Source organism: Plecotus auritus, assembly GCF_963455305.1.
Source record: "Plecotus auritus genome assembly, chromosome: 3".
In the NCBI taxonomy this organism is placed as follows: Eukaryota; Metazoa; Chordata; class Mammalia; order Chiroptera; family Vespertilionidae; genus Plecotus; species Plecotus auritus.
This window is the reverse complement of record NC_137772.1, coordinates 9006158-9148770: the sequence shown is the minus strand read 5'-3', so window position 1 is coordinate 9148770 and position 142613 is coordinate 9006158. Positions and strand designations below refer to the sequence as shown.

The 142613-nt window shown below is 50.0% G+C and overlaps 1 protein-coding gene across 7 annotated transcripts; it reads left to right on the top strand.

Moving 5' to 3' along the window:
- The first annotated feature begins 22734 nt into the window (after positions 1 to 22734).
- On the top strand, positions 22735 to 102387 carry IRF2 (interferon regulatory factor 2). 7 transcript variants are annotated; one of them, XM_080659482.1, is made up of 10 exons: positions 44311 to 44405; positions 44672 to 44703; positions 62494 to 62589; positions 69661 to 69760; positions 71030 to 71206; positions 71547 to 71593; positions 80519 to 80636; positions 92612 to 92776; positions 99872 to 99918; positions 101051 to 102387. In XM_080659482.1, exons 3-10 carry the CDS (start codon positions 62503 to 62505, stop codon positions 101351 to 101353), a joined length of 1044 nt encoding a protein of 347 aa, XP_080515608.1. In that variant the 5' UTR covers positions 44311 to 44405; positions 44672 to 44703; positions 62494 to 62502; the 3' UTR covers positions 101354 to 102387. The 7 variants fall into 7 exon arrangements, with proteins under 7 accessions (XP_080515607.1, XP_080515612.1, XP_080515610.1 ...); XM_080659481.1 differs by lacking the exons at positions 44311 to 44405; positions 44672 to 44703 and adding an exon at positions 22735 to 22965; XM_080659486.1 differs by lacking the exons at positions 44311 to 44405; positions 44672 to 44703 and adding an exon at positions 23064 to 23234.
- Positions 102388 to 142613: the final 40226 nt, after the last annotated feature.

Below are 142613 nucleotides of genomic sequence, written 5' to 3'. Positions count from 1 at the left end.
ACTGTTTTCTGTTTTCCAAGTCGCCATGCTGTCAGTGTGGCTAATCTTCCCACCTCCACAGAGAAGTGTCTCCTTCCTTCAGAGTCCAGTGACATTTTCCTTCTGTTTACATAGGCCTCCACAGGCCGACGTCAAGGCCAGTCCCAGAGCCTTCGCACACGTTTCAGGCTTTTATTACAGCAGCAGCGAAAGGTGGATCAGAGAAGCAAAACCTTCAAGAGAAACAAGGCCTTTCTGTTCGGGGTTAGAGCGTATTGATTATGGGTGCTGGTTGAGCGGCCTGTGCAACCTGTGGTCCCCGTGTCAAGACTTGAGTCTTGGTCACAGGACGGGCTGGCTTCATGAGGGGACCATGGGCGTGAGGAGGTATGAAGAGAGCAAACAGCAACTGGAGACCCATGTGGATGAGGTGGGACCCATGTGGATGAGGTGGGACCCATGTGGATGAGGTGGGACCCATGTGGATGAGGTGGGACCCATGTGGATGCGGTGGGACCCATGTGGATGAGGTGGGACCCATGTGGATGAGGTGGGACCCATGTGGATGCGGTGGGACCCATGTGGATGAGGTGGGACCCATGTGGATGCGGTGGGACCCATGTGGATGCGGTGGGACCCATGTGGATGAGGTGGGACCCATGTGGATGCACTGGAACCCACGTGTCCCCTGTCAGTCTCTCGTGCCTCCAGTCCCCCACCTTCGATGGTGAAGGCGACCTGCAGGAGAGCGGGGCACTTTGCCATGGCGTTTCACACCTACCACGATTCAGAGAAGCTGAAGAAGCCATGGACGAACTATGGGCCGAGCCGCTGCCCCAGATCAGTAAGAGAACATGCCGATGCACATGGGCCAGCCTCTGACTCCACGCATGGCTGCCGTCCCGCCTCTGCCTCCCAGATGCTGCTCAGGTTCTCCGGGCCGCACAGTTCTGGCCTAGCTACACTGACCCCGTTCAAGGCCACCACAGGGCCAAAGCCCTGGCCCGGCATTAGGGGTACAGCGGGGGGTGCACAGTGTTCTGTCTGTGACGGCAGAGGCGGGCCGTTTAAGGATTTGTGTGAGTGCAAAGGTAGGGAAAGTGAGTGCTTGTAAATCCGTGACACTAAATCACTAACAAATAAAAATGGACACATGTGCAGAGTGAATTTTACAAAATAGTGTCGCGATGACCATTAACGCTACTCCAGCCTGTCCCAAAGCGCGGGTTAGGATATGAACAGGTTGTCTGCGTCAGTCTGCCACGACGAAGCACCACAGTCTGGGGGCTTAGTCCGCGGACCTTTATTTCCTCGCAGTTCTGGAGGCTGGAAGTGTTGTCAGGGTTGGGTTCCTCGGAGGCCTCTCCTTGGCTGGCGAGTGGCCGCTTTCCAGCTGTGTGTTCAAATGGTCACCTCTCTGTGCGGGCACGTGCTTGGGGTTTCTGTCTGTGGCCCAAGTCCTCTTCTCATTAAGGCATTAGTCAGTGGGTTGTTGCCCATTCTGAGGACCCCACTTTAATTTAATTTGCTGTTGAAAGGTCTTCAAACACAATCACATTCTGAGGACCCCGGGGTTAGGACTTCAGCACATGGATTCAGCCCATAACGTTTTCTCTAGTACAATGTTTTTCTTCTTGGAAGTTCACGAAGTACAACTGTATATGATTGATTACCAAAGTCTTAAAAAATATTCAGTATTCATCTCTCACATACCCACCGTTTTATAGATTATTGTTTTTTAAAATATATTTTTATTGATCTCAGAGAGGAAGGGAGAGGGAGAGAGAGATAGAAACATCAACGATGAGAGAGAATCATTGATCGGCTGCCTCCTGAACGCCCCCCATTGGGGATCAAGCCCACAACCCAGGCGTGTGCCCTTGACCTGAATCGAATCTGGGACCCTTCAGTGAGCAGGCCAACGCTCTATCCACTGAGCCAAACCAGCAAGGACTAGACATTACTGATAACCCTAAACTGTCATCTTTCAGACACTGGCTGATAATAATGCACCATCATGTGGAAATCCTCTGCCGGCCAGTGCTGGCGGCCCGGACGGGCGGATGGATGTGCGATGGGAGAGACAAGCACAGCCTGGAATGGGGTGTCTCCCGTCAGAGCCCGTGTCGGTCTCACCACCTCTAAGCCTTGAACTTTGAAGATTCTTGGCGCGTTGCTTTAGAGATCTGTGCTGAGACAGTTGGGTCTGAAGGTGGGCTCGAGGGGTGGCCAAGGGAACATCCCATATTGCTAGGGGCCTGGGTCTCCTTGCTCACCTGTAGCTGCTGGCCCTGGTGAGTAGCCTCTCACCTCACCCAGGCTCTGTTCCCCTTTTCGTTCTCTTGTTCTTTGTGGGGGGAGTGGTGGGGGGAGAGCAGAGCGGTGGATGCCACTGAGGTATGCTAGGCGGCCAACAAGCATCCGTCCAGGAAGGTGTGGGCAGGTGTGAGTGGGTCACTGGCCTTCCACAGGCAGCTCGTTCTGCAGCGGCAGCTGAAGAAAGAGCCCCTGTCACACCCTCGTTCCAGATATCCCCCACCAGCCACCAGCCATTCACGCACCCCACCTGCTCAGCCTCCCCTGGCCCAGGGCCTGCTTTCTTGCTTCCTGCTCTTACCTTTCCAACCCGACACTCAGGTCCGCTGTTCTGGCTCAGAGTTTGGCTTTCCTTCTCGACTAAGATTAGGTTCGTTCCTTAGGCTCTGGGATCCATTCTGAAGAATTCCTGTGGCTCTGGCCTTGCAAGAATTTTCTGAGTCACACCCTCCATTCCCACCCACTCTTCAGCCGAGAGAAGTCTCACCGCTGCCTCGGCACCTGCGGAAGCAGGTGGTTCTGTCTGTTCTGGTAAAGCGCCCATCACCGATCATGTCCAGGTACCCAGGTAGGGTTTGTCACTCAAATATCTGTAGTGGCATCTGGTATGGGGCCAGCCCAGTGAAGACTGCCTTACTGTAACAGCACATCTGCCGGAACTGGCCCGGCGCGTTAGAACAGTAAGAACAGCTCCCCTGAGCAGGGCATAGCGCACATTGCTGTACTCCGCTATCTCTGCTCCTCACAACAACCCTGAGACAGCGCATACATTCCCGATTTTATGGAGGAGAAAACTGGTTCCCAGAGAGCAACTTCACACAGTAGAACGTGTCAGAGCAATGACTTGGGCCCACATCTCCCAACTTCAGGGCCACACAGGCCTAAGCAGAGGTACCAGTTTATGTGAAAACCAGCCTTAGCCCAGCCTTGTCCTCGTTCTCTACAGATTTACTGCACTTTCCTCAAATCCCAGTTCAAGAGTTCGCTCCGTAGCCTCCGTCAGAATGCTCCCCTTGGTACTCAGCACATGCAGTTCCACTAACACAGCTCCTACGGTGACCCTATTCGCTGAATTGCTTTGAGAAATGTACTAAATTAAAACTGGCACATAAATGGGAGAGGCAGTATTGCTGCCGCTCTCTCCCAGGTGGCCTTGATCTGTGACCTTCCCTTTCTCATCTCTGCCTCAGGCAGATCGACCCCTGCACCTCTCAGAACGTGTTTGCATTTTAAGCCAACATCCCTTAAAATCTTAAACATTTCTTTTCTTTATTTTAAGAGCAAAATAATACATTTAAGAACACGTATTTAACTTGGAGTCTTAAAATATGTGCAAAGTTGTGAGGTTGTCACGGTCGCGTTTATTAAGTGGAATTTGACGTTCTTGTTCCATGGTATTAACAAAGGACGAGCGAAAGACTTTGTATTTCCTTAGGATGCAGTTTGCAAAGAGGTTTTCTTCTTTGATCCTTAAGCATCTCTAAGAAGAGGAGGCAGGTGGTCTTCTACAGAAGAGGCCCCTGGCTCTGAGGGGGCAAAGGACTTGGGTGGTGCTGCAGCTGATAAGGAGACCGGAGGTCCTTAGAGCTCAGATCTGTGCTCTTTGACTGTATCACATGTGAGATTCATTTCCCTTTCATCCAGAGGGCTACTGTCTTCTCCTGCGGTTCATGTACTGCGATGAAAGAAACCTCATTTTCCATGTAGTTCTGTCCCAAGTAGATCCCGGAAAAGGATCTGGGGTGTTATCCAAGGCATCCTTTGAGATAAACTTAACCGTGCAAGTGTTGGGACATTTAAGTAGTTGCTAGCGAAGAGACTGGTCTATGCAAGCAGGACCGAGGGTAGGCTTAGGACTGAAGAGACCAAAAACCTTAATTTCAGTTTCAAGTGTACGCAAAGTAATTTAAGTAACTGCCGGAGGAATTACACCACATAAAAACGTATGCAGTTACCAATCACACAGCATTTTATTAGTCACAAGAGCTCCTGATGCTGCGGGTACAGGCTTAACAGGATCCCGGTGGTGGTGTCCTCTGGGGTTCGGCAGTTGGGCTGATCCGGTCCGGATGCAGGTGGCCGGCGTTCCTCACCCGAGAGCTCCGTCGCATCTTGATCGACCGGGAGGTACTAGCCGTTCTTCTGTCGTCTGGCAGAGAGAGGAGCGGGGAGCGGCACAGTGTGGCGTCGTCTGTCGGACTTGCAGAAGGATGTGCCTTTGTGGCTGTCTTGACAGGCAAGCACTGTCGACTGGTCAGGACCCGTTTTTAAAGCCTGTTCGTACCCGCAACAGTTCAATGAATTACATCAATGCACACATGTTAATCTTAACAGGGTGAGGGGCTACATGTGCTTATCAATCAGGGTGTGCATTCGCAGGTGTGTATCTGGGGAAAGCACGGGTTTACGTCACTCACACATACGGCTATCCTAGCACGTCCCTCTAAGTCAGTAATCGAAGTTCAAATCCTTATCTATGGGATACACACGTTTAGGGTAGTGGGGTATGTGTCCTTAATATCACACTGTAAGTTTCAGGAAAGTTAACTCAAACATTTTGAAACCTTTTGAAACCTTTTTAGACATTTCTGTATATTACTACCAGTTCCCATGTCCTCAGATCACACCAAACTGTTGTGGACACAGGCACACCGCTCTGCTGGCTGTGATGGGACAGAGATGTCCCCGAAATGACCGTGAGGAGAGTCTCTGAGCCTCCTCTGTTCCCTCGAGGCTGGAGAGGCAACACGCAGTCTCTTCCTCCAGCGTCCTAGCTGTCTGGTGCAGCAGCTGAGGGGCCTCGTCCCTGCAGACTGCCGGTGTCATCAGGTCAGTGGGGTTCAGAGCAGCCCCAGCCTCGATAAAGCTCCTCCTTCCTCACAGCTGCGATAGGAAAGAACAAATCTTAAACCCACTCTCTCAACACAGGATTGGCGTCTGACCTTCTTAGAGGTTCAGGATCCAGCCTGGTAGTATGTGACCTTCTGCTGTTTTCGCCATGGTAAGCGAGATCATATGAGAACAAACCAGCCATGCAAAGAGGAAGAGGAAACAGGAAGTAGAAAGCCCCGGGGAGAGAACGAGCAGGGTGAGTTTAGGAACAGAAAGGAGACCAGTGTGACTAACGTAGGCGCAGGCGTCAGCACGCTTCTCTTGCAGAGGGCCACTCAGTGAACAATTGAACTTTTATGGGCCATCGGGTCTTGATTGCGGCTACTCAGCTATTGTAGCACAAATGCCAGCCTGGGCAGAGTGTGGCTGTGCTCCAGTGACATTTTATTTAGGACACTGACATTTGAATTGCGTATCATTTTCACATGTCACAAAATATTGCTCTTCTTTTAATTTCTTTCCCCTCTGTTTAAGGATAGAAAAACCATTCTTCGTTCAGTACCAACACTGGCTGTTGGCTGGCTTTGGCTTGGGGGCTGACTAAGTGGGGAAGACTGTCGTCCCAGATGCAGCCAGAGAGCATTCGGTAGGTGGGGCCAGACCACGTGCAGAGGTGTTGTAGGCCACTGAAGGGAGTGTGGATTTTATTCCAATCCCCATGGGGGATGCCTGAAGGGCTCTAGGCAGGAAAGGGACCCGATATAGTTGAGTAACACTCTGAATCCAGAATGGACTGTCAGGAAGCAAAATTAGAAGCAGATGCCAGTAAGGATGCTGCTCCCGCAGACCCGGCAGAGATGACAAAATTCTAAAATGAGAATTCGATTCCCCCCTCGCAGGGATAACCACCGGGGTGATAAGGTGTCTAAGCACCCAGCAGAGTGCCAGGTGCATAGGCCGTACTCAGCAAATGTTGGTTCCTTGTGCTTCCTTCCTGCTTTGGTGGTAAAAGGCTGAGCATATGGGTTTAGTCCAAATATCTCACCGTTCCCAGAAAAATGGGTCATTCTGCTAAACATTGGTCAGGTAATGTCATTAAAAGCAAGCAGACATATCCTTAAGTTTTGTTAATGACCCTGTAGGATGTATGTGTATATTCATATTTTTGTTGAGCCACATAAAATAGCTAATTTTTTTTCCTACTGCTTAAGGTTTATCAAGATCACTGGCCTTATTGTTGCTCTGAAAACACATTTAGTTTTAATCTATTTCGTTTTCCTCATTAAAAGTTTTAATATATAAAAAAAGGGTTGAAAAAATCCTTAGGTAAAGAAAGAGACAACAAAATTACTTGATCATTTTTGTCAGAGTTAACAAACAAAACACTAGTCTTTATGTGCCATTCCATTTTTTCCCCAATCTCTCGATTGCTCCTGGCATTGGATAGGAATAAAAATGCAAGAAACACCAAATCATGAAGTTGCCTGATATTGGAAAATTATCAACTTACATATGAGACCACACAGGACTGTGAGGTTGAGATGAGGCGTGATAAAAATCAAACCAACCCCAACCGGGTGGAGGGGAGCTATGGGGGGAAAAAGGAGAAACAATTGTAATAATTTGAATAAAGATTTATTAAAATAAAAATAAAAATAAAAAATAAAAAATAAAACCAACCCCGAATCCGGGTGTTAAATGAAATATTGTAGTTATAGGGATAAAGATTTTATACCTACTTGATCTTATGTACTTGGGAAGGTAAAGATGGTTAGTCAGTAGTTATTAACATTATATATACACAGCATAAGAATAACTATGACCGTAGTTCTTGGCCTTTGAAGGCTCTAGGGGAGTCCCTCCTTTTTTTTTTTTTTTTTTAATATATTTTATTGATTTTTTACAGAGAGGAAGGGAGAGGGATAGAGAGTCAGAAACATCGATGAGAGAGAAACATCGATCAGCTGCCTCCTGCACACCTCCCACTGGGGATGTGCCCGCAACCAAGGTACATGCCCTTGACTGGAATCGAACCTGGGACCTTTCAGTCCACAGGCCGATGCTCTATCCACTGAGCCAAACCAGCCAGGGCGGGGAGCCCCTCCTTGCCTCTTCTGGTTCTGGTGGCCACAGCATCCTGTGGCTTGCGGCACCATCCCTGCAGTCTCTGCTTTTGTCTTCACACTGCCTTCTCCTCTGTGGGTGCATCTTCTCCTCTCTGTCTCTTATAAGGACACTTGTCTTTGCATTGAGGACCCACCAGGACAATCTGGAATGATATCATTTCCAGACCCTTCACTTAATTATCTCAGCAAAGACCAGTTTCCAATAAGGTCACAGTCTCAGGTTCTGGGTGTTAGGATATAGACCTACCTTTTGGGGGGACATCATTCAAGCCACTACAACAGTGAACTCTGTCCTTGTCAAAAGGTTACTTGAGGGAACTGGCAGCATAATTTGCCTCCATACAACCTGCAAGTTGATACATTGCTCTAAGATGATTTCCTCATTGTTTCCAGTATGCAAATCTTACCTCCTTAACTCGGTTTTGTGTTCTCGGTTTTGTGTTCAGTACAGGCCTTTTAAAATGGAATTCATCAACCTGATTATTAACTAGGCTGATGTTTTTCTTATGGTTAGACTGAATGCCTTAGTTTTTTTATTGCTGCAGTAGCAAATCATGACAAGTTTAGTGGCTGAAATAACACAAATGTATTACTTAAAATTCTGTAGGTAGAAGCCTGACATGAGTCTGACTGGGCCAGAAGCAGGGTGTCAGCAGGGCTGTGTCCCTCTCTGGAAGCACTGGGGAGATTCTTTTTCCTTGCCCTTTCTACTTCTTTGGCTGGTGGTCTCTTCCTCCATCTACACGCCAGCAACTCTCTCTGACCCTTCCATTTCTCCTCTTCCATTGTCCTCTCTTTCTCTCCCTCCTCCCTCCCCATCTCAGAGCCAGTAAAGGCTCTTCTCTTTTAAGGACTCATGTGATTAGGTTGGGTCTACCCAGATAATCCAGAATAATCTTTCCCTCTCAAGATCTGTATCCTTAATATCATCGGCAAAATCCCTTTTCCCCATAAGGTAATATACTCACAGGTTCTCAGGTTGACAAAGTAGACACGTGGGGGACCACTGTTCTGCCTACTGCATCGGAGTGATGGGTTTAGGGGAGGAAGACTACAGGGTAAAGTGTCACTCCCATGGCATCATATTAAGGGTGCACGCCGTCAACACGACTTATCACTGATGATGGTACTTTGATCGCCTGTCTGAGGTTGTCAGGTTTCTCCACTGCAGTTACTGGTATTTTCCCTCCTATTTCCATGCAGTACTCCCTGGAAGGAAGACACTGCAGCCCACACTCAAGGTGGTACAGTTATGTTCCACCTCCTTGAGGGAGGAGTGCCTCCATAAAATTACTTACAATTCTTCTCTATGGGTTATTTGTCTTTCTCTCGCTCTGTTGTCATAGATTTATGTCAGGATGGACTCATAGATATTTATACTTTGAGTTTTCACAATATTTCTTGTTTATTTACTTTTTGTTCAAATTGTTTCAGCACATGGCCTAACTGGTTTGGCTCAGTGGATAGAGTGTTGGCCTGTGGACTGAAGGGTCTCAGGTTCAATTCCAGTCAAGGGAACATGCCTGGATTGTGGGCTCAGTCTCCAGGAGGCAGTCGATCAATGAATCTCTTTCATTATTGATGTTTCTCTCTCTCTCTCTCTCTCTCTCTCTCTCTCTCTCTCTCTCTCTCTCTCTCTCTCCCCCCCCCCCTTCCTCCCTTCCTCTCTGCAATCAGTAAAAATATATGAAAAGAAAAATGGTTTAAGCACAGGCCATTCAATTGGCTCCCATGTTCCTTCGACATACCTCCTTCATTTTGTGTTTTGAGGACTTCCTTACTTTCTGGCACCAGGCTCAGGTTGTGTATTCCCTACCCCAGACCTAGACTCCATCAGTTCTCCAAGGAGCTCTGGTTTCTTTTATTGGAGCGTGGATTTAGAAACCAAGATCTGGGTCTGGGTTCATCCAGTGAACATTCCTTTCAGATGGTGTACTTTTTATCTTAGAAATTCTATTTGGTTCTTTTCAGTATCTTCCATTTACTTCCCCATTAGGTTCATATTTTTCTTTAAATAGGTGTTCACAATATAATAGCTTTTTAATAACATCTCACTTTCCTGATTCCATCATCTGTGGCTTTTATTTGTGTCTTTTCTGATTGATTGCTCTTCCTTCTTCTTTTTTAAATTGAATTTATTGGGGTGACATTGGAATTTATTGACTTTTTCTTGATTATTGGGTCATATTTTCTTATTTGATACTAGAGGCCCGGTGCATGAAAATTCATGCAGTGAAGGCGGGGGTCCCTCAGCCTAGCCTGCCCCCTCTCACTGTCTGGGAGCCCTCAGGGGTGGGAGGTGACCCGGCAATTAGGGGAAGGCGGTGCCCCATCACACCTCTGCTGCTGCCACTGCCAGCAGTGCAAGCCTCTGCCAGTCCTGGTTACCTGAGCCTGGGCAGCCCTGGGTGGCTGGGCAGCTGCCATCTGAGGCTTGCCTGTGCCTTGGGCCGGCCCCGGGTGGCTGGGGGGCTAAGGGGACTGGAGGACTCCGGAGGCAGGTGCGTGGCAAGGTCAGGCCTGCCTGGGGGTAGGTCCGGCCTTGCCAGGCACCTGCCACCCCTGTGGGGCTGAGGGGACTGGGTGCTGCCATCTTGTGGCTGTGGGCGCTGCCATCTTTGAGGGTGGGGCAGTCAATTAGCATATTCCCTCCTTATTGGCTGTGGGCTCCTCTATCTTTGCAATGGTGTGAGGGTCAATTAGCATATCCCCTATTTGTTAGATAGGATATTTGGTAATATTTTTATTGGATTTTAGACACTGTGTATTTTACATTGTTGAATGTCTGGATTTTTGTGTGTTTGTTTTTTGTTTACTTTGATGAATTTGGGGCCTTTTTTAGGCAAGCAGTTTGACTTGCACATCAGCTTTATCCCTTTAAAGACCTGCCTCTAAGCTTTGCTAAAACACATGGGAAGTAGCGTAGCCTTCACTCCAGGGACTGTTCAGCCCTACGGAAAGTTGACTGATTAGTAAGACCTCTTCCCTTTGGCTGTTGGGAACTCAAATCAATTCTGAAATCTGCATGAGCTCTGGGAATATTTAGTTTACCAAGCCCCGGTCCTTCTTTCCCAGCATTTTGGAGTACTGGTTTCCACTTGTCTGATCCAGTACGCAGCTGACGCCATACAGAATTCTGGAACTCTTTTTCTCTACAACTACATCTTTTTGAGAACTTTGCCTTACAACTTGCAGCTGCTCAGCCTCTCCAGTCTCTGAGCTTTGTTTCCTTCCTCCCTTTCTTGGTTTGGTTTGGCCCCCACCCCCCGCCCTCCATTACTGCAAGTGCAGTATGAAAACGGCTTCCACCAGGAAGCATAGGGAGTCATAGGCTCATTACACTTTCATGGCCAAACTGTCCCTTTAGTTCTTAACTGTGGGTGACAGTCTTGATATAGGCCTTCACGTCACATCTTTATTCACATGTGCTAGACATTGGGGTGCTTTTTAAACTTGGAAAATCATGTTCCTTACATTTTTCTGAGGAGTCTTTACTAATTTTCTATCTACTGTTATCTCAATTCTCATTTCATAGAATTCCTACTAGATATTGGATCTTTTGTATTGAGGATCCATTTTTCTTATTTTTTGTATTGTCCATTAAAAAACGTATACTTGCCGAAACCGGTTTGGCTCAGTGGATAGAGCGTCGGCCTGTGGACTGAGGGGTCCTGGGTTGGATTCTGGTCAAGGGCGGGCACATTCTCGGTGGGAGGTGTGCAGGAGGCAGCTGATCGATGTTTCTCTCTCATCGATGTTTCAATATATTTAAAAAAAAAAAAGAAACATATACTTTATGTGAGATTTACTTGTTACCTTCCAATTATTCTATAAAACTAAAAATATCTGTCATTTTTTAATTTCTAGGAACTTTGTTCTCTATTGTTGCTTCTTATAATTTTGTTTTTCTCTTATAAATGCAATCAATATATTTTCTCATATCTTTAATGATATTAAAAGTTTTTTTGGAAGTTTTTTGCATCATCTTTTGTTTCCTCTGAGCTCTTTTGTATTTTTAAATATATTTTAAAATTGATTTTTAGAGAGAGAGGAGGGGAGAGAGATAGAGAGGTAGAAACATCGATGAGAGAGAAACACCATCGATTAACTGCCTCCTGCACGCCCCCCCACTGAGGACTGAGCTGACAACCCAGGCAGGTGCCCCGGCTGGGAATCGTACTGTGACCTCCTGGTTCATAAGTCGACACTCTACCAGGCGTCCTCAAACTACGGCCCGCGGGCCACATGCGGCCCACCGAGGACATTTATCCGGCCCGCCGGGTGCCGCTGCCTGTCCTGCTTAGCAGCCGACTCGTCCCGGGCCCGCAGTGCGCATAGGAATTTGTTCATAGTTTTTTTTAAAACTATAGTCCGGCCCTCCAACAGTCTGAGGGACAGTGAACTGGCCCCCTGTTTAAAAAGTTTGAGGACCCCTCACTCAACCACTGAGCCACGCCAGCCACCCCTGAGTTCTTTATTGTTTGTTTTCACCGTGGTTGTGAGAGTGTCTCTTAACACCTGGGGTATTCCCTCGTGAGAGTGAGGCATCAGAAAGCCGACCTGACCGGAAGCTCTGTGTACATGTTGGGCGTATACACAGGTATCTTCACTGAGGCAGACTGCGGGACCAGCTGGTGTTCGTACGGAGGCCTCCCGGATGTAACTGTTTACAAGTGTTTTCTCCCGGTAGCACCCTCCTAGCTCCTCTCTGGCAGATTTGTTCCGGATGCTGGTGTTCTGGGTCTGAGCAGTGAAAAGGGATGGAGATTTCACTGTTCAGCACACAGACCCCCTCAATCCTCTCACGTTGGAAGAACTCTACCTCTGCCCGCTTTTGTAAGGAAGGAAAGAAGTCAACACACTGCTAGGGTCCTGGATGGAGACGGAGAATGGGAGGGCTCGAGCTGCTCCTTATACAGACTTTTAAGTTAACTCTGCTGACTCCTATCTTCGGGCCTGTTCTGGGGTCCGTATGGAGAATTTGCTTGCTTCTCCCAGATAGCCCTCCACTTCCCTTTGCAGGTGCTAAAGTGTGACCTTCCCTCTCTCTGTTCAGTCTTATTCCTCTTTCAAAATTCTATCTCCTAAAAAAAACAAAACAAAACAAAACAAAACAAAATTCTATCTCCTTATATTGTGGGCACAGATATTTATTAGTTTCCTATGAGGGATATATGCATTTCTTTTACCTGTTCTCCTTAATGTTTCTTTTTTAAAATACATTTTATTGATTTTTTACAGAGAGGAAGGGAGAGGGATAGAGACTTAGTAACATCGATGAGAGAGAAACATTGATCAGCTGCCTCCTGCACGCCCCCTCCTGGGGATGTGCCGGCAACCAAGGTACACGCCCTTGACCGGAATCGAACCTGGGACCCTTGAGTCCGCAGGCCGATGCTCTATCCACTGAGCCAAACCGGTTAGGGCGCCTTAATGTTTCTTGGTGAATTTTGATAGAAGCTGGTTAGGTAGGTATGTCTTTACTTTGCCTTTCTGAAAACAGAGTCTCTCACATTTTTATAGCAGAAAACATGACTCACCGTATTATGAATTCTTATAATCCATTTATTTTGTTTAAAGCCTAAATTTGGAGATAAACGAAATTTTAATCTAATTTGGGCTTCCTACTGGCTAACTGAAGGAAATAAACTGTATAGCAGAAGGCTAAAGGCACACACCACCAGACATCTGGATACAATACAATTTAGCGCACAGGTGTTCTGCCTACATGACCGTAAGTGAAACATCTAGACGTGAGATATTTCCTCCTTTAGTTTCCACCAGATGTTTTACATCGGAATAGACATCGCCATGCAATTGAAGTAACTTGTGAGTGGAATGCTGAGCTACCCAATAACTTGGGCCTACTCTTCTGTGCATCCTGGATGTGACCAAGACTGGTCCACCACCATCGTGACATCAGCTGGTCCGCGGAGGCTGCCCGAAGAGGGCCCGAGGAATCCACACCTGCAGGCACGGCCCTGGGACTCTAACTCCCCTCCCTCCCTCCTCAGGAATCAGTTCCAGTCTCACAAGGAAACAGTGTTCAGTCTAGAGTTTGAGAGGCTGGAGAGCTGCCTCAGGATCTTATTAAGTGCACATATTTCTTCCACATGTTGGATCTTCGAGTCTCCCCCTCACCTCCATCTCCAATTTTTAATTGGAAAAACTATTTTCCTAAGACTACCAATGTATTTAATGGATCATTCCACAAAACCCCTTGGGCCTAAACACAGAACTGGCTTGGACTAAAGGATCGGATGAGTTTGTTAGGTGGGTGTTCTCTGTGGGACGAGAGGACATTTTAAAGTGTGAACGCTAGCCCTAACCAGTTTGGCTCAGTGGATAGAGCGTCTGCAGACTTAAGGGTCCCAGGTTCGATTCCGGTCAAGGGCATGTACCCTGGTTGCGGGCACATACCCAGTAGGGGGTGTGCAGGAGGCATCTGATCGATGTTTCTCTCTCATCGATGTTTCTAACTCTCTATCCTTCTCCCTTCCTCTCTGTAAAAAATCAATAAAATATATTTTAAAAAAAGTGTGAACGCTTCTACAGGGCTTTCTAAAGCTGGCTGTTACACACACACACGTCCATGCACAAGCACGTGCACACACACACACACACACACACACACACGCACGCACACGCACGTGCACTCTCTCTATTGTAACCTGTTGTTAGGGCAGAGTGCCAACCCCACCACCTGGGGGAAGTCTGTGAGCCTCTCCCTTGGTTGATCTTGCTGGGCTCCATTGTTCTGTCTGGAATTGTTTACTTTGGGGCTTGACTGATGGAAGTGTCATGTTTATGTGGACATCTATTTGCTGCCGAACAATTCTTCAGAAGAGGCACAAAGAAAGCTGGACGAAGATTCCCACCTGTCCTGAGGCCACTGAGCTGGTGTCACGGTTAGCAGTCGTGTGGGGCAGACGTGTACACAGCACTTTGTTGACGTGCAGTCTGTGGGCCAGACTCCACCGGCGTCCTTCCTGTGAGTGCGTCCAGCGGGCCGGCAAGGAAGCCGTGTTGGTCCTTTCGGACGATGTCGATTTTATCTGTACGAAGCAGAGAACTCAGTGAGAGCGGGCTCGTGCTGCAGGAGAGCAGCAGGCCTTTCTTCTCCCAGTTTCACACGGTAGGACATTTCCTTACCATTAAGGAGGCAGAGGTGCACAGAGAGGGCTACGTGGGCCTTCCCGCAGGGAGAGTAGGCAGGTCCCACAAGGGACGGAAATGCCTGCCTGCTTAAAACGTCTGCATCGTGGCTCTATCGGTGGCTTTGGGTTAAAGCACTCTGGCCAGAAGGCCCTTGAAGTGACATAAACACAGTGCACAGTCAAGAAAAATCTAGTTATAATGAATTATCCAGGGTGATATTCTCTCTGTCTCTCACATACACAACCTAGCAAAAGAGAAAGCAGATGTCAAGTGGTTTTAATTTTTCTCTTTCATATGCTCCATGTTTCCAAATACTCATTTTGTTTTAAAATTATCATTTTTCCTCAATACAAAGATAAAGAAATTAGTAACCCCTCTGCCCTCAAGGTAACCGATATTAACAGCTTGGTATATACACCTTTTTCCTTTCTGTTGTTGTTGCTAATCCTCACCCGAGGACATTGTTTCCATTGATTTTTAGAGAGTGGAAGGGAGGGAGGCAGGAAGAGGGGGGTAGGGGAAGAGAGAGAATCTCGACCATTTAGATCCCCCAGTATATTCTTTTTTAAAAAAATAAATTTTTATTGTTCAGATTATTATAGATGTTCCTCTTTTTTCCCCCCATAGCTCCCCTCCACCCGGTTCCTCCCCACCCCATGCCCTTCCCCCTCGCCCCCCGACCTCGTACATAGGTGTAAGTTTTTTGTCCAGTCTCTTCCCGCACTCCCCACAACCCCTTCCCCCCAAGGATTGTCAGTCCACTCCCTTTCTAAGCCCCTGATTCTATTATATTCACCAGTTTATTCTTATTCTGTTCATCATATTTTTTACTCACTTGATTTTTAGATTCACTTGTTGATAGATATGTATTTGTTGTTCATAATTTTTATCTTTACCTTTTTCTTCTTCTTCCTCTTCTTAAAGAATACCCTTCAGCATTTCATCTAATACTGGTTTGGTGGTGATGAACTCCTTTAGCTTTTTCTTGTCTGTGAAGCTCTTTATCTGACCTTCAATTCTGAATGATAGCTTTGCTGGGTAGAGTAATCTTGGTTGTAGGTTCTTGCTATTCATCACTTTGAATATTTCTTGCCCCTCCCTTCTGGCCTGCATAGTTTCTGTTGAGAAATCAGTTGACAGTCATATGGATGCTCCCTTGTAGGTAACTAACCGTTTTTCTCTTGCTGCTTTTAAGATGATCTCTTTGTCTTTTGCCCTTGGCATTTTAATTATGATGTGTCTTGGTGTGGTCCTCTTTGGATTCCTCTTGTTTGGGGTTCTGTGCGCTTCCTGGACTTGAAAGTCTATTTCTTTCACCAGGTAGGGGAAGTTTTCGGTCATTATTTCTTCAAATAGGTTTTCAATATCTTGCTCTCTCTCTTCTTCTGGCACCCCCATAATTCGGATGTTGGTACGTTTGAAGTTGTCCCAGAGGCTCCTTACACTATCTTCATATTTTTGGATTCTTTTTTCTTTTTGCTCTTTTGGTTGGGTGTTTTTTGCTTCCTCATATTTAAAATCTTTGACTTGATTCTTGGGATCCTCTAGTCTACTGTTGAATTTCTGTATATTTCTTTATTTCACTCAGTGTATGCATAATTTCTGACTGGTCGTTTTCCATTTTTTTTTTGGTATTCTCACTAAGATCCTTGAAGGTCTCACTAAGTTCCTCAGAGGTTTCTAGAAGATTCTTGAGAAACCTTATAACTGTTGTTTTCAACTCCATATCCAGTCGTTTGCTTTCCTCCATTTCTTTTGTTTGTGACATGTTTCTTTGTCTCCGTATTTTGGTTGCTTCCCTGAGTTGATAGAGTGGCTTTGTGTGGTAGGAGTCCTATAGGGCCCAGTGGCTCAGCCTCCCCAGTCATCTGAGGTGGACACTCTTGGTGCACCCCTTTGTGGACTGTGAGTACAGTCTTGTAGTTAAGCCTTGATTGCTGTTGGTTCACTGGGAGGAATTGACCTCCAGGCCAATTTGCTATGAGGACCAACTGTGTCTACAATGGAAGAACTGCTGTGCTGGAGACACCCTTATGGGGCAGGACTTGCTTCAGTGGGGCTTTGATGCTCACTGAGTCTGCCCCTTGAGTGTGTCGCTTATGGATGTGAAGAGTTGTAATCTGGTATGGTCTCATACTGACCACTGGATACACTGGCTCTTGGATCTCCAAGGAGGTGCAAAGTCAGCCACTGTCTGAGGCCACCCTGCAGGAACTACAGAGAGATTTGCAGATTCCTCCTCTTTGTTTGGGGTTTGGAAGTGCCCAAATGAGGCCCAGCTGTGAAGCAAGGCAGGCTGCTGCTGCCAAGCCTTGGGCCTTCTTTTGGAAGCTTTGGAGCTCTCTGACCCAGCTGCAGTTTGTTAGGTTTTAGGCTGCGAAAGGACAGGCCATTCATATCCCAAAGCCGCTGTGCACAGCTTGGGTGGGGTTGTAAATTGGGTGGGGCAGAGTCTCAGGGAATCACCAGGGCGGAGCAAACAGCAGTGGCTGCCAGTCAGCCCTGCACCAGGGAGGTTCCCGCGTCTCCGTGTCCCGGGCCCCGTGCAGGAACAATGATCGCTGCGAGCACCTCTGAGAGAAAGCCGCCCTCGCATTCCAGCCCGATGCCAGACAGTCCAGTTTCTCCCCGTATGAGTCTGGGTCCCCAGAGTCTCGCCTGGCACTGGAGTTCAGAGCAATCGGGAGCTTGTATCTCCCTCCCGATGGAAAAAAACAACAGCGCACCCAGTTGCCAGCCCGTTTCGCGCGCGCCTCCATACCTCCGTACCTCCATACCTCCGCACCTCCTACCAGTCTCAATGCGCTTTTTTCTTTCCTTCTAGTTGTAGAACTTCCACTCAGCCAGCTTTCCTGTGGTTCTGGATGATATTTGTTTTGTCTTTTAGTTGTAGTTTTGATGTGGTTGTGAGAGGCAGCAAGTACAGGTGTTTACCTATGCCGCCGTCTTGGTTCTCTCCCCCGCAGTATATTCTATCAAAGCTCTCGTTTATTTCCTTCAGAACACAAATACCAACCTGTAACTACCCTGTTGGCTTGCTTGTGTGTCTGCCTGGTGACATTCCCACCACTAGAATGCAGGCTCCAGGAGAGCAGGGGTTTGTCTTGTCCCGACTGTCAGCCTCTGAGCAGCCCTGGAGTGTCCATGGCCTTGCAGCCGCTCTGTGAGTGAGGCGGGGGGCGGGGGGGGGGCATGTCTGAGAGTTGCCAATGTGCGAGACTGTAAGTAAGAAAGCTCCTGGGAAGGCAGAGGGTCAGTGATGTACCCCCAGAGCTGAGGAAAGTTCCCGAGTACTAAATAAATGTCTGTTACTTGAGTGATGATTTTGTGAAACGATTCTCATTTATTAGAAAAATAAATTAACCCATTTGAAGAGGGTTAACCTTGAATGTATTTTTATTTAAAAATATTTTTATTGATTTCAGAGAGGAAGGGAGAGATAGAAACATCAATGATGAGAGAGACTCATTGATCAGCTGCTTCCTGCATGTCCCCTACTGGGGATCAAACACGCAACCCAGGCACGTGCCCCGACCCCTGGAATCAAACCATGACCTCCCGGTTCATAGGTGGACGCTCAGCCTCTGAGCCACACCGGCCGGGCTTGAATGTGTCTTTAAATTTCTTCCTTAGTTGAGATGCATTCATGGAGAGAGCAATTGCTACAGGTCCAAGCAATCACTGTCCTGACTCCATGCCCTTGCAAAGAAATGTGTCCAAATGCATCCAGGTGTATGGTCTTTCAGGATGTTCCATCCCACAGCTGGAACAGAAGCATGCCTCGCTCAAGAGGTCCCTCTAGTTTCATTAAGCTGCGCAAACAGTGTTTTTTGTGTTAGACCCAGGTGTTTGGTGAGATATCCTTGGTATGCCACAGGTTACTTTTTCCAGAGACTTTCAAAATGGTTACATATTGCTATATTGATCCTCCCCCCCCCCCACAGATTTATGACCATATGTATCTCATTAAAGGGCTAAGAAATATTTCTTGATTGTGTATATCAACATCATGTGGATTTGGGGGTTGTATTTACACTTTGGTCAGCTGTGATATGTCCTGGAGGGCATAAGACTGGAGTGAAAGCCATCCTATGCTCTATGAGCTTAGTTGCCTGGAAAATAAGAAACGAGGCCCAGGCCTCAGGGAGCTCAGGGGGGCCAGGAAAGGCTGAAAACTGTGATGCCTCCCAGGGTCTTGGCTGCTTAAGGAAGTGACAGATACAAGGTTGTAAGGAAAGATGTTACGAGTTCAGCTTTAGACGCCTTAGTTTGTTGCATCTGAGGAACACCTAGGAGGTAATGCACCCAGAGCTGAGAAGTTACAGATTTTGGAGATAGCACTACGTGGTGGAATCTGAGACTTTGGGCGTGGCTCAGAGCACTCAGAGGGAAGGAACATAGAATGAGAAAACAGGAGGGTTGAGGACAGAATGTCTGGCAACACTATAATTTAGGGGCTGGCCGAAGAGGAGCCAGCCAAGAAACAGAACAGGACAGAGGGAACAGGACAGAATAGAATAGGAAGGCCCCACGGAGGATGGGCAGCACAATGGGCATTATTAAATGTCACAGAAAAGACTGAGCAGTGAGGAGCGGAAATGGCCCTGCAGAAAAATCACAACCGGTCTATCAATTAAAAATACCAACAGGTCTGCTCCTGACTGGGGAGATTTCAGGTAGCGGATTTTCTCCTTTCAACCAAGGGCAAGTCATGATTAATTCACAAGTATTTGGGTGCCCATGCGCTGGGCACCGTGCTGAGGATAAAACAGTGAACATGAGGATGGCTCTGTTTTTCACAAGAAGGAATGGCAGCTGGTTTGACAAGGGAAGGGTTAGGGCTCCTGGGGCCTGGGAGCAGGAGGGGCAGCAGGAAAAGCAGTTTGGTGCCTGATCATAACAGACTTTTTATGTCTTGTCAAGTAATGTGGGCTTCCTGGAGGGGCGGACCTAGGACTGGAATTGAAAATGAAACCTCAATCTTATTGTTGCAAAAAGTGAGCAAGTGCTCTCAATAAAAACAAAGCCATGTTAAAAGAACTCAGGAGCTAGCCCTAACCGGTTTGGCTCAGTGGATAGAGCATCCGCCTGCGGACTGAAAGGTCCCATGTTCGATTCCGGTCAAGGGCATGTATCTTGGTTGCGGGCACATCCCCAGTAGGAGGTGTGCAGGAGGCAGCTGATCGATGTTTCTCTCTCATCGATGTTTCTATCTCTCTATTCCTCTCCCTTCCTCTCTGTAAAAAATCATTAAAATATATTAAAAAAAAAAAAAAAGAACTCAGGAGCTAACTTCAAAGAGCTACGAGTGGCCAAATCTGGGACATTTTAGCCACAAAATAACAATGCTACAAATGTATTAAATTCCATAAACTAAAGTAAATATCAATGAATTTATACTGGGTGATGGGTAGACAGATCGAGAAGGGACAACTTTTCCATATAGCACAATTTGAATATGTAAATAGAGAAAGAATCTTAGAAATATAATACCATCATACTGCAGGCACAGTGTATAATTGTCCGAGAAGAGTATCATCGATGTATGCTAAAATCAGTTGGGGAAAGTATTATGACAAATAGGATATTTGCAAAGTTGCAAAGTAACTCCTGATAAGACACATACTAATAATTAAAAGTGAAAAACAATAATTTGGGGGGGAAGGCAGAAATTTGGCAGACACCACCTTAACGAAGTTATCAAATTTAATATCATTGCTAATGAGACATATTGTCATCATATGTCTGGTATGTTATAATGTACTGAAAAAGGTGCAACTAATTTCTGTGTTACTCTTTTAAAAAAATATGTATATTTTTTATTGATTTCAGAAAGGAAGGGAGAGGGAAAGATAGAAACATCAATGATGAGAGAATCATTGATCAGCTGCCTCCTGCACACCCACTACTGGGTCTCTAATTGCTCTGAAGTTATTTTCTACTTAACTTGGACAGTAGTGTGGCTGTGAGCCTGGAGGGGTCTGAGTTAGGAGACAGGGAGCAGGGCCATTGCAATAACTGAATGAAGCCAGGCGGTGGGGATGGAAAAAGGTCCCGGTCCAGAGATGTCTGGGAGTAGAATCAACAGGTCAATAGGAAACTAAGGATTGCAAGTACAGCAGGTCCTTGAATAACATCATTTGGTTCAATGTTGTTTCATTGTAACGTTGATGAGATACAGCAGGAACTTAACCCTTGTTTATATCCATTAGCCTAGGATAAAATTGGTTGTATACATTTATTTTTTAAATTTTTATTTATTGATTTGAGAAAGAGAGAGGAAGAGAGAGAAACTGATTTGTTGTTCTACTTATTTATGCTTTTCATTGGCTGCTGCTTGTATGTGCCCTGACCGGAGAAGGGACCGGCGACTTTGGCATATTGGGAGGACGATGCTCCGAGCACCCGGCCAGGGCCTTGTAAGAACTTTCATTTAAACCCTCAGAACCCGATGACGATGATGTTCGTGAGGACTTATTGTATGTTGGGGAAAGAAGACATCAAGAATGACTACTGTTTTTTTTTTTTTTTTAATATATTTTATTTTATTTATTTTTTTAAAATATATTTTATTGATTTTTTACAGAGAGGAAGGGAGAGGGATAGAGAGTTAGAAACATCGATGAGAGAGAAACATCGATCAGCTGCCTCCTGCACACCTCCCACTGGAGATGTGCCCGCAACCAAGGTACATGCCCTTGACCGGAATCGAACCCGGGACCTTTCAGTCCGCAGGCCGACGCTCTATCCACTGAGCCAAACCGGTTTCGGCAACTACTGGGTTTTTAATATGGACCCGTGGGTGGGTAGAATAACAACTATCCTGCAAAGTTTGTACAGAGGGTCTCTAATTGCCCCGAGTGGTCACTGCTTCATGAAATAAATGAATGGCTGTGTCAGGCAGGATTATATGCAAGGGGATAAGACATATGTTTGTGAGATCTATTTCTGAGATGCCCACAAAACAGAATCCTAAACCCTCATCTGCCTCCTCACTGCATCTGCATATTTGGGCACTTTTCTTTTTCTAGTCCATAATAGAATTCAGTACTTCTGTGACAAAGAGGGGTGTTGGAGTTACGATTCTAGAAAGGTTTTTACATCTAAATAGCTGTGGCCTCTCAGGAAAGGTCTCTTCTCTGGGTAGAGAAGTTTGGGAGAAGCTTGATGAAACTTCAAGTGGGGAAGAAACAGGTGCAACTAGATGGGAATCCATGTTTTTGAAACAAGGGACCCAAGCCCAGCAGGTCCCAAGTGAACTGTATTAGTTTGAGCTAACATATCTTACCGTGACAGGTGCTACTTTTATTCTTGCATTCCTCCATTCTCCCCATTGTACAGCACGGAAAACTGAGCCCTCCTTTTAAACATGACCAAGGAGGCCCAGCTGGTAAACTAAGGAGGCCTCCCAGGAAACTAGCTCAAGTATAAAGCCTCTTTCCTGGGCCAGCCTCGACCAAGACATTTTTGAGCAAAATGATGCGCATGCCCTCCTGCAGTGGTAAGTTCTGTCGCACAGGCCATCACTCAGTGTGGGAGCGGCCACTGCTGACCTGCCAGGGGAAGGCCTTCCTTATCGCCCTGGGAGGAAAACAGCGCCAGGTGGTGTCTCAGATGGCAGCAGCCCTCAACTGGCGACACCCTCAGCCACTGATAAGGGCTCAAGTGCAGCCCAGGACGCCAGTCCCTCGGCCCAGTCCTTGCACTAACACCTAAGCAATGCCGTCTTGTCAGTTACTTGTTCCTTTGCGTGGACAGCGTTACAAAGGTGACTTAATATTCATTCCGAGAAGAGCGGGTCTCCACCCCCCTTACACCTGCTCCCCTAGCTGGATGGATGGCGAGAGCCCCTTTGCCTCCCAGGACGCCTTCCTCCTCCCTCCTTCCCAACCTCCAGGTGGCCCTTAGGACGGAGAGTCAGGTACCCGCTCCCCTCTCCTACAGCCCCTGGCTTCTGCCTGACCCCAGGCGCGCGCCGCGGCACCCAGGGCGGGCCCCACCCCACCGCAACTCGGGTGTTCGCGGGGCGAGTGTGAGCGCCCCCGGGGTGTGAACAACAGACTCACGCGCAGCCGCTTGTTGCTCCCGAGACATGGGGAAGTGAAAATGAAATAGACTTTTCGAGAAATGATGAAAGCAGCGCTGCCTGCCAATGAACGGCGGCGGCGAACTTCCGCACCTCCCGGCCGGGCCGCCCGCCCCCGCCCCCGCCCCCGCCCCCGCCCCCGCCCCGGTCCCCGCCCCCGCCTCCCGGTTGCACAAGCCGGAGACAAACACTGGGAGGAAGGGCGGAGGGAGGAGGGCGGGGAGCGGGCGGGCGGGCGGCGCGGCCGGCGCAGGGCGGGGGGCGGGGGGATTTCCAGCCTCAGCTCCTCGCAGTTTCCTCTCCTTGTTTTGCTTTCGATCTGGACTGTTCTCAGGCAAGCCGGGGAGTAACTTTTAGTTTTGCTCCTGCGATTATTCAACTGACGGGCTTTCATTTCCATTTCACACACCCTAGCGACACTCAAACCTTGCGGAATTGCACTGGTAGCGTGAAAAAGCACACTGAGAGGTAACATTTTTCAGATACTAGTTGTGACTGTGCGTGTGTGTTTTCCTTGAGGGCATATTTATGAGGATCGGAGGGGACGTGTGTGTGTGTGTGTGTGTGTGTCCAGATGGTCTGACACTGTGTTTTGCAGACGGAGAATGCTGGGGTTCATAAATATTAATACCGATTTTTGGAGGATCAGTCGGCGCTGTTATGGATCATTTGCTTTTAGGGGAAGCAGGTTCTGCTGCTGTTGCTGTTGCTGAGGCTGGAAGGAGGAGGAGGAGGAGGTAGAGAGGGAGGAGGAGGAGGAGGAGGTCGGTGGAGGTTTAATTTCACTTTTGGATTTGCAGATGCGGAGAGGTGGCTCCATGGACACAGACCTGCTCTGTGTGATTCTGCGCCCCAGGTGTGGTGTGTGGGGGTGCAGGTCCGCTGGAGCCGGGCCTCCCTTTACAACAAAATTATCGTGTGCAAGTGTGTGCCTGTGCACAGACGCCGTCGCCTCCAGAGCCGCAGGCGGGGAGCGGGTCCTCGGTGCCCGGCGGCGGCGCCTCTGCAGGCAGCCTCCAGCGCTCAGAAGCAGGGACCCACGGTCCGCCCGCTGCCTGCGCCCCGCGCCTGCGGGAGAGGCGCCGCCCGCCGGGGCCCAAGGAAACTTGCTGGGGCGCCCGCCCGCTGCGATCGGGGAAGGGTCGCGGGCTCCGAGCGGGTCTGGTCGCGGGGCCTGGCCGGTGAGCCCGGCTTCCGCGGGGCTGGGCCGCCGCTCGGGAGGAATATCGCGTCCTCCTTCCCGTCGGCCAGCGCCCGGCCTGGCCCTGGGGTTTTGTCACTGCACTTGTCCTGGCGCGCTGGGGGCTCTGGCGGCGCGTCCCGGGAGGGCGCAGCGCCGGGGGTCATCGGCCCTGGCCGCGGCCTAGCGCCGGGCGCCTCCCGTCCCCGCAGCGCCCCGGGCGGCCTCGCGCGCTGGGCCTGCCCGGCCTCGGCTACGGAGCGGGCGAGGTGGGGGCGGGGAGCCCCGGAGGACCGAGCGGTGCTCTGCTGGCACGCCTGGGGGCCCGCGTCCTCGGGGGACCTGGGGCCGCAGCAGGGTGGGGACGTGAACGCCCGCCCCGCGCCCTCCGACCCCGTTCTGGGTGCCGAGTGGCACTCGCCCGCCCGCCGAACATGGTTGGTGCAAAGCCACGGCCGCCACTTCCTTTCCGCCTGCTCGGTCGGGCTCATCCCCGAGCGCTGCCCGCCGCGGCCAGTCGTGGCGCCCGCCCGCCCTCAGCCGCTCGCAGTGCCCCGGCCTGGGGGTCGGCTCGGCGCGCCTTTCCAAGTTCGGTGGGTCTCGGTGTTAACTCGTCCTCCTTCCCTGGACGCACCCGCAGTGGCCCCGGTCTCAGTGCAGTGGCCGCCCTCACCCCTCGCCCCTTTAGAGGGGAGCGGGGAAGGAGGCTGGCAGCCCGAGCCCGGCGCAAAGGCAGTATTCCCGGCACCGGTTAGGCGCCCGGGTCGTCGGTGTAGGCACGACCCTTGCTCATGGGCACCAAGTGTGACTCCTGGGACAGACAGTAGAGGTTGCCACACCTGAGGGGCTTGGCTTTCACTCGTTTTACACAGTAGAGTTTGGAACTTGGGGACATTTTACCCGCTGCCTGCCTCGCCAGTCTCCTCCCTCCAGTGTGGGCAGTGCTCCCCGTCCTTGTTGGTTAGGGAGTGAGAAAACGCAGGATCGTTCTGTCTACCAGTGGCCTTCTCCACCGGCCTCCCGGTTGCTCTGAGTCGGTCTGCTTTTGATGAATGGCTGGGGAGGGTGGAGGATAGTTACATTTCCTGTTGTGGATTTTCAGGAATCACCAAGGTTGCTGTCAAGCCTGCAGTCATTTATTAGTTTTCAGACCGATTGCAAACAACGTTGGAACTTAGCAGCCTGCAGATCTTGGTGTTCAAGGGCAGGTGCAGACAGGGGTCTGGATGGTCTTGATGTTAGACAGATGCACACTCCCTTACCAGGGCTGGAGGGCGATCCTTGTTTAACTTCATCAGGCAACAGTTTCAGGGTTCTCTAGTTTTTTCAACCCCCAATCTATCCTTCCTTCCTCCCTCCCTTCCTTTTTTTTTTTTTGAGAGGGCGGGGGTGGAGGAGGGGAGGAAGGAAACCTAAAAAATCCTGGAAAAATCTATTTTTTTAGGTAACTTCAGGAGATGGACTCTGTAGAACGTAAACTGGCATTTCTAAGGGGTAACCTTGAAACATCTATTGATTGATGTGGCAAAGTCCGGAATTTCACTGCAATTAGTGAGTGATTATAATTTATAACAGCCTGTTGTGTAAGAAGTTAGATTTTGGCCTCATAGATCAAAGAGTTCTTCTTGTCTGGTATGATTTGTTACTGCTTCCTAATATTAAACATTTATATATTTCATTCTCAATGAGTTGTCTTTTTCCTGTTGACCTTGAAAAGTCAGAGATAATTCCACATATCTCAGACTGAATTACCTGTAAAAATGTCATCGTAATCAAGAGTAAGGGTTTGTAGTTAAATTGGAAGCAAGTTATGTTCAACAAATGGTTGTCAAAAGTCCTGGCAGCGCTGAACTGTGGCCTCACTTTCTCTTCCTCTGCTTTCTGAAATACTATATTAGGCAAATGCCCGATATACCAAAGCTGGTTAAAGGTGTTGAAACTTAGTGGAAAATTTGAAACTTTGGATGTTTCACATTGGATGTGCAATGATAGTCTCATGTTTGCAAGGCCATTGTATTTTTATTCTTAGTATTATTGAGTGTAAGCGCTGTTGTTTTTAGAGAATTTTCATGCAGTTTCCTTTTGATAAAGACCAGACCACTGAACTGTAAATGGGGTATCTGGGACATGGTTCCATTATATGCTTTATACCAAAAAGGGCTTAAAGCAGACAAAGGCCTGTATTCATTTAATAAATTTCCCTAGAACATTCACTATGCCCCCACACAGTGCTAGACTCTGTGGGTTCAACTGGGAGCAGGAAGACAACATCTGTACCCTCTAGAGCAGTGGTTGGCAAACTGCGGCTCGCGAGCCACCTGCGGCTCTTTGGCCCCTTGAGTGTGGCTCTTCCACAAAATACCACGTGCGGGCACGCACGTACAGTGCGATTGAAACTTCGTGGCCCATGCGCAGAAGTCGGTTTTCGGCTCTCAAAAGGAATTTCAATCGTCGTACTGTTGATATTTGGCTCTGTTGGCTAATGAGTTTGCCGACCACTGCTCTAGAGAGATTGCATTCTAGTTAGTGAGCTGTCAGTACACAAAAAACCAAACATAGTAATTATCATTTGGGGTCAGTGCTATGGAAGGTAATAATACTACTTAACAGTGTATCTGATAGTGTTGCTTTGGGGAACAGATGAGGTACTGTGTATGAAAGGAAGTTGCATAAGTTACAGTAACCTACCAATGTGTAAGGCATTAATTTATAGAATTCTATCAGATTATTATTAATTAAAAAAAAAACAGGAAGCCCTGACTATGGATTAAACACTGACTTTCTCTAATAGAATTTTCAGCAAGAAGGGATTTTGCTTATTCTGAGACTACATAAATAATGGTAAGGGATTAAATACGGAATAACTTTTATGTACAGTATCAAAGTGTTTGACAATGAAATATGGTATGTCAGTGATTTTATTTTATTTTTTTTTGGTCAGAAGAAAAGTTAGATGGTAGTCATGGAGACCAAATGATATGGAAATAACAATGGTTGGACCAATGTATTTTCCCTCTTTATATCAGAGAAAGATTTTCCTAAACTCACTGTGCTTTAGTTTGAATCTTCTTTATCGTTGTCTCAGACTCAGTTCACGAGCTGTTACTACAGGTATGCCTTAACTGATTTTAGTATTTTGTTAGGACATCTTTAAAGGGACTCGGTTAACTTGTATTTATTGAATGCTTATTATGTGCCCAACAGTGTACATGTGAAAGTAATGTGAAACATGTAAAATGTTCTAGGGACATTTATATATGAAAATAAAAGAATAGATATTATATATTTACAATATATAACAAAAATACATAAGGTAGTATATAAAAATAGCATAAATTGCTATGAAATGTTAGTTGTTATTAATAATAAAGTCATTTCTTTCACCTGTATGGTGAACATGATGTTCCTGCCCACACAGGGGTCAGAGGTCAGGGCTTTCTGCCTGCCCCATTTGTGCCCTAGGTTTGGCCCTGGGTGTGTGTGATCAGTATTTGCCCCAGGCATGGTGGTCCTCGTGGTGGGAATGAGAGTGAGAAGGTTTGATTAAATCTTGATTTTTCAGAAAACAACAGTAAATTATCTGTAGGGCCCATATTTAAGTCTGAAGCCAATCCTATATAATAAAAGGCTAATATATAGCCAAAACCGGTTTGGCTCAGTGGATAGAGCGTCAGCCTGCGGACTGAGGGGTCCCGGGTTCGATTCCGGTCAAGGGCATGTAACTTGGTTGCGGGCACATCCCCAGTGGGAGGTGTGCAGGAGGCAGCTGATCGATGTTTCTCTCTCATCGATGTTTCTGACTATCTATCCCTCTTCCTTCCTCTCTGTAAAAAATCAATAAAATATATATTAAAAAAACAAAAAACAAAAGGCTAATATACAAATCAGACCAAATGGCGGAACGACTGGTTGCTATGATGCTCGCTGACCACCAGGGGGCAGATGCTCAGTGCAGGAGCTGCCCCCCTGGTGGTCAGCGTGTTTCCACAGGGGGAGTGCCACTCAGCCAGAACCTGGGCTCAAGGCTGGCAAGCGCAGTGGCGGTGGCGGGAGCCTCTTCCACCTCCATGGCAGCGTTAAGGATGTCCGACTGACGGCCTAGGCCCGCGGGGAGCGGGCCTAATCTGTCAGAAATCCCCTGAGTGCTCCTGGACTGCGAGAGGGAGCAGGCCGGGCTGAGGAACCCCCTCCCCCCGAGTGCACGAATCTCTGCACCGGGCCTCTAGTACTTTATATAAGGCACCTGAGGCAACGCACCTGCAGGCAGTGATGGCCACAGGCTCCCGTTGCTGAGTTTTAACCGTCGCCAGGACTTGGCCTGGCCTCACAGGACGCGTGCAGGAGGCCCTGGTTACTAGCATTTTACCTCCAATGATCCCTTTAAAATGATTTCCCCGCTCACCCGGTCCCTCTTTTGACAAATTGTCTCTGAAACAAATTGTGTTTCGTTGGGAAGACTTCATATGCCCATTTTTATTACTCAGAAACTCAAGGACTCCAGTCAGAAGTCCTGATTGATTCGAGAGAACTGGAACCATCAAATCTAGTTGATCTACTTCCAGGCAAAACGTGATGTGTTGGAACAGCCTGGGAAGCTGTTTTCTGCCTAAGCGCGTTATCCTGGGAGGCTTCCTGAGGTTTTGGTTATTTTGAGACTACGTAAATAATGGGAAGGGCTGAGACACGGAATAACTTCTATGAGCCCAGCTTCCTCCCACTGCCATCTGTGACTGAGTTCTGCTTGGGATGCAGGGACCCCAGGACATGAACTATTACAATAACCCAATGAATGCAAACTTTGTGCCCTTATTTCATTTATTTGTTAAATATTTGTGACAACCTGCCATGTCCGGGGCTCTGTGTAGTTGGGGGGGTGGGGACATGAAGTCCAAGTTCAGAGGCCTGGAGTTGTTTTTCAGCTCGTAGTAACTTGCCAATCACTTCCCCTTTCTGGACCTTAGTTTTCACATCTGTAAATTGGGCCTGCATTGTTCTGTCGTCTTTGGACGGGACTCCCTTATGTGTGTCTCAAAATCACCTAGGAAGAGGGGGCCTTTAGAAATCACACAGGAACCTTCAGATTTGCAACTATCTCCAGCCCCTTCCTCTCCTTCCTCTCCAGCCCTAAGGCACAACCCCCTTCCCTCCAGGAAGCCTCTGATAGTCACGGGTATGTCCTCAATCCCTAGCCCTCTGGTGTGTGGGCCAGAGCAAAGCGGAGAGGCGCTGAATCAAGGATCCCCTCCTAGAGCCAAGTCTTTTTTATTTTTTTCGTTGGCTCAGAGGCTGTGTTACGTAGGAAGGTGAGCAGATGGAACCTGTTATCCACGTTTTAGACAGTGCTTTGAATAGGGAATCGGTGGCCGCTCCCTGTTGGCTCTGCCCATGTTGACCTTGCTTTTCGTATAAAAATGGTAGTATTGTTGTGGTGGTGAAAGTTTGAATTTTCCATTCCGAAGAGGCCAGAGGACTTGGGTCTCTTTGTCAAGAAAGGACATAACGAGTTAGGGCTTTGTTCTGTTTGTTTCTGTTTTGGCTCACATTCCTCTTTCTACTTAGTAGTTAGTGTCAATAAGCAAGAAAGAACTAGAGTTGAGCACAAACATCTCTGTCTCATGCCCTGTGCACATGCCTGTAGCCCCATTTTTATGAGAAACAGAAGGCTGTGCTGTTCTTTCTGATGATGGAGTCTAAGCATCTTTATCTCAAGGGCAAGACCCATTTCGTTCAATAAAATACTTTTTTTTTTTTTTAGGATTTTGCATGATCAAAGCCTGTCCAGTTTTCATTAAACAAACACTTTTGAGAGTTAACTACTTGCTGTGTAATTTTCATAAATAATGTCTTTAAAGCAGACTTAGCAGTCTCTGCGGCTGTCTGTGTAGTAGCATTTGATACTCACCAATGTGATCAAGGGAAAGATGAGTTCCAATTTAATTTGTTCTTGAGATTATGAATGTCAGGTTTTTGTAGGATCCAAAGGAATACTTTATAGATAGAATATACTGTCCTGGCCCCATAAACTGAGAATCCTAATTTCTCTCCCCACCCTCCCGCCCCCGCCCCTTAGTTATATAGATGTCAGAGAGGAGGGGAGAGGGAGAGAGAGATAGAAACATCAACGATGAGAGAGAATCATTGATCAGCTGCCTCCTGTACATCCCCTACTGGGGATGGAGCCCGAAACCCAGGCATGTGCCCTGGCCAGAATCGAACCTTGACCTCCTGGTTCATAGGTCGATGCTCAACCACTGAGCCACACCAGTTGGGCAAGAATCTGTATTTCATGAGGTTGACATTTCGAGTGAGAAGGAACTGCATACAAACTGCTTTATTTCAGGTAGTATCTCTAATGTGCTATTTTTAAAGAGAGCTTTTTTGTTGTTGTTCTCCTTACCCTAGAATTATTGGAGACGATGAGAAAATGACAGTGGTGAGAAGGGTGTCCTCACACCTAGGAAGGTGTGTGGAGTGGTGGACTCACAGTGGGAAAGGAACTGAATGGGTGACAGTTGGGGGATGAGGTGATGAAAAGGTAGAGAATAGAACCGTGCTTCCTGAATTCTTGAGCGGGAAAGAGAAGGAATCGGGCAGGTAGATTTTTTTTTTTTGTCTTGCCACGAATGTCATTGAAAGCATTTTGTAGGTGGTGGGAGCAAATTGGTAGTTAACGGATCGTAACGCAAGGGCAAGTTGAAATACTGGAGAACTCCCCACTTCTGACGGTGGAGTTAGGCCTCTTAACTGTGGGATGATGACACTTGATGGGAAAACGGCTAGGCACTGGCCAGCTGGTCACAGGTAAACAGGAGGCTCTGTGAGGCTGTCACTGGGGCATGGCTGAAGCCACCATCGAGGTAGTGTTAGAGCTGGAGAGGATGGAGGAATTGATCTCCCAACCGGAGGCCTCAGTCTCTCCCAAAGTTGCCCTTGAAGGCAGCCATGGTCCCTGAGAGGAAGGTGCATGTTGATGGTATAGATCAGAAATGCTGCACCAGCCCTCGTAAGCCCTCCTCTCTTCCCTCATGCTGGTCTTCCTGCTGCTGTTTCATTTTTGTCGGGTTGTAGGAGGTGACTAGGGAACTGGGAAAATAGAACTGAAGGGCCAATACTGTGCTTCCCTGAAGGGTAGATGGCACACGTTAGCATTGAACTGTGAGTGCCATGACCGGGTCCTGCAGGTCACTGATTTTGAAACGATAAGCTCTCCATCACTCCATGTTGTAGTTGGACTTGTACATTGAAATGAACTTTCTGGGATTCAATTCAGTGTTATATACTCAAAGTCTTACACATGTTAAACTTCCTGTTCCAGTAATTCCATTTCTAGGAACTTAACCCACATGAAGTAACCAGACATGGAACAAAGATTAGGGACAAGGATGTTTATTGAACTAGTTTTTGTTATAGTGGAAACTTGGAAACAACCTAAATACCCAACAACAGGAACACATTTGAATGAAATATGGCACATCCAGACCATGAGTGTAGAAGAGCTTATTAGCTTTGTGTTTTGGCATTTAACGATGGGAAAATGTTTGTGTTACATGTTGAGTGGAGAAAAAGAGGATACTCAATTGTGACCTTAGTGTTACTTTGAAAATGCTCGTATATTTGTGTACACATCCTTAACAAAACAACAACAACAAAACACCGGAAGGAAACATTTGCATGGTGGGATTATAGGAGTTTGGCTTTCTCCCATCCTGGAAACACTTGTATTTTCCACATTGAATACAACAGCACAATTACTTTTTTTTTTTAAATATATTTTATTGATTTTTTACAGAGAGGAAGGGGGGGGGATAGAGAGTTAGAAACATCGAAGAGAGAGAAACATCGATCAGCTGCCTCCTGCACACGCCCTACTGGGGACGTGCCCGCAACCAAGGTACATGCCCTTGACCGGAATCGAACCTGGGACCTTTCAGTCCGCAGGCCGATGCTCTATCCACTGAGCCAAACCTGTTTTGGCAGCACAATTACTTTTTTAAGCAGAGAAATATTCTCAAGACACCTCTCAGGTGTGCGTCTGACCTCACTGCGGGTAAATGGCAGATTGGGGCGAGGGAGCGTGTCTGATGAGGATATTGTGTGTGGACGGGGCCATCCTCGAGCTCTCTCTACTTTGACGTGTGGAGCCAGGCTCTGGCATCAGGGCTTTCCTAGCCGGGGACGTGAGAAGGTCCCGCACAGCTCCTGCCGGCTCATGATCCTCAGGCCGAAGGATCCTTGGTGAGGTTGGGTCAGGAACTGTGAAGGGCCTGGGGTGTTGCGATATGGGCTTTTTATATGTGAATGCTGCGGACACAGGACACTGGGGTAGGAGAAAAGAGTTCTTTACTAATCTTTACAACCAGGTCAGCAGCCGGAGTGATGTTGCCACCTTGGTCCCCAGACCTAGACCCTCTGGAAGCTGATGGAACGTGGGCGTGGATTGTACTCTGTAGGTTCTCATCCCGACCTTTTGGAATTAGAAGGCTTTTACAAACTAGAGGTGTCCCTAAGGTCTGGGCGTCATCTCCTTGGAAATGGACATGCATAGAGAGATGGGTCTCCCTGGCACTGTGGGGACTTAACCTAGGGACGTAGTCCAGGCTGTACCCATTTGTCCCTCTTGAGCAGGTAAGAGAGGTGCAACTATGTTTTTGGATCAGAGCAATTAGTGTAGACAAATGGCTACAGATCCAGGTCTTGTGTCTCGCGAGGAGTAAATGTTCCCAGAGGCAGTGAGTGCAGACATTCCCTATCTTTCTATCATTTACATTCCTGTGCCACTGGAGCGCAAAGGAATCCAGGGACGTCTTATCCCGTCCCTCCAACCTCTACAGGTCTCCCACTGGAGGAGGACTTGGTGTGACTCAATCAAAGTGACCTCTGACTTTTTTTATAACTGAAGAACCCTCTAAATTTGTAATGTTTATCTGAAAAAAATGTTTAGAATAGCTTTGATCCTTTATAGCTACCGGAGACATTTTTTGGATGGTTATGAACTAAGGTTAGGCGTGGCTGTTAGGAGTTGAGAGGCAGAGTGCCGAAGCACAGCCAAGAAAGAAGAGAAAGTATTGATGTGACAACACCGTCCAATAAAAATACAGTTTTTAGTTTTTTTTAGTAGCAGTGTTAGAAAAGCAAAGAGAGGTAGCTGAAATTAATTTAATAGCATTTTATGTTACCCAGCATATCCAAAATATTATCATCTCAACATGTAATTAATATAAAGACTTCAATGAGGCAATTTATGCTCTTTTTTTTCCATTCTGAATCTTCAAAATCCAGTGTGTCTTTTACGCCCACGCACATCTTACTTCAGCCTGGGCACACATCAAGAGCGGAATAGCCACGTGGCTGGTGGCTGCCATAGTAGACAGGGCGGGATTAGCAAATGCAGCAAGGTGTGAAGGGAAGTATGGGGAGAAGTTGTAACACGGACAGACGGGCGGGAACCCAGCCCAGAAGGACTGAAGGAGAGGCGAGTTACAGTGGTTGTTTTGGTTATAACTGTGCCTGCATCTCGCTGTGCCTCCACCGACAAGCCTTTGGCTGTCTAGTCAGCCTTAAATAATAAAATGCTCCGAATTTCTTCAGAAGCAAAGCACCGTGTGCGCCATTCCTATGGTGATCCGTCACGAGCGCCTTGAATCTTTCCTAGCCTCTTGGACTGTTACGACACCCTTGACTCCTTGGGTTTCTCCACGGATAACACCTACATGGCAAGTTACTTGAGAGCTAGGATCGCGTTGGGTTTCTTTACATTCCCTCCCGTGCTTGATACCAGTAAGAACTAGATAAATATTTGTGGATTTGATTCTGAGCTGTAAGCAAAGGTTAGCTGAGGCGGCTGACTTACAGCTTGGAATGGTTGGCACAGATCTACTTGTGGTGGAACCTAATGGTCCATGCGTTGAGCACATGGATGTTGGTATGTGTCGTTTTGTGTTAGGGATTTCAATATCCACAGGGTGAAAAATGGTTCGTTTTTTTTTTTTTTTTTTTTTCTTGTGTACCTAGGCCTTTAAGAAATCTTTATCAGTCTATTCCTTTGACATTTAAGTTCCAAGGATACTAATACCTCCTTGTACATAAATAAGCTATGTTTGCTGATAAACTGGAGATAAACATTTGGGAGCTACTGCTGTCTTGGTGGGTTAGTTAGTTATTAACAGTAACATTGTTATTATCAAACTAGAGGTCCAGTGCACGAATTTGTGCATGGGTGGGGTCTGGCCGGCCCGGCCCCCATTGGTGGATCGGGGCAGGCCTTTTGGGAGGAGGAGACAGTGGGAAGTTGGCCGGCCAGCCCCACCCCCCAATCAAGGGGTTCTCTGGCCTCAGTGGGTGTCATAGCGACTGGTCGTTCTGGTCCTTACGGCGTTCGGGTCACTGGCTTTTTAGATATAGATACTCAGCCCCGTAGCATCTAGGCAGTGAAATTCTTTTGAAATCAAAAAAGTATTTCACAGTTGCCTTCATTTGTTCTCTTGGACTGTAATTCTTGGGTGGAAGCAACGGACTTATCCACAGAGCCAAGGCAATTTATTTTGACTGAAGCCCACGTAAGAACTGCTTAGGTAGCATTTCTCTGCGAGATTAAATACGACCTTCACTGAATCATGTTAGCAGGGCCAGCAGCTAGAAAAATAAAGACTAAACCAAACCTTCAGCAAAAAAATCCCAGCTGCTCAGTGGCTCAGAGCTTGCATGATTGCTTTCTTCCAATGAAAACACCGTAGAGTAGATTTAAGTGAATTCTGCTGGGTTTGGGGATTTGCAACTGACGGAACAGGAAAGTACAATCTTACTTTAAAATAGTAATCTTGAAAGTAAATCTTTATTGACTCTTCAAAGATTTTGTTTGTGTGGAAAAACTTAACTCATGGTCATGGTTTCCCTGACCTTTAAGGCTAATGTCTTCAGGGTAGAATGAGGGTAGAGAATTAGACTTGAGGTGTCGTCCCAAGAGGACGCCCTGAGCATGTGGGGTGTTCTGGGGACTCCCAAGGACCCACACAGATGGCCTGCACCCCTTCTCTCCGTTGCTAGAATGAAAGAGGGAACTTGGGGGGCCTGGGAGGCCCCAGTGGGGAATGTAGATGAACTGTTATTTCCATTTTGGGATGTGGTCATACTGCTATTGGAGAAGTCAGGGTGAATTTAAAATATTACTGGAGAGGATTTGCCTCTCTCACAGATGCTTTTAATACATTAAGACTTTTTTTTTCTTCAAAGATAGGTTGCAATTTGGGAGATGGGGCAAAGAAGGTCACTCAACTGGACTTTTGGTCATTCATTCAGTCAGTCATCTATGTAACAGGCATTTATTCCATGCTAACTACACGTAGAAGGAGGTGTTAACAGGTAAAGAAGCAATCATCTTAGCTTTGAGTTAGCTACGTAGAGGATCTGCATTGCTTCTAGTCAGGAGCCTGATTTATCCTAATAAATATAAAGCAAGATAAAACCGAACCAAGCAGCTGGGGACTGTGACCGCCGTTCCAGAAGGGATTCTAGGTATCTGTGTTCCAGGTTCTTCCCGAGGCCGCAGGGGTTGTCTCAGGCTGTCGGGCCGATGCACTGTTGGCCAACTGTATACATTGTCTTTCTAAAAGTCAGGTTCTTAGCAAATCACTGCACCAGCGTCACACACTGTTTTGTTGTTGTTGTTGTTGCTGTTTTTCTCAGTTGGGCAGGTGGACTTCAGCTGCGGTCTGGTGTCCTTCGTCCGTCAGGAAAACCATGTGGGTCAGCCCTGATGGTGGTCTGGGTCCCTTCCCCTCGGCGCAGACACTGTACCCAGCAGGCCAGGGCGCTAATGAGGACTGTACTATGCTCAACCCTCCCCGGGGGCGGTGCCCGCAGAGGCTTTCTCTCAGATGGTTTGCGATGACATCACCATGACAGGGAAATGGGCCCTTATTTAATTTTGAAAACCCATCCCTAATTCATATTCTCTCTTTCTCTCTCTGTGTGTGTTTGGCCAGTGAATGCTTCCGGTTGCCTGGAATGAAAGGATAATTATTGTCCATAGCAGGACTGAAGGAAACAGTGGCAGCAAGTGGTGAACTCACAAACACAGGTCGAGTGCTTTTGTTGCTGTGGGAAAAGTTACATAACAGACAGCTTGGCATGATAATCATCTTTATGCCCTCCAGGGGCGTTCAGTGCCCTGACAAAGTTGTGCAGCCCTCCTCACCATCCATCTCCAGAACCTTTTCGTCATCTCCTCCAGAAACTCTGCACATGCATGAACAAGAGCCCCGCCTCCCTCAGCCCCCAGCAACCACCGTTCTGCTCTCTTTCCCTATGAATTCGACTAGGAGCCACATGTAAGTGGAATCAGGCAATCTTTGTCCTTTTGTGACTGGCTCATTCCACTTATCCGAATGTTTTCCAGCTTCATCCACGTTGTAGCATGTGCCAAAGCCTCATTATTTTTGAGACAACACTATTTCACTGTTTTCTTTATCCGTTCACCTGTGGATGGGCACTTGGGTTGTTGTTATCATCTGGCTATTGTGAGTCAGGCTGTAGTTAACGTTAGTGTCAAATATCTGTTGTTTGAGTCCCTGCTTGCAGTTCTTTTAATCCAGTGGATCATAGGGTAATTCTCTGTTTAGTATGTTGAGGAACCCCCAAACTGGTTTCCGCAGTGGCTGTACCAGTTACATTCCCATCAGTAATGCCCAGGGGTTCCGATTTCTCCTTATCCTTCCCACAACTTATTTCCTCAAGGTGGTATCTCGTTGTGACTTTTACTTTTATTTCTCTAAGAGCTAGTGATATGGAGCATCTTTTCATTTGCGTCTTGGCAGTTTATATCTCCTTGGAGAAATGTCTATTCCAGTTCTTTGTCCATTTTTGAACTTAATATTTGGGTTCTTTGTTGTTGAGTTGGAGGACTGAGTCATTCTTTTTGTGGGTTCCAAAGTGACATGCTCGTGTGTGGCCTGGAAACCGGACAGGTTCTCCCTCATTACAGGATATGAAGCGAGCGGCTCCAAAAACATGGTTAAAATTTTGAGATGTTGTAAGGCTGATAGAGCACCTGCAGAGGAGGTAAATGATACTGAATGAAGTAAGTCAGGGTGGGAGGGAAAATGGGGAATCACAGCATATCAGAATTGGACGTTTCCTTAGAGGTTATCGGCAGCTCCTCCATTTCTTCAGCTGGAGAAACCAGGTATCCGGCCCACGGTCACGGGTCCAGAGTACGTGCCCGGTATGTGTTGTTGAACTAACTCTAGAGTAAAAGGTTAATTTTTTCTGTTCTGATTGATTTTTTTCCCTAAAATTTTTAGCAGTGCTTGAATATTATATTGTATTAATTAATATGTATTAATTATAACAGCCGCTCACCTGGTTCCTTCAGCACCCGGGGCTCATGGAAAACACTCCAGGCTTGATCACTTTTGTGGTGTTCGAGTACAGTGAGTAAAAATGGCCTCCACAGCCTCTGGGGTCAGGAGAATTTACCCGCAATACATTCAGTAATAGTTCCATACTGTTACATGAGTGGATGCAAAAAATTTATTGCTGTAAAAACAGATCTGTTAATTGAAATCCATAGAAGCACTTGTGTATTTTTTGTGAATTATCAACAGAATGAGAAACCATTTATTTGCTTTGATAAGAGCTGTGGTAGATGAAGAAATTCAGTGAACTGTCACAGCTTCCCAGTAGCGAATTTATTATTGCTTTACTGCACAGTCTTCTCAACTTTTTCATTCCACTCCATCCTTTTGAAAAGTTGGTCTTTACTGAGTAACACAGCCCGGCCAGGTAGCATGGATTATAACTAAGAGTGAGTTATAAATAATTGGGAAGGAGATACATATTGTCTGTGTTTGACAGAAGGCAGTATGGTAGGAGGAATTACAAAAACGTGTATTCCCTTCAGGCTCGGGGTCAAGGCTTGAAAAAAGATCCTTAAAATTGGCCTCAAGTATAGATAAGAGAATGATGAAATTAAGCTGAAGACTTCTTCCTGTGAACAAATATATATATATTTTCAAATCTATCTTTATTGATCTCAGAGAGGAAGGGAGAGGGAGAGAGAGATAGAAACATCAACGATGAGAGAGATCGGCTGCCTCCTGCACGCCGCCACAGGGGATCAAGCCCGAAACCTGGGCAGGTGCCCTGACCGGGGTCTAACTGTGGCCTCCTGGTTCACAGGTCGATGCTCAGCCACTGAGTCACGCCAGCCAGGCTGCAAACAAATATTTTAAAGAAAACTCACAGGAGGATTAATCCCTTCTGTAGACATTGTTGAGCTGCTGTGTGTGAAGCCTGGGCTGTGGAGATGGAAAGTTGAACATCTCCTGTTCTCCTACCACTTAGCTAGACGGGCAGGCAGGTAAATACTCATCTGTAGACAGAGAAAGAATGAAACATGTGCTTAATAGAAGCACAGCAAGGAAAAGGCTGCGGGAGGGAAGGGCAAGGAGGGGTATCTGTGACCAGAGAAATTGGGACGCGCCACCCACCATGAGAAGGAGGGAGTGTCCCTCGGGGGCAGATGGGTGAGCCCGGCATCTTCTGTTGAAAGAACAGCAAGAGCAGAAGCGTGAAGGGGTGACAGCCCCTGCCTCCCTGGGGCAGGGAGAGCTCTCCGGTGTGGTGGGAGCAGTGTCAGAGGGGGTTCCTGGTGGCCCCCCAACTTCCTTCCGGGCACATGCCCCTGTGTGTACCAGCAAGGAAGGCCTTGGTTCTGAGGGTGGAGCAGGCGTTGGGAGGAGCTGGTTCCTTTGGGAGGATTGGAACCGTTCCCCCTTACCTTTTAGAAAAGGGTTGCTGATGGCTGTTGGCAGGTGCGGGTGGCAGAGCTGTGTTAGGGGGAGGTGTCAGGGTGTGCGTTGTCTCGCAGGGACACGATGGCTGAGCTTTGGTAATAACCAGGCCTGGCCTGGCAGTGCTTTCACAGGCTCCTAAGAGGAAGTGATGCGCGAGCACAACAGTGTTTTCCGTCCTCTCGTTGGTTGGTTTGATTTGGTTTATAGAGGGCAGTGATTACGAACAGGTTAGCAATACTCAAGTGAGGTGGCAGTGGGGACAGTGGTCTTTAATTCCGAGGAGACACCCGAGTCAGGGAGCCAGGAGGGTGGCACGGTGCCCCGCAACCACGCCTTCGCACAGCAGGCATCTTTAGGACAGGGCGCCCTGGTGGCTCCGGTCTTGGGGCATCTCAGCAGGGGGACTGGCCTGTGGGGTGCGGAGGCTCCTCCCGGCCAACCGGGGGGGCGCTTGGCAGCTTCTCTGAGTGACACCACGAGAGGGCTGGTGTGTGGAGCCTGGGTCAAGCCTAAGCTACAGGGACTCAGGGAGCCCAGGGCAGCCAGGGGCATCCCCAGGGCTGAGAACGGCGCCACCATCCCTGCGGCAGCTGTAACAGCGTGGCCATCGGGCCGCGCTGGTAGCGTTCATTGGGTATTTGCTGGGGTCTTCACTTCATTGTGGGGATACGGTTTGAAGGCCTTGTTCAAAGCCCTGGAGAGTTCTTTGCTGTGTTTCAATATATCACGCTCTACGTCTATGACCCGTGACTGACTTTTTTGACCCCATTATACGTTTCGGAGTGCCCGTTCCTTACGTGAGGGCTCAGCAATGCCCAGGACTCAGTGCGTGCTGGCTGAGTTACATCCTGATGACTGACCGCGTTCTCCATTTGCTGTGCCCTGTCCAGACGTAGACCCATCCGTAGTGCCTTGGAGCCAACAGGGCCCACGTGCTGTGTTTGCCAGGGAGGGGTAGGGCCAGAGAGCAGGTGGAAGCTCATCGACCAGGCTTGGTGTGCCCTGGGCTGCCACCAGCACCGGGCGCCTATGGAGGGGCAAGGACAGGTGGCTCTCTGTGGTTAGCCAGTCCCAGTCAGGCTGTGTCTCTGCCACATGCACCCATTTCCCATTAGCTTCTGGTGTTACTAACAAATGGTTCACACGCCGTCCACACCCCATCCCGCACCCCTGTGGTGCTCTTGAGGATTCTTACCTTTCCAGGGCCGGTTCAGATACCCCCTCTTCTTTAAGTCTTCCAGAATTCTCACTCTCCTTGGGCTTTTATATAATAGTATAGTTACCCCCCTGCAAATGCCTTCCAAAAATCCCCCTGCATAACACCCAGGTTCACATGCATTGTGAGGCTAATGAAATGGTGGGCGTGAGTCTGATGCAGAGCATGAACCAGAACCAATTGTGTGGAGCGCCTGTGGTCAGCGTGCATGGGGTGCATTATACCGGAACGTGCATTGTTGGAGTTTTATCATCCTCTGTGTGTGCCTCCAGTGTCAGCTTCAGGACATGGCACCTTGTGTCAGAGTGGCTGGTCACTGCATTGAGGACAGAGTTCCCGTCCCCATGTTCGTACCCCTCCCCCTGAGCTTTTCCCCAGTGTTTGGCACAGTACTTAGCTCAACAAGGTTTTGTTTTTTTTAAAACCTCATCCCAAGATATTTTTCCATTGATTTTTAGAGAAAGTGGAAGAGAGAGGGAAAGACCGAGAGAAATATCCGTATGAGAGAAACATGTCAATTGATTGCCTCCTGCACGAGCCCCAACCAGGGCCCGGGCCGGGGAGGAGCCTGCAACCGAGGTACATGCCCTTGACTGGAATCGAACCCGGGACCCGTTGGTCCACAGGCTGATGCTCTATCCACTGAGCCAAACTGCCTAGGGCTCAACAAGATGTTTTGAATGAGATATTGAATTAAGTGTAATTCAAAAGTTTGTTCTTTATACTTAGCTTGATTCACCTGGAAAATGTCTTGACAATAGTAAATTTATCCTTTTCTTGGTTGCATGTTTTCGCAATCATTTCCCCTTGCTTGTTTATCAGAATAAGTTGTATCCATCACAACATACAGTTCATATCTCTTGCCTTTTCTCCACCGTACCCCGCCCCCCGTGGGTACTATGGGAGACATTCACCCCCCTCCTTAATAATTACTGCATATGATGGGCAAGCTACTGTGCTTGATATTTTGGGAGGTTGAAAGATGAATACGATGGGATTCCTGCTCAAAAGTCCTGTACAAGGACTTTGTTCAGAGATATGCTCTGAGCTTCGGTTGTTTTAGAAGGTGGAAGGAATCAGAGGCACAGGAAGTCAGACGGGGTGGGGCTGAGCTGTGGTGGCGGGGAACCCGGCGTTTGTTCAGCGGGTGTGGTGGGGCCACTGGAGGATTTTGAATCGGGTGACGGCGATGTTTGGGGAGATTAACCTGGCCAGCAGAATGCAGAGCGGAGACTAAGCTAATATTCCGGGAGGTGGACGTGGCCATCCTCCTCCTCCTCCGGATGGAGCCTGTGCGGCCCGCTCCGTTATTCGGTGAGTGCAGCTCTCCTATTTGAAGTTTCCTTGTGGACGTCTTAGGGGAGACCAAAGCCATCGTCTCATCCTTTTACTCCTCATCCACACTGTCCTTTAGGCCTCTCTCTCAGTAGCGTTGCCAGGTTGCTATGAAGATGTCTTTAGAGATGAGGAGACTAAGATCTGGAGGAGATGATAGGTTGTGAGTGGGGAGGTTGGAAACCAGGTGTGCTTGACACCAAGCCTGAGCTCTCTCCAGCACCTTCTGCTTCAGCAAGGACACGGGAGGAAAGGAAACAGTGTGGTCCAGAAAGGGTTGGCAGAGGGGGTGGGGGCAGGTGGGGAATAGTGAGAATACAGTGGGCGCCAAATCCAGTGTCCAGGTACTGATGGAACTAGTTTAGCAGCGGGAAGTACCTTCTAAGAATATTGGAAGACGGTTGTGCGGTGTGCGGAGGAGAGCAACATGGGCCTTGCTTCAGACGTGTTCCTGTGCTCGGGGTGGGTAGCAGTGTTGGCTCTTTTCTAGTTGGACTTCTTTGCATAAGTGTCTAGAACAGGGGTCCTCAAACTTTTTAAGCAGGGGGCCAGTTCACTGTCCCTCAGACCGTTGGAGGGCCGGACTGTAGTTTTAAAAAAAAATTATGAACAAATTCCTTTGCGCACTGTGGGCCCGGGACGAGTCAGCTGCTAAGCAGGACAGGCAGCGGCACCGAGCGGGCCGCATGTGGCCCGCGGGCCATAGTTTGAGGACGCCTGGTGTGTGTTAGATTTCGGCCTGATTTGCATATAAAGAGTTGAATTGGATGCTGAGTAATAATAACAGCAGGAATCTTCCGTAGCCCTTTTTTTGAGAGGTTCCTGGCAGAGGGAAGGACTCAGAGGAAATCCCCAAAGGGTAAGTGGCAGCAACAGCAGAAGGAGGCCTCGGGCACAGCCTGTGGCTCCCTCATTCTCACCCACCGGGGTGGAGGGGGGCTGGGGGGGGGAAAGCCAGGCAGTCCCCTTCACGGTCAGCCTTCCTCAGAGCAGGTTCGCTCCAGGCGGCTGTCTTGGGGGAAGGCATGGTGCGCCCGTAGTGGGTTTGAAAACAGATGGCAGCACACAGCCTTGTCATTTTATGCAATAGGTTTTCCCTGGAAGGTGCCAGTGCGCTGGCCCTCCTAACAATCTCTGCCATTTGACTCTTCACACTTAAGCCCTGGAAGCATTGCCCCCTCCTCTCTCCCTGTCCCCTCACCCTTTGCAGGCCTGGGGGTGTGGAAAGGAGGCGGGAGGGAGGCAGCGACTTGGGTGACATACACGACGCAGGTAATTCAGGTCCTGCCCTTTGCTCACACGCACCGTCCTGTTGAACGTGCCCCACACTTCCCCAGTGTCCTTGAGGACTAAGGTGTCTTCTCCGGCACTCAAACTGCTGGCTTGGATGGATGGCCCAGGGATGCCCACCTCTTCGTGGGCAGAGGGGCAGGTTGAAACGAACCCTCCCTTAACCCCGCAGGGAGGCTGGGCCTTTCCGAGTTGGCTGTACTCTGGACGGGCTGAGGCGGTGCTCAGAGGACATGCTGACTCAGGGAAAGCCGGAGCTCCCTTTCCCGTTTTCCACATGGGAAGGCTTGAACGTGCAGTAGGAGCCCGGGTCCATATGCTTTGAAATCTGTGCGTGGTTCTTGCGTTGCTGAATTGCAGAATCCGATGCCATCCAGGTCCTGGAGGCCCAGCATGATTTCAAATGTACGAAATGTGTTTAAAAGTCAGTCCACCCTTTCAGGTCCTTATTACCTTCCATGAATTCTTCTAGAAAATACTCCTTAAAAAGGCGAGGGAGTAAAAAAAATGCTGTTAGATTTTCATAACTGAAGTGTATCTGGAAAGTAATTTATCTGTGCAACTTCCTAAGGCTTTCTCATCTTGTTGTGTTTTTTTTTATAAGACAGAATATTACATTTGTAATATTACAACATATTGAATGATCGTTGAATACCTTTTTTTTTTTTTTAAAGAAAACATGCATCACACATGATTGCTTGGGAAACATTCCTGGAAGGGGTACGGCTGGGTCAAAGGACGCCATGTAAAATCTTCAACACCTGTCTCCCAGCTGCTGTCTGGAAAGGCTGTACTTGCTTATACTCCAACCCATAGCACCTGTGAGATAGAAGGCACCACCCTAGCTATTTGACCCTCATCTAACCTCGCAAAGCCCCATGGGAACAGAGAGGGTCAGTAACCTGCCTGAGGTCACACTGCTAAGTGCTGGCGCTGGGATTTGGCCCCACAGCTGGCTGCACAGCCCCACCGTCGCCTTTTCTGCTGTTACTCCCATGCCAGCGCCTGTCTGAGGAAATGGACCCAGACTCTTTCTTCCTTCTGCGAGTCCCTGGGTATGGGCTTGACCTCTTTAACCCTCCTTCCCGATTCATCAGATAGGGGCAGCGGATTTTCCTGAGGCACAGCCTTTGGTCTCTGCATTCCTTAGGAAACTCGGAAAGTGTTCTCCAAGAAGTGCAAGAAGCACTGTCACTTTGGCGATCCAGCCCCTTTGCCTTGTCCGGTCCTGCTGCCTGCGGGCTAAGCAGGGGAGGGGACAGCATGACATCATTTATCTTTAAGACGCTCCCTGCCTCAGTCCCTGAGCTGTTGCTGGGACCCAGGCCTGGTCAAGGTCTCCCCGGGTCAGGGGGTCAAATAGAGGTGTGGAGACTTAAAGCTTTGCTTAGGAATTTCAGCTTTTAAACCCATGCTTACCTTCGCTGCTGAAATCACTAAAAAAAAAAAAAAAAAAGTGTTTTCATCAGTGCAGCCCTGAGGTCACACAGGGTCAAAAGACTTCCTCTTTTAGGAAAAGCCCCAGACAGCTCACTTGCCTCCTAGTTCCATCCTCGATGGTGGGGCATTTGCACTGTTAGCTTCCCCGCCCCCAGAACAAAGACCCGGCGAAGAGAAGGTGTGTTGGGAAATGCCGCTGCACGTCCGCACGTCCTATCAGCGGGCCCGGGGACGTTGACACTTGTGTTCCCCGAAATGTTCGGAACACAGTTCCCAACGTGAGGAAGCGCCGGTCAGAACCGGGGCGCTGTCCAAGGAGAGCTTGGAGACGCGCCCGTTTCCTTGCACGTTCCTGTGTGAGGACCCGAGGGCACACTCTGTCCCCCGGAGGTGCAAGCCTGCTCTCGGACACGTGCTCTCAGATAACGGAGCTCCCAGCTGGAGCGTCGGCTTTGGCGCAGACCCAGCGGCAGCTTCCTGTTCGGAAGTCGGGACAAGTCGTACCCACCTGACAGGGTGATGGTGAGGGTTAAATAGATCGTGTATAGAAAACACAGCTTAATACCAGGAGCGTCTGTAAACAGCCACTGACATCATCACCCCACACCACCCTTAGCTCCCGGGGAATCAGGAGACCGTTTGTGTGTTGTTGGAGGCAAGTTTTGACGTTTTTATGCATCTGTTTATAAACAGTTCTGTTCAGCGCATGTGAATGTAAACGCTGGCCTAAGTGCCGTGGCCCTTGTGGAGGGAAGGTGGAGGGAAGGTGGAGGGAAGGTGGAGGGAAGGTGGGGGGAGGTGGAGGGAAGGTGGGGGGAAGGTGGGGGGGAGGTGGGGGGGAGGTGGGGGGGAGGTGGAGCCTGGGGCTCCCTCACCTTGACCATCCTGAGTCTCGTGTGTTTTCTTCCTTCACACGGCCAGGCGTGCGACCCAGTGCCCCAGCACCTAAGCAGGTCAGTGTGCGTGACACCCCTCCCATCGTTTGCCCTCACGCGTTTGCCCTCTCATGCAGAGCTAATGTAAGTGATAAGGAAAGGGAGGAGGTAAACTTTCCAGAAGGTTCCTTGAGTGCCTCTGCATTTGGGCCTCCACAGGTAGTTTTTTTTTTGTTTCATGTCACAGTTTCCAGAGAGAAGTCAGGCTTCTTTGAACCAGGAGAGTGGCTCATGGACCCACCTCAGAGGATGGCATAGTTCTCACTCATTCTGCATGAACAGCAATAAACTAGCTCAATTTAACTGACACGCATAAAAGTGTTTTTTGTAATAAATTTAGTTTGTTTTTTTTTAATTCCTCACCCGAGGATGTGTTTATTGATTTTAGAGGGAGAAGAAGGGAGAGAGACAGATAGAAACATCTGTGGGTTGTCTCCTGTATATGTCCCAACCTGGAATGTGCCCTGACCAGGAATCGAACCCCCAACCTTTTTGGTGAGCGGGATGATGCTCCAACCAGCTGAGCCACCTGGCTGGCGCTAAATTTAATTTTTGAACTAAAATTTAAAATGTCGTAAGAGAAGGACAGTGTCATTGTAAAGGAACCTTAGGGAAGATATTTAAAAGAAGGTTTGAATCTTATTGGAAGCTTTTCTTATTTTATATATAAATATTTTATGTATTAGATTGGTAAAGTAAAACATGTATTATATATATATTATACAGACACACACACAGTTTGGTAGGCAGACCTAATTTTAAGTCAATAATAATTTTTAAATGGCAACTTAGGATTTCAAATTTTGTGAAAATATTAAGCAAAAGTATTTCCCCACTCTCTAATATGCAAATGCAGTTTGCATTCAAACCGTTCCATTTCAGGACTATAAAGGTGCTGTTAATCGATTCGCTAATTTAAACATAGTGTGTGCCACATTAATTTATAATGTAAGTACAATTTAAGGAAGGAGAGGCTGATTTTCTTGTATAACATGGGAACAGTGATATTTTCTCAGGACAGAAATAACTTGAAATCAATTACAGATCCCTCATTTGCAACCCAAATGGCTCTGAAAACTGAGAATTTCTGTTGTGACTCACTGGGCAGAGTAGCCAGCCCTGAATCGGCGTAAAGCTATTCATAGAGTTTGCTCATTCCAGTCAGTGTGAATGTTCACGTTTTACAGCAGAAATACTACTGCGCTGGTTAAGTGGCTGTGATTGCCGGGAGTGTTGTGTTTTAGATGGCACGGGCACCATATTATCTCCCTAAAATCCAAAAAGTTCTGAATTCCGACACAGATCTGTTCCAAGCCTTTTCCATAAGAGATACCAAACCTGTTCCCGGAGCAACTGTCTCCTGTAACAGGGGAGCCTCACGTCTGGTCTCCCCAGGGACTGTCCCTCTTGACATCCACTCAGAGGCAAGTAAAACTATTAACAAGGCCCCGTTCGCGCTCGGCGGTGGCCCGTGTGGGTGCGGTCGCCACGCGCACCTGTTGGGTTCTTGGGAATGGCCGCACCGTGTTGGTGAGCATCAGTACTTTTCGAGTGAATTCTCACAGACGAAGCTTTCAGGTAAACACGTTCCGGATGATGTCTTGAAAACCCAAACAATAGGAAGCATTGCTTATAAGTAATTATTCAAATGTATACCCCACTGCTTTCTTAGAATCCCCACGGCGTTGTACATACCTTTTCTGTTTTATGGGCAGATGATCATGTTCCTCATTGGAACTGCTTTTCCTAGGCCGCAGGGTCCCTCTGGGCTCCCCCTGTGACCATCATGGTGCCGGCATGCACGGTCAGCTCACAGTTTCTTAGGCATGCACGCTCAGCTCACAGTTTCTTAGGCATGCACGGTCAGCTCACAGTTTCTTAGGCATGCACGGTCAGCTCACAGTTTCTTAGGCATGCACGGTCAGCTCACAGTTTCTTAGGCATGCACGCTCAGCTCACAGTTTCTTAGGCATGCACGGTCAGCTCACAGTTTCTTAGGCATGCACGGTCAGCTCACAGTTTCTTAGGCATGCACAGTCAGCTCACAGTTTCTTAGGCAAGCACCTCCAGGCCCAGGGAACCGAGGGCGAGGGCAGAATCGGTCTTGGGCCTCAGGGAGATGAGTGTCTAGTGAGGGCCTGGCCTAGCCTGGGGAGAGGAAGGAGGCTTGTGAGGAGGTGGTTTGGAGGCTAAGACCTGAAGAATGTGATTAGCCAGTGAGAGGGGACATTCCTGAGCCTAAGGGACAATAATAGGTGCAGACACTGTGGCCCGACTGCAGGCCGGAGGTCCGGGAGGAAGGTCGCGGGGGAAGGACGTGGAGGAAGGACGCGGCGGACTGCAGTGGGCTCAGGCAGGCCATGTTTGTGCTGTTTACTCCGCGCTCCGGCTGCAGGCCCGAAACAGATCGGGGTTGGGGGGGGTGGGGAGGGCCCTCAGAGCAGCTCTTGGGTGCGGCTGTGTTGAAGGAAGGGATTGTTCCTGACCCCCTGGTTTCACTTTCTATTCTTACAGTGTCCCAGCGGCTCTGGGAGAATGTAAATATGGGCGCTGTGTCCTCGGAGGCCCAGGCCACTGAAATCTGCAGCCCCGTCAGAGGGAGGGGCACTCCTCAGGCCCGGATTCTACAAGTTGAGGGAAAACCGTAGATGAGAAACAAAAAGCAAAACCCTGACTCATGGGGCCCTTTTTGGAGCCAAGCTCTTGAGTATTGTCCTGGAGGAAAATGAAACTGTGCTGGGAGTGCCAGCTTCGGGAGCTCTGGGGACAGCTGGGGGCCGGCCTGGCGTGCCCTGGGAGCGGCGGGGCCTCTGACGGCTCAGTATTGAATCAGTGTGGTCAGCGGCTGCCCAGCGATGGCGCTCCTAACTGCTTTTGTTTTATTTATTGTGGTGAAATACACCTTCGTAAAATTTGCCATCGTAATCCTTTCAGTGGTTCTTCTGTAAAAGTTAAGTTTATCTGGGTGACATCGGTTGGTAGGATTATGTCGGCTTCGAGGGCATCCTTCTACGATCCATCATCTGTACATTGCACTGTGTGTTCACCACCCAGAGTTAAATCTGCTTCCGTCACCGTGTCTCTGACCCCCCCACCCCTTTACCCTTTAGGACCCCTCCCCTCTGGTAACCACCACACGGTGGTCTGTGTCTGTGAGTTTTGTTTGTCTTGTTTGTGACAACACGGGTGCATCTTGAGAACATCATGCTAACTTCTTTCCTTTGCTCTAACTTAACCTGTGAGGTGAGGCCGTTCACTTGGTAACCACCTTGTGCCTTACGATTTAAAGAACTCCCATGAAATGTAAGTACAGACATTTGACGGGAGGTAATCTTTGATGCTTAAACCAACCGGAGGGCCTTCTTCAAAACACACAGGCGAGCCTTTTGGTCTCCTCACTCTGTGTTCTGCACCGCCTACCATGGACACCAGTTGTGGAGTATCCCTCCTTACCTTCCTGGGGGGTTGAGGTGTGGAGGCGCCCCGCTCAGTGAATGGTTGCTGGCCTGCGCTGCCCCTCGTGGACGGAGGGACATGGTGATGGGTGCGTGTACTTGATACAGCCGTGGCGCCTGGATCGAGAAAAACCGCCAGCTGTTGAATTGAGTGCCACAGGGGGAATTCTCCCGCGTGCGTTGTATTCTCAGAAATGCTGTCATTCCCCTCTGGACGCTGTAAATCACCTGCGTACTTTGTAAATGTCTTTCCCTCCAAGTCTTTTTCTTTGCAGCTACTTTCAGACTTACACCAGAGTTGCAAAAATAGTACAAATAATAATTTTTTTCTGAACCTTCCGAGAGTCACTTGCCAACGTGATGTCCCGTCACGCCTGAATACCTGAGTGTATCTTTCCTGCAATCCGGGGCCCGCTCCAGCGTGACCACAATGTGACCGCCACAGCCGGGCAGGGGCATGGGTGCCGTCTGAGCCCCGGGCCCCATGCAAGTTGGTGCGTTGTCTCATTGATGCCCCTCATAGCACAGGAACCCGAGTCAGGCCCAGGTGTCATGCCTCTTTAATCTCCTTAATTCCCATGGGTTTGACTTTTCTTTTTTCTTTTCTTTTTTTTTTTTTTTTTTTTTACATATTTTTATTGTTTTCAGAGATGAAGGGAGATAGAGACAATGAGAGAGAGAGAGAGAGAGAGAGAGAGAAACATCAATGATGAGAGAGAATCATTGATTGGCTGCCTCCTGGACGCCCCACACTGGGGATCTAGCACGAAAAACCTGGGCATGTGCCCTGACCAGGAATTGAACCACGACCTCCCGGTTCCTAGGTTGACGCTCAAGCACTGAGCCACGCTGGCTGGGTGGGTTTGACATTTTTGACCATGACAAGCCAGGTGTCCTATAGCATGTCCGTCCGTTTGGGTTTGTTGGTAGCTTTCTCAGGATTAAATTGGGGCTATTTATTTTCTGTGAGAATATCACAGAGCGAAGCTCCGTTCTTACTGCATCCTCTCAGGGGTACATAACTTTGCCTTGTTCTTTTATCGGTGATGTTCTTCCGATCATTTGATGAAGGAGGTATTTGTCAGGCTTCTCCATTGTAAAGTTGCTCTTTTCCCCTTTGTAATAAGAAATATTTTGTGGGAGGTACTTTGAGACGCTGTAGGTGGCCCATTTCCCATCAACCTTTCACCCGCTGATCTTGGCGTCCATTGATGTTTCCTGGCTGAATAATTACTCTTTGATAGCTGCCAAATGGCGATCTAGTTCAATCACCTTCCCACACTTACTCGTTGGCATTCTCCTTTATGGAAAAGCTTTCTCTTCTCCCCGTTTGCTTTTTCATAGGCCCCTGTTTTAGTCAATGGGCTGTAACATCTTTTTATCATTATCTGGATGCTCAGATTGTCTCAGACCTGGCCAGTGGGAGCCCTTTACCTTGGCTGCTGTATCCTCCTGATGTTTTCCCAGCATGCTTTGAGCACCTCCTTGCTTTCTGGCCCCCCTCCCCGACATGGTTTAGGCCCATCTTTTGCTTTCCCTGCCCTAGCCCTGGAATCGGCCCTTTCACCAAGAAGCCCCTATTCCTTCCGGGGAGAATGGTATTTAGAAAGTAAGACTTGGGCCCGGCATTGCCCATCACCATTAGAGAATGGCTTCCCCAGTCCCTCTGCGTGGACAGGGTTAGGGAGTATGTGCTCTTTAGACATATACTTACACAGACACGTACTTCTCTGTGCCTGTATTTATCCCTCTGCTCACGGGGATGGATGACAGACCATGAATTCAGTCCTATTCTGATCCAGCACCCAGGGTTACTCTAGGTTTTTGTTTTTCTCTTCTGTATTTGAACTTCCTTCTCCAATAGTGAGAAACCTGGCTGTCATTATCCTTAATGTATTAATTAACTTAGTCGCCTGTGTGTGTCTAATCTCATGTCCCCATGGCCGCCCCACCTGAACGAGGATGCCCTCCTCACCCCTGTCCTCGGCTCCTACACCCTGGATGGGGCTGCCCTCCTGAACAGAAGCTTATTCACTGGGCTTGGTTCCTGACACCCCCATTTGGCCGGGTCTCCCTCCTGCCTCTGTCCTCGCGACCCCGCGTGGGCTTCAGTCCTGCACCCGCCAGGTGCTGCTGCCCCCTCCCCACAGTGGACACTCTCTTTATGTTGTACCCCACACCGAGACATTACTGCCCCCCTCCCCTAGTGACTGCTGGAATCACGGGTCAGCACAGTTGGTTCCCCGGAGACTCCAGGGAGCTGTTATATGACTAACATAGAATACATCAAATATATACATAATACAATTATACTTATTCATTCCATATTAGCTTATGTATCCTGAGCATTTCCCCTAGAAATGAAATAGTCTCCTATAGTCACAATATCCCATTATTTGAATCTGCCACCTTTTATTTAATCATCTTCCTCCTGTGTGGTATTTGGATCAGCTTAAGTTTTGTGCTGTTACAGATAATGCTCCATCGAACAGCCTGGACCATAACTTTGTGTCTGTGTAAACTGTCTTGGCCCCGCCTGGGGGCCCCTTCAGCGCAGGCTCCCAGTGAGGACGCTGCGCAGACTGGGAGGCCTGGGGACCTCGATGCCTCTTTCTGTAGACCCCACTTTGACCTCAGAGTCCAAAGGCTAAGTAAGGGCCTACGACTCCTGTTTAAATCTGAGCTCTATCACTCAGTACCTCTGTGACCTTGGGCCAGTTACTTAACCTTGTGTGCCTCAGTTTTTTCATCTATAAAATGGGGATTTCAGTAGCGCCTGACTGGCAGGGTTGTGGCGAATCAGGTGAACTGCTGGTCACAACTTGCCACACACCACTTGCTCTCAGTCCGTTAGCTGCTGCTAGTAGCACTGTGGGGGTGTTGTGGACCCGCCGGCTCGGGGCGTCTGAGGGGCTTGTAGGTCTAGAGCAGGATAAGAATTACACAGACGCTCCCACTCACCAACAGGTTGCCTTCCAAAGGGGATTAAGCTCGAAGAGGGTGAGTCAGGCTTTTAAAAACCAGGCTTTTCTCAAAAGAGAACAGTTTCAATGTCAAGTGGGTACCTGTCCCTTCAGAAACCCCACAGGGGTGTTCTTTGCAGATACTTTGTTCTTACCAGACACCTGACCACTCTTGGTGATTTGGAAAGACTAGAACCAGCCTTGAAACGGTGTCCATCTTGGGGGACAAATGGGTCCTCATTCACACGAGCCACGTTTTAGGTGTTCAGTGGCCACATGTGGCTAGTGGCTACCTTGTTGGACGGGGGCGGGGGGGGGCGTGCAAAGTGCAGGCTAATAGTTCACATACGTAGCAATAGTAATGTAGGTTTCCACCTGGAAAGGACCTGTCGTCTCGGGAGGGAGGCGCATAGAAACGGAAGGGATTCAGCATAAGATACGTGCGAGAGGCAGCGTGCTTTGTGAATTCAGGAAAGGCATGCGTTGGCCACGACAGGCTGTGGAAGAGATGGCATTTGAACAGGATGCGGAAGGATGCTTGGCTATTTCTAGGCGAAACCTCCTTCCCGAGCCTCACGTATCTAATTGTGCCCCCAGCACCTCTCTTTGGGGATCCCAAAGACACGTCACGTTCAGTAGATCTGAGACGCAGCCCAGTACTTCTCCTCTTAAACCTTCCACATGCCCTGCTGCGGGGAGAGGCACCGTCACCCATCCGCTCGGGGGAAGGAAGGCAGGGGGTCACAGAGGCCCCGATAAGTCGGAAGAGGGAAGGGCGTCAGACATTTACGAAGAGCCCTGCCGCCTCCTCTCTCCTCCCTGAAGTTGGAGGCCAGACCACTTGCAGGGACCGAGGAGGAGTGTGGGAGTGAGTGAGGGCGTGTGAGGAGGAAGGATCTGAATCGCTCCTGTGGGGCCGGAACAGGAGCTGATGAGGGAGGAGCCGGAAGGGTCTGCCATAAAGCTCTCGGGGCCTTTGTGTTGCGATGGGGTATGAACTGTTGCACGTGAGGGGTGAGAGTGGGGGGAGTGGACATCCCAGGGACGGAGCTTGCTGTGCAGGATGACCGTGAGACGGGGGCCTCTTCGGAAAGCACCTGTCCTCACAGATGTCACACGATCCATGATTCTGCAGGGCTGGCTCCTTGGACGGAGCACTGTCTCCCGGAATGCCCGCCGGGTCGCCGCAGTGCTGAGAGCCAGGGGTACGGTGGTGTGTTTCGGGCACACACGGGCAGGCCACATGTCAGTTTCTCTGCCCGCCCCGGGTCGCGAGGCCGCCGTCACTCTCAGGGACTAACTCACACTCTTCAGGCACCAGCATCGTTTGTGGTCAGAGACAGTGTCATTTTGGTAAAGTCACCATGGTAATACCTTCTCAAAGGATGTAGAAAGCACACCCAGTAAGAAAATTGTGGGGAGAACGGCGAATATGCAAAACTGTCATTTGGATGATTCTCAGTATGGGAAACTTGTTCTGTGGTATTTAGAGGCATTTTAGAACTTTAATTTCATGTGCATCTATGTTCATTGCTCACGAAATTCATTCACCATTGGCCTCCCCGTTTCCCATGACTCAGTGGAAGATGTTTGTTGACCGTGGAATCTGGAAGGCTATTGGGCGAATGGGCACTGCATCCCAGTGATAGCCCAGGGGTGTCAAAACACCCCAGACGATGAAGCATTCCTGGTTCCTACGCCTGGAAGGGCTTACTCAGTAGGTCTAGGATGGGGCAGGAATTTTTTTTACCCCCCCCCCCCCAGGCGATAACATTGCACAAACGGTTTGGGATGCTGGGGTGCTGGGGTAGGTGAATAAAAAGATATAACCATGACTGATATATTTGCAGCAATCCTGCCTCATCAGTCAAGGCTGGGTTTCTAAAAAATCCACAGGGCAGGAGAAGTCATGCTCGAATTGCTTAAAATCTTGAGAAAAACTGGGTTAGAGACTAAAATTCTTGAATGAATCGATGACATGCATTTTTCTAAAAGTTCATTACAATGAAACAGTAAATGCATGACATAAGGATCACATCAGCAATACAGTGGATATCACACACTTGATTTCCATCGCTTACTAACTCTCCGGAAGTTTAATAAAACTTTTAAAATTGGTTTTGCATTCGTGCGGGGAGTATGTACGCTGAGGGGCGTGCTTGATTCTGTGTCCGCCACTCCGTCCAAATGTTAAATGTCGTTCTCATTTCATGACTTCATCCTCCAGGTTCCCACAAGAGGATGCAGTAATTGGAATAATGTGGGCAGAGAAGTATTAGGTCGAGCGGCCCGGGTACGTCCCAAAGCCCTCCCCTAACACGCAGTCACGTTACCTTAGCTCCGAACATGCTATGAAACTGCTCCTACATTTCACGTGTCTGCCAGGAGTCCGTCTAGTTCTAAGGGTTTGCTTCTTCTCTTCCGCTTCCCACTTTCCACCCGCCACCCACACGCTTACACACATCTGTGTGCACATCTGGGAAGCAGCTCAGCCCAGTGCAGGGCTTTGTATACTTTTTTCGACCACGGTGCCGGTGTAACATGAAATGGAAACGAACGTTTAATGAAACAGTGCTCACTCTTTTTTGTTATGTTACTTCTCACCTGAGGATATTCTTTCCATTGACCTTTTTTTTTTTTTTTTTTTTTAAGAGAGCGTGGAAGGAAGGGACGGGGAGAGACAGAGAGAGGAAAAACATCAATGGGAGAGAGACACATTGTCTGGTTGCCTCCTGCACTCGCCCTAACCAGCACCGGGGGTTGAGCCTGTAACCGGGGTACATGCCCTTGATCAGAATCAAACCCACAATCTTTCCGTCTGCTGGCTGAGACTCTAACCACTGAGCTACACCAGCCAGGGCGCAATGCTCACTCTTATTTGGCAGATTCTTGTAGTTCCACTGGGTATTCTCACACACTAACATGAAACTGCTGACCCATCCAGGAAATTGATTTCATGACACTGCCCCCCCCTTCCCCCCCCCGCCACCCGCGCTCCGATGCATTGCAACCTGAGGTTTGGTAAACACTGGTCTAGAGTCTTTTGCCATATTTCTCCTGAATCAGGCGGACTGTGTTGGAATCCTGGCTTTACCTCTTAATTGCTCTGCAGCTTGGTAAATAGCTTCACGTCCTCATCCGTAAGAGGAAGATAGGAGCTGTACCTCATGTAGTTGGTGTGAAGATTGAGTGAAATACCGCAGGGGCCCTAACCGGTTTGGGTCAGTGGATAGAGCGTCGGCCTGCGGATTGAAGGGTCCCAGGTTTGATTCCGGTCAAAGGCATGTACCTTGGTTGTGGGCACATCCCCAGTAGGGGGTGTGCAGGAGGCAGCTGATCGATGTTTCTCTCTCATTGATGTTTCTAACTCTCTATCCCTCTCCCTTCCTCTCTGTAAAAAAATCAATAAAATATATTTAAAAAAAAAAAAAGAAAATAACGCAGGGAAAGCACTTGGCCTCAGGTCTGATTCCTGGGAAACACTTGAATGGATGTGATGATGATGATGATGATGATGATGAGGAGGAGGAGGAGGAGGAGGAGGAGGAGGATTTTTCAGTTTTCAACTCCAGTTTCCTCTCAGTCCAGGTAATTTTGTGCTGAAATTCTTGCTTTTGCTAAAAAGGCACACAAAAGTCCGCGAGGAGTATAGAATGTCAGGAAAGAGGAACTTGTGTTTTGGGAAGGATTACCGTGTATCTTGGAAAAATTGCTACTGGAAATTGCCGTCACCTTCCTACAAGTGGACTGCCACTTGCGTGCTGTTTTCCTGTGCATCCCGCAGCCACCATCCCGGGCCCAAGCAGGCGCTTCGAGCGCATCTTCTTGCCTCTGTTTGCCCCTGGGTCAAGTGCTGCTTGGTTTACGACAGGGACACAGGGCTCTTCGGAAGGTTTTAGTAGCCTCTGCAAACAAGCTCAGCCTCTGGCTGGGCATTGGAGACCTTCCGGAAAGACCTGGGTTCAAACCTTGCTTCTTCATCTGGGGGCTAGGACACATTTTTCTTCGGTTACCGTGTCAAGCTATACTGTCCCTCCTCCCTAAAATGGGGATGGTAATATTTAACTGCTTCGGGCTGCTGGGAGGGTGAGCGATGATTTACGTCAAACATCCAGTACTTGCCTCTCAGGCGCCCGCTCACTCTTACGAAGCTCCTCCGTGTTGGTGCCTCGGTCACGTGCTCGGCCCACTGCAGCAAGCACGTCGACCTCCGTCCTGCTTTGGCCGTGGACACCAGCCTTTGCCTCCCTGGCTTGCTTGCTCCCTTCTCTCTGCCTAGGCACTTCCTCCCCATTCTATAAGCTCTTCTCCGTAAGCTTTCCCTTACAGACCATCTGAGGATGATTGATGTATTCTTTATGATCTAGTTCACTTCGCTGGCAATTAACCCATGCTGCCTTCTGATCTCTAGTGCAGTCTTTTATGGTTATAGTATTATTCGCTACCTTTATGTGGTTACGTCTCATATCCCCAGTTAACGTATGAATTCCTTGAGGGTAGTGATCATGTCATGCACATCTTGGAATTCTCCATTGCATTTAGCACAGTTTTTTTGTTTTGTTTTGTTTTGTTTTGTTTTGTTTTGTTTCGTGATAATACGTGTTTAGTAAATATTTGTTGGTGCATTGGATGACCGGCTACTGCAGACAATCCGTGCCATAGAAGAGGGTCCAGTGGTTGGAGTTGTGAGAGAAGTTGTCATGATGAACACAGATTTGAGCTAGCTTTTGTTGGGAGGGTCACATTTCTGTAGGTTGGTAAGATGGGTGAGCACATGGCTATGTAGGGAGGGCTATTAGGTGACCGGAATCCTCACAGTTTATTATTATTATTTTTTAAATATATTTTATTGATTTTTCTACAGAGAGGAAGGGAGAAGGATAGAGAGTTAGAAACACCGATGGGAGAGAAACATTGATCAGCTGCTTCCTGCACACCCCCTACCGGGGATGTGCCCACAACCAAGGTACATGCCCTTGACCAGAATTGAACCTGGGACCCTTCAGTCCACAGGCCGACGCTCTATCCACTGAGCCAAACCAGTCAGGGCCTCACAGTTTATTTAAAGGAAAGGATACAATTGCAGGAGATGGAGCCAAGCACTGCTATGGTCAGCTTCTGCGACACAGACTCCAGCGTGAGCCCTGTTCTTAGCTTCCTGGGGCCCATACTTTTGCCTTCACTCCTGCCCAGTGTTGACCTGTGTCCTGTGACTGTGGAGGCATGAACTGTCTCCTGTAACTGATGAGCTGTGGGGCTACTGGTAGAACATTCTCTGAGTTTTTCTCTGATGCCTTTACTTCCTCTTCATTCTGGAAGGAAACATTTGCTGTATTTAAATTTTTGAATAGCAGTTATTTTCGTTCAGTCCTGTGAAGACATCTTTCCATTGTCTCCGGTCTTCCATTGTTCTTGTTGAGTAGTCACTGGAAGGCTCCCTCTCTCAGCCAAGGATTTTATTACCGTAAACCCAGCAGGGAGGGTTAGAAGTCTCTTGAACAGAACATTAACATGATCTAGGTGGCATTTTAGGAAGATGAATATGTCAGCGATACACAAAACAGAGAGGAGTCTGGAAAGGCTCAGTAAGAAGAACAGTTACAAGCCCATCCTAACTGCTTCCTAAAGTAGGAAGAAAGCAGAGGTTAGGGTTGCTGAGCCCCTGGCATTCGTTTCAGACAGACCCAAAGGAGTCTGGGCGTCCCTACTTATGAGCAGGTTGCCTTTAAACACTTCCCCAATTAGCCTCTCATCTGTAATATGGGGTAATAAAGTTCCTACCTTGCAGGGTTGTAAGAGTAAATGAGAAACTCATAGAAAATCCTGGTTTTAGTGCTGGCATATAGTAAGTGCCCAATAAGTAGGGGCCATTGCTATTTCTATACCAAGATCCAAGCCCTTGTTCTTTTAGATTAAAATTCAAGATCACTGTTAATGCCGCTAATGAGGCATTGTTAACTTTATGGGGGATGTGCTTCACAGGATGTGTGAATTCACACCCTGCACATCACAGGGATCAGCTGCGTGCCTCTATGTAGCAGCCCTGATGCCAGTAATAGTCTAAATACCTGCCGTGTCCTGAGATGATTTGTAGCACGAGGCCATGGTTTTGAAGATGATCCCAACCCCAAAACTCAGAGGTGTAGTGGGAGCTGATTTTAGAAAGTGCCTGTTGTCAGGCTGGAGGGTGGCTACTTCATACTTTAGATTTGTAGAATCCTAAAATGTCAGCATTTCACTTTTAAAACCAACACAGTGCACAAGATTAGAAGCTCACAAAACAGAGAAATCAGATAACGAGCCTTCATGTTACACAAGGATTCTTAGAATCTTAGATAACCCCGGAAGTTATCTTTTTGAAACCTCTCATGTTTTTTAGACGATCCAAGTGTGGACTAGAACGAGGGAGTGACTGGCCCAAGGACACCCCGTAGTAACGGCAACGTCAGGACGGCACACAGGTGTTCCGTGTTCTGCTATATTTTGGTTCTCTGTGTCTTTTCTACCAGTTCCATACCTTCTTTAAATTTGTCCAAGGTTCATGTGGCTGGGGAATTGGTGCCCCTGGGAACCTTGCCTTACAGAAAGAAGACTGATCTATCAATTGGAATTTCATGGATGGAAGTGAGAAAATACAGGCCAAGTGAGCCTCTTTACTCGGCACTCTCAGTACCTGGTCTCCTGCCCCCCCGGGACCGTCTTCCCAGTCTCTTAGTCTCCGGAAATAGGATATATTTTTAGTGCCAACTGCATGATGAGTTTCTGGTGCCAGGCTCATTGTAGAGCTCCACCTTTGCTTTCTTTCACGGAATGAAGAGCACATGCTCAGATTCGGAGAGTCATGAGCAATCTGTGTCGAACTGCGCCCTTTCTCATTTGTGTCGGGTGCCAAGACCAAGTAATCCATTCCCTGACTAGTGTGGGAGGTGGGACTGGCTATAAAATGAGTGAAAAAGAGGAAGTGCCTTCGTGTAATTCGGTTGGCTTTTCATTGTGGATCAGCAGGGATGTCCCGGCTACTAAAAAAAAACACCACATGGACATAAGGTTACTTGGTGTTAATAATTCACATTCATGTGGATCACAGCTCGAGATGACAATCCCTTGAAATTGCTTTATTAATCGCTATATGTATGAAGACTTGGAGAAAATCTCAGTGGTGATATTCTGAGAGTCTTTGATATGTTCAACGTTGTCCTGTAATTATACAGAAGATGGATGATAGTAAGCAAGTCAAGAAAATGATTCTCTGAGAATAAAGAAAAACACAAAAAACCTGAAATAAGTGAGCCCTTCATAGCAGTTTCCCTTTCTGGTAAGATACTTGCTATCTTTGCTTTTCCTAAAAACCTACATGACTGCATAATTAATGACAGTCATGATTAAAGATGTAGAAAAAACTTTACATGTGTGATTTCTATCATATTTTGATGAGCGATAAGCTTTGAAGTTTGGCTGAGCTGCATCCTGGGTAGAAAGGCTTAGTATGTACATAGGGTTGGGCCAACAGAGAGATGAGGCAGCCGCGTTTGGCACTGGCACTAACGAGGCCTGTTTGCCAGAATGACCAGACTTCACAGGAAGTCATAGAAGAGCCGGGTGCCTTGTAAACGTACGAGTTAATCTACAGCCTCAGTGTGGGCCAAGGACCTGGGGCTTGTTAGTCAGAGACCTTATCTGGACTTACCGAATTGAGATTCAACTGCACAGGAGAGTGGGTAAAGCACTGCTCTGGACTTTGTCATCGGCTCTTACCTTCACTGTTAATCAAACTGACCATATCTGTCACTCACCTAAGTCTCCAGTTCTCTCCCGGCCCTGCAGGGTCAGCCTGTCTCTGGCATCTTTCCTGTTCCTGATTGTCTTCTGGCAGCTGGACCTCCTGCCTGGGTCTTCGCAGTGTCTCCTTTTCCTTCTCACGACCTCGGGGCGCCTTCACCTGCGGCCTAGGGCGGTGCCCTGGCCCCTGAGTCAGCCTGCCTTCTGTGTTGTGTCCTAGGGCAGCCTTAACACAGTACCACAAACTGCGGGCCAAGGCGACGGAAGTTTTCTCTTCACAGTTTTGGAGGACACAAGTCCAGATCCAGTTAGTAAGAGTAACGTGTTTGTAGGGCGGTGCTCTCTCCGCAGCCGTAGGGGGGACCCCTCCTTACCTTTCAGCTGCTCTCCAGCCTCTGCCCTCGCGTGGCCCCCTTCCCTCGGTCTGTGTGCTCACGTGGCCCTCTCTGTGTGTGTCTTGTCCAAATTCCCTTCCTTCTGCAAGGACCTTCGGTTCCTGTGAGGCTCCGATCACAGCATTTGCATCCACCAATCAGTAACGGTGTTCTAGGTGTGTTTCTGTGTGAAGGCTCCTCATTTAACAATGGTTGATTCATTGACATTGAACTCCCAGCCAACAACACTGGCTCGGGCCTGAGAGGCACACACTTTCGCCACACTTCAGACCATCCCTGCTGGCTGTTCTAAACAGTGAAATCGCCAACACAGAGCAGAGAAATGTTACACGAAATAGACAGTGAGAAGGACACTTTTTTATAGCGTGAGCGGAAATGAGGCAGAATGTCATCTTGTCGGACCTCGGCTGGGACCGTGGGTGTCGGAAGACCCCAGGTTTTCACCTCTCTGTGCATGTCTGCTCATAACCCGGAAGGCACCCCAAGAATTGATCTGGGTGTTACAAATAAATTTCAGTGAGTAGACGACTTTGCAAATAGGCAGTCCGCAAATGATGAGGCTGTGACTGTACCTCCCCATGGACGCTTTCGTTTTAAAGTCAGAAAGCTTTTAGAAATATTTCAGGTGACCATTTTCTCCCCTAAATGGGTCATTGTGAAAAAAAAGGGGGGGGGGCGGGGGGAGGAAATAGCATATGATTATAACGAAGCAGGGCCATTTTCACATCCCTGTCATTTTCCGTATTGCTAAGTTTAGATGCACCAGGACGGTAGTGGTCCGTAGCAGTTCTGCTTGTCACGTTGTCCCCTCTGAAGAGCTTGTGACGACTGTAGCTACTCCTCAGGGTGCTCCTCCCTCTACTTCCTGTACTGCTCTGGACCCAGCTGCCCCCTCTCTGCACCCCAAGATCTTGAGACCGGATTGGCGGTCATCCCCCTGTTGGGCAGAGCCCTCCCAGTGGCCAGTCGCCCAGGAGGATCTTCTGTGGACATCTTCTCCCAGTGCTCCCCTGTAGCTCCTCCTCATCCTGCAAACAGGGCTCTTGGTGTGGTGTGACAATTCTCTTCTTCCCTGTCTTCTATTAGACAGGGAATGTCTAGCCTTTCCTGCTCCTGGAATGTCGTTCTCAGTAAGTGCTCGGTGAACAGGTGGATACGTGAGTGAGAGGAAGGACTTGAGAACCTCGAAGAGCAGCTGTATTTGGGGCTCCTTGTGGCCGTTGCACGTCCTTTTGGACCGTCCTTGAAGTTCCTTTCCCTCGTCTCAAAGAGAGGCAACCACATGAGTGGATGGAGCCCGCCTGCAACACCACCCAGCTAGGCTGATCAGAACTGGCCTGGCTCACGTATTGAACGTCTCCGGGGTGGAGGGCTTTGTAGGGTCATAAAAGGACCTGTAAGAGGTGGAGTTCCTACTCTCAAGAGAGCTTACAATTTGGTTAGGAAGGAAGAGTGCACACAGTTGAAAGTTCATAGTTAAGGTAAGAGTTAGGTAAGAATAAAAACAACTTAAAATAGCTTTCCTAAAGCCATGCTTGATTTTCAAATGAGCGTGTAAGACCAATGAGTAGTGTGGGAGTCACAGGAGGAGACATTTCCTCCAGGCTGGCGTGGACTGGCAAGTCCTGTGGAGAAAGGAGGGTGGGAGCTGGGTCTTGTCTTGGAGGATGGGTGAGGATTGGCAACGTCTGGGAAAGAGGTGAGAGGGCATGGTATGAGCAGGAAGTAGGAGGCGTCTGCAGCCATGAGTGCATCCGAACTGGGACAGATGTACCAGGGAGAGGCGGGTTCTAGAATTCCGTTCTAGAATTGATTAGGCTCTATGGGCAAAGGGTGCGGCCCCATCCGGGTCCTGCAAAGATGCTAGCACTCTGGCAGAGCTGGGGGCAGGGCATCCAGGAGGGAGGACGTCCTTTGGAGCTGGAAGAGGGAGTTAATGAGGCTTTGATCATCTCAGCCCAAGTTTATCTGAATAGAGAGGAAATGAGTAAAAGAAAGACAGCTAAGGGTGGAAAGAGGATTATGTCACACCGTCCACCAAGTCCTATAGAACGGGGGCTTGACTGGGCATCGTCTTGGCTTTTGAATCCGCACTAAATTGAAATTTTTGTGTAAATAGGATGAATGAGGGGGCGACAGTGCATTGTCAGTGATTCTACCCTGGATGTACTTTGATGGACCTGGGAAAGATGCCTCCGGGCATCCAGGGGGGAGGAGCACTGTGTGAGCTGGCAGAGAAAAGGCGTGTAGCCACGGACAGTCTTCAGAGGGAAGGCAAGGTGGAGGAAAAGGACTGACGGTGTCAGGTCAGGGGGAGGGGCGCAGTGAAGAGGATCTTTGCGGGAGTGAATGAGTGCACGCGTTCACATAAAGCAAGGCTGGAGCCAGAGCAAGGCGCTGCGAGCGCTGAGCAGAGCTGGAATCTGTCAGGAGGGACCTTGGACCCAATGAGCGGATCCCTTTAGAGCAGGGGTCCTCAAACTTTTTAAACGGGGCCAGTTCACTGTCCCTCAGACCATTGGAGGGCCGGACTATAGTTTTAAAAAAAACTATGAACAAATTCCTATGCGCACTGCGGGCCCGGGACGAGTTGGCTGCTAAGCAGGACAGGCAGCGGCACCCGGCGGGCCGGATACATGTCCTTGGTGGGCCGCATGTGGCCTGCGGGCCGTAGTTTGAGGACCCCTGCTTTAGAGCTTTAAAGTGGCAGTATTGGGGTTCAGAGCATTTCTGGAGTGAATTGGTTGTAATGTCTTTCCCACAACAATGGTTTTGCACCGTCCCCGTTGGTCCTGGGAGGATAATACCCACAGGTGTACAGTACTGATGCTCTGAATGCTGGGGCCTTGACGGTGTGTGCTGTTAACACAGCCTGGCTGGGAGGGGGCGAGACCTAGCTTTAGGCGGGGTCACTCAGGTGCTGGGCCCTCTGGGTAGCTGAGTTTCTGCCAGTCCAGCCTGCGTCTGTGGGACCCTCTCAGCTGAGAGCCTGCTTGGCCCGCAGCATTGCCCCGCGGAGACAGCCCCTCGGGAACGACCCGGCTGCTCGAGCAGGGGCAGGTGGCTCGAGGGTGGAGCCCCTGAATATGCCTCCCTCCCCAGTGCCCCGGACACAGGCTGTGGGATTACGAGGAAGGGGACAGTAGAAGAGGGTCAGGCTGGTGTAGACAAGACAGTCATTAGCTCAAGTGCCTCATGTGGATTGTCTCTCCGCAGACGGGCACCATGCCGGTGGAAAGGATGCGCATGCGCCCGTGGCTGGAGGAACAGATCAACTCGAACACGATACCGGGGCTGAAGTGGCTGAACAAGGTCAGTGCGATGGTGTGTGTGAGTGTGCATGCATGTATGTGTATGCATGCAGGCATGTGTGTATATATATGTGTCTGTATGTATGAGTATGCATGTGTATCTATGTGTGTGAGTGTGAATGTGTGTGTATGCATGTGAATGCATGCATGTGTATATGTGTGAGTGCATGTGTGTGAGTGTGTGCATGTGTGTGCGTGTGCATATGTGTGAGTGTGTGGGTCTGATCCTTACTAAAGCATGTGCATGTGGACCTCTGAAAGTAAAATTGTTCTTTGTGTTCAAAATCTTATGCTTGTTAATTGCAAAAACAAACCAAGTGAAATTGACCATAGAAACATCAAGTGACTGTATGAAGATCTGTGTCCTCATCTCAGGCGGTGGCCCCCCTCGCCTTGCGGTGGCAGCTGGCCACTGGCGTTCCGGCGACGGCTGGCGGCAGCCTCTCGCTGTGCTCGCCCTGCCTCCTCCCGCTCAGACTGCCTGCTGCTCCTCCTGGCTCTCTAGGGCTAGAGGACGTGAGGCTCTAGCGTTTCATGTTGGGAATGGGGCATATTCATTGGTTTCCAGTATTTTCTATGTGAAGAGAACTTTTGTTTTTGTCTTTTAAAAAAGACTTAAATTTTTTTTATCATTTCTCTTTCATTTTTCAATTGCATTCAACATTGTATTAGTTTCAGGTGTGCAGCATAGTGGTTTAAAACGTCTTCTCTTTGTTGTGAAACTCTGTTTGTGTGCCACCCTGTCCTAACAAGTAAGCATTCTACCATTTACACTCCTCCCCCATATATGTAAACACTCCATATTTATCCTTCTCAGACTTTCCATTTAATTGATCCTAACTGGTAGGAGTGAATCAGGAAGACAGTTTCTGTAAAAAATAAAAAACACCTGAAATTATATAGTTAAAATTTAGAAAAGCAACTAAATATAATAGATTACTAGAGGCCCGGTGCACGAATTCATGCACAGATGGGGTCCAGCCTGCCTGCCTCGATGGTGGCTGATCAGGGCCGGGCTGGCAGGGGGGAGGGGACATGGGAGGTTGGCCGGCCTGCCCCGCCCCTGATTGGGGTGGGGGGGGGGGCTGATTTGGAGCAGGGCCGGCTGGAGGGGAGGGGACATGGGAGGTTGGCCGGCCCGCCCTGCCCCTGACCGGGCCGGTTGGCTGGCCGCAGTGGGCGTCATAGCAACCGGTTGTTCTGGTTGCTGTGGTTGTTCCGGCATTCCGGCCGCTGGCTTTTTATATACATAGATGCCTTCTTTGAGAGGGCCTGAGGGAGGTTTCTCTCCCACTACCAGGGATATTGCAGTTCTTCTGAGCAAATTTTTTTATCCTCTTCTACCACCCCCTCGTCTTTAATCTGTGACTCATTTAGCTGGTCAGTCTTTAGCTCTATATCATGTGCCAAGAGCGGAGAGCCCAATTGTGGCCACTTCTAACAGGTGTACAGGGTATTGCAGCATCATTTTTTAATACTAATACCACTCCTGGCCTCATTTGATCGTTTCAGATATCTCTGAGAGCTTACATTTTTTGTTCCTTTTCCCTCATCCACTTTTTTTTTTTGCTTATTTTTAATTTAATGGTATTGTATTTGAATGTGTTTAAGTGAGTCATTTCTGAAACAAGGTGGGGTATGAAGTAAATAGGAATGACTTAAGGAAACCATATAACCATTTCATGTGACCTGAATGGGGTCTTGGCTGGGGCCAGTTACTTTTTATTATGGGTATCTACAAACACAGATAGTATGTTTGAATGTCCCAAGGACTGGACAGAATAGTGTAGTGCATTCCCATCTAGATTTAGTAATGCACATCTTGATTTAACAGTTACCAACATTTTGTTTTATCTGTGTGTGTGTGTGTATGTGTGTGTGTGTGTGATGACAGAGCAACTCCCTGACCGTGTACACCTGGAAGACTTAACATTTTCTCATGTCTTCATAATACTGTTGTCCATCAGGAAAATTAATCATGAGTTTTTAGTATCATGCCATGAGTACTCCCAAAATATCTTTTTACAATTGATTTTTTCAGTCAGAATCCAAAAAACGTCCACGTGTTGTGTTTGGTCGTGTGACTCGAGGCCCTCCTGGTTGTGGACCGTATGCCCTCCTTGGTTGCCCTCTTGCCATTGGCTTGTTGAAGGGCCAGGTCGGTTCTGGGTTGGTCCAGGTGCTCGCCGTGGTTCCCTGGGCCACTTCTAGAGGGAGGGAGGAGGCAGACACACCCAGGCCCACTCTTTCTTAGCAGCTCCAGTCATGCCCACTCGGGCTCCCGATGTTGGTGTTTCTTACTGGAGGTCTGCCTGGACCCAGGCCAGGCCACTCTCCAGGCCCAGGCCAGCAGGGAGTCCACACCTTTCCCTGCTCCTCACTGAAAGCAGGCTTGTGCTTGAGTAACTATCAGGCCACCTCAGAACAGGTAAGGAGTTCAAACAAAAATAGCAAGAGAACTGAGAACATCCTATCTAATAAAAGAGTAATATGCAAATTGACCATCACTCCAACACACAAGATGGCTGCCCCCATGTGGTCAAAGATGGCTGCCCCCATGTGGACACAAAATGGCCACCACAAGATGGCCAGCAGGGGAGGGCAGTTGGGAGGGACCAGGCCTGAAAGGGAGGGCAGCTGGGGGCGATTAAGCCTGCAGAGGAAAGGCAGTTAGGGGTGACCAGGCCGGCAGAGGAGGGAAGTTGGGGGAGACCGGGCCTGCAGGGAAGGGCAGTTGCGGGGGGACCAGGCCTGCAGGGGAGGGCAGTTGCGGGGGGACCAGGCCTGCAGGGGAGGGCAGTTAGGGGTGACCAGGCCTGCAGGGGAGGGCAGTTAGGGGTGACCAGGCCTGCAGGGGAGGGCAGTTAGGGGGGACCAGGCCTACAGGGGAGGGCAGTTAGGGGTGACCAGGCCTGCAGGGGAGGGCAGTTAGGGGAAAACAGGCTGGCAGGGGAGCAGTTAGGCATCAATCAGGCTGGCAGGGGAGTGGTTAGGGGGTGATCAGGCTGGCAGGCAGAAGTGGTTAGGGGCAATCAGGAAGGCAGGCAGGCGAGCAGTTGGGAGCCAGCAGTCCTGGATTGTGAGAGGGATGTCAGACATCCCTCGAGGGGTCTCAGATTGGAGAGGGTGCAGGCTGGGCTGAGGGACACACACACCCCTGTGCATGAATTTCGTGCACCGGGCCTCTAGTCTTATAAATACTGGGGGAGAGAGGAGAGGCAGAGGGAGATGAGAGAACTGGTTCCCACGTGGGGCCAAGGTCTGATGGTTCTGCGTTGCTTGAGGTCATCTTAAATGTTCTTCTCAACTCAAGCAGTGCTTCTCTCTCCTGCCCTTCTATGTAAACACGGGTGGGCTCTGGTCCTCACAGTCCTTCTGTACACGGTGTGTGTGCCCTCCACCTGTGCGGGCTGGGCACTCAGGGCACCTGAAGCACATACTGATGTCACAGACTGTGATGCCACGGTCTGCACAGATGCAGTGCAGTGCCATCACCGTCCCATAGAACACAGGGATCTATGACCAGAATGTTTATTGGTCAGAATCTCTTTCAGTTTTAAAATGAATTTCACCTTTACCTTTCAACATGGTCTTTTTTAAAAAAGAGATGTGTGATGCATTTATTAGTGGTTTATTTAAAAGTTCCATGTAGGGTTTATGTATTTATGTATGTATGTATGTATGTATTTATTTATTACTGATTTCAGAGAGAAAAGGAGAGAGAGAGAGAGAGAAAGAAACATCAATGATGAGAGAGAATAATGGTTCAGCTGCCTCCTGCACGCCCCCTACAAGGGGTCGAGCCCACAACTCGGGCATGTGCCCTGACTGGGAATAGAACTGTGACCTCCTGGTTCATAGGTCACCAGGGGTGGGCAAACTTTTTGACTCGAGGGCCACAATGGGTTCTTAAACTGGACCGGAGGGCCGGAACAAAAGCCTGGATGGAGTGTTTGTGTGAACTAATATAAATTCAAAGTAAAGGAGCGCAGGGGAGAGCAAGAGAACCGGATAGAACAGCCGGATCCGGCCCGCGGGCCGTAGTTTGCCCAAGGCTGGCTCAACCACTGAGCCACGCTGGCCGGGCTCATGTGGTTATTCTTTAATTTATCATTTTAAAGTGTTTTTTAATTTATCATTTAAAAGTGGCATTAAGTACATTCACAATATTATGCAACCATCCCCAGTGTCTAATTCCAAACCTTTTCATCACCTGAAAAGGAAACACTATACTTACTCATCACGTGACCACTCCCATTCCCTTCCCTAGTTCATGGCAACCACGGGTATGCTTTCTGTGTCTGTGGATTCGCCTGGTTCATACGGTATGTGGCATTGGTGTCTGGCTTCTTTCACTTAGCACAGTGTTTGCCAGGTCCACCCATGTTGCCGCAGATGTGTGTCAGCACTGCATTCCTTCGGGGGCTGAAGAAGGCTCCCGTTTATACTGCGTGTGCACATGCGATGTTTTCTTACCCGTTCATCCGTTGATGGACATTGGGGTTGCTTCTGCCTTTTGGCTGTTGTGAGTAGCGCAGCTATGAACGTTCATGTATAAATGTTTGCTTGAACACCTATTTGTAATTCTTCGGGGGTACATCCAGGAGCGGAATTACTGGGCCACGTGGTGACTCTGTTGAACTCTTTGAGGAACAGCCAGTTTGTGTTCCACAGCAGCTGCCCCAGTTCCCATCCCGCCAGCCCTGTGTGGTGGTTCCCGTTTCTCCACGTCGTCACCAGCCCTTAGGATTTTGTTGTTGTGTTTTTGCTCTAGCCATCCTAGTGGGTGTGAAGTGGCATCTCGTTGTTCTGATTTGCATTTCCCTGAGGAGGGGTGGTGTTGAGTCGTTCTTTATGTGCTTATTGGCCATTTCTTTGGTCTCTTCGGGTCCTTGGCTCATTTCACGAGGATCTGTGGTGGAGAATTGCTCAGTTCAGTCGTTACTTTGTTAGCTTCATGCTTTGGGCCTGGTGTCTGGGACAGCGCTCGCCAACCTTTCGGACCTCACGGACCACCGTGGTCCACGGACCACCGGTTAGCGACGGCTATTCTGGGAGACGGTTTAGCTGTGTAGCTGTGTGTGTATGTATGTGTGTGTGTGTACACATCCGCCTGCACGCATGCAGATGCTTGAAAAGAGCCACTTGTGAGAATCAACTCTGTGTCTTATGAGATGGATTTCAGATTGTGTCCCCACAGAACTCGTTTGACCTAGAAAAAAAAAGAGCAACAGCAAATTCTTTAAGGGCCCCTGTCTTGAAGCACAGACCTTTAGATTCTGATTGTGCGCTTGAGGAAACCTTCTGTCCCTGAAGTCAGTTCATTTTCATGTGAACGTCGAACCTGCATTATGTGACTTCCTCTCGGGTTTTCATCTGCACAAAACGATAAAGTCTCACTCAGCCCCGCTCCGGTGCTGGCCCTGTTGGAGATGGCTAACCTGAAACGCTGCTGTCTCGGTGATGATACAGAGCGAACGGAACGGGTTTACGAAAATCTCTCACTTTCGGTTCTCCTTTATTTACTGAGTTGTAAACACAGCAGAATTTCCCCCTTTAACAGCTTTTGGGGAACTCTCAAATGTCCTAACATACTCTTAGTTCAGGCTTTGTAGCTGGTTCTGTGCACAGGCACCGAGCCCTTTTGGGTCGGCGGGACCCTTTCTATTTTCACTGTGAGAACCAAGTGGCGGAAGATCCCTACCAACACTTCCCTTCCTATGTGTCCCGTGGAGATCCCAGACCTGGGAATGATCAAACTAGCCTAAGAACTTAAAAATGCATTTTCCTGCCTGGCTGGTGTGGCTCAATGGTTGAGCGTCGATCTATGAACCAGGAGGTTCGATTCCCGTCAGGGCACATGCCCAGGTTGCGGGCTCCATCCCCAGTAGAGAGCGTGCAGGAGGCAGCCGATCAATGATTCTCTCTAGTCATTGATGTTTCTGTCTCATCCTCCCTCTCTCTCTTCCTCTCTGAAATCAATAAAAATATATTAAAAAAATACGTTTTCCTGGGCTTTTCAGTGTCCATAGAATCCAAGTCAGCAGGTTCTCCTGTGAAACTGGAAATCTCGTACATTCGAGCACCAGAGGCGAGGGATGCTGTGATGCGACTGAAGATGGGAATTTAGACACTTACTGTCATAAGTTCCTTGGCTAAATAATTTAATTCCATTCCTCAGCTCCTTCACCTGTGAATCGGAAGTAATAACATATATGTAGCTCATTAGGTTGTTGCAAAAAGCAGAAGTGAGACCATGTGAGCATGTGTCATCACACGTAAGGTGCCAGGGACCTGGGAGACCACTGGAGCTGCTGGTTGAACCAGGTTACATGTGTGGTTGTACTATGAGTGTGACTTGGTTTCCAAAGCACTAGTTTCTAGTCGTGTTTCTGGGGTTGGTTTAAGCGATTTCAAGTTGCCTCTCGGACTGTAAGAGAGGTGGAAAGGGTTTGATACAAGAATCTTAGGGAGGGACTTTGCTCCAAGAAAGGAGTGTCAACTGTGGTCATCGAGGCATCTGGACGCTCCGGCCGGCCCATGCAGGGCGTAGACGCAGGCTGAACAGCAGGCAGGATCCTCTGTGTCTGCTGCTGCCCCAGCCCATCGAGACGCAGGGTCCCGTGACAGTGGCTTCGTCCACCCGACTTCCCTTTCGCAGCTCCAGTGGGGTCACTTGGAGAGCTGCCTAATTTTTAATTTACTGGGGCAGCTGGGGCTCCTCTTGACCAGATGATGGGAATACGTGGTAAGAATAAAATAAGGACGAGACGTTTCCGTCGGAGGCCAGTTGTCTGTGGTTCTTTAAAGAGAAGCGGCACAGGTAAGGCACACGGGCATCTCCCAGGTCGTGCCTGTGACCTTGGGACCGGTCGCATTCCTGCTCTGCCAGCCCTGCCTGGCTCTCGGTCTCACTGGCGGCTGCCGAGGTTGCACCTGGGGAAGTGGGTTTGGTGTGCAGCGGGTTCTACTGTGGGTACTCGGTGGGGAACCTTACCAGCTGGAACTTAAGAGGCCTCCTCAGCGGTGGCCCGAGACCCTGGCTGCCGTTCTTACTTGCTTCTCCTTCCAGGAAAAGAAGATCTTTCAGATCCCCTGGATGCACGCAGCGAGACACGGCTGGGACGTGGAGAAGGACGCGCCGCTCTTCAGGAACTGGGCGATCCACACAGGTGTCCATGCCCCGGGTCGTGCAGGGGCGGGGGGGGGAGTGGTGGTGGTGGGGAGCACTGTGTCGTTTGCATGCTTTCTTTTTTCTCTTAATTGTGATGTAACTGACCAATAAGATTATAAGACGTTTAAAGTTACAATTTGAGATATGTGATCCTCCTGAAAGGATGCCCCCCATCGAGTTAATGCACACCTTCCCTTCCTCCCATACGTACCTGTTAATTATTTGGGTTATTTTACTGGGAGCATTTAAGGTCTGCTCTCTTAGCGAGTTTCAGTTATACCACAGTGTTTGTTTTTGTTTTTCCTACACATATAAAATCTCCTGGATGATGGGCTCAAAGAAGGCTCTGAGAAACACGTGGCTTGCCCCCAGGCGCATCCAGGACACGGTGGGGGGCACGATGGGGGGGCCCACAAACCTCTCCACTTGGAAGTGAGGCTCCGCCCATCCCACAGAAGCTCGGCGCTTGCGTTTCCTCTAACGTGGAATTCTGGTTGCGCTCCCCACGTGTACGGGGTCATAAAGAACGTATTTGTTCTGCAGCTGTAAACTTGGGTGGATTTATCTCCCTAAAAGGTAGTCAAGAATGTATTTATTTACAATAGAATTTAAGTAGGGGGCTATTTACAGGAAGGGACTTTTAATATCTGACAGTCAGATGAAAAGGAGATACTCCGGTTACCTGTGCTCATTGGCCTCGCGGCCTCCCAGCCTTCTGTGTTACTCACATCGAGTCCCCATTCTTCTACCATTACTATTTTTTCTCAAGCTGTTTGGTAAATTCAGGGTGACCAACTTGTACCAATTGGCCCGGAACTGTCCAGATTTTTTTTAAAAAATATATTTTATTGATTTTTTACAGAGAGGAAGAGATAGGGATAGAAAGTTAGAAACATCGATGAGAGAGAAACATTGATCAGCTGCCTCCTGCACACCTCCTATTGGGGATGTGCCCGCAACCAAGGTACATGCCCTTGACCGGAATCGAACCTGGGACCTTTCAGTCCGCAGACCGACGCTCTATCCACTGAGCCAAACCGGTTAGGGCCGGAACTGTCCAGATTTTAAACAAAAATTCCCGCATGCCAAGGACCATCCCAGGCCCAGGCAAACCAGGACGTTGGTCGCTGTAGGCATAGCCTGGGATTCAGGGGTCGGTTCTCTGTACTACGTGGTGGCTAGCAGTCCTGTGTTTCAGAAATGTTTACTGTGTGAGTATTTCTCCCTCTCTTTTCCTTAACCTTAATTCTCCTGGCTGTTTTGTTAGGAAAGCATCAACCAGGAGTAGACAAACCCGATCCAAAAACATGGAAGGCGAATTTTCGATGTGCCATGAACTCCTTGCCTGATATTGAAGAAGTCAAGGATAAAAGTATAAAGAAAGGAAATAATGCCTTCAGAGTATACCGGATGTTGCCCTTATCTGAGCGGCCTTCTAAGAAAGGTAGACAAACAGACTTGCTAATACTGAGAGCTCTTGATAAAGATTATAACGCCTTTGGGATTTCCTTGTTTCCACATTTGTAGTTTGCACCGTGGAGGATAATTCTGCCCAGACCTGGCTGGGGGAATGACTCTCAGGTCACCGAAGGCAGGAAAGCATTTGGAATTTTGGCCGTGTACAGATTAACGCGTTTACAGGTTAACGTGTGTACAGGTTCACACGTGTGCAGGTTAACGCATGCACGGCTTCTAGGAGAGTTTTAGAGAGCGTTTAATTTAGGGGAGCTGTTTCTCTGTGTGTTCTTCATGCATTAATCCAAAACTATTTTCTGTTGCCACAGGAAAGAAACCAAAGACAGAAAAGGAAGACAGAGTTAAGCACATCAAGGTAATCATTGGTTGCTCCGGGAGAAGGCTAACGTGTGACCATATTAACGGTTCCTGTTCTGGCTCTTAAAAACCAGTAACATGACCTCTGTGAAGTATTTGATCTTGGTTCTTTGGCAGTGTGTGTGTTTTACGTGCTTTCCACGTCTCCTCTTTGGCATGGTCCCACTTGTAGACTCAGGCACCCATATCCCTGCTTCATGCAGTTTCACTGAGAAATCTATGAATGAAGTCACCAATTCGCACGGAGCTGGCCAGTCTCAATCCTCCCTCTGGTCCCCACACCGTCGCCAGCTGGTTACCTAGTACCAGCTGAGCTGCAGCAGCCAGCTGCTATCTGATAACCTTGAAGTACATTTCCAGGCTCTCACATATACTTGAAGGTATATTAAATATTATATACTTGTATTAACCGTGTCACCCATATTTTATAGATCTATTCCAGGGCAGGCCATTAGCTGGGGGCCCAGGGATGAGATCAATCGCTGTATTAGTGTGGACCTCAGTAGCTCTTCCCTGCACCCCTGTGCAGCCAGCTCTCACCATCCCCAACAGTTTCCCGCAGGGCTGTGTCTGTGTGGGTTTTCAGCAGGCTGTGCATCTGAAACCCCTGCAGTGGGGATCTTTGTGTGTAGATTGGGGAGCCCCTGTAACTAGCCAGGGGGGTGTCAGGAATGCTGTGCAAAGCTGAGCATGAGCTTCAGCCGCTGGGCAGAGAGCCGGCAGCGCAGTGCCCGACCCCTGGGCCAGCAGAGGGGAGACCCTCTGCATCGCTGCGCCCTGTTTGCAGATGAAGCTGGGGCTTGAGAGTGCGGCGTGACGTGGACCCCAGAGGCTGTGGGGCACGTGGCCAAGGTCACACCGTTAGCACTGAACTTAAAGGAGATGCCGAGTATCCCGATTTCTAACCTAGAATTACTGTTGAAGAAAAACTGTCCAGAATGTGCAATGTTTAAAAATAAGCCAGTTAGTCACACTAGGAGGAAAAGAGATTTAAAAATCGACTTCAGATATAAAGTTAGACGTGTGAAGGTAGTTAGAGTTGGAGGGAAAATGTAAATAGTTAATGTTTCAGCCATACTTACCTCTACAATGGAAAAGAAATATTTTAGGCAGAGTATTTGAATAGCCATACCTCCAGTTTCATTTTCAGTATTTTTAGCTTTTGCCTTATTTTAAATATAGCACAGTGTCAAGGACCAATTTTGTTTTGACTTTTTATTGCAGAAAAATTCTATGCACACAGGAAGGAGACAATTGAGTAAAATTTACTCTGCACACCATCACCCCAATTTCAACATGAATCAGCTGATGGTCATTTGATTGCATTAGTTCCTCCACCCACTTCCTTACAGCTGATATAAAATTGCAGCTCTTCAGTCATTTTTGACCTACAAAAATAATTTCATAGGGTTTAGCTCAATATTTTGAAACAGATTCCAGACACTATCATTTCTTCCAGGACTATTTCCGTCTGTATCTTTAAAAGATAGGCCGTCTTTGAAGATGGCACAATGTCATGATTGACTCTGGAAAAAGTAACAGCAATTCCCAGGATCGTCAAATATCTAGTCAGTGCCCGATTTCCAGCCGTCTCCTACACGTTCTCATTGGTGTGCATCTGTTTTCCTAAATCAGGATTCACGTAAGGCCCACACGTTGTGATGTCTCTTACGTGTTTTTTAATTTACAGGTTGCCCCTACCTCACTTTTTAAAAACAATTAATTTTTTCCTTGCAATTGAAAAAACACACATAGCTATTAGTTGTTTCAAGTTTCCCATCGTTTGGGGTTTTTAAGGGCCTAGCGTCTTTTTTTTTTTTTTTTTAAATATATTTTATTGATTTTAGAGAAGAAGGAAGAGGGAGAGAGATAGAAACATCAATGATGAGAGAGAATCATCGATCGGCTGCCTCCTGCACGCCCCCCACTGGGGACCGAGACCGCAACCCAGACATGTGCCCTTGGCCGGAATCGAACCTGGGACCCCCCAGTCTGCAGGCTGACGCTCTATCCACTGAGCCAAACCAGCTAGGGCATGGCCTAGCTTCTGATTAGTTTTGTTTAGTCAGAAAAGTGTAAGTTCCCCACAAATATGGGGGTGTGAAGAAGTTGCTATCATCATCAATATGTCAGGGGTGGGCAAACTTTTTGACTCGAGGGCCACAATGGGTTCTTAAACTGGACCGGAGGGCCGGAACAAAAGCATGGATGGAGTGTATGTGTGAACTGATATAAATTCAAAGTAAAGGAGTGGAGGGGAGAGCAAGAGAACCGGATAGAACAGCCGGATCTGGCCCGCGGGCCGTAGTTTGCCCACGGCGGAGATGCTATTTCCTGCTTTCACAGCATCTAGCTCAGTGCCTGGGACAGGACAGGTGATCAGTGTATATTTGATCACTGAACACACGTGTGAGTGTTCGCTGGCCAAGTAGATGCTTAAATAAATACAACATGTGGGTGGGAGTGGGGGTTATACATTAGAATGCAGATTTCATTTCACAATCTCAGTTAATGGAGAAATAATAACGGAGTAACAGATGCTCCCTTTTCAACAAACTTTGATGAAACGTGTCCCCCACACTCCATCGACTATCCAAAACCAATATGGGGGGTTAAGATGCATCCTTGTTTATTTATCTCTAGGCAAGAAAAACAGCTAGCAACGAGACCCTGACACAGCATTGATTATGAGGCACATCCTATTGGAGGGATGTGGAAATGTGCGTCTCAGAGTTGATGACACGTGGTGTTCTCATAAGTCCAGGACACCTTTAGTCACATCGGCGATGGCCGTGTCTTCCCACAGCCCCTCCGAGGAGCAGGTTGTGGAAGGCACAGGCCTGGGTGGGGCGTGGCCATATCAGCCCAGGAAAGCAAGTGACAGGTCTGCTGTCAGGTGCAGCCATGGGGCTCAGGTTCCATCCCAGCCAGGTGTACACTGTGAAATCTTCCTGTGATGAAGAAAGGTCTGGTCCCTCCAAGGGACACTGTTCCTTCAGCAGAAAGCAGGCGATTCACCTTTGAATTTCAGTCTGCGTGCATCCGTCCTGCAGGCAGCCATGGGGAAGGCCTCCTAAGTCCTGTGGCCATGACTGTGAAAGCCATAGTGTTCTCTTACTGATTCTGCGGAGTATTCCAAGGCTCACTCTGCGGTTCTCAGAGCTGTGTAACCGAAGGAAGGACCTCATCCTCACGGAGCTAGGCATGCATTGCTTTCTGTTGCCTGAGAAACACCCGAGCTCTGCGTGCACGTGTCCCGTGCACGCATGCCCCTGGATAGACCAGGTGGCGTTCCTCCACTGAGAACGCTTGCTTGTATGTCGTGACTAGGTGCAAAGATCTGCGGTTAAAGCAAGCCCTGCCCAGTCTTCATTCAGTTCAGGCTGGATCGAGGTTTAGCTAGCCAAGGGTGTTTGGAGCATGCGGGCCAGCTGTCAGAACTCTTCTGGGGTCACTCGGGCAGTTGAACTCCATGTCACGTGTTCTCAGCAAACGGCTTTCCCGGGACTGGGAGGCCCAGGTCCCTGGGGCACGCAGTAGGTGCAGAAACGCTGCCTCCGTGTGCCCACGGTCTCTTGGTGAGAAAACCCTGTGTGCGCAGTGAGCCGTTCTCACCTGAGGGAGACCCGCCTGCACGGAGGTAACTGCCTGTCTAAGGAAGTCGGACTAAGGGACACCGTAGTGAGTAGCACTAGGTTGTGCATCTGTGTGTTTCAAAACGTCACAAGGTCAAGATCGATGAGGACAGAGGTGTGGTAGCTGACTTGTGGGGCCTCCACCAAGTGCTAGGCTCAGTATCATCTCATTTGGTGCTCCCCGTGACGGGCAGGTGATCTCCCTTTCGCACATGAGGCACAGAGAGGCTGAGTAATTTTCCCCGAGGTTGCACTGCTTCGTGGAGCTGGAGTTTTAACCCAAGTTAGTCCAACCCCAGAACCCACACTCAGGGCCTCCACCACTCATAGGGAGGTGGGCCCAATAAAAGGAAGTCACTCTCCAGCTCCAGGAGCATCACACACAAGGGTCTGCAGAGGAGGGCTGCCGTGTGGCCTTCAGTGGATGAGCCAGGAAACGGGCGCAGTTTGTGAGGGAACAATGGGAAACAAAGACAGGGAGGGCGGGGGGTGACGGATGAATACTTCCTGCCTCCGAGGATTGTTTGCAGATGAAAGATGTAAGCTTTGAAACTCTAAAGTGCTTTCAGATCAAAGAATGGGTGGGAAGTAGAACCTAGGAGGACCTCTGACTCACGGGGTGAGGAGCAGGCCTGGTCTGGGTTAGTTCCGAAGGCAGACCTCTGGGTAGAAGTTACAGAAAGCGGGTCATGGTTGGGCAGAACTTTCCAGTAGAGCTGTTGGCTCTAACAGGTGAGCTGGATTAAAAACCAGCATGTTCCGTGTCACTGTCCCATGCAAGACAGGCCACGTGACCCACCTGTCAGGGCTGAGAGCAGAGCGATACCTTCATTGCTTGCAAGAGGTCTCAGGCTTTAAACCTTAATCACTTGGGGTGCTGCTCAGAGCACAGTGTGAAAGCGGGGGGCCCTACGGGTGATTTTGTGAAACCTGGAAGAGCTGAGCTTGGGAGGATGTGGAGCAGGATGGACTTGGCTTTGCAGGCAGGGGTTTCTCATGGCGGCAGGAAGCGGTGGGGAGGAGGGGCTGCGGTAGGAGGTTTAGGTGAAGCAGGTGCAGCTGGCCTGGGGAGCAGGAGACATTTCTCGGGAGAAGGGAGGAGGATGCGGAGGGGAAGCCAGGAGTGGGTCCCAGGGGCTACCCTATGTTTCCAGGCCTCACGGGATTGTGGGAATGGTGTGTGTTTTCTGGCGTGTGTTTTGTGCGTTTAACTTGGAACGTGTGAGTTTGAAATGACAGCCTCTAGGCAGGCGTCAGGTGGGAAGTTGGATCTGACAGGCGGAGAGCTCAGGGGAGAGTTGGAGGGCAGATGCGGGTCGCGTACTCAAGGATGTCATCGGAGGCCTTGAAAACAGATGCCTTCTCTAACAGAGGAGCCGCACGAGACCAAGACCAGGACCCAAGGAGAAGATGAGAAAGGGAGCCAAGAAGAAAGGTCCTGGGGGAGGGACGGAGGAAGAGAATGAAGGTCCATTCCCAGGAACGAAGGAAAGGAGAAGGGGTTCTGGGACCGGGCAGGCGGCTTCCGTCTGTTCACTAGAGCTCCTGTCCTGGTGGCCTCGGTGCAGTGCGCATGCCCTGGGCTGCTCTGTGAGGCCCAGCTGTCCGTTTCAAACGTGTGTTTTAGAGAGACCTAGAGATGCTCTTTATCTTGGAGGAGATTGGCTTTGCACAGAGTAACTATGGCACTTGGGATTGGGGTTGCATGAGGATGGGCAATGGTCTTAAGGCCATTGTATTTGGCCTCAGGGAGGGGACATCTAGACAAGGGACTGGGCACAGGGACAGACAGAATGGGCTTGGAGCAGAGGGGGAGTGGCCCTTGATGTCCTGGGACTCAAGCCCCTCCAGCAAATGCAGCTGTTAGACCACCCAATGGTATGTTATTTTAGAAGCCAAAAGAAGGCTTCCCTCCCAGTTTGCTTTTGCCTAAAATCCCTTACACTGTAGACCAAACCTGGATTCTACGAGAAAAAAGACTCTTGGGCATAATTATTTGGCAGCATTAATGTACCACGGAGGAGGGGTCTCTATGGGGCGAGGGGAGAGGGTGAGAAACCATGACGGCTTGTCTTAGAGAAGAGCCTCTCTAGAGTAAGAAAGGGGACGGGAAGAGGAGGCTGTGTCTGGAGTCCCCTGGCCAGGCAGGCGTGGGCTCCTCAGAGACTGAGAGGTACTGGGCGCAGCGTGGGCCAAGGCCGCTCACTCAGCACCCGCAGGATCTCCAGACGTACGCTCCATAGACAGCTGCAGACCCCGTGTTGATTTGGGGTTCCTTGCTTGAGAGAGACAGAGAGAAATAGAGAGAGTTTGGGGTGAGGTTTAGGTATTCTCATGCAATCACTAAACTTCCAGACGAGTACAGTGAAGCTCCCTGTTGTTCTGCACCCGGATGGAAGCTCCCAGGGAGGCACGGGGTACACTTCGCTGTACAGTTCACTGCGCTGTCCTCCCAGAGTGAATGTGCCACGGGGATGGTCGCACTGAAGACTGATATGGACAGGCTGTTTCTGAAGTGGGGACGGGAGGAGCCAAGCAGTGTTGAGGATAGAGGGACTCGGTCTCCATCACAGAAGCGGTGCACGGTGGGGGCTGGTGAAGAGGCTGGAAATGGTTCTGTCCGGCTCCACTGGGATTAGTGTGGACCCGGGTTGATTGAGACGGGGAGCTCCTGGAATCGGACCATGTTGCCTGATCAGAGACCGAGTTCAGTTCCTGTGTCTCCACCTGATCTCGGAAAAGTAGTTCAGTGTCCGAGTCATAGTTTTCTCAAGTGCAGAGTGACAAAATATCACTTGCCACTCATCAAACTGCAGATCGTGTGAAACACATGCCTTCGATGGAGAAATTGGAATGATTCAGGTTTTTTAATATATGCACGTCTGACTGGCTCATTACTTTGATAAGAAGCCTGGGAGCCGAATGAGTGAAAAATAACTTGAGACAACAACAACAACAACAAAAAACCCATGAAAATGAGCAGTTCTTTCCAGAATTCCTTCAAATGTTCTGTGGTCGCTTTGGAGAGAAGTGAGGAAGTGGGAGTGACTGGAGGCAGGGCGGACGGGCGGGGACGTGCAGAGAGGGGCCACTGAGGAGCTACGGGGGAAGGAAGGTGCCATCAGGAAGGTGGGCAAGTGCAGCGACGCCAGGCGCTCATCCCTCAGAGGCAGTGCGCAGGCCTCCCGTCGGGGGTCGGAGGGTAGTGTTGAGGGAAAGGGACTTGAGGAAAGGCCGTTGGATTGGGGCGAGCAGAGTTGTACTGGAGACTGGAGATAATAACGAATATTCTTTTTTAATTAAAATACGTTTTTATTGATATTTTAGAAAGAGAGGAAGGGACAGGGATAGATAGAAACATCAATGATAGAGAAACATCCATCAGCTGCTTCCTGCACACCCCCTACTGGAGATTGAGCCCTCAACCCGGGCATGTGCCCTGACTGGGAATAAAACCTGTGACCTCTCGGTTCATAGGTCAACGCTCAACCACTGAGCCACCGATATTGTTTCAATCCGCGCCGGGTGCGTAGTTATCTCATTTGGTCCTCACTTTGTGACACGGGTCCTGTTGTCCTCAGTGTAGCGCTGTCCTCCATCCCTCAGAGAGGCTTCAAGAGGTGAAGTCCAGCGACTAGTGAAGTCCTTCCTGCAGAGCCAGGCCAGTCTTTCCCTGCCCCCAAGCCCCGGGAGTCAGAGCCGATTCCTTGGGTGGGATGGTGGCAGGCCGCAGGCTACCTGGGGCGCAGGCACTTGTCCAGATGTTTGGCGTAAGGAAGAGCTGAGATGGTGACGCAAGTAACTGACAAGTGAGATTTCCCCAGGAAGGACAGACTTCTCGGAACGTGTAGAAGCGGGGTAGATGCACGAGGCTGCCAGAGAACAGGGTGACGGCTCTGCCCCGCGAGGCTGCCTGGACCCTTCCTTATGCCTGCCCTGCTGGCACATCTGGTCAACCATGCAGTGTGATTTCTCTTAGAGCTGAGCTGTACAGGGAAGTGATGGCTTGGAGGTATAGGTACTGGGGGAGGCGTTTCCAGGTGGGATCATGAAGGAGGAGACCATTTCCCCTCCCTCGCTAAGTGGCTTCCCTAAGTCACTGTGTGTGTGGGTGTGTGTGTGTGTGTTCATCATTGGTTCCAAGTGGTGCATAAATACATTGATAAAAACGTAGAGGTGTGCAGCACCCTGGACTTTCAAAAGCACAGTCCTGCCGCCCTACCCGGCCTGCTCCCGGCCTGCGTTCCTCCCGCCCCCCACCCTCCTCTCCATCTGGGTTTCCCAGAGCAGTTGTCCTTGTGGCATTTTTTGGGTCTGGCTCGATTGCCGTCACAGACACACGCGCAGTCTTGCTGTGGGGAGACCTCCCCCATCACAGTGCTGAGTCGCTGTGTCCCTCGAGTGGCTCCCCGGTGGCTGGTGTTCTGGGAGGGGGCGGGGGGCGGGGGGCAGGAAGAAGGCAGGCCTGAGGAGTGACCCCAGGAGGAGGAAATGGTCTCATTGTTTCACTCACAGGCTGCACGGGACATCCAGGCACCTGGACGTGTCTCGGAAGCTGTGGGTGTGGCTTGCTCGATGGACTGGAGGGGAGGGAGGCCCTGGCTGGGAGTCTGGCCCCCACACCCCCAGGGCAGGATGCTCCGTGGCCAGAGTCCAGGGCAGACCTTATCTGGAAGAATTCACCCACAGGCTCCTGTCCTTGGGCCGCGATTGAGGCATTTTCCTCAGAAAGGGAGGGAGGAGCCTTTCCTCAGAAACCATAAAAGAGGTGGCATGATTCCTCCCTGTGCCCTCGGAGAAGCAGCGCTGGGGTCTAGGTCCGAGGTGCTGTGCGCAGGCCTGGCGCAGCTCTGCTTGGCAAACTCATTAATCAACAGAGCCAAATATCAACAGTACAACGATTAAAATTTGAGAGCCAAATTTTTTAAACTTAAACTTCTTCTAACGCCACTTCTTCAAAATAGTCTTGCCCAGGCCGTGGTATTTTGTGGAAGAGCCACACTCAAGGGGCCAAAGAGCCGCATGTGGCTCGCGAGCCGCAGTTTGCCGACCACTGGCCTGGACTGTTGGCTGCAGGTGCACACATTGCAGGAAGGCAGGCACCCGCGTGGGACCATTTCCTCCTCCTCGGAACCTGCGCACAAACAGGCCGCTTTGGCTCCTGGCTGGTGGGGGAATGAGGGAATGAACGACCCAGCATGAAAGAAAGTGACAGAGGGTAGAAGTGACGCTGAGGAAAGGGAGGGGAAGGAAGTGTTCTCAATTCTGTTTTCTTTTCTTCTTCCTAGCAAGAACCAGTTGAGTCATCTTTGGGGCTTAGTAATGGAGTAAGTGATCTTTCTCCTGAGTACGCGGTCCTGGCTTCAGCTATAAAAAATGAAGTGGATAGTACGGTGAACATCATAGGTAAACTGTTTTTGACATCTCCCTTCTTATATACACGAGCAGCCCGCTGGGGCCCGACACTGGGAAACTGTGATTTGAAATAACACAGTCAGTGGGAGGGGGTCTTGGAACCGTCTCACGCTGCAAGTTCCGGCCCCCAGATTTCAGGGCTGAACCATAAAGGTGTTTGAGGAGCAGACAAAGGGACTCCGATGGTCCAGCCTCAAGGAAGTAGGCCGAGAGGGACCTCCGAGGAGGCCCCAGGAGATGCGATGGCTTTGTTGCCTCAGTGGCTAATGATTAGCAAGGCGCGGTCTTGCAGTAATTGCTCAGGTGGACACGTCCTCATTTCACTTGGGAACCGGGAGAGGGGGACTGTCCCCTCCACACCTGCGCCGGCAGAAATGCCACAACTGAGCTCATCGTACAGATGGAGAAACGGAGGCACGGAGATGTGTCGCCAAAGGGCGCGTGTTGGTGCCACGAGGAGTTTTGAGCTCCTTCGTTATGCCAGACGCGGTGCCACGAGCAGGAAGCAGCCTGGGGAACAGGGCAGCCCAGCCCGTAGGTTCGCAGAAGGGGGACAGTAAACGAAGCCATACATAACAACGGAGGCTGCACAGGGCAGGAAGGGGGCCGAGCGAGAGCCAGGGACTGGTGTAGGCTGAGCCTCTCCAAGGAGTGGTGTGTCCCCTGCAGCCGTGAGGAGGGGCAGTGTGAGGGGCCAGAGGGAAGGCCAGTGTGACTCAGCGGAGTGAGCAGCCTGTGGGTCCCTCAGACGGGGGGCAGGGCAGGTTCGGAGCCTCTGCAGGCCACGGGAAGGAGGTCGGCGTTTATTTCCAAAATGCTGAAGGGTGTGTTTAAAAATATATATTCTTAAAATTCAAGTACAACAGTAAAATGCACACACATTTGACATACAGACACACTGTAGACACCATTTGGAGGCTCCTAGGCGGGAGGGTGATGTGTGAATGACATCTCAGTGGGCATCCCGCCACGAGATGCTGCCAGGAATGGCTGGCGGGGGCTCTGTCCCACAGTGAGGCCCAGCTCCGGGCCCCGAACCCAATCGCTACCCGTGGGTACCTTTTGGTCCACTCACCTGTCTCCAGGTGGTAGACAGCGTGGTGCTGGTAGAACCAGAGACCAGCAGGCACGGAGCAGGCCTCCCGCCGGGCGCCTTCACGTCTGCTTCCCAGCGGGGTACGGATGCGAGGCCGCAGCGGTTTGGGAGTTCCGGGAGTGGAGCACGAACCCGGGTTGTCCCTTGAGCGTGGAAGTCTTTGGGGGAGTGCAGACAGAGAGGGACAGACAGCGTCGCGTGCAGGCGGTGTCTCGGGACAGGCCTGGCCTCGCCTCCTCCGGGCGCTCACGCTCCACGGGGCACTTCTGCGTGGAGCCAGTGAGTCCTGAGCTGAGAGAGGTCATCGAGACGGAGCGTCTGGTCACTTCCCCTCTGAGGGAGGCGCCCTGCCCAACCAGAAGCCCAGCTGCCCTCCCCCACCCCCGGCCCTTTGTCCCGACGCCCCATGCTGCTGCACCCCTCTCAGGGCAGCAGTGGGCTTTTATTTATCTTGCTTGAGTCTCAGTGTGTCACTTCTGGGTCAGGTGACAGCTCTTTGCCCCGCTGCGATGGTGCCACGTGCCCTTGATACCAACGTAATGAGTCCGTGCTTCCAGGCCACGGCGAATGCGGGTGTGGTTAGCGATCGATCACCTGTTGCCTTCCGTGATTCTCTTCCTTGGCTTAATCATAATATAACGGATGGCAGCGAAACGAGTCTGAGTACCTCTCTGCAGAGGGTGGCCATTGCGAAGCGACCTGATGATGATACATGAAGTGGGCCATTCACGTATTTGGAAGGGTGGGTACTGTGTGGTCACTGCTGACAGCAGCACTGCCTGGATTGTAAACCCTTCCCGGGGCGTCTGTCCACACGCTCCCCTGGGACCGCTCATCGGCCACCCCGTCTTCGTGATTTGTGGAGAGAGAGGGAGACACCGGGACCCGCATTCCAAGGCCACTGGGAGGGACGTCTCCTTAAAAATGCTTTCTTTCACATGAGGCTGTCTCTGGCGTCCAGTTCATTTGGTTCTAAAGCCAGGGTTCCTTTCAGGTTTGTATTTAGGCACCAAGATGGGAGCGTCAGGGTGCCTTCACCCCGCTTTTACGAGCGTGTGCTTTAAGGTTAGAGCGGGAGCAGAAGCGAGCCGTTAATGCGGGAGGACTCCTTCACCGTGCCCACGGCTCGGGGCTGGGCAGTGGTTGAGTGATGAACTTGATCCGGTGGAGGCCGGCACCCAGCATTGTGTTCTGGACAGGATGGCTGTCTTTGCAAGCGGACCCCTAAGTGTGCAAAGTGCACTGTTGCCCTGACAAGTGAGCTCCTGCTTGATTGCTAAGTTTTACTTTAATTCTGGCCACAGATCATAGCCGGAAAACACATGCACATGCACGTGCACGTACAGGCACTCACACACGCACACACGTGCACAGGCGCACACGCACACAGGCACACGCGCACGCACTCGCAGTTGTCAGCAGGCTGTACTCGGGGCTTGCCTTCTGGCCTGTGACAGCCGAATGCTCTTTCACGTCTGGTTAGCTGTGCACCCCCAGAAGGAGTGTGCCGTCGCCACGTCTAAGACCGGTCTCTTAGCGTTCCCTCTCCCCTCGTGGTTAAAGGCACAGGTGAGCACCCCGGCCACCTGCCCCCGCTTTCCCTTCGCGGGGAGGAGGAAGCACGCCCTGCTTTTCTTTTCGCTTGGTGTTGGCGTTGCATTATCCTGTGTGTGCGGCGACTTCTGCTTCTGGGGAGCGGAAGCAGCCGGCAGCCTGTTGGATTGCTCTGACTCCCCGCTGGCGCCGTGCCCGGGCCACAGAGCGCTGGCTGAGCTGCACCCAAGGGTCTGGGGCAGGGGCAGGAGCGGGCAGGTGCGGGCGTTCTGTGTGACGCCCTGCCCGGCAGTTTACAGCCCCTTGTGTTTCTTGATAAAAGGCAACCCCACCCTTCAAGGAAGCAAAGATTGCTGGGGAACCGGAGGCCGTTCCTCACACGCTGAACTGAGCCGACCAGTCCTCAGTGACTCGACCACAGAAATCAGGAAACAGTGTAATTTGGGTTTTGGCAGCCCCAAAATGCACCTTGTAGAATGTCCTTTTTTGCTTTTTTGTAATTGCTTCCAAATTTGACTAACTTTAAAGTAAACTTTGGGTAGCGTTTTAGGCAAGCTTGGATACTCAGGTGTCCACAGGGAGGACTGAATTTGCAGAGAAGAGCTTCCCCATGTAGAGACCCCTGGAGAGTGGCCCTCCCTCCCCCCCCCCCGCCCCGAAGGCCCTGGCACCAGGACTCACAGTGACTGGAGGGTGGCTGAGGGGATGCTCGGCTATGGCACTGTCTTCATCTTTCCCGGCTCCGTTGTTCCCCGTTTTTGACATTTTTCCTGGGGCTTCAGATACAAAACATTCCACTTACAAGATAAGCGGTAGCTTTGGGTGCATCTTAGGTGGGAGGCACCACCTCCTCCGTGGAGGCAGAGAAGTCTCCCATGCTGCTTGCGGGGGCTGTGCCCCATGCCGGCTCCTGGGCGGGCCGAGCTCCCACCCGCCAGGAGTGGGGCCAGAGGCGAGGCACCCACGTTTACCAGGACCCCCAGGAAACTCAGCACAGTATGCCCCATGTGCGATGTGGACGGGATGTCACTCTGTACCCAGGCGCAGGACCGGGAGCACCGTGCCGTCCTCGGCGGGGCACAGAGGTGACTGCGTGGCGCTTTGTCACCACCTGCAGCTGGGAGGCGGGCAGTGGGTTTGAGCTATCATTTTTTTAGCCTTTAAAAGTCATTAATTACCCAAGAAACCTGCCATCTCTATGAGACTACATAATATTTCCCCCTCCCCTCTCCCTCTCTACTACCCCCTCATTAACTTCACTATGAAATTCTCCTGTCTTCCCACATCCTAGGTCTCAATCCCCCTTCTATTTCTTTTTTAAAAAAAATATTTCTATTGATTACAGAGAGGCAGGGAGAGAGGGATAAGAAACATCAGTGATAAGAGAATCATTGATTGGCTGCCTCCTGCAGGGGCACCGAGCCCTCAACCCGGCCGTGTGCCCTTGACCGGAATCGAACCCGGGATCCTTCAGTCTGCAGGCTGAGGCCCTCTCCACTGAGCCAGACCAGCCAGGGCCCTTCTTTCTATTTCTGCTGCTCCTCCCGGTCCCCTCCTCTTTCATTCTGTCCCCTCCCCATTCATTCTCCACACAGAGCGATTTTTAAAAAAATGCCAGTCTCCCCGGGCCACCATTTCCCAAAGGACAAAGACCGGGAGTCTCCCTCGCGGCCCAGGGTCCTGGTCCCTGCCCAACTCTTCAGAACTTGTTTTGAATCTGAATTACTCTGAACAGTTGGACTTCCACGTGCCGTGGGGGGAGAGAGCGAGGCTGGCTGTGCGTTTGCTATTGTGGGCAGCTGCTAAGGCGCAGTGGCCACAGTATGTGCAGACCCCGCGTGGGTTCGAGCCGCCGGCCCAAGAAGGCAAGCCCGGATTTCTGACCCTGAGACCTGCGGGTGCCCTGCTCTGAGCTGTGGTGGGACACCAATATGGGTGATGCTGTTCGCGGGGAGGGAGGTATACACTGTGCAGGTCACCTCTTGCCTCCCAGGCCCCTGCTGGGGCCGTTGCTGTCGGGGCAGCCTGCCCTGCAAGGACGGGGCTCCCTTCTCTCTGCCCAGCCCCACAGACGGTCTCTCCCACCATTGCTCTTGGGCTGCTAGACCACACCATGACCATGTTATTACTGTTTTAAAACTACACCAGGTTAGAAGTTAAAACACGTGGTTTCCAGACCTGGCTCTGCTGTCCTTTATTTACCGTGTGATCTCGGGCCAGCTCCCTAACCCTGCTAGGACTCCGTCGCCTCATCTCTAAAATGGAAATAATGTACTGACCCCGCCCTAGCCAGATCCCGCCCTAGTGGACCGAGCACCAGCCCGCAGACTGAAGGGTCCCATGTTCGTTCGATTCCAGTCCAGGGCATACACCTCGGTTGCAGGCTCTATCCCTGGCCCCAGTTGGGGCACATGCCGGAGGCAACTAATTGTTGTCTCTCTCTCACATCTGTATTTCCCTCTCTGTCTCTCCCCCATCCCTTCCACTCTCTCTAAGTCAATGTAAAAATATCCTCGGGTGAAGATGAACAAAAAAAATAGTACTGATTCTGCCTACCTCACAGGTACGAGGATCAAATGAGGGGAGCGGGTGGTTGTACAGTGGTAAAATACCAAGATGATGAGGACTATGATATCAAAATACATTCAAACACATCTGAGTCGGAAAGTTACCCCCCGCCCCCGCCCTGTGCTGCGGGATCAGGGCTGATGTTAACAGGTAAAACCCGAGACCTCAGGTGGGCCGAGGACTCCCTCCACAGCACCACGCGGAGGGCTGACTTTGTATGCCACCCAGGGAGCTTCATCCTTGACCCTGCAGCTCCCAGTGACGTTGGCGATTTTCCCAGCCTCTCTGGGTTTCAGCTGTTCAGCAGTAGGGACCCACCCACCTTCCAAGACCTTTCAGCTTCTGGTAGTCTTTTATTTAGTAAGCGCTCACTCCCAGGCGTGGGGGCACTGCTTTCTCCGGTGGAGCCCTATGTTGAGTCAACAATTGTTAATAAAGCCAGACTGACCTTTTAAGGCATGAAACCGGTTCGTCAGGAGCCAGCCATGAATAATATTGTTGTAATTCTCAGCACTGGGTCCAGGGAGAATTGCATTCCTGTGAGCGGCTCTTTCCTCACGTGCTGACCTTAATAAGCCGGGGAAGCCCAGTGGGTTGCTAGCCCCTCCAGCCTTTGGAGACTGCCTTTGCACCTGACACAGGACAGTGGAAAGCAGGTTCATTATTGGCTATGAGCCCGGAGGGAGGAGGCTCATGAGGTGAGAACCGCATGCTTTTGTCCTGAGAGGGGCGTAGAACGCCCAGAGCCGCTCCGTGTGAGCTTGCTAATGGCTCTCTCTGGTAGGGAGACTCTGATCTGCAGCACCTGGTGAGTTCTGGGGTCAGGGAACGCTGAGTGTGAATCCTCGTTCTGCCACTTAACCTGGTAACTGCCCGTCTGACCTTGAATTTGTTGTCCGTCCTGATGTCTGTCCTCCTGTCGAAAATGAGGACGATAGCTGTACTTCCTGGTGGGGTGTGGGGTCCTGTGGGTGGTGGGAGGGGCAAAGATGAGTGCTCAGGAGATGTTAGGTTCTGTGATTACTTAGCAGAGGGTGTGGCCTCTGGCCGTATTTGCTCTAGATTGCTGAACGTTTGCTCTTCTTGTGACCTTTCAGTTGTCAAGGGTCAAGGGTCACTGTACGTTATCAGAGGCAAAGCTTGGTGGTGGGGATGTGCCTTCACATGGAGAGAGAGAGAGAGAGAGATGGGGGATGGCGCCTGCAGTACATGCAGAGAGCATCTCAGATGCTGGGAGTCCCCTGCTTCTCTCTTGGGTTGCGCCTCTGAGTCGGACAGTTTCTAGTGTCCACCTCTGAGTCGGACAGTTTCTAGTGTCCACCTCTGAGTCGGACAGTTTCTAGTGTCCACCTCTGAGTCGGACAGTTTCTAGTGTCCACCTCTGAGTCGGACAGTTTCTAGTGTCCACCTCTGAGTCGGACAGTTTCTAGTGTCCACCTCTGAGTCGGACAGTTTCTAGTGTCCACCTCTGAGTCGGACAGTTTCTAGTGTCCACCTCTGAGTCGGACAGTTTCTAGTGTCCACCTCTGAGTCGGACAGTTTCTAGTGTCCACCTCTGAGTCGGACAGTTTCTAGTGTCCACCTCTGAGTCGGACAGTTTCTAGTGTCCACCTCTGAGTCGGACAGTTTCTAGTGTCCACCTCTGAGTCGGACAGTTTCTAGTGTCCACCTCTGAGTTGGACAGTTTCTAGTGTCCACAGCGCTGCTCGGGCGGAGAGAAGTGGTCGCCCCTGCCCAAGGCGTGCAGCCGCACACTCCTGGGGGCCGCTGCCTTAGGGACGATGAGATGAACTTAACTGGGGATGCGGGTTGTCGCCCGAGACAAAGACTGATGTTTGAATCCCGGTCACCAGCATTCAGAAGAAGAGGGAGAAGGGGGTCACATACCTGGTGACGGAGGGGACGAGGCTCGGGTGGTGAGCACACACTAGAGTAGACAGGTGTAGTTTTATCAAGTCGTGCACCTTATATTTGCTAATGTTTTTAACTAATGTTACCCAGTACATTTAATTTGAAAAGTTGAGTGAAGTTGCTTATCTGATTTTTTGTCTTAATTCACATAGGTTAGGTGAAACACAGTAGGATTAACCCCTTTTTTGCATACAGGACTGTGAATTTTGACAGGTGCATGCTATTGTGTAACCACCACTACTAGTATAGTTAGGACAGGACATTTCATCACCCCAATACATTCCTCCTCTACCTGCAGCTTCTGGGACAATGACGATTAACCTCCTAGGTCTAAAAAACCTACTTGCCAAATGTCTTGACATTTTTCAGAAAACACGTGGGTTAAATCCAGTGTTTGCAAGTGGCATGGCCGCTGCAGGACTCGCTGCCGTCGGTGAGCCCCGGTCTGCCCATTTGTTTATTCAGCAGCGACTCGCTGAGCTGTCCCGTGCCGGGCAGGAGCAGAGCGTCTGCTGTGACTTGGTCCTCAGCTCTCTCAGAGGCCCTGGGGTGATGGGGAAATGACACACAGCTGGACGCTGAAATGAAGACATATGGACTTAACTCACAGTGGGAAGCAGAACGTCAGGAAATGTCACAAGGCGTGTCACGTTGTAGTTTTGGCTGAACAGCGGGGACAGTGAGTGAGAGGCGCTCAGGAAAGAGAGGTCAGTCTGTTCTGGGGTGGCCAGGAAAAGGCTCCAGAAGAGCAGGCATTGTGAACACTGCCTGTTGCTGGCCCGCCTCCCCTCCTCCCCATCCCTGTCACCGCCTCACTGAAGCCTTTGATTCTTCGAACTGGAAAAAACACTCCACTTCCTCCACTCCCATCACATGGCCTCTCCCCGCTTCCCCTTCTTCCCGCTGCTCTGCTAAACGTGCTCTTCATTGCTGGTGCCGGCTGTAGCCCTGTGGCTTCTCACACACCAGGTCCTGGACCACATGATCTCTCTGACCCCTGGGACGTGACCACAGAGTCTTGTGCAGAGTAGGTGCTCAGTTAGTCTTTGTTAGTTGACTCACAGAGTTGGGCATTGTGGGAAAAGCAGGGAGGAGAGCCCTGCCGGGTGGCTCAGTTAGAGCTTGTCCTGAACACCGAGAGGTTGTGGGTTCGAGCCCCGGTTAGGGTGTGTGCAGGAGACAATGATCTCTCTCTCTCTCTCTCTCTCTCTCTCTCTCTCTCTCTCTCTCTCTCTTTCTTTCTCTCGTTCTCTCTCTCTGTCAAGTCATAAACCAGCATCCTCAGATGAGAATTAAAAAGCAACAGTGAGGGAGAGAATTTTGGTCAGAACAAAGGGGCAAAATGAGGAAGATGCCGAACTGCTGCCACTGTTGATGCCCCCAGGGAGCTGCTGTGTCTGTGGGAAGTTAAAGCGGCTTTGATACCAACCACACGCATATAAGATCTGAATGGCTCCTCAGACACATTCTGACACCCGTTAGGTTTCTGTCTCCGCCCCAAACTGCTTCCAGGACTTGGGAAGCCTCAGTTCCTGCTGCTTTACTTTATCTGGGAGAAGAGGCAGAAGGAACGTGGAGGGGTCAGTGTCACGCTCAGTGTGTGTCTGGTGAACGGCGTAATTGATGTTCTCACGCTCAGAGAGGTAGCCCGGCGGGTCAAGTAAGAGTTTGGGAGCCTGCTGGCCCGGTTTCGCCTGCCTTTCTTTTCTTTAATTTCGTCCCCTCCAGGAAAACCTAGGCAGCATCCACGTTCCCTCCCCTTCCATATGCTGCGCTGTGGACCCTTGTCACACCCACGTCTCCTCTCCCGGCCCGCCTTAGAGATCCATGGATGCCCACCCCTCCCTGCCCTCCCCTGCCTGACGCAAGTCTTTTCGTCACCCCCAAGACGCACCAGGAACCATTTCTAAACAGAAATGCTCGAGCAGTGAAAAGGCTGTGAGCGTGAACACAGGAACGGGCTGTGAAGGCTGACTTCTCCCGGAGGCGGGAGTGTCGCCTCCCTGCTGGCCCTGAGCATTCGCGGGCGGCCGGGAGGACCTGCGGGACAGAGCACTGCACGCGATCCGAGCTGTGTGGTCTTGGACAAGTCACTCCGCGTCTCTGCCTGGGTGTCTGTATTTGGGACAGGATGGTGATGCTTTCCCTGTCATTTTCAGGGCAGATAATGTTAAAATAACTTATACATGATGGCAGCGTGCTGAGGTCCGGGGAACACAGCGTTATTCCCGTTTGATTACTGGTCCAGTTTTCGGGTGTGTTCCATCCAATTAATTGCCCAAGGAAGTGTAAGGTCAGCTCTGGGTAAAAGTAGAGCAGGGCATTAGGGGTGGAGCAGGAAATTAAAGCCATGATGAGTCACAGTGGCTAAAAAATAAAAAAATAGTGACCACACCGAAAGCTGGAGAGACTGTGCGTAAGTTAGATCGTCCAGCCCAGCCGAAGTGGCTCAGTTGGTTGAGTGTCACCCCATGCACCAAAGGGTTGCCGGTTTGATTCCCGGTCAGGGCAGATAGCTGCATTGTGGGTTTGAGCCCCAGTCCTGGAGTGTACGGCAGGCAACCCGATTGATGTTTCTCTCTTCTCTTCCCTCTTCCCTTCCCTTCCCCCTTCCCTTCCCTTCCCTTCCCTTCCCTTCCCTTCCCTTCCCTTCCCTTCCCTTCCCTTCCCTTCCCTTCCCTTCCCTTCCCTTCCCTTCCCTTCCCTTCCCTTCCCTTCCCCCTTCCCTTCCCTTCCCTTCCCTTCCCTTCCCTTCCCTTCCCTTCCCTTCTCTCTTCCCTTCCCTTCTCTCTTCCCTTCCCCCTTCCCTTCCCTTCCCTTCCCTTCCCTTCCCTTCCCTTCCCTTCCCTTCCCTTCTCTCTTCCCTTCCCTTCTCTCTTCCCTTCTCTCTTCCCTTCCCCCTTCCCTTCCCTTCCCTTCCCCCTTCCCTTCCCTTCCCCCTTCCCTTCCCCTCCCTTCCCTTCCCTTCCCTTCCCTTCCCTTCCCTTCCCTTCCCTTCCCTTCCCTTCCCTTCTCTCTTCCCTTCCCCCTTCCCTTCCCTTCCCCTCCCTTCCCTTCCCTTCCCTTCCCTTCTCTTCCCTTCCCTTCCCTTCCCTTCCCTTCCCTTCCCTTCCCTTCCCTTCCCTTCCCTTCCCTTCCCTTCCCTTCCCTTCCCTTCCCTTCCCTTTTCCCTTCTCTTCTCTCTTCCCTTCCCTTCTCTCTTCCCTTACCTTCTCTCTTCTCTCTTCCCTTCCCTTCCCTTCCCTTCCCTTCCCTTCCCTTCCCTTCCCTTCCCTTCCCTTCCCTTCCCTTCCCTTCCCTTTCCCTCCCTTCCCCTTCCCTCCCTTCCCCTCCCCTCCCCTCCCCTCCCCTCCTCTCTCTTCTTCCCTCCTCCCCTTTCTTCTCTCTAAGCATGTCCTCAGGTGAGGCGTTAGAAAGAAGATTACCCATCCATGCTGGTGGGAATGTAAAATGCCACTCTGGATAGCAGTTTGGCAGTTTCTTGTAAAGCTAGACATGTAATTGCTACATAGCCCAGCAACTGCGCTCTTGGGATACATTTCCCGGAGAAAGGGAAGCTTACGTTGATACAAAACCTGCGCACAAATGTTCTTTGTAGCCTGGTTTGTAACAGCCGTGGGATGGACATGGCCCCAGAGTCCTTCAGAGGGTGGACAGACTGTGGGACATCCAGACCTTGGAATGTCACTCAGCAGTGCCAAGGCACCAGCTCTCTATGCACACACCTCTTGACATACACAACCCAAATGACTAAATCTCCAGGGGGTTATGCCGAGTGGAAAAAAAAAAAAAAGGCAAGCTCAAAAGGTTACTGGGTGAGTCTGTTGAGAACACAACTCGAAATGTCCAAGATTAGAGAAATGGGAAACAGGTTGGTGGGTGTCAGGGATTAGCGAGAAGGGGCGGCTGAAGGAAGGGGGGTATGCTTACAGAAGAGGAACACAGGAGATGCTTGTGTTGGTGACTGTGGGGCGGGTATGTGAAGCTACGTCTGTGAGAAAGCTGCAAAGAACTAAGTACACACCCATAAGCACACGCAGAATACAGCCTGCGAGGAGATGGGAGCGGATGCGTGGATGGCTGTCAGTAGTATCCTGACCTTGACCTGTGGTTCTGCAGGTGTTGCCATTGGAGGAAACCTGGGTGAAGGACACACAGGACCTCTTTCTATTATTTCTCACAACGATTTCTGAATCTAGAATAACCTCAAACTAAAAAGTTTGATTTAAAAACCCGAGGCAGGATTCCGAGCCAGGTGGTCAGAATTCACCTTGTCAGTGTTCTGGGGAGTCGATGCGACTCGGGTGTGTTTGTTAGAACTGGGCGAGCGTCTGCCCCATCGTCCTGCTCTTCCATCCAGCGGTCGCGTGGCCTGGGGAGAATGAACAGGGCACCCCACAGCTAGAAATGACTCAGTGGGGGGATTGGGGTGGTGCTTCCTTCCTACTAAGATCTGATCGTGTGTCTCTGAACCCTAGGACTCAGAGCGTAGCACACAGCTTCGTTTGGAGCGGGAGCAGAGAACAGAAATGGGTCTGTTCCAGGCGCTGTCTGACTGGGCCGGGGGCAAGGTCCGGATGCAGCCTCTGGTCCCACAGCTGGGGCTGGGCCTGGGCTGGGGTGGGGACGTTGCCCCCTGTAAGGACGTTGGCAGGCCTGCTGGGAGCGGTCCCGGGAGCCCGGGGCTTAGTCTTCAGTCTCACGGCCGTTGACATGTGGTCACTGAGACGCTGAGCCCTGGCTGGCCGGCTCTTTCGGGGAAGGTGTTCAGTCCTGAGAGTGTGTACGGGAACTGGATCGGGAGGCGTTGGTGCGTGACAGCTTCCTTTCTTTGAAGTTGTAGGACAGTCACATCTGGACAGCAACATCGAGGACCAAGAGATTGTCACCAACCCGCCAGACATTTGCCAGGTGGTGGAGGTGACCACCGAGAGCGACGAGCAGCCGGTCAGCATGAGTGAGCTGTACCCTCTGCAGATTTCCCCCGTGTCTTCCTACGCAGGTGAGGGGGGGGGCTCTGGCACGGCGCGAGGGGCAGGGGAGGGCTCCTTCCGTCGGGGCGCCGGCCCTGCCCAGCAAACAGCCTCCCCTGTCTCTCGGGAACTGCTCTTGCTCTCTCTCAACTGGCATGCCTTCGATACATTTGCTCCAGCAGACAGGGTCTCAGCGTGTCTCCACGTGATTGTCCACACATTTCTAACACGTAATAACATTTCTTTGGACACGTAAGTTCATTTGAGTCTATTTTATTGCACAAATTCTCCGAAATTTGGAAGGATGTTCGTAATGGAAGCTGAGCTTGAGCATGCTGGGTAGGACCCCAGGGATCATGTCCTCCAGTTCCTTCAGTTTGGGAAGTGAAGGGCCTTATTCCAGGCCACACGGTCGGTAGTAAGTGTTTGGGTCAGGACTTGACCTCCACCTTCAGACCCCAAGCCTCATTCCGTTCCGCCAGGTTTATTTGTGACTCCCGCATACATTTCCCTTCTTTTTTTTTTTAAGGAATATATATATAGTATTAATTTTTAGAGAAAGGGGAAGGGAGAGGGAGAGAGAGGTAGAAACATCGATGAGAGAGAAACATCACCGATCAGCTGCCTCTCACATGCCCCATCCTGGGGATGGAGCCCGCAACCTGGGCATGTGCCCTGACCGGATATCAAACCGGTGACCTTTCGGTTCCTGGGTCGACACTCAACTGCTGAGCCACACCGGCCGGACAGTTCCCCTTCTTTTTCAACTCAGTGTAGCTTCTGATTGGACCAGGCAGCTGAGCCCGTTTCCGACGCTCCAGGAATGGCCTGTCGTGGCAGGAACTGGCCAGACAGCCAGGGTTGGAACCTGACCCGGTGGGTTCTCCATCCTGACGGAGTAGTGACGGCTCCGTTGCCCACCGTCGTCGCATCGTCTTACGCTCCCTTCGCAGTGGTCTCCCGTTAATGTTTGGGGACTCGGTCATAATTAGGAAATATAACTTCCGAGTCACTGCTCCTGCTCGCGAACATTGAAAGCGCGAAGCAAAGGCCCTGCCCTGAGTGACACGGGCAGCTCAGGAATCCTTCCCAGGGTCCCCTTCCTAGGCTGCCTGCGGCCACCCCAGGGACAGGCCGTTTGTGAGCCACCAGTTACTAAATAACCCGAACCCCAACTGCCTGTTTGACTTTTAAAAAGTACGGTAAAATACACATACCATGGAATTGGCCAGTTTTGCTGTTTCAGTGGCAGTAAGTGCATTCGCGTTGCTGTGCAGCCGCCACCATCATCAGCTCCAGAACTTTGTTCATCTTCCCCAACGGAACCTCTGTCCCCCTTACCTGCTGACTCCCTCTTCCTCTCCCCCGCGTCTGTCAGCCCGTTCTGCTTTCTGGGAATTTGGCTGCTCCGGGTGCCTCGTCAAAAGTGGTGGGGTCCTCCAGGATTTGTCCTTTTGGGAAAGGGCTTATTTCACGGGGCACCGCGTCCTCAAGGCCCTAACTTTCCTTGGTGCTGGGAACACTAAAGCAGTGTGGGAACCGCCTTGGCCGCAAGAAGCGTCTAATCCAGCCGTGGGCAAACTATGGCCCGCGGGCCAGATCCGGCTGTTCTATCCGGCTCTCTTGCTCTCCCCTCCGCTCCTTTACTTTGAATTTATATTAGTTCACACAAACACTCCATCCATGCTTTTGTTCCGGCCCTCTGGTCCAGTTTAAGAACCCATTGTGGCCCTCGAGTCAAAAAGTTTGCCCACCCACCCCTGGAATCTGTCAGACGGGATAAGCTTGTCAGTTACTTAATCATCAGGCATGTTCTGCACGCCTACGTGCGAGTCCCTCGCTGGGGTTTGCCGGCCCCCAGGAGCCATCACTACGATTTCCTGCCTGTGTATTGCGCCCTGGGAACTGCATGGACTTCATGATCGTGAGAGTAACCCGTAGCCTGGGTGCCGTCACGGCGCCCTCTTTGAAGTCAGGAATCCAGGGCCGATGCGGGTGAAAGCCGTGGCCCAGGGGTGAACGGCAGGCAGGGTGGCACAGTGAGCCCCCACAGGGAGCTGATGCCAGAGGCCCGCTTGGAGCCCCGCCACCCAGGTGCTGCCCCCGACAGCCGTGCGGGGCTCCGCCCGTAGGACACGGCCACCTCTCGAAGGAGGCAGGGCAGGCTGCTCCGGCTGGGTTTTACAGCAGAGAACATGGAGCTGCTCTGCTCGTACTTACGTGGCTGTGGCTACCGCGTGTGGCTGCAGCTCGTGCTGCGTGACTCCCCGGCGCTGTTGGTTCGTCCTCCCCCGAGGGTGTTTTTCCACTGACTTTAGAGAGAGGGGAAGAGAGAGGGAAAGACAGAGAGAAATAATGACGCGAGAGAAACACATCGGTGGGTCGCCTCTGGCACGAGCCCCGACCAGGGCCCAGGCTGGGGAGGAGCCTGCAACCGAGGTACGTGCCCCGGACCGGAATCGAACCCGGGACCCTTTTGTGCGCCGGCCGACGCTCTATCCACGGAGCAAACTGGGTAGGCCCATGCGGTTTCTTAATGGGCTGGAGCTTTCTGATAGACTTCTCTGTGTATGTGTCGAGTCAGCCTTTTCTGAAGTCTTCTCCGCGATTCTGGAAAGGCCTCCCCCTGCTGTTGCACCAGCCGCGGCTTCTCGCATTAGCATCAGAACCCCGAGAGCAGCATTCCCCGCTTCGGGACATCTGCACGGGTCTCAGAAAAAGGCTCCGTGCCCGGCTGGCGGGCGGGAGCCGGCTCAGTTAGAGCCTGGCCTTCGGTCCTTCCGTTGTTCTCATCGTCCGGATTCTCCAGAGCCCTTGGGAGGGAGGCTTCTTTTTTTTTTTTTTTTAATATATTTTTTTTTATTAATTTTTTACAGAGAGAAAGGGAGAGGGATAGAGAGTTAGAAACATCGATCAGCTGCCTCCTGCACACCTCCCACAGGGGATGTGCCCGCAACCAAGGTACATGCCCTTGACTGGAATCGAACCTGGGCCCTTTCAGTCCGCAGGCCGACGCTCTATCCACTGAGCCAAACCGGTTAGGGCGGGAGGGAGGCTTCTTGGTTGGAGCCATAATGTTTCATCGCCGCGGCGTTCCCAGGGCCGACGGGCACGTGGGAAGCGTCCCTGTTACTGGCCGTGGCTGGTGTAAGTCTCATGAGTCGGATGGAGAGCTTGCTGCTCGGAAAGGCAGCTCCTTTGGCTGTAGCCCCCTTCCCACCTGCGTGTTGCCAGTAGGATTGGCTGTTCGCCTGCTTTCCATGACAGGGTGTGGGTCTGTCTGTCTGTTTGTGTGCTTTTTCTTTTTGGTTTTGCTTATTCAACTGTGTTTCAACCTCCACTAACCACTTCCATTCCTTTGTTTAGGAAACTGGTATTTGGAGGCTGTTGTTAGCTATTTCCCCCCTCTGATCACTGAAATATAATCCCAGCAGGATCACAAAACCACACTCGGTTTTGCAAGTCTGTCTTCTCTCTGGTTGGATCCGTCACACTTCCGTCCTGGGGAGGGGGTCCCAGAACCCGGCTGGGGAGCCTGGAGGAGAGGCATTGATCTCCGAAGGTCTGTCGAAGGGCCTCTTGCCTGAGGGGTGACAGCTGGGTGTTGCTAGGTGGCTGCTGGTGTCGGAAAGGAAAGCCACCGGAGTGTTTGGAGCAGGCAGGTGAGAGGGTGGGAGACCAGCTGGAGAAGAAAGCATGATACGAGGGACTAACCGGTCACGGCCCAGAGAACGGAGATCGCCTGCTGACCAGCAGCCAGCGGCAAAGATGGGGGGCCCTAACAGAAACCATTGCATTCTGCTGGGGGGGGGGAGGGGCAGGGATAAAGGCTCCTTGAGATGAAGACCACTCTGCTTTGAACCTTTTACTCGAGCCCGAATGAAAGCGATTGAGCAAAGGATGGCGGGAAAGAAATCCTCCTCAACCTTACTAACACTTGTCGAACAAGAACCTTCCAGAAAATGTACCAGGACGTCAGCCTGCGGAAAGGCTTTCCGGTAAAGCATACCGTCCCTCCTCCCACAAGTTCCCGAGAAGGTTTGGCCGAGAACACTGGGCTGAAGGGCAGCGGGAGCCTAAGGCGAGCGTCCTCCTCGTCCTCCTCGAGCGAGCTCGGGAAGAGGGTGTTTGGGATCAGCAGGCCCTCCCCCTCTCCCCCTCCCCCAGTGGCCTTCGGGGAAGCGGAGCCCAGGAAGGTGAAATGGATGATCGCGTACCTGTTAACACTCTCAGAACTTCCTCAGACCGGCGGGGAAGCAGCTCCCAGTGCTTTTTTAATTCCATTGTATTCGCAGTAAATAAAAAAGCCAAATCGAGAGTGATCAGCAGGGAAAGTGAAGTAAGTCCTGCTGGAGTTTCGGCACTAACACGGATGTAGACGCAGCCGCCGCAGGGGCTCATTTGTGGGATAAGCATGGACCCGGACAGTGGCGATAACGGTGAAGTCAAACCGGGAACCGGGCCTGCGCGCCCCCAGCAGAGCACTTGGAGCCGGAGGACCGCTGTTACCTAGAGAGAAGGGCCCGCGTCCTCGGCTGCAGCGTCCTTGGCTGCAGCGCCCTCGGCTGCAGCGTCCTTGGCTGCAGCGCCCTCGGCTGCAGCGCCCGGCAGCTCCTGCTCGAGGGCGGAAGGCACGCAGGCCGGGCCTTTAACCCACGGGAAACGGGTGTGGCGGTGTGGAGAGCCTTGGTAGCTACTCCAGGGGCATCGTCTTGACTCAGAAACATGCTCTGCGCTCACAGTGTCAGCCGAAGCGAGAGCTCGGAGCCTCTGTGTCTTGTCTTGTCCCCAGCTGTTCCCCTGAAGCCAAAAGCTGGGCTTACAGGGTGGTTGACGTCTGCTCACGCTCATGGTCTGTGTGAGGTCCTCGCAAGGATCCTCGCCCAGGGGCTGCCTCCCGCCCCTCCTGCAGCTGTGGCGGGGGCTGTGGAATCCCATTTTTGCCTATTGCCAGCCCCCAAGCATGCCTGTTGGCACCTGTTGGTTTTTCATTGAAGGGGAAAGGTACCGATGGGGTAATTAGGAGTGGAGGGGACAAGACTTGTACGAAAGGAAGAGAAACCTTGGCTTCTGAGCCAGAGGAAGCTCAGCACAGCAACGGGAAGTGGGTCTTGAAATTTCATCAGAGGCTGGAGTGGGAGCCAAGGCCATTACCAGCGAGGGTCTGTGGCTCCCAAGGAGGGGTGCTTTGGGGACGTCTGCCTCGTCTGAAGAAAGGAGAGGCCATCCTCTAGTTGCTCTTGGTCCCGTTGGCAATCACTCGTGCCCGGGAGAAGTCGCTGGAGAACAGCGGCCCAGAAACCACGTGCAGGGTGAGCAGCATGGTCAGCACGCTCGCTCTCTTCGTTTAGGGAGGGAACCTGTGGCTCCGTTTGTCCTCGGGTTCTCCAGCCTTCATTCCAGAGAGCCTGGTCTGTGCCCTGTGCTCTGGGTGGGCGACAGGGCTGGGCGCAGCCTGGCCACCCCCGGCTGCGCCACCAGCAGGAAGTGAGACAGGAGGCCCGTTCCTCAGTAGGTTCGGGTGAAAGGCTTCGAGCGTGAGGGCCGAGAGCTCTTCTGCCTAATGGGAGGAGGTTGGGCGCTGCTCCCCATGAACGATCCTCGAGGCCTGTGGAGGCCTGTACACAGGCGCAGCCCTGGCCCGCGGCCTGCAGGCCTTGCCCGGGAAATGAATGGCCCAGCCTCAGGGTCTCTAACGGCCTGTGCATTTCAAGAGTTCTACCCTTTGTATTTGGTTTTCTCAAAACTCTGAATGCTGAGCAACGGCACACAGTTTTTTTAGTTGAAGTTTTAAGATTTTTTGCTTAAAAAAGTTGACCTTTTTTGCCTAAAACAATCTTGTATTATACGTGATTTGTGATCACCAGCCATCGACTTGGACTCTGTTAGTGTAGCATGTGCAAATCTAGTGCTGGCCAAGGCCTCGGGCTCAGTGCAGAGGCCCAGTCCCCTTGGCCCAGCGCGCCCCGCCCCAGGCCCCGTCGGCCTCGCCCCCGCCTCGCCCGCTCATCACCGAGCCCTTTGGAAGGAGCGGCCCTCCCGTTTTGCAGGCGAGGAAACGGCAGCTCCGGGCAGTGGCTCCCAGCGGGCAGGTGGGTCAGGATGGGCACAGAATTCCTTATCTCTGGCTGCAAACAGTCTAACCACAAACGCAGTGGCTGCAAACAGCACACATTTATTAACCCCCGTTCCCGGGGGCCAGGGGTGCAGGCGTGGCCGAGCTCAGGGTCCCCTGCACCCATCTGCAGTCCAGGTGCGGCCCTGGGCTGTGTCCCATCTGAGGATCGAAGTGGGGGTCTGTGTCCAAGCTCCTATGGTGTGGGGCACAGTAAACATAGTTCCTTGCTGGCTGTGGGCGGGAAGCAGCCCTTAATTCCTTGTCATACGAACCTTCCCAACATGACTTCTCGCTTCCTCGAAGCCAACGACAGAATCTCCTCAGCACACAGGTCTCAGTCTCGTTGGGTAATCACACACATCCCCCCATCACCTTCGCTGTGTGCTGTTGGCTTAAAGCAAGTCACAGGTCGTCTCCCTGCCCCCACTCCCACTCCCAAGGAGGGAATCCCACAAGAAGGGAAAGACCAGGATGAGGATCGTGGGGGCCACCCTGGAATCTGTCCCCCCCGCACAGTGACCCGGGTGGACAGTGCAACTTACAAATCCCAGATATCAGTACCAAAGGGGTGTGAGGGCAAGGAGGGATCTGAGTGAATGGGGTGATGGAGAACGGCTCCGAGTTGGGACTTAGCGAGCAGATTGACATGGGCTGGGGGAGCGGACCCGTATGGAGCTGGGGAGACAGCCGTGGTGAGGACGGGCCTGGCCGGGAGCGCAGCGGGCATGGGGAGCAGACAGCAGCTGGGAAGCACCCCACCCTGGGAAGTGGTGGCCGTGAGCAAGCATCGCCTGGCCCACGGGAAGCGATGGCGTCTGAAGGGCCGTGGTCACTCTGGCATCTCCCAAGGCCAGTGTTTGACCTTAGGAAGGGGACGGAGATTGGGAGGTCAGGTATCCGTTTCGCTTCTGGAAAAAGAAGGGCTGATACATTTTCTAAAGACCCCCTGAGCCTCGAAACAGTTTGCGGGCAGGAATGACGGCCTGTGTTTCTCTCTCGTGAACAGAAAGCGAAACCACCGACAGTGTGCCCAGCGACGAGGAGAGCGCCGAGGTAAGCACACCGCCCGCCCCTGCGCTCCTTGAGTTTCTTTTCTCCTGGTGGTGAGTTTTACTCTTGGGTTTGCGTGTGTGCGCGGTTAAGTGTACAGGACGTAAAATGTATCACACTTTCGGGTTTTGAATGATAACTTGAAGCGTTGGGAACGGACGTTGCCATCGGGAAGAGAGAAGGAAAGGGAAACTGAAATCCAGGCCGGCCAACGCTGATGTCCCAGCCGCTATCAACAGCCTAATTCTCTCGCAGCAATAGCATGTCCCCGTGACCAAACGCGGGAGCCGGATGTGAAGGTCTGGCAGTGCTAAGCAAATATCCCACCTGCACCTGCGGCCCCGCCCCCTGCGCCCCGTTTCCTGCAGCCCCGCCCCCTGCAGGCAGGTGTGTGTGGGTCCTGATTCTGAGTCACTGCTTCCCCTGCGTCTCCCTCGCGCGTGGCAGGAAAGGGCTGTGGAAAGCAGCCTTGTTGTGTCTGAGAGAGGGGGAGTCTGACCGACTGGTGGCTGTTTGCATCGGTGGGTTCCCAGTGCACTACACACTTCGCAGTGTAGCCCAGGAATTCTGACAAGGCAGTGCAAGGGGTAGAGGCCCACAGACGTTCCAACCATGTCTCCGAGGTCAGCCTTCCAGCTCTTTCTCGGAAGGAGGCTGCCCTTGGGGTTAGCTCTCTGCTTGGCACCCTGGAGCTCCAAGCAGCACCCATTTGCAAGCAGTCAAGGGGCGCTCGCTGTGTGGTGCTGTTTCCACTCCCCTCCCTCGGACGGGGCCATCCTTGAGGAGCCAAGTCTCCATGGCACCGGCCACCAGGGACGGGGCTGGGCACGGGAGTAGAGGGGAAGCAGATAGCGAGCTGCTGCCCTGCCTTCCTGCCTGCACAGAGCGTCCCGGCTGCGCTTCTGGGAGGCAGCAAACGGGGACCGATGAAGAGGGAAGAGAGGCCACCGCGCGGGGCAGGCCGAGCCGGGGTGGGTTTCCGTGGAGGGACGTCGAGTCGCTGAGCTCCCGTTCCTTCCACAACTCCTAGGAAGTTCCGTTTCCTAACACGTGGGGCTGGTGGTACTTTGATTTTTTAAGCCCCAGCCAATAGGAGGCCAAGAAAACACACATCTTAATTCTTTTCCTTTGAAAGGGACGACCACCCTGGCGGAAGCGGAACATCGAAGGCAAGCAGTACCTCAGCAACATGGGGACGCGGAGCACCTACCTGCTGCCCAGCATGGCCACCTTCGTGACCTCCAACAAGCCCGACCTCCAGGTCACCATCAAGGAAGAGAACTACCCGATGCCTTTCAGCAGCTCCTGGCCCCCGTACCCCGACCACCCGCTCACGGCCTCCGTGACCCCCGCGCCCGGCAGCAGCCGGCCGGACCGCGAGACCCGGGCCAGCGTCATCAAGAAGACGTCCGACATCGCCCGCGTCAAGAGCTGTTAGGCCTGCGACTTCCCGGTGGTCGTCGGCATGCCTCGGCTTCGTGTTGTTTGTCTGTATTTTATTTTCCTCTCTGACACCTGTTGTATACAAATCTAAGGGACAGAGCCTCGGCCACAGGACAGTGACCGCCGTGTCCGGCTGCGGCGCCGGGCTTCTCTCTAACTCAGGACGCCGGCCCGGCGGCAGGTGGCAGACAGTGTCTGTAGAGCCTGCTGGGTCCGGGGCTGCCCCCTCCAGCGCCAGGACGGCACAGGACCAACCCCCACGCGGCCGCCTGCGGCCCGGCCACCCCCCCGAGCGGGCGCGTCGGAGCGGAGCGGGCGGAGGAGACAATGTGAACCAGCTGGACGTGGTTATCCTTGTGAATATGTACATAGGGCAGTACTAGCGGCTCGCCGGCTTCTGCACCTTATCGTAAAGCACTTACAGGTAGACCTTCTCGAGCCCTCGCCCTACTTCTCCACACTCAGCCCTCCCCTGTCCCCCACCCGGTTCCTCTCCTCCTCCTCCCCGGGCGGCTGTGGGCCCTGCACCAGGATCAGGAGGAGAGGAAAGGGTACATCTCCACAGAGGTCCCACGTGAAGACTGCTTTAAAGGAGAGCGAGAGAGCATCTTTCTAAATCTGCTATGCTTGAAGGCCATACGGTACTAAGGAAAATGATCTCGGAGATCTTATGCAAATTCCCAGATTTGAAGACAAAAAAAAAAAAGAGAGAGAGAGAGGGAGAGAGAGAGAGAGAGAGAATACTCTAATTCTAACCAGAGCAAGCTTTTTTATTTTTTATACAGGGGAATATTTTATTCAAGGTAAAAAAAAAAATTCTAAATAAAATAAAATCGTTTTTTATCTTTTCTACAGCAAATTTATAATTTTAAGATTCCTTTTCTTGTTTCTCAGCAGTTGTTATGACACCCTTGTGGCACACTGTTTTTTAATTTTGTAAAGGTGAAAAAGCTTTTATGAGCTCATGTAGCAATCAAATTATCCTGTGGATTGATAATAAATGAATATGATATATAGTTAAATTTTTAATGGGCGTCACGCCTGGCTTTGTATGAACTTTAGAGCATAGCCACGGGACAGGACCGACAAAGGATCGTTTCTCCTTGGGGACCAAAAACGTTTTCCCGTTTCCACCACAGGAAACGCCAGAGGTTCCTCCTGTGAGGGTGGTAATGGCCTCCTTTGAGGGCTGGTCCCCAGCCAGGCGCTGTGCTGCGTGCTTCACCGGAGTCACCCTCCGCGGTCATCACAGTTTGTGCCCAGTAAATGCCTTTCCTCAAGGTCACTTAGGTAGTCAGAGTCAAGGGTGTGATGAAGCCCACGTCTGGTGTGACGATGGGGGGAGTCTTTTTACCACCCACTCTCTCTGAGCACATGCCACGGCCTTGTGCTCTTCTCCTTCTCATCCAGGGGCACCTCCGTGTGACTGAAATGTCACATCATGGCCCCTGGGCAAGGCATCTTCAACTGGAGCTGTCTACTGGGCTCCTACTCTAAGTCCATCTTCTTCCCAGGACCCGGGGCCATAGACAGAGGTCTCAGACTTAGGGCACGTCTTTCCAGTGAGAAATGTGACCCCAGACACCACCACCCATTTGGACGTCCAGGTGTCGTCCTGACCTTGGGAAGCCTCTGCGCTGACCTCACGCTCCCACGGGTCTGTCTGTGAACCCAGGGAGCTGAGACTGAGCTGCCTCCCTCCTGCCCTGGGGGTGTGGAGGAGATGGCTAACCTGGGGGTGTGGAGGAGATGGCTAACCCCCAGAGGATGGGGGTGTAGAGGAGATGGCTAACCTGGGGGTGTGGAGGAGGTGGCTAACCCCCAGGGGACAGGGGTGTGGAGGAGAAGCCTAAGGGACGGGGTGTAGAGGAGGTGGATAACCTGGGGGTGTGGAGGAGATGGCTAACCCCCAGGGGACTGGGGTGTAGAGGAGATGGCTAACCTGGGGGTGTGGAGGAGATGGCTAACCTGGGGGTGTAGAGGAGATGGCTAACCTGGGGGTGTAGAGGAGGTGGCTAACCTGGGGGTGTGTGTGGAGGAGGTGGCTAACCCCCAGGGGACGGGGTGTGGAGGAGAAGCCTAAGGGGGGGTGTGTGGAGGAGGTGGCTAACCTGGGGGTGTGGAGGAGATGGCTAACCCCCAGAGGACGGGGTGTGGAGGAGAAGCCTAAGGGGGGGGGGGTGGTGGAGGAGGTGGCTAAGTTAATATTTGAACAGGCTCCGCAGTGAAGGACAAAGGGCTGATTTTATGCCCGCGCAGTGTGAGGCTGCAGAGGTAATTAGTGGTTGTAAACGGCTGCACCCTGAGCAGAAATTAACTGGAGCGTTTCACTGGCCCATGGTTGTGGTTGAGATGCGCGTTGGGGGTGGTTGCTGGTTCTGTGAGGAGCACTGACTGCGCTGACTGAGGGTGACCTCTGAGGTGAGAGGAGGAGTCGGGAGGAGGAAAGGTGCTCCGGCCTCAGCAATGAGCTCTCAGCTCAGCCCTGCCCTTCTCCCAGCTCCATGAAAGTTTACAGAAACAGTAACAGAAGGTTACTGAGTCCCATGCCTGGCCATCTAAGGGTTAAAGGTGGCCCCTCTTCCCAGTCCCTCTTCCCTCTTCCCAGCTCATGTCTTGCCCCTTTCAGCAGCTCTGCTGGCCCCAAACCCATGGCCACCCCTCCCCACCCCTGCCCTGCCCTGCTTCCTCCACTTCTGTGGCTATAGCTAGATTCCCAGAACCTGGCCAGGTGAAAGGCAATTCCAGATTTGGAAACGCACAATTAAGTATTAAAGATCACCTCACCCATGGCTAATAAGGCCGTGAAAAACAGAATCACGTTTGAATTATTTCGGAGAAAGGCTGTATGATCTCTAAGGGTTACTTGCCAGTAGTTGACATGAAGACAAACCCTGGGGCGTGTCCCGGGCCCCTGCCTCGGACCTCCGTGTCAGTTAGAGGAAGTACCGGGACACGTGCTTCCTCAGCCGGCATCTGTGTGAGCTGATAGGCTTTTATGATGGGCCGTGTGTGTGTGTGTGTGTGTGTGTGTGTGTGTGTGTGTGTGTAGTGCAGTGTGACAGCCATTGGGACATTCAGTAGTCTCCATTCTCTGCAGCCAGCACTCGTCCCTCTCTGATCCTGAGAACATTGTACAGCTGTGACCTGGGACTCCAGAGGCAGGGGTTCCGCCTGAAGGAAGGTTGACGGAACTTGAGGGTCCCTGATAAATCCATGACCAACCAGAGCACAGTGTCTGTGTTTAGGTGACAGATGGGCCAAAGGCGGTGTTTAGTCAACTTAAATATTTTTAGAGAAGAAGAAACAGACATGGATAAGAAATACAACACAAATGCATTGGAAATTAAAACCCAAAATAGTACCTTTTCTTCCCCCCCTCCCCCCCACATCTACAGTGTACTAGCTGATCAAGTGACTGCCACTGAGAGGGAAATGTTGGGAGCGAGCAGAGGGAACTTCCAGAGCTGGCTCCAGGACTTGGAGTTTTCAAACTTGTGCTTTGGGAAGTATTTTGCAAGTGAATGAAAAAGATGTTAAGCCCCAAAGGGCCTCTGCTCCGAGCCAGAGAGAGGGAACATGAGACATTCCATTGGTCTGAGGCCATTCTTTGGATGTTGCATTCATTCGGTTTTAAAAGCCCCCTGTTATTCTAGCTGCGGACAAACAGACCCAGATAAAAGGGGAGCATTAAGAACCCCACCGTTCTGCCAAATTTCTACGGAAGAAAGAGAGAAGGCATGCTGGGAGAGGCAGGCCAGCAGGTAGCCACATGGGCCCCTGGAATCCCAGGCCAGCTCTCCAGTGTCTCGCCACCAGTTTTGGCTTGGAAAGAGAATGGAGGTGGTCAGCTACCTCATCCTGAAATTCCATCCTGAGGCAGAGCCAGGCCAGGGTGGTCAGGCCAGCGGGGCCTGAACCGGACCCGCTCAGGGGCCGGAAGCCAGCGGGGCCTGGTCTCAGGCTGCAGTAGACCCCTCCCCGGGGCTGTCACAGTCCGCAGGACTGTCAGCTTCTCAGGGCTGGGTCTCAGCCACATTTACCTCCCACCCAGCATGTGGACGGAAGCTGGCTACACAGTAGGCAGTCACACCAGGGTCTCCTCCTCCTCCTCCTCCTTGGGGTCATTTCCCTGGAGGTCAAGATCACAGGGCTGGGGCCCTGGGCTGCACCCTGAGGGAACATGACCAGCCACAGTCCTGGAGAGGAGATCGGGCACACATTCCGGTCAGGGGACACCAGAAGGTGGTGGGTGAGCTGTTGCCTTTGGGGACTGCCTGGCCTCTGGGCCCCATCCAGCCCTCTGGACACAGACCATCCCGTGCCCCCTGCCTGGGCATCGCTGGCCCTGCTGTGCAGGCGAAGGAGGGCTTTTTGAGGCTCCCTGCTGGGGCCACGGTGACAGCAGGTGCAGGGCTCCTGTCTGCTGCTGAAAATAGTGCTGGGAGGAAGGAAGTGGCCAGGCCTAATAGCCGGTTTTAGCAAAAAGGTTCAGTCTGTCCAAGAACTTGAGTCATGCTGTGGAAGGATCAAGATGTAGGGCCTCTCAGAGTTCACACGGTCTGAGAGGAACATTTGCTGAGCCCTGTGGCCGGTTTTCAGCAGGGAAGCAGCGCCTGAGCTCCCGATCCTCCGCAGGCCGCCCTCTGGAGGGCCGCCGTTCCCCCGTGTCTGCTTTGTAAACGTGCTGGAGCAGAGGCTGCTGGCTCTGTGGGATGTATTGTGCTGGGTTGTGCAACCGCCGCGCGGCCAGCCCCTCGCACACACGGCTGGAGAAACACCACCGTCACGTGCAGCTGCCTGTGCAGCAAAAACAGTTGGTTTTAGTAACACAACTGTTTTTGCAGGTGCAAAAAAAAAAAAAAAAAAAAATTCCAGGCTGACAGCATCTCTAAGTTTCAGTTTTGGTTGAGAAGAGCGTTTTAAAATCTAAACACCCAAACATCCATCCCCATGAATCATCAGGGAAACAGAATAGCGTGATGTCCCTCCCATCTGCCAGAAGCTTGGGCCGAGGATCTGAGAATGCTCTGGATTCTCCAAGTTCCCTCTAATGTGCCAGTTCAAAGATGCTGACATTTCAAATCCCCAAAATATACTTGATGATACTGTCTGGAGTTTCAGGATAATGTTAGCAGCTAGAGGGGGTGTGTTCCTCATGGCTAGAGATGGCTAAGGCTTCATTCATTCCTAGAATTTGCATTGGTAAGTATTGGCTACAGAGTTCGCTCTTCTGTCTTCCGACGGGATGATGAACTTGGACTTCTCTGGCCTTCCCTGGAAAATCTGGGACGTAAATGCTGCAGCGCTTTCTCTGGGAAGCTCACGTATTGTGTTTCTAATGTGACTATGAAATACAGAAGCGATTTCACAGGCTGAGCCCTGACACAGTCAGGTTCTAAGCAAATAGAAATTTTAGCAAAAATGTAAAATGCAGCCCAGAGCTGTTGCTCACATTTCATCCGATGGCTTCCGGGATTATTTGCGACATGGCTATGACACAGGGAGGAAGTCACAGGCCAGCTTAATAGATTTGTGTTAGCAAACTTTTAATTGCAAAATTGATTTAAAGCAGGGGTGGGGACCATCCGGCCCACAGGCCTGCGAAATCATTTGGTCTGGCCCTGCCAAGGCCTTGGGGGTGAGTTAATTAGAGCACGTTTGCCCAAATAGAGCAGGCTAATTTTTAAGTTGATAATTTTGTGTGGCCCTTGAATGATGTTTGTAAGTACCCACATGGCCCTTGGCAGAAAAAAGGTCCCCACTTCTGATGTAAGGGCCCTTTGGTTACTTATAATTCCAAATGCCTTTCTTGAGCTCCTCATGGATTTAACCTGGGGAAGCAATTGTCTTGCTTTGCCAGGTCTGAAGGGGTTCCTGGGATGTGGGACTTCAGCGCTAAAACGGGGAAGGTCTCAGGCAAGCTGGGAGGAGCTGGTCACCCTAAATTCAGTGCTGAGATTCAGAGGATTTTTCTCAACCAGGTGAAAGCTCCACGGGAGGTGTTATTGAGGGCATATTATTATTATTATTAAATATGTTTTTATTGATTTCAGAGAGGAAGGGAGAGGGAGAGAGGTAGAAACATCAATGATGAGAGAGAATCATTGATCGGCTGCCTCCTTCACGCCCCCTTCTGGGGATAGACCCGGGCATGTGCCCTTGACCGGAATCGAACCTGGGACCTTTCAGTCTGCAGGCTGACGCTCTATCCACTGAGCCAACCCGGCTAGGGCTTGAGGTCATATTATTGATGAGTCCCTTACTAATATGTTAATTTAGTAGTAGGGTTCTGTTAAGAAAAGCAGATTCATTCATTTAACTCTACTTACTGGGTTCCTTCTATTTGACGGTACTGTTTGAGAGAGCCATTCCGTTCAGAAGTGATTAAAACACAGTCCTTGTGTGAATGGAGTGTAAATTCTAGCCAGGGTGGCCATTCAACCAATCAATATTCTTTGAGTGACAGTAAGAAAAATAAAGCCAGATAAGGGAGACAGGAGTGGCAGAGACGTTCCAACCTTCCCTTGAGAGCTTCAAGGATGAGTTAAAGGGTTGGCAGTTGCAAAGACCAGCAGTTAGTGGGAAAGAGGAAAACAGTGTGTATCAGCAGGGTTCCGTTGCAGGAAACAGAAACCACCCTCGCTATTTTAAGAAGGCACCGAATGCAGAGAGGCGGATGTTTCCAACGCTGAGCCGCGGGAGGCTGCGCCCACCTCCCCACCACCGTGAAGGTGGGACATCAGGGGGCCATCGCGGAAGTGCTGACCGTGAGAACACGCTGCTTCAGCTGAAATCCGAGCATCACCCCCATCCTGTCTCCCGACACCATTACATTAGTGACCGGACACTGAGACACAGCTTTAGAAAGTCCCAGTGTCTCCAGAGTCGCCATCGCCAGTGGTTACAGCCAAGCCAGCAGGAAGGTGGCTTTTGCTTCGGTTCTGGCTTCCACGCTCACGCGAGTGCGTGTGGCTTAGCTGAGCCTGACGCACAGCTAGAAGCCCAGATGCAAGAAAGCCCAGGAAATGAGGTGTCCAGTGCTGTGCATACTGCTCCTCTGCAGCAGAGGGAGGCGCAGGGGAGGTGGGAGTGGGTCCTGCCGGCCTATTCAGGTCACGCGTACCTCGAGGTCGCCACTCTTCACCAAGAACACCGAAGGAGGCAAAAGCTCCAAGGTTGGAACGCCCACAGAGTGGGGTCTCCTTCCTATGCACTCCAGCATGGGGGCACGAGGTTGGATTGTTGCCTCCAAGCTGAAAGGTCCAATTACTTACAAGAGTAAGACTATTAAACCACCATCAGGCTTCTCATGAGCAAGTTAGAAAGCCAGTCAACAATGGGGCAGCATTCTGAAGAGACTTAAGAGCAAGAATGTGAACCCAAGATTGTCTCTCCAGACAAGATGCCCTTCAAGCATCAAGGTTAAAGTTCACGGTTTCAACACGCAGTAACCTAGGATACGGCACACATGTACAGTGGGGCTCCTCTAGGGGTGAACTTTCTCTCACCAAGGGACCACCGGACAAACCTTAGCAAAAGCACTGATGGTGGGAATTATTTTATGATGCAATAGTTTTTGTAATATATTATGACACATTCATTATTATATTATTTACTAGAGGCCTGGTGCCCAAAATTTGTTCACTTGCGGGGGGGGGGGGGATCCCCTCAGCCCAGCCTGCACCCTCTTGCAGTCCGGGAGCCCTCAGCTTCTGGCTGAATGGCGCTCCCCCTGTGGGAGCGCACTGACCACCAGGGGGCAGCTCCTGCACTGAGTGTCTGCTCCCTGGTGGCCAGTGTGCATCATAGCGACCGGTTGTTCTGCTGTTTGATCGATTTGCATATTAGCCTTTTATTATATAGAATAGATTATGTATTATATAATTATACAATTGTTATATACTTATTCATAAATATGAGACTATATATATAACATACAAATATAATATAAACAATGTATACTTATAAAATTATATATTAATTGTATAGCTAAGGTTAAAACAAAGGTAAAGGCATGGATTGAAGTGTGGTATCTATATATTATAGGTTCTGGTAAAGTAAAAATCATGCAACCAAAAATGAGAGGGGAAGGGAGAGAAAAAAGAAGGGAAGAGGGGCAGGGAGAGGAGCGGGAAGGTGGAGCAGTAATATTGACAGTGGTGGTGTCTCCGTGGTCTTCTTCGAAGTATGAGATGCAGGTGCAGGGAAAACAATTCTCACTTTAACATGCGTCCCTGGCCGTCTCCTGACACAGCATAATGACCATCTCCTTTTTAAGGACAGTGTGTGGGAGGCGTAAAGTAAAATGAGCCCCCAGACACAGTGTCCAGGGACAGATAATTCCTGCAAGTCCCTCGGCCCCAGAGATGGATTTGATACTGCTTCTGCCTGCCCCTCGCTGTGCCCGTCCACTGTGCTGTGTGGGCTGTGCCACAGCTTGGGACGTGAACACGGGCATCACATTGCCGAGCGTCAAGGTCAGCAGAAATGCGGGCCGCTATAGGTTAGCTGTACGTGAACTGCGAGCAGAAAACAAAAGCTGAGCGTTCCTTCCCGCCACAGAGCATGTACGGAGCGTCTGCATGCTCCTGCCGCTGTGGTTGCCATTTACCATACGGTCTACATACACAGCTGTGTCTTTCGACAACATGGTCTTTTAAAAAGTGCATGCTCACTGAAAAATGTATTGCTGCTATCTTTTTGCTTCTCAAGAAAGTTGAGGCTGAAGATGTAATTTGTTGATGCTGAAGATGTAATTTGTACAAAATGTGCGTAGATCTTTATGATCCAGGAAGGGACCGTGGCGATATCACTGACCACAAGAAAACCTGTGGACAAGATCCGCTAAAGAAGCATCCGCATCTACCTGGAAAATTAGTAGTTATGTTAAGAAGATTATGCTACTTAGCATGAGCAGCTGCAAAAGATGCATGTACACAAACACAGCACCGGGAAGCAGTAACGGCGTTTGATTTAGATCCAAGGGCTCTTCTTCTAAATGAATTCTTTCCGCCTGGTCAGAGTGGCTCAGTGGTTGAGCGTCAACCTATGAACCAGGAGGTCCCGGTTCGATTCCCAGTCAGGGCACATGCCTGGGTTGCGGGCTCGATCCCCAGTGCGGGGTGTGGAGGAGGCAGCCGATCGATGATTCTCTCTCATCACTGATGTTTCTCTCTATCTCTCTCCCTTTCTCTCTGAAATCAATACAAATATCTTTTAAAAAAATGAATTCTTTTTGTTTTCAGTGGTGCTCCGCCCACATCCCACCAGTGGCTAGGCAAGTCCGGTCCTCCAGGAGTGCCACGCAGAGACAGGCGGGGATGGGGAATGAGGCTTTCCCCCATAATAACCCAGGGAAGTGAGATGTACCTGGAAGCTTGCGTGACGAGTGAGGGGGGTAAAGTGGAGGGTTCCACGGCCAGAAAGGAGAGGGAAGGGCTTCCGGTTGCCCCAACAGAGACGCTGCCTTTCCCTGTCCAGCACAGGAGTGAGGAGTGGGGGTGCAGGAGCCGAGGCCTGGGGTCCTGTTCGCTGGTCCTCTGGCTCCGGGGGTCTGAGGGCTGCATGCACCCACTGGGACGGTGGCCGCAGAGACACGCATGGGGCTCATTCATTCTCGCCCTGGGACAGGCACCGAGCCCCCACAGGTGGCATTTTCTTCCAGAGCGTCTCGTGAGTTCCTTGCAGATGGGTGCCTCTGGCCTGGTTTGGCTCTGCCCTCCTGTGTAGGTTCTTGTCACCTATTTCCAGACGGAGGGACTTACTCTTTCTCTGGAAGCTGGGAATGTTGTCCGAGGCCGCAGGGCACAGCAGGAAGGGAGAGGGCTCGCTGCGTGAGAACGTGGAACCAGAATCAAAAGGCTGTTTGCTCTGTAACTTCATGCCAAGGAAACAAACAATACCCAAAGCAAGCATAGCCACACACGTGAACCCACAAAACTGCAAAATCCTCTTACAGGATTAATCTTCATTCCCTTATCGGATGGGAGGGGTGTTTCGCAAGGGCTGCGTGTCCACACTAATTCAAATGAGGTTCAGGGCCCCGGAAAAGGACCCTTCGCGTCCTCGCCATGAAAACCCGCCCGAGCTTAGGACCAGGAATGAGGTGTGACCCGGGGGATGTGCCGCCGGCAGTGCAGGCAGGAACCTGGGCCTAACTGTCCTCTTCCTCGTCCTTGGCAGATGGCTTTCCCTCCAGGCTGGGCGGACTGGGACTGTTGTCTCCAGGGCTGCTGCGGGACGTTGGGATGGCAGGAAGGCCAGAGAAAGACACCGCTGTCCAGCCGGGGACGCCCCCAGGCCTGCGGGCTGAATGCAAGTCTCAAGGCCTTGGGGTTTTTTAAAAACTGCTGGCTCTCCTCTAGTTGAAGATTCACTTTATTTTTTCAGTGTTAACATTTATGGCATTGGGGTCCGTAATGCCAGCAGCTGGGCAGCAGAGGGGGATGCCAGCATGGCTGGGCATTGCCTGTGGCCACACAGACCTAACTGGTATCGCCTCACCCTCTCTGCCACTTCTGTTTCATTACCTACCTGGGGGCACCACACACCGTGAACCTGCACCGGTGCCGCTCACGGCCACTGGCATGCCTCGCCGAGGTCACGCTGTTTCACTGTGTTGAGACCAAAGTCACTGTGCGTGCATGCGCTGCCGGGCAGGTGCCACGCGTGACACGTGGCCTCCGCACACAGAGGAAACGAGACCGTTTTCCAAAGCGAGGGGAAATTGGTGGGACAACTTCATGCATCGAAAAGGGAGAGAAAACAAAACCACGACTCCTTCAGGCTCCAGAATTTTATCGGAAGTTTCTGGTGACGTTCAGTAGAAGCTGCTTCATGTTTATCTTTTAAAAAAGGGAAGGCACAGCCCGGCCGGCCTGGCTCGGTGGTTGAGCACCGACCTATGAACCAGGAGGTCACAGTTCAATTCCCAGTCAGGGCACATGCCCGGGTTTCGGGCTTGATCCCCAGGGTGGGTTGCCCAGGAGGCAGCCGATCAATGAATCGCTCTCATTATTGATGTGTCTATCTCTCTGCCCCTCTCCCTTCCTCTCTGAGATCAATAAAAATGTTTGTTTGTTTTTCAAAGGGAAAGCACAATATAAGTTTAACTAACGAGGAAATGCTAGCAAGCCCCTGGATTCTCCGTGATGATTTCCAATGACACTGTCGATCTGAAATGTGCTGGAGGGGCCACCTTCTTAGACATGATGAAAGGCAGCACACCCCCATAAGGCAGCACACCCCCATAAGGCAGCACGCCCCCAAAAGGCAGCACACCCCCGTAAGGCAGCACACCCCCGTAAGGCAGCACACCCCCGTAAGGCAGCACACCCCCGTAAGGCAGCACACCCCCGTAAGGCTGTGTGCCCCCGTAAGGCAGCACACCCCGTAAGGCAGCACACCCCCGTAAGGCAGCACACCCCCGTAAGGCAGCACACCCCCGTAAGGCTGTGTGCCCCCGTAAGGCTGCGATAACTTGGGAATCCAAAATGATCTGGAAGAGTAGTTAATCTCTGGTGAAGAAATAAGCTAGAGATTTGTGATTTGAGGGAGGTGAGGAGAGAGGGGGCTTTCTCTTTGATGATTACATTTCAAAGAGCTAGCTCTCAGGTGCCTGAGAAACAGTCCTGAGATGTGAGACAGGCAAAGGCCTATTTAGCCATCAAAAAGATGTCCACGTTTGAAGAGGACAGAGAGAAGGGGAATTCTGGAAGAACGGGGAGAAGGGGAAATCTCTTCCCTTATTTGCAACAGGGAGAATGAAGCCTCTTATTTCCATTTGCCCTTACCCGCCCTAGCGTCGAGGACAACACACATGGGAGGTGCTCACTAAATCCCGGTGGGAGGAGCGGATACACGATGGATCCTGGTGAGACTGTCTGAACCCTTAATCTGTGAGGTCAAACCCATTGACAAACTACGTCCTGTGGACTGTGAACCCAGTTCCAGAGGATGAGAATTGGCTTTAAAATTTTTAAAAAATTGTTTGTCATTCATGCTGTGTCATTTTCTTCTTTTATCTTCATTAAAAAAAAAATGGTTGAGATATCCCTTACATGCAGTCAAATTAATCTTTTATTTTTTAAATATATTTTTATTGATGTCAGAAAGGGAGGGAGCGGGAGAGAGAGATAGAAACATCAATGATGAGAGCAAATCATTGATCGGCTGCTTCCTGCACACCCCCCTCGCACTGGGGATCCAGCCTGCAACCTGGGTGGGAATCGAACCATGACCTCCTGGTTCATAGGTTGATGCTCAACTACTGAGCCACGCTGGCCGGGCCAAATTAATCTTTTCAATGTCTTCAATTCAGTTTTGACAAATGCATAGCCATGTAGCCGTCCATCCCCACAGCCACGATGTAAAACATTTCCTGCATCCAGGCACTCCCCTCCCGCCTCCAAGACGCTGGCAGCCGCTCATCAGCTTTCTGTTCTTACAAGCGTTGCCCACTCCAGGATGCCATGTGAATGGCATTATACCACACACAGCCTTTTGTGTCTGGCTTCCCCCTCACATGACGTATTAGATAGCCAGCCATGTCATTCAATCACGTGTCAGCCGTTCATTCTTTTCTGCTGTGGAGCAGTATCTCATCCTGTGGAGGGGACCCAGTGTGTTCATCCATTCATCCGCTGAAGATGGGGGGCTGGGGGAACCCCTTTTCCTCTACCCTCCTCGGTTCAGTAGCTGGAACCCTAGACACTGAACTGGAAAAAAGACAGATGAACAACACAAAAAGGTTTACTTCATATGCATAAGAGGGGGAGGGCACCCTCACAGCATCAAAACCCTAAAAAGACCATCAGACCTCGGAGCTTATCTACCATGTTAGCAAAAGGGCCACCGTTTGTGGAGAGGTGGAAAGACGCAAGACAGGGGTTTTGAGCTTCCCGAGGCGGTAAATCACAGGACGGTACGTTTACAGGGAAGTGAATGGAAGGTAGGGGTTAGGGAGTCAGGTTTGTTTGTGCCGAGCCATCCTGGTTGTGGCTGTCTTCACAGGACCTCCTCTGCGTGGGTCTCTCTGTCCTCCCCTCTCCTTGTAAGGACAACTGTCATTGGATTTAGGGCGCGTCCTGAAACCAGGATGATTTTAGCTCAAGCTCCTTAACTAGTGACATCTGTAAAGTCCCTCTTTTTAGAGCCGCATTCTAAGCTTCTTGGCATCTCTGAATGGGGTGGTGGGGGGGTGCGCTTAGAGCAGGTTCACGATCTCGTGGCCGAAAGTAGCTTTTATTTTTCTGCAGTTCAGTGTGATCACTGAGCTGGCCCTCTGTTCACTTCTGCTGGAACTGAGGTCTAAACTCCGCCTCTTTTGCATCAACTGAATTCTTCCCTCCGACTTTTTTCCTCGTGTGCTCTGTGAGTCCTGGAGCTCTGGAGGGTCTGCAGTGCCCCGCAGTACCCCGCAGTGCCCAGGAGGGCACAGCCCTTGACATGGAACCGCCCAGGCCATTTACCACGAGGCTCATAAGCCGCAGGGTCCCTGACCTGCTGGGGCCTCTCCCAAGTTCCCCTGAGGGGCTAAGAATGGGTTCAAAGGTCAGATATTTATAAAATTTGCAAGTCAGACATTTAAGCAACAAATTAAGACTGCTAGCTTATTCCAGTCTGACTTCTCTGCTTGTATTTCCCTTGTGTTAGTGTTGGGAGTGGGCCCGGATGGTTTTTGCTTTCATGGAGTTTGAGTTGGAGGTGTATTTAGTTTGGGTTAAATGGAGGCTTTTTATGTGGTTTTCAGACCAAATCACATGTAGTTATTCATAACCTTCCCGATGAGGCATGCCTTCCGAGTCCTCCCTCGCCCACTGAGCACCTGCCCAGGTACATGCCCTTGACCGGGAATCAAGCCCTACCCTCGGTATGCGTGCTTACACTCTAACCACTGAACAACTCTGGCTAGGGCCATCTATTTTTTTTTTTTTAAGTATATTTTATTGATTTTTTACAGAGAGGAAGGGAGAGGGACAGAGAGTTAGAAACATCGATGAGAGAGAAACATCAATCAGCTGCCTCCTGCACACCTCCTACTGGGGATGTGCCCGCAACCAAGATACATGCCCTTAACTGGAATCGAACCTGGGACCTTTCAGTCCGCAGGCCGACGCTCTATCCACTGAACCAAACCGGTCAGGGCTCTATTTTGTTTTTTAATAGAAATTTGCATGAACTAGAATTTGTCAGGCTTTCTATGTGTAGGGGACCCAAACCTGTAGCAGTACGACAGAGTTCCCCTGACACAATTCCTGGATGAAAGAGAGACCATAGAGCTTTCCCTGAACCTGAAAGCCATTCTGGATATTTATACGATATTACCAGGAACAACCTGACAAAAGTGCAAAAGAACTTTCCAACAAGCCGGAGAAAAGGCTGCATGGCATTTACATTCTTTCTATAAAATTACTTTAAAAACAGGTAGCTAATAAATGTATATTCAAAGTATGGTAAAGGTGTTTTAAGCAGTTAATGAGTGAACAATTTTATTTTATTTATTTATTTTTTAAATATATTTCTTTATTGATTTCAGAGAGGAAGGGAGAGGGAGAGAAAGATAGAAACATCCATGATGAGAGGGAATCATTGATTGGTTGCCTCCTGCACGCCCCCTACTGGGGATGTGCCCACAACCCGGGCACGTGCCCTTGGCCGGAATCGAACCTGGGACCTTTTAGTCCGCAGGCCAATGCTCTATCCATTGAGCCAAACTGGCTAGGGCAATGAATGAACAATTTTAATTTTCTGGACTTCTTGATGCTTGTGTTATTTGTCAGTTTTAAATTTGTAGCTTGTTTTGTATTCTTTTCTCACTCTGTTGACGTCCATACCTGTTTTCATATTTATAATGTTGTGTTCTTTCCCCACTGGGACCCTGAGCACGGGTGAGAGGGTGCCGGCTACCTTAGCCCCAGCCGGGAAGAGGGCAGGGGAGGAGACCCACAGGCTCCACGAGGCCGGGAGCCTCTGCCTTGCAGGCGTGTCCACTCATACCTTTGTCTGGAAAGGCGAAGACTTCCAGATGACAAGGAGAGTGAAGGAACTCAAAAGCTAAGAGTCCCGCCAGGTAGAGGAAATTAGGAGCAAATTTGGGGGCTCAAAAATAAGAGACTTTCAGATCAATGTAATACTTCACATGGTGGATGGTAGACTTTGGGGACTCTGGTATGTGAATGGTGACGAGTAAGAAAGGACCAGGCATGTAAAAAAAAAAAAAAAAAAAAAAAAGCTCTCTCCAAGTACATATAAAAATCACCCTTTGCTATTCCTCAAGGAACTCCAAAGTGATGCAGAGAGACCTGGGTTCAAATCTGAGCTCAGCTGCTCTGTGTCCCTGAGAAAAATCTCTTAAGCTCTCCGAATTTCAGTTTCCTTGTGTGTCCCAGGGACATGAAAATGCTTTGCTCCACAAACTCACAGGTGTTGTCAGAATGAAATAAGATAATAGATGTAGAGCAAGCATGTCAAACTCTCGGCCCGCAGGCTGCAACTAACATCTTTGCAGCCCAGCCAATATAACGGTATGTAAGAAACGTTTTAATAAATTTTTGTAACTTAATTTTTACAACATCCTGTTATACATAATGATTAATAACGAACTACAACGTTCGCTAATGACTGATTACTATAATCGTGTTGCATTCGTTTCCCTTATACGCCTTACGTGCAGGGGCACCATTTCTCTCCACTAATACTAGCAGCGAATATTTTAGCAGCCGACTGCGATGTCATTAGTCTTGGACTGACTTGTTTGGTGTGCGCAACAGGAAATATTTCGCTTTCGGAGAACAAGAAAAATAGGTTTATTTGCGTTACACTTATTAATTTGTGCAGTTATTCAGTGTCTGGTAAGATGATGTTTAAGAAAAAAAATATTAATTTTTATTAAAATGTTCTATTATTTTATGTTAACGATGACTCATTTATTTCAGCCCTTTGTATTCAGCATGTCTCTATAGAAATAAACCTACGTTTCTATGAAAATTGAAGCTTTTGTTTTTTGTGGCCCACATACACTTACACCTTGTTTATTTGGCCCGTGTTAGCCTTTGAGTTTGACATGCTTGCTGTAGAGTCTAACACATAATAGATGGTACATTTTATGAACTCGTTTGTACCTGTGATTCCCATAAGCCTCGGTTACAAATAAACTGTGATGGAGCAGGAATGTGTGTTTTACATGGGAGCATTTTCATGTGAAGCCATTGGAGCACTCCTGGGGAGCCATGACCTTGACCTGCTTATTTATTGTGTGTGAAGGGACCTGCTGGCAGGGGGCCTTCACAGAACTCCATCCTCCTGCTGCCCCTGTAAGTGCTCACAAATCCTGAATAGATGGCAGTGGAATGTACTGGGAACCACCAAGGCCATGCTATCAAAACTAACGAAGTTACGTCCATCAACAAATGTCAGCTTTGGAATTTTCCTTATAAAAGTAAAAGCTAAGTCCAGACTTCCTTGGAATTTTAAAGCAGCTCAGCAAGCCCTTGAGAGCTGCTATAAGCACAGACACTGTTTGCTGAGGAAGAAATAAACTACCTTCAACCCACAGACACTTGCAAAACTCAGTCATTGCTCTCACCACTTTCTGTGAGTATTTTGAGAGCCACACCACCTAGTCCAACGCTACATACACAAAAGCTTTTTCTGGAATCAGACTTCAGCAACGGATTAGCACGGATTCCGAGAGATTTCATTTGTCTTGTTTACATTCCTTGTGCAACTTCAGAACACTGTGTTCCCTTCCTTAAGATTGCACAACACGGCCACGTAGCGCCGGACAGCCTTCCCCGCTCCAGGCCGAATTTCCTCCTGCTGGCGTTCTTTCCTCTCTGGGGCTCTGGGTGGGCTGGCGCACCCAAAAGGATGTGGACTTTAGAGATAGTCAGACAAACCTGGGCTCAACTTCTTTTGCTGTCATTTGCGAAGTACTTACTTAATCTGACTCTTAGTTGGTTTTGCTCTGTTTTGCTCTCTTCTGTGAAATAGAAGTGATTATATTATAGTCTCTGTGGGATCACTGTGAGGGTTGACTAAGACAATGTGTGCAAAGCATCCGGCATAGTGCCTGGATTTAAGTCCTCTAAGGGAAGCCATTATTGTAATAATGGCACTAGGGGAACATGTGATGTTCTTTTCTTTGTCCTGATCTCCAACACCAAAATACTGTGCCTTTACTAAAGGTCTCCAAAGATCCACACACAAAATGTTCCATTCGAGAAGGTGCTACTAAGTCATTTGGATTCTTGGCTTTAGTAACTATCTTTTTAAATGTCCTGTGACTTCGCAAACAGGCTGACTTGATGACCAGTTGGTCACTCTCTGAATCAATGTTGCTTTTGTAACATCTCTGGAGAGAGAGAAAGGGATACCTCGCTGTTGACTGTGAAGAAGCAGCTATGTGAAGGGAAATCAGCCTTGTATGACGATGACATGAACACTTACAATAATCTAAGACACTTGTGTGTCTCTGCAGCCTACCCTTAGTACGCGAGTGGCCACAGATCATATGTTATTGTTGTGCACAGTTATGTACAATGAAATCTCACTTTCCAATGAATACATGTTCTTCAAACTTTCTGCACATGGGGTTACTCTATCAAGGTGAAGACATCAGGTTGGCCCTGAGCAGGTTGAGAAAACTTACTTGGGCGAGTCTTGCTAGGGTGGAATGAATGGGTTGATGTTTTCCTTGTGTGTGCTAAGCATTTGCTCTTGGAAGCTGATGGTAAGCACCCCAGGGTGCCTGGGGGTGGTGGTGGTACTCATTGTATGCCATCGTGAATGGAGAACAGATTTTAGAGTTACATTGGTCTGGATTTGAACCTCAACTCAGCCACTATCCGTTTACTTTGAATGAGCTACTTAACCTTGTTGAGGTACGTCAGTTTAAAATGAAACCCGATTTCTACCTACCAGAACAATTGTTACTATTATAGATAAAAGTAGTACTGTACTTTGCACAGTGCCTAGTATAGTGGGGTAACAACAAATGATGGTTTACACTGACATTCTTAAAAATAATCTAGGTCTGCATACAAGGAGGGTGATGCGCAGGCTAATTTATTATGTAAGTGATACATCTCCACACAGGCCTGTTTGCCCTGGGCATTGCATCATTAGTAGCTGCTCACGGGAGAACAAGGGCAGCTGGGATTTATTACGAAGTGAAATCCAGACCAGGGCCTAGTCCCATAGGCAATCTTCTTGCTGCCTGGCCCTGGCATCCCGAAGTGGGCCTGGGGGCACTGAGCATGCCCATCTATCACCAAGGACCAAGGGAACACTCTCCTCTATCATAGAGCCCTCCCACACGTGGTAGCATTCCCAGGGTGGATGAACACTGGAAACATAACAGGCACTAGCACTACTGCACCATGAAGGTGAGCTGGGCCAGCATACCCTCACCATCTGTGCTAGGTCCTCCCGGGGAGGACCGTCTCAGCTCCACAGCACCATTCCAAACTAAATGTCATAGAGACCAAGACAGCAGAGCATGAGTCTTTTGGATCTTGGTGGGACGAGGTTTGACCTGGTCATTTATGGCACTAGCCACAGGTCTGGAGATGAAAAGAATCAACGCTGTACATGAGATGTGTGGCAGAGGGGTGGTTTGTCACCAAAGAACTCTGCTCGCTTCTATTGCTGGGAAGTGGGTGCTCAGCCAGGGGTGACATTGCCAAGAAATAATTGCATCTAATTTGGGCCATTTTGACTGAGTTCTGGCCATCAGATTGTGGGTCAAAGTGATGTAGATGCTTCCAGGCCTGGCCTATGTGATCCGTTGCTCTCTCTGGGTAGGTCATGCATTGAGGATGGCCTTGCCCCATCCTGTTGGGGTCTCCACAGGATTCTGCATAGTGTGCTGCCTTGCCTTGTGTCAATTGGACACTACATGAATGGGAAGTAAGTTTCATAAGCAACATTTTAAGTCATACAAATAAATAATATTTTGCCACTGAGTTTTGGGAGTTTATGTTTTAAAAAAAAATATATATATATTTTTTTATTTCAGAGAGGAAAGGAGGACAGATAGAAACATCAATAATGAGAGAGGATCATTGATTGGCTGCCTCCTGCATGCCCCCTACTAGGGATCGAGCCCACAGCCCAGGTATGTGCCCTGACTGGTAATCGAATCGTGACCTTGTGGTTGATAAGTTGATACTCAACCACTGAGCCACACTGGCTGGGCTGGAGGATCATGTTTGACAGCAGCTGGCACCATCTTAACTAATACAAGATGACATCTCTGACTTTTCCCAGGATATCAGCCCAGGAATTCTGGAAATTTTGCTCCGTAGTATCATCGAGGGCATCTAGCAGGTGATTGCACTAAAACCAACATACCTTCAACCAATCGTCAGCACAAGTTTGAACCTTTCAGGACAAGAAGGAAGCCTGATCTTTAAAATTTAAGTCTAGAGCCTCGAATGTTGAGCAAATTTATAATATACCATGAGCCCTAGCCAAGACAGAAGTGAACATCCATTTACTACAGATTTTTAAAGGTTACTTGCTTGGAATTTCTTGATGTGAATGAACATATTTGGAGTTACCTGCTCAGGAATTATTTATTGATGGAATAATTTAATTGGGGAAGGAAACCTAAGAATTTTGTATTCCCATAGTGTTTTGTGCAAAATTGTCCAGCTGTCTTAAACAAAGAAAAAAAAATAGTCCAAATATTTATCACTTGGATTCCTAAGTGTCTGGACAGTATCTGTGGTTGACTGTTAACTGTCAAGATAATATTTCAGAATCTACTGTGCTTTGTTTTGTATTTTAACCCTCCCCCATATAAGGAAGGGTCTGGCGGAAGGACAGCTCACTGTCCTTCAGTAACGTTGGTTACCGAGTTAGTCTCCTTTCCTTATCAGCCTCTCACACAGACTTCTCCGGCTGGGAAGTGTGCCAAGTTCCTCACATTTCAGCCACATCAGGCAAAACTCACCGGAAGCGGGCGCTTCCGTTCTCTTCCCAGCAACAATTATTTTACCCAGTCACCAGGAAGTCCTGGCCACGGTCAGCTGTGCAGTGTGTGTGTGTGTGTGTGTGTGTGTGTGTGTTACCACAATGTGGCATAAAAATAGATAGATAGATAGATAGATAGATAGATAGATAGATAGATAGATAGATGATAGATAGATGAGGCAGCAGAAAGGGCTTTTTCCAGACTGCCTGGAACTCCTCACCTGTCTGAGAAGCTGCCTCTGGCCGAAACCGGTTTGGCTCAGTGGATAGAGCGTCAGCCTGCGGACTGAAAGGTCCCAGGTTCGATTCCGGTCAAGGGCATGTACCTTGGTTGCGGGCACGTCCCCAGTAGGGGGTGTGCAGGAGGCAGCTGATTGATGTTTCTCTCTCATGGATGTTTCTAACTCTCTATCTCTCTCCCTTCCTCTCTGTAAAAAATCAATAAAATATATATATATATATATATATATATATATATATATATATATATATATATATATATATATAAAAAGAAGCTTCCTCTGTTGACTTCCTCCTGCAGAGGCCATGCCTACCCAGCCTGGGTGCTGATCCACCTCATACCAGGAGGGCAGCTCACCCTGAAGGCGACGGCGAAGGGGTGTTGTGCCTACTCTCGGTGTCTCTAGGCACCCACATTCTGCTCGTTTTCGTTTCTAGAAAAGTGGTTTAATCCCCCAAATAACTCTTAGAATGGATTTTGTCACGTTTTCTCGCACCCAGCACTGCACCTGAGACTCTGGAGAAGCCACTAATTGTCTTTTAACTGTGCCGGGTGTTAGTTGTTCTGATAGCATGATGGCTATCATCATAACTGTGCTTCAGGAACACTCCCGAGTAGTACATTCCGTGAACACCATGTACCTGGTGCCCAAGCTCCTGTTGCTGCAGGAGAAGTTACCCCCAAAATGTAGTGGCTTAAAAACAACCACCTTATGATGCCCATGGATTCTGTGGATTTGGAATTTAGACAGCAGGGATGCCTCGTCTCTGTTCCATGATATCTGGGGTCTAGACAGCTGGGTGACACAGCAGCTGGGGTGACACAGCAGCTGGGGGCTCAAGTCGCCCGAAGACTCCCTTACTCACATGTCTGGTGTTGGGCCTGGGGCATGTGGCGATGAGCCCTGTTGACTGGAGCGCTTCCCGGGCCTCTCCGTGGGGTGTGGCTTCCTCACAGCATGGAGGCCTTAAGCCGTGGGACTCCTAACACAGAAGCTCAGGGCTCAAGGGCAAGTGCACCAGCAGCAGGACCAAGCCAAGGGCCTTTTACGACCTGGAAGTTCTGCAGCGTCATTTGCACTGCATTTTTAAATAGAGATTAAGTAATCCATTTATTTTATATTCCACAGGTATAATTTTGGAAGGGCTGTTTGACAAATTTCAGCGTTAACTGCTAAATCTATGGACATAGTCAACAGAAAAGCATTTATTCTTTCTTAAAATTTGGTATTAAGTATATTGGGGTGACATTGGTTAATACAATGATATAGGTTTCAAGTGTACAATTTTTGGCCCTTTTAATACAGGGAGTGTCCTATTGCATCAGCAATGATAGCGATGCAGTAACGGAGTGGAGGGCATACAAAGAGAGCCCACGTTTTCTTCCAAATGCTAGCTGAGGAGGACTATAATACAACCATGCATTAACGGCTATCACCACCAGCAGTGATTTGCAGAATAAAACAAGTGGATCGCAAACCTGCCCAGATCAAAGGAAAGGAACACAGCCCTGCCTGCACCTTGGTGTTCGTCCTTCAAGACCCATTTAGGACTTCTGATTTTTAGATAAGATAACAAATTTGAGTTGTGTTAAGCCACTAAGCCCGAGATAATGTCTTACCGCAGCGATGGGAAACCAATACAGCAAAGTGAAATGAGACAAGAATCCAGAAAATAGGTCAATAAGCCCAGAATCCCCAAATACCGAGGTTCCTACTGTAATGCCATCTATGCACCCCCTTCCCCGCCTCTCTCCCCTCCCCACACCCCCAGAAAAGATTAAAACCTTACTTCTGCAAAATCAGGCATGAAAATGAATTGGGTTGCCCTGACCAGTTTGGCTCAGTGGATAGAGCGTCGGCCTGCGGACTGAAGGGTCCCAGGTTCAATTACGGTCAAGGGCATGTACCTTGGCTGCGGGCACATCCCCAGTAGGAGGTGTGCAGCAGGCAGCTGATCGATGTTTCTCTCTCATCGATGTTTCTAACTCTCTATGCCTCTCCCTTCCTCTCTGTAAAAAATCAATAAAATATATTTTTTAAAAAAAGAAAATGAATTGGGTTCATGAGAAAAGGAGGGTTGGGGCAGATCATTAAAAAACTGTGGGATGTATAATCAGAGCACTAATTAAATTAGTATCAGTCGAAGATATTAGTACAGTAACCTCCACCCGCCCCGCGTCTCCACGGTCAGCCCGTCCTCCGCAGCTCTGCGCTCTGGGCGCGTGTGTTTTCCTGGAGAATGGGATGTGTCAAAGGGCACGTGTTTCTGTATGACCTCCTCATTAAAAGGGGAAGCAGGATCCTGAGACGGCCTTCTTGGTCAATCAGTGCTTTTCAAACGCTGGGGGAAAGGTCTTTGCGAGCCCTTCATCTTCACTTTCAACTTCCCCAGACACACGGGAAGTCCAGCTTCTGGAGGTTCTGAAACCAGGTCCTGCTGGCACTCATGGGAGACACTTCTGCAAAAGATTCCGATTGTTTTCTTCCTGTCTTCAGGTGGTGCGGGGACTTCCTGTTTAATGCCGAACAGCCTTGCATCTCGCTGCTTCATAGCGCTGACCTGCACGGAGCGATCGCGTGAGAGCAGCCTGTACTTGGCAGCAGCAAGGAGCTTCCGGGTGCCAGTGGGTGCAGTCACGTTGCCCAGAGGTGGCGGTCCTCATAGGCATGTGGCTGCTGCACGTGACATTGGACTGTGGGCATTTAGAAGCTTCTCTCCAGGAGACGGTGCCATGCCTCCGTTCGCACTTAGCACACTGCCTCCGCCTGATCCCTTCCAGCGCCTCTCCCTGTGGTCTCCCCTGTAAAGCACCTCCTGGGATTTTGAGGCGCTGGCTCTCTCGGAGGAAAGAAAACGTAGAAGAGCAGATTCCAGAGATGCGTTCTTCCCGGCTTCTCCAGCCAAGGCCCTTCTGATGATTTTCACGCCTCTGCCTCTCCGGGAACACGGAAAGGCCCACCCACCTGGAGGACAGGGAGGCCTTCACACGCACACCTGCCCGCAGGTGTCAGGACCTCCTGTACCTCGGCCTTGGAGCCACTCTGAATCCACGTCTGTTCCTCACGCTCCGCTCCTGTGCAGGCGATCCTCTCCCCTCCCTTCCCCTGGCTGCCCCTCTTCAGCTCCTCCCCCGTTTGTGTCTCTTTCTCCTCGTTGCCCTTCAAACCCACCCCCCACGTGCGAAGGTGACCCTGGGTGGGAAGGAGCTGTGAGCGCTGCCGCTGCTGCAGCTGAGCCCGCGTGGCCCCGGCTGCCCCTCCCTGTGCACACGGGCACCGCGGCGCCCTGCTCCTGCTCTGCCCCCTGGACTCGGGGTGGGCCTTGGCCTTTGTTCTCACAGTGTCCTCAGGAGTAGACATGCGCCGCAGAGCAGGCAGTGCCGGTGGAGAAACAAATCCTTCAAAGGGTTCAAAAGGCAGCTGTGAGGATGACGGGAAACTGAGGCCTCACAGCCTGCACGTAGGCGGGTGCTGGGGCCTGGGACTGAGTTCCTCCGTGGAGGATGGAAGGCCATTCTCTCTGCCCAGGACACAGCCAGCATCTCCTGCACTTTCCCTGCCAGGGCGCCACGGGAGGGGCCCCCAGGCAAAGAGAAGCTGGAGCTTCCATATCTGCTCCTCCCCCATCCCCCACATCCCGCCCCTGCCCCCGAGGATTTGGAAGGAGATGAGGGCATGAGGTGTGCGATGCAGCTTCCCCCGTCTTATTCCAGAAATCAGAATGAGATATGACGTCCACGCAATGGATTAGGAAGTGCAGGTTGAATGCGTAAACGAATTAGAGTTAAATTACGCATTAAGGCCCTCTACCAAGGGCAATTATGAACCCTTCTCAGAAGTCTTTAAAAACAGGCTCCATTCCATTTGGTGTAAAAGGGGCAAAGGAGGAAAGAGCTACAGATGAAGTTTTCAAGGGGCCGGGCCCTGAGCCCCACCTCCAGCCCAGCACAGGTAAATATTTGCTTGCCAGCGGGTGGGCGGAGGGAATCATTGTGCGGCCGCACCTACCTGCTTCCAAGGTATCAGATTTTAAGCTGGTTCGGTGAGAAGGATGTGGGCCTCTGTGTTCTAAAGGAGGGGCTGGAGGAACAGTGGACCTTGACCTTCAATGAACACCTCAGAGAGCCGAGCTCCGTAATCCCCTGAGCCCTAGTCGCCCACCGGGTTAGCAGAACTATCAGGCCCAGGTGCCCGATTCCAGGACGAGGCCAGAGGAGAGCCAGGGAAGCTGGCACTGGCACTGCTGGGGCGGGCAGGGGGAGTGGAGGAAAGAGAAAGGACTTAGTTTTTAAAAAGTGCTGCCAAAAGATAAGGTTGTTTATGCAACTTCTAACACTGAAGAGGGGAACTCTGACACCAGGAGAGAAAGCACTTGGGTCAGCAAATAATTACACAATTCGCATTAGCCAGGGAGGTGGGGAGAAGGGCCAGGAAGGGGCTGAGGCTAAGAGTAGGCATAGAGCGATGCTTTTGAGGGCCTGTCTAGGGCTAGGTGTCTGACTTAATTTTGTTTGGTCAGAGTGATGGTGTGGAGTGTACATTCAGAAAAAGAATTTCTCTAACAAGGTGCTAGACTACACGGAGAGGCCTCTTAACAGATGATCTTTTAATCCAGATGATCCGTGCATTCAAATGATGACTTCCCACTTCCTGGGTGCCAGATGGCTCTGCCATTAGCCTCACGGTGACCTCTGAGTAGCAGAGCCTTGCCATCGGGGGACAGGCAGTGCATCGAGGCATTGGGAGAGCCACGGAAGCTCCCTGGGGAATTAGAAAAAGGAGCCAGTCATCTACATGAGTCCTGGCTACGACCAGGAAGTGATCTTAAAAAATGAAAATATATATGCATATCAGAAGTTGGAACATCTTTTACTGAAGGGCAGTTTGGGAAAGTTCATTCACTTGAAAGCATTAAAACCCACTTTCTCCCTGGGTGGAGACATGGGGACCCCCCCCTCCTGGCTGCTCTGGGCTCCGAGTATGACCACACCACACCCAGGGACCTCTGTCAGGGAGGATAGGATCCAGAGGAGGGAGCCTTTGCTTGAGTAATTTTGTGGAAGAGCAGAAACTTCCATGGAAGTTCCTTTGACTCAGTGACAAGCTATTTCATCTCTCATTAATGTCCAGGAGGCAAGTTCCAAATCCTCCTCAAGCAGAATTTGAGGAGTTCAGAAAGCCTGGGGGATATACCCCTATGCAGATGGACGGGAGTCGGGATGGGACTCCCAGCCAGCCATAGGAAGGTTTTCTCAGCAGAGGACACCACCACGGGTTCTGCAGGGGCAGCTCTGCCAAGAAGATCCCGGCTCGAGGAGATGGTCCAGGTGTCTGAGTATCCACGTGATTGTTCATGACATTGGGAAAAACTCAGTGTGGGGCATGGTGAAACTTCAGAGGAAGGTTTAAATGTTGGCCGATGGTTTAGGTGTGAATTTTATTTTTAAGTTGTGACTTCCTTCCTGTACGTGTTGACCAGTGCATAAGCTGGAAGAGAGAGCATGGGTATCGCTGTACAAGGGCTGTTGCCCCAGATTTCTGGGTGGATTCTTGAGTCAACAGAAATCTGACACTGCTGAGAAGTAACTAGCTCCTTCAGTCCCAGTCTCTTGGAACCAGAAACAGAGGACCATGCACATCCACCCACATGTCCATCCATCCATCCATCCATCCATCCATCCATCCATTCATCCATTCATCCATTCATCCATCCATTCCTACTTGGAGCTGAAAACTCCAGAGCAGTGGGAGAAAGTAACTTCTGCCGCAGCATTTGCTGGGCCACAGCTGAAAGAGGAACTAAAAAGGAAGGCAAGAAAGCGACATTTTGGAAATGCCTGTGGAGTTCGCTGAGAGTAATAAAGGAATCTGTCTTTAAAACCACCTAGGGATCATCACTAGGGATGTAGCTTTTCAGGCTCCTGGATGTCTGTCTTGTAGCTGTTGTCAGTGGAGGACTGGCCCAGCATTATTGCCTTTCTGATCACCGGCTGAAATGGGTGGATGTGAAATATCAAACACAGATTCACATTCCTTGCCAAGAGGAAATCCCTTGATCATTGCTTCCCAGTAATGGTTTTTCATAACATGGTGTTTGAAAACATTTTTCTGTAGAGGGCATTTACCTAGAATGGAAAACTAGGCTAAAACAGTTTATTTCATGAACTCAGAGGATCTCATTTTCTTTCTCTCACTCTCCTCTCTGTTTCTGAGTTCTGTTTGGCTTAAATGTGTGAAGCTCTGACCACTGAGACCTTTCACAGATGTAGGTTAGGAGGACAAAGTGTTGAGATAGGAGGAATTTTTAGCCAGCAATTTCCCAATAGCATAAGATCTCCTCCTCCTCCACTCTCTCCTCCTCCTCCTCCTTCTTCTTCTCTATCTTCTTTCTTCTTCTTAGAAGAGGGAGGAGGAGGTGGAGGAGGGGCAGAGCAGGGTGTGTGGGTTGAGGGCATGACTACTACCGTAGCTGCCTAGGGCAGAAAATGCTATCTCATAACATCGTTTTTAAAAGGAAGAGATTTTAGAAATGATAATACATTTATGGTTTGCTTCTTTCATTTTGTTCGATGCCTCTGACATCTTCATGCTTTGTAGTCACTCAAAATGTTGCTGGCAAATCCCAAACTGAGCCTATGAAGTGGACTTCAGTGGCCACACTTTTCCTAAAATGCTGGGGATTGTTGTAAAGGGTACTGTGTGTTTTCAGTTGGCCAGGAGATATTTATAGGCCATCCCCTGGGAGCACAGTGATGTAACAGGTCTGTAGGGGCACCAATTAAAGAGCAGGCGTAGGCCCTGCCTGGCTATATTTATGACCTTGAGAAAGAGGAGGCCTCTTTGTAACAAGAGGCGCTAACCCCATGGAGCCCAGCAGATCGGAGTGTGGGCAGAGGGAGTGGCAGGCAGCAAAGAGGCCCACTGAGGGGAGATCAGCAAAAACATTTGGCTGGGACCCCAAATCAAATTCATACTGGGTTCTGGGAAAAAATAAAAGGAAGTGGCCCAGGCCTCTCTGGATCTCTGAGAGATGCTGGCAGGGAAGAGGGACACAAGGGGTGAGACAATGTGACGAGTGCATGGCCATCCCAGCCCCAGGGCTCTCTTCTCGCCTCTCTGTTGATACTCCTGTCCAAACCAGTCACCTGGCTCTTGTGCTCTGCCCAGTACTCTTCCTGATCTTTAGATGATTGTATCTTAACTCCCAAAGTAGATCGGGAGGCTGAAGGTTTCATGGAAACAATATGGCTTTGGAGTGAGTCAGACCTGGGTTGAAATCCTGTGTTCACACATTTATAACGTTTGACTTTATGTTCCTACCCTATAGAATGGAAGCGCCAATACCTACTCTTCAGGGTGCTTAGAAAGGGGGAAGGAGATGATGAATGTCAGACACAGACGCAGCGCCTGGTACACAACAGAGGCCCAGTGAAGGTTACGTGTCCCTCAGCCCCCTCAAGGGGTGCCAGTCCCATGGATTTGCCCACATTGACGTGTGAGTGGAATAGACAGGGCATGGAATCTGGCTATGTTGCTTGCCAGATGTGGCCCCCCCCCCCCCCCCCAGTTTCCCTGTTTCTAAAGAGGCGATGATGTCATACGGTTTTTCAGGATTAAAATGAGAAAGTGATAGGACATGCCTATCATATAGTAGGACCTCAATACAGGCTGGTTTCCTTCTTTAAACTTCTTTGTAACATGCCGTCCCCTCACCCCAAGATGACCCCACTTACAGCTGCATTCCCTGTCATCACCTCAGGTGGCGTCCCTGTGGGTGGCTCAGCGAGGTATAGGGGCCGACGTGAGGTTCCACGGGACCACCACTTCCAAAACAAGCCTCGCTCCGTTTCCATCTTTATGCCTGCCCTTGCTGTTCAGCGTGACCTTATTATTCCTGTGAAGCTAATTCCAGGACAGAGGTTTTCCTGAGCCCTGACCACATCGCATTTGTCAGAGTGGCTCTGACCTATCACATCCTCCTACGCCTCCATCTCTAGGGCTTGCCTTATAGACAGCAGCATGTTTTGAGCCCATGAAGGAAACATCAGGCTCAATTAACCTAAGAGAAAAATCCAAGCATAGTCTAATGCTTGGGTTTTAAGAGCAAGTGACCTTGTTCCATAAAGGACAGTCATGGCCAGTTCAATAGAATAACTTCTGGTATTATTATGGATCTAGCAGACTTCATGTGTGTAGGGGAGAAAAAATAATTTTTCCTCTGGCCTTCTGAGTTGTTTCTTGAGATCTCTGTAATAAAATACAGATTAACAAGAGAAAAAATAACACAATTTTATTAGCATACTAGAGGCCCAGTGCATGAAATTCATGTATGAGTAGGGTCCCTAGGCCTGTGATCAGGGCTGATCAGGTTTCCCACCTCCTGGCCTCCCAACCTCCTCCTTCCCTCACTCTCTCAGCACCCCACCGCTGCTGGTCATCCACCATGCTCTGCCCCGCCCCCTGGTGGTCAGCACATGTCATAGCAAGTGATCAAACTCCTGGTTGAACTCCCGAGGGTACAATTTGCATATTAGCCTTTTATTATATAGGACTAGAGGCCTAGTGCACAACATTTGTGCACTCGGGGAGGGGGTCCCTCAGCCTGGCTTATGCCCTTTCACAGTCCGGGAGCCCTTGGGGGATGTCCGACTGACGGCTTAGGCCCCCTCCCTGTGACTGGTTGTTCTGCCATTCAGTCAATTTGCATATTAGCCTTTATTATATAGGATTACCTTGGTTATACATGGGAGATACTCAGGGGTAAAAGACAGGAGGCTATAAAGATTCCATTGGGGTTTTGCAAAGTGGAGTGTGAACTGCAGTGTCTGCCAGCGTTTGCATATCCCTTGCCAAATCCAAGGAGGGAAGGAGTAGATGGCGAGGAGGAAGAGGAGTTTGATCATCGGATGGTTAAATGTGTTGTGATAGTGTTCTATTAGAAGTTCGAGACAGTTGACATATGTTCTCTTTGCTTCAAACAAACCCGAATGGAGAACATCTGGAGATACCCACACACAGCAGCACTGTGTGTGAAACATCTGTGAGTAAGTCGTACACTGTGCTGGCTATTTGTCTGTAGGCTCTCAACTCAGTTCCCACTCTCCCTGTCCTTCTCCACAGGGGCTAGAAGCCTGAAAACTACATTTCCCAGATCCTCAGCGAGCTGGCTTCCAATTAGGTTCTGCTAATGGGAGACACGTGGGAGTCTGGAGGGTAGGTGGAAGAGAGAAGCCAAGTTTTCCCAGCTTCTGCTGAATGAAGTCTTTGGCAGTGAATGCATCCTTTGGGTGAGTGTGGGTTGGTGCTTCGGGAGTCGAATTTCAGCAGCAGAGGCGGGTGCTCCTGCAGCCTCAGCTCAGGATCCCTGGAGTCTGGCTCTGGCAGCAGCCCCAGCTCAGTGACAGGCACCGTGGGTGGGAGTTCAGCCTCCTGGTTTCCTGAAAGATGTCCCAAGCACAGCAGGGAAGCCGTAGGTTTACCAGCAGCCTCAGTAACAGGGCAATAGTGGATCCCGGACCATTTTTCCTCTGGCTCCGTCAACCTTAGGATGCTAGCAGCTTTCTGCAGTCACTAATCTGTGCGTGAGCTCGCTTTTCCTTTCCTCTGCGCCGGCCCTCCAATACATTCACAGCCAATTTCCCATGTCAACGCCCCTCTGTTTGAAATTCCTGAAGTAGTTCTGTTTGGCTGACTGGACACTGACCAATACACACATATAAACTAAAGACAAAAGTTGAAGGCAAATCAAATGAACATTTCAATGTGTTTAATCCCTTACTCCACTTGCATTTTGAAGCTCACAGGAAGGAAACCATAAGCAAGACTTTATCCCAAAATTGGACAACAGAACTCAGTTCCTGGTCATTTGCACTGCAGTCTTCACCAACAAAAAGAGGGTAACACAAGGGTTTTAAACGAGAGACTTTCCTTTGAGGGATGCCTGCCTACAATTCAATGATATTAATAACAGGTGCTCTTTCACCACGTGTTTGAAAAACATCTTTCAAGTGTGTTATTTTATTTAATGGTCATATAACCTTAGGAGCTGGGTATTATTATTCTCATTTCATACACGAGGAAAAGGAAACATTTCTAGGGGTGCTGGTTGATTACTTAGCGGCTACAAGCCCCCTCTTTCTAGTTATGCATACTCGCTGCAATGTGACCTAGCCGTTCCTCCCCTCCGGAGTGCAGGTTAGGTCTCCACTCCCTCGAAGGTGCAATGACCCTGAGTCCTGGCAGGTTCTGCCTTCATTCGCGTGGAGCAGGTCCTGGGAGTCCCTGGATGCAGCAGGTGTGGCCCAGTGGAGGGTGAGGGCCCATGCAGAGAAGAAACAAGATGCCCCAGCCGACAGCCAGCACCCGCTCCCAGACACGTGAGTGTGGCCACGGGGACCTTCCAACCAATTGCCTTTCGCCGAATGCAACGGCACAAGTGAACCACGCAAAACGACTGGTGGAAGAGGAACCGCGCAGGTAAGCCTCAGGTTGGTGAGCGATAACAAGTCACTGTTGTCTTCATCACTGAGTCTGTTATGCACAACATATAATTGGTATAGTAGCCACTTGTCGTTTTGTTTTTGTTTTGGCATCAAGCATCTATTCTACCTTCATTTGCTGATAGCATCTCAAATACCTTTAGTTGTACTTGCTAATAAGATGCTTGTCCCTCCCCTAGTCAAGGGGCAGGCAAGTGACTCAAACTGGTCTATTTGGATGCTATCTCTGGAATTTGATTTGTTCAGAGGGAAGAAAATTCTGGGTGAAACTATTGAGACCTGCTATTAAGATGCTTTGGAGCCCTGGCTGGTTTGGTTCAGTGGATAGAACATCGGCCTGCGGACTGAAGGGTCCTAGGTTCAATTCCAGTCAAGGGCACATGCTGGGGTTGCAGGCTTCATCCCCAGAAGGGGGCGTGCAGGAGGCAGCCGGTCAATGATTCTCTGTTATCACTGATGTTTCTATCTCTCTTGCCCTCTCCCTTCCTCTCCGAAATCAATAACAATATATTATTAAAAAAAAAAAAGGATGCTCTGGAGCTGCTGGTTCTTGTCTGTCCCAAACCTTATCCTGAATCAGCTTGTGACCAGGTGCCCCTAAGTCATGCACAGAGTAAGCAGCCAGCTTAAAGTCACCATCTGTAAGTACCAGCATGACCACTCGAACCCACATTCGTCCCATCCACTTTCCACCCACCCAGGTGGCCTCCCTGATTCTTTCCCATTGAGTTTCCTCGTTCATTTTAGCATCTTCAAGACGCCTGGCCTTTGTTAACAAGCCAATCACTCAGCTGTGAGCTGTAACTTGACATCAAGATTGAATCTCTCACCCAATAACCAGGCTGGCGGTAACCAGAGCAGGGACCCTTTAAACTGGAGAAATAGTGTGGTGAGCACAAAGTGTGAACGTGTGTGAGACGTATTGAAGTATAATTGACATACGATAATGTGGGAGAAGAGAAAATGTCCCTGCGTTTTCCTCTTAGTTCTTCTGGCTGGTCTACTAACCGAATTGACATGAGACAGAGGAACAGGAGAAAATAACCAAGTTTAATAGTGTATGTGCATTTGGGGGTTCCATAAGAATATGGGACCCCAGGGCACAAATCAGGCAGTTGAGGTTTGTATGCCATGTTGCATTAAGGAGAAAGAGGGGGTAGGCAGTGGATTGGGGCTTCAAAGGAAAGGAAGGCAATTCACTGGAGATTGAAAAGCAAATATTTGGTAAATCAATGCTTGCAGGGCCGTCTTTAACACTGGGACGCAGAGAGGACTTTGATCAAAGGGGTCTTGCGAGGCTCCTCCCTGTCTACCACACTAGTCCATATTAAACTGTAGTTATTGATGCTGACCACTCCTTTCCTGGAGCAGAAGCTCCATCTAAAATGTTTCAGGCATGCCTGGCTGGTGTGGCTCAGCGGTTGAGTGTCAACCCATGAACCGAGAGGTCACCGGTTCAATTCCCGGTCAGGGCACAGGCCTAGGTTGCAGGTTTGATCCCCAGTTAGAGCGCATATGGGTGGCAACTGATAGATATTTTTTTTTCTCTCTCTCTCAAATCAATAAAAACCAAACAAACACATATCCTCAGGTGAGGATTAAAAAATATTAATAACCAGCTTAAAATAATCAATATCCCAAAGAGGTATATTTTGGGATGGCAAACTCTGATGCCCTACAATGAAATGTATCATATTTAAGTGCACATATGGAAAGCATACGATTTGGGAAGTTTTATCATATGTATACACACATGAAACCATCACCACAGTTAGGATGATGAACATATTCATCGCCATCAAAAGTTCTGTTTCCTGTGCCCCTTCGCGATCCCTCCCCCTCTCTCCTGCCCACACCCCCTCCTTTCCCCCATCTGCTTCTTGTCCCTAGAGATGAGTTTGCAGTTTCTAGGATTTTATATGAGTGAAACCACACATGATGCACTCTTTTTTCTCCAGTTTCTTTCACTCAGCATAATGTTGAGGTTCATCCATAGTGGCTTGTGTATTAGTAGCTTACTCCTTTAGATTGCTGAGAGCTCTTTCATTGTATGGATATACCACAGCTGCTTTACCCATCCAGCTGTTGAGGGGCATTTGGGTTGTTTCCGTTTTGGACTATTGCAGGTAAAGGTTCTACGACATTTATGTACCAGCATTGTATGGACGTATGCTTTCCTTCCGCTTACGCAATATCTCGAAGTGAAATATGTCATAAGTGCTTATCTATATATATATATTTTTAATATATTTTATTGATTTTTTACAGAGAGGAAGGGAGAGGGATAGAGAGTTAGAAACATCGATGAGAGAGTAACATCGATCAGCTGCCTCCTGCACACCTCCTCCTGGGGATGTGCCCACAACCAAGGTACATGCCCTTGACCGGAATCGAACCTGGGACCCTTCAGTCTGCAGGCCGATGCAGCCAAACCGGTTAGGGTGCTTATCTATATTTTTAAGAAACTGCCAAGCTGTTTTCCAAACTGGCTGTACTATTTTACATTTCCACTAGCAGTATATGAGGGCTCCAATTCCTTCACATTCTTGCCGGATCTTGGTGTTTTCAGTCTTTTGAATGTTGACCATTCTAAGGCCGTGTATTGGGAACCCTGGGCGGTTTCAATGCACATTACTCTAAGTGACAAATGCTGTTGAGCACATTTTTATGTAATTGTTTTCAGTTTATCTATATATATATTTTTTGGGTGAACAGTCTTAAAATATCTTGTTCGTTTTAAAAATGGATTTGTTTCCTTATTACTGAATTTTGAGAGGCTGATATTCTGTGCCTTTCATAGTGAATCAAAAAACATCAGGACAGCCCTACCTGGTTTGGCTCAGAGGATAGAGCATCGGCCTATGGACTAAAGGGTCCCGGGTTCGATTCCAATCAAGGGCAAATGCCCGGGTTGCGGGCTCAATCCCCAGGAGGGGGCGTGCAGCGATCAATGATTCTCTCTCATCATTGATGTTTCTCTCTCTCTCTCTCTCTCCCTCTCCCTTCCTGTCTGAAATCAATAAAAAATATTTTAAAAAATCAGGACATTTGGAAACAAAATGTTAGAGGCAAAAAAGAAATCACCTCCCCTCGGCCTGGGAAGGAGCTGAGCTCTGACCCTGGTCACCGTCACCTGGTCATTAGGGTTGGTGCCAGGCAGGAGCTGGAGAAGACAGAACTGACTGGGTAGCATCTGAAAAAGACTCCAGACCACAGCGCAGGCAAGAGAGAGGGCCCGATGCCACGTCTGGGCTCTGACTAGAAGCAGTCGAGCACAGTCACAAAAATCCACGCTGTCTGCAGTTAACGCTGAAGAACTCCGCCTGAGGCAGGCCGATAGCTGCCTCTGGGACTTTCATGGACACCCAGGGGCTTAGTTCACATTAAGGGACCCTACTTGGCCAGGAGTACACACTTCAGGGGAGGTTTGTTGGAATTGGAAAGATCCTTCTGAAGCGCCTGCTCTAGAGGCAGCTGTGAGCCCTTCCCCTGTCTGCATTGCCCATCATTACCTCCGGCTTTAATCGCATAACCGTGGTCGGCAAACTATGGCTTGCGAGCCACATGCGGCTCTTTGGCCCCTTGAGTGTGGCTCTTCCACAAAATACCACGGCCTGGGCGAGTCTATTTTGAAGAAGTGGCGTTAGAAGAAGTTTAAGTTTAAAAAATTTGGCTCTCAAAAGAAATTTCAATTGTTGTACTGTTGATATTTGGCTCTGTTGACTAATGAGTTTGCTGACCACTGGCGTAGCATAATGGATCTCAGAAACAATTTCCACTGGTGAAATGAGAGGGGTTCAGAACACAGTCATCCCCCCGTATCCGCCGTTTTGCTTCCTGCGCTTTCAGTTTTCTGTAGTCAACAGCGACCTGGAAATAGTACATGGAAAATTCCAGCAATCGTAATCGGTAAGTTTCAAGTTTGTAAGTTTCAAGTTTGTAAGTGTGCTGCTCTGAGTAGCGCGATGAAGCCTGAGCATCCTGCCCTGGTCAGCCCGGTCGCGGCCCCTCCCTTTGTCCGGGGTCCCCACGCTGCCGACGAGCCCTGTCCGTGAGTCGCTCGGTGGCCGTCTCCATCATCACACCCACTGTCCTGTTATCTCAGAGCTCGTGTCCAAGGGCCCCTTATTTTACTGAATAATGGCCCCAAGGTGCCAGCCGAGTGATGCTGGCAGCGCAGATGCCAAAAGGAAGCCGGAGAGCCTGTGGGTGAAAGGGCGGACGCTCGCGACTTCATAGGCACTTACATTGTCACCTCGTAAGGGGGTGGGTGCAGTACAGGAAGATACTTTGAGAGAGAGCACACATTCGTATAAATTTTATTACAGGACATCGTGATCACTGTTCTCTTTAGCTGTTGTTGTTGTTAACCTCTTACCGTGCCACATGTATAAATTGAACGTTATCGCCCTGACCGGTTTGGCTCAGTGGATAGAGCATCGGCCTGCGGACTCAGGGGTCCCAGGTTCGATTCCGGTCAAGGGCATGTACCTTGGTTGCGGGCACATACCTGGTGGGGAGTGTGCAGGAGGCAGCTGATCGATGTTTCTCTCTCATCGATGTTTCTAGCTCTCTATCCCTCTTCCTTCCTCTCTATAAAAAATCAATAAAATATATTTAAAAAAATAAATTGAACGTTATCACAGGTGTGGACGTACGCAGGTCTGAACGTGGTGCATGTAGGTTTTGGCATTATCCGCGGTTTCAGGCATCCACAGAGGGTCTTGGAGCGGATCCCCGGATAAGAGGGACTGCTGTATGCGAGCCGGTTGAAAATACTGCATCAGACACCCCTGCCCTGGCTTCAACAGGGCATGAGGATGGAGAAAGCCTCGTGAGCAGTGTCTGTCCTCCCAAACGCTGCCTCTGCCTTAGGACTGGAAACGGGGCCGGTGCCCACGCGTGCGGGAGGGTCTCGCCCTGCCTCTCACGGCGTGAGGCGCTAAGTCTTGCTGATAGAACATTGTCACACGCGCCCGGAGCGAGAGTGTTTGTTTGCAGGCCTTGTCAGCGCGCCAGGGGAGAACCGGGACTTCCTCAAGTCCACGGAGCTGGTTCTGCGACTCTCTGGTCCCTGCTGGCGTCCAAGTGTTTATTTTTATGGCTGAATTCCGTCTGAGCCTTGCTTTCACGGTCACCTCTCCCCTGGGAAGGAAGTGGAGGGGGACACCTGTGGCCCGCACCCACCTCCACTGCAGGCACCTGGCACACATGCCCGCACTGGGTGCTTGTGGCCCTTGGTTCAGGGAAGTTCTCAGAAGGTCTAAGGCTTGGAAACAGCGGGAAGCTCTCGCCAGGGACCTTGGCTGCAGCAGGTTTTCCTCATTCCTACGGCCCCTCCTGTTTCCACATGTTGGTTCTTCATTAAACCCTTCCATACAGGCTGCCTCCGTTTTGTGTCATTGGAAGGACTTGTGAAATGAAACTAAATGGTGTTGAGCTAGGAGTGATTGAAAAGGGAGAACCCTGCCGAACCATTTAAAAAAATGTGTGGTTTGTGTTTATATGTAAACACGTGCGGATGAGCTAGTTTCGGCTTTTGAATGACACTTAAGGCTGCTATCCCTGGGCTAACAGGACCCCGAGGCTGCCGTTTCTCCCCCCTGTGCCCGGTGTTCTTCTTACAAAAGGCACAGAAGCCCTAGCCGGTTTTGCTCAGTGGTTAGAGCATTGGCCTGTGGACTGAAAGGTCCCGGATTCGATTCCAGTCAAGCGCACATGTCCGGGTTGCAGGCTTGATCCCCAGCAGGGGGCGTGCAGGAGGCAGCCAATCAATGATTCTCTCTCATCATTGATGTTTCTATTTCTTTCTCCCTCCCTTTTCCTCTCCAAAAATCAATAAAAGTATATTTAAAAAAACACACCAAAAGGCACAGAAAACCTGCCTTACTCCAAGTTGCTTTATAATGGAGTCAGTATGTCATGTATTTGCTCCTTTAATATCTTTAAATACCAGCCCCCCATGCGGGGTACTTTTCTCCGCTCCCCATCTCACTTCTTTGTAGCACACACACCCCACTGAGCGGTTCACCTTCTGTGCCTGTCACTTTTAAGTAAGGGAATGCTCACTTATTGCCTTAACTGCTGTGAAATTCCTCTGGAGAACCCCACAAGTGCAAGAGGTGAGACCGCCAGGAGTCCTTAGGCTCCTGAAATTCCAGATTCTAAACACCCCATTCTCTGTCTATTCTTCACGTTCACACGACGATCCATTGAGAGCCAAGCATTGCTGCCAGATGAGCTGTTTTTGGTGTTACCTGTGTGACGTTTAGAGTGACACATCACTGTCGACATGAACTCATCATGAGACATGTATAAACGCCACATAGATGTGTACATGTAACGTGTCCGTGAACACCACGGGAAAGCAGAGAAAGCTGGCAGGCCCGGGCCACCACAGTGAAAAGTCACGCTGAGGAAGCTACCATCAATTTAACTTTGAGTCACTTCTCAGCCTTCAACGAAGCGTTGGGGTCACTGTGTGACAACAACGCCAACATCGTCACGAAACTGTCCCGTGCTGAATGATCCCACAGAGGAGTTGCTGGCAGCCAGCGGAGTTTTCAGAAAGGGCCTTGGCTCTTTGTTAGTGGCAAACAAACAAACAAAAAAATAAGTTTCCTTAGGAAGGCAGCTACCTCTTCTCGAAAGCCCAGAGGGGGTCGGGGGCGGGAGAGGACTCGGATGGGACTTGTGCCAATGGCATGCAGGAGACTCATGCGTGTGAGGCCGGTGTTACCTGCTGGGAGCACGCTGCTAGGGTGAGCCAAGGAGAGCTTCTGGGCGCAGCCAACGGCAGTGCTGGCTCTTCCTGAAAACACGGAAAATGTGTGATTAGGTTTGGTGTATCCCAGCGGTCGGCAAACTCATTAGTCAACAGAGCCAAATGTCAACAGGACAACGATTGAAATCTCTTTTGAGAGCCGAAGACCGACTTCTGCGCATGGGCCACGAAGTTTCAATCGCACGGTACGTGCGCACCCGCGCGTGGTATTTTGTGGAAGAGCCACACTCAGGGGGCCAAAGAGCCGCAGGTGGCTCGCGAGCCGCAGTTTGCCGACCCCTGGTGTAGCCGAAAGGTTCCTGGAGTTTTAACCAGAAACTCTGCTGGGAAGCCCCCTCTGGTTCCTTCCCCGGTGAGGTGCAGGAGCCGCTTTCACCTTCCAGAGAAGTTTAGGCGGAGGGCACAGGAAAGCCCCGAGTCAGGCCTGGGACGCAGCAGATGCTCAGTAAGTGTCGGCGCTCTCACGCTGACCTCAAAATCAGTAATAGGCATATCCGCTGTGTATAGCTCTCACTTCATTTTTATGTTTGATTCCCCAAGCGGGCTGTAACATCTTTGAGGGTAGGTTCCTGATATTATGGTTTTTTAAACAATAAAACCAATAGCAATAAGCATAAGTAATTGATGTATATTAATTTTTTTAAATTTAGTTTTTGTCAAATGGATGAAGGTTCTTAAAGAAAACCCAGTGCTACTATAAGGGGACTTCCTCTTAGTTCTGGAGACAGCCTAGAGGTTGCCGTTATGACTCAGCTGAGAAAGCCCCCTGAGTACTGAGGCTGGGCGGCGGAGCTGGAGGTAGGAATTTAGAGAGAATGGAGGAATCCCCTGTCCGCCAGCGGGTTTAAAGTTCCCTCTCTCTCTGCGCCAGGACAGAAATCAGAGCACACGCATGACAAGGGTCACGCACCCTTCAGCTCTCAGAGCCCCTCTGTGCTCCTTAGGAAACCAGAGTTGGGAGCATCCGGAGTCTGTGTGCTCATCGGCGTGCACACGACCGGCTCCTCCTCGGGTCCTGGCAGGAACGACAATGTGTGACTCACTCTCCGAGGTCCACACAGTTGAACTGGAGTCCGACAAAGCATCTTGTCTCATGGGCTCATCCAGAACCATCTTAAGGCCAGCAAGGTGTAGAAGCTCGAGGCCCCTCAGCATCCACGCTGCTTTGCCTGGGCCAGCTGGTCACCCCGAGTGCGGTAGACATTAGATTTCTCCTGGCTCATAGAGGTTTTCTCTCTTATTCTCTTAAACAGAACTCCCTTCCTTTACTAAAAATGAGGTTGGAAAAGCACTTTGGGGTTTAAATACTTCAACAAGCCCTGTAGTCAGGAGGCTCTCGATATTTCTGAAGCTCTTTCAACTTTCCCCAAATCATTCTCTTTTTTTCCACTTACGCTGTCATCCCATTCAAACATAATTCTGCCAATGCCATTGTCTCGGTCTTAGATCCATTAAGCCTGGGCTTGGTAAACAAATTTTCTTCCAATGACTCCAGGATCTGCTGTGTTCTTATGCTCCATAACGGAATGTTACAGATGAGCAATGTGAGGCTCAGAGGATATGTATAACTCTCCCAGTGCCCAAAGCTGCTAAGAAGCACAGCTGGGACTTGAAAACTCCTCCGACTTTAAGCCCCGTGCTTTTTATTCAATACCTCTCGTTTCAACATCTAGCAGGAGGTGGGCATCCACCCATAATTACGGATCATTTCACTCTTAAGTGGACTTTTCCATCTATTCTACCCCATTGACTGCCGATCTTACCTTCCTAAATGCCTTTGCCTTTGTCTTCTCTAGGTAAACAAACCATCAATCCAGGGAGAGAGAAACACACTTGAGATTGTAGAGGCTGAGAGTTGTCTCTGGAGTATGTCTCTTCCTGGTAGGGAAAGGGACACACCTGTACAAATGGAAATTCACGTCCTGCTTTCAGACGGAGAAGGGGAGGGCAGGGCGCTAATTGCCTGCAGCTCAAAACAATCCTTAGGACAAAGTGCAATGTTTTGAGGTGGTGTATTTAGTCCTCCTCTTACCTGAGAACACAAACCTGTAGCCCTGTTTGTGTGGTATCGACACCCCCTCCCACCCCCATTGTTATGATCTCGCTTGCAAAGGTGTGAGCTACGGAAGGGAGAGAAGCGTTTCTTCAGTTTCATGTTTGTAGTGCTCCCCCTTACATGCTACCTTTTATTTACATCCATGACATGTCATGTGCTTTATGTACATTCTCCCCAGAACACTTCAAGGTGATATAAAAATCTCCACTTTACAGATGAAGAAAGCGAGGCTCAGAGAGGTGTTAGATCTGTGTTAGTCAGGGTTCTCCAGAAGCACAGAAACAAAAGGATGTGTTTGTGTATATTAGAAGGAGCTTTATTTTAAGGAACTGACTCATGCAGTTATGGGCAAGTCCAGAGTTGGCAAGGTGAGCCAACAGACTGGGGACTCAGGCAGGAGCGGATGTTGTAGTTCAAGTCCGAAGGGAATCTGCTGCAGAGTTCTATCCTGTGTGGGGGAGGTCACTCTTAAGTTCTATGTGGGCCTTCAACTGATTGGGTGAGGCACATCCACATTATAGAGAGCAGCTGCTTTACTCAAAATTCACTGATTAAAATGTTCATCTCATCCAAAACACCCTCACAGAAACATCCACAATAACGTTGGATCGCATATCTGGGTTCCGTGGCCCTGCCAACTTGACACATCAAAGTCACTACCACCGCCTGTTAACAGCAAATCCCAGGCCCCTTCTTATCACTCCGAGGCTCTTCTCCGCATGGCTTACCTGGTGACCTTGGTCGAGGTTAAGCCATGCACACTGACCTTGGGCAAACGCTCCCCCATGTTATGTGAAATGTCTAGTCAGTGCTATTTAAAAAGTCTTTATTTACAAAGAAAACCTTTAAGGAATTTTCTGCCTCCTGAAACTTAAAAGGCAAACCCATTGTGGGTGGTTATAAAAAACACAGACGTTCTCTAAAGCATCCTAGCTAGTGAGCCATCTTTAGGACGTCTCAGCCAGTTTGGGAAAACCATCTAATACAAGCAAGTAAGCAAGATGAGAACATAGGTTAGTTTTTACATTTAAGCAACGCCATTTTATTTTTACTTCCCGGAATAAGAGAAAAAGGAAAATAAAAATGGATTGATCATGGGCTAGGCATCGATACCATGTGTAATGAAGGTTCCCAAAAGTTGCCGTTATGTTTTAGCCAATTTTAAATAGCAATTTTGCTTTTAAGATATTTATAATTTTTTTTTTTATTAAACCCAAAAATGAAGGCTTCAAGCAAACCGATTCCCCAGCATGGGTTTCTGGGATTCCGAAGCTTTTCTTGGTGGGGCTGAGACTAGAAGTGAAAGGGCGGAGAGAGACCGACTCCATGTTCCCTTTGTTCCATGTCCTCCACCCTAGAACCTCTCCAAGAGCCCAACCCACACTTTTGAATTAGCCAATAGAAATGCAAGAGGAAAGTAAGCCTCGCCCTGCCCCCATGTGCAACCTGACCCCGACCAATCAGCGGAGGCCACACTACCTGACCCCCTCCTACCTCTCCCAGGCCCCCTTATAAATCAGCGCGTTTGGGGCCTGGGGCTTTCTCTCTGCCTCCTGCCACTGCATCAGGGAGTGTGGTGGATGGGGAACTCGAGCTAGCTCGAATAAAGGCTCTTTGCTTTTGCATCGGACTCGGCTCCCTGGTGGTCTTTGGGGATCATGAAATCTGGGCATAACAGAAGCAGAGTTGAAATC

Excerpts from the sequence above, each read along its gene's own strand:
- IRF2 (XM_080659481.1), top strand. The coding sequence starts at position 62,503 with ATGCCGGTGGAAAGGATGCGCATGCGCCCGTGGCTGGAGGAACAGATC. Across the intron at positions 71,594-80,518 it reads ACAGAGTTAAGCACATCAAG|CAAGAACCAGTTGAGTCATC; the intron begins GTAATCATTGGT and ends TCTTCTTCCTAG. Across the intron at positions 92,777-99,871 it reads CCCCGTGTCTTCCTACGCAG|AAAGCGAAACCACCGACAGT; the intron begins GTGAGGGGGGGG and ends TCTCGTGAACAG.